The sequence below is a fragment of the Nyctereutes procyonoides genome, unplaced genomic scaffold, assembly GCF_905146905.1.
Source record: "Nyctereutes procyonoides isolate TBG_1078 unplaced genomic scaffold, NYPRO_anot_genome, whole genome shotgun sequence".
Lineage (NCBI taxonomy): Eukaryota > Metazoa > Chordata > Mammalia > Carnivora > Canidae > Nyctereutes > Nyctereutes procyonoides.
In genome coordinates, this window is record NW_026575046.1 from 29322378 (window position 1) to 29444273 (window position 121896).

Here is a 121896-nt window from a genome sequence, read left to right on the forward strand (position 1 = left end):
GGACAGAAGACTGGGGCTAGAAAGACAGGGCTCACAAGATCTCTAGCTCACTTAACGATGCTTTAGAAATTAACACATAAAACAAATGGCAGATGTACCCTGAGGCTGTATTAATGGTAACCTGAAGTTCTGAATGGAGGAGGTGATAGTCCTGCTCAGCAGGGAGCTGGCCTGACCACTCCATTCCCAGCTCGCCCCATTCCCAGCCCCCACTTGTGAAACGAAGCACTCTCAGAAGCCAGCAGAGCACCTGGTGGAAGGTTAGGAGGTCGTGCCCTCAGGTCACAGAAAGAGGGTGGGGCGGATGAGAGGGACGGAGGTTAATGGCCAACTCTCTCCCTGTCTCTGACAGGGACCATGGAGGTGGTTTATGTGGCTTCCCGGGGCAAGGCCAACCAGGCTCCAGACCACTCTGTCCTGCCCCCCATCTCTCCCCACCCCGTCCCTCTGTCTGTCATCCTTCCTCTATCTCCTGTTTCAGCTCCCCTTTCTCCTCTCCTTCTACTCTTTCCCACTTTCCTCCTTCCCTTGAGCATTTTCTTCTCAAGCCTCCCTATCCTTCCTGCTCCTTTTCACCTCCTTTCTTATTTCTACCTCCCTCCCTCCTGCCTCTTCTCTCCTTCCCTGGCCTAGACCCTGTGCACAGGAAGGGGGACGGGGGGGGGGGCTGTGGGACAGGACAGGCAGGACCTAGTGGCAGAGATGACTGGAGAGGAGGAGGGATAAGACCAAAAGGTCTCCTTGGCAACTCTCACTTATACACACACCCCCTTGGAACCTTGGAGAGCTTAACTCAGGGGTGTGGGCACTGCCTTGGACAGGCACCCCCATCCTGAATGTGGCTGCAGCCCTGCACACCAGCTAATTGACTGCCTCCCCTGTGCCCGCAAGGCTGGCAGCTGTGCCTGGTGGTGGCGGGCAGTGAGGAGCCAGGCCTGCCTCTGGGACACGGAGAGAATGAGCTGATGATTGCATGGGGGCTGTTCCTGCCAGACGCCCCACTCCCCAGGGCCATGGCAGGCATGCGAGCCAGCACGTGTGCTCCCATCTGCAACAGGCGTGAGGTACTCAGGAGCTGGCCTGCAAAGCCCCAGGCTAGTGGCCAGGGGTGGGAGCGCTGGAGGTCGCTGAGCACAGTCCTGACATGCTAAGCTAGGGCACGTGAACACAAGCTATACCCACGTATATGGGGTGGGAAGGAAAAGACTGGGACCTGGGCCAAGTTCCTGGGCCATGGCGGCAGTGGGGGTACTGGGGGGAAGCAGAGCCTTGGTAGCATTGGGACAGCCCACTCACATCCCACTTCCAGAGCCCACACACATACCCACACGCGCATGCTCAGGTGCCTCAGGGTCCTGCAGGGCCTGGACAAGTGCCGCAGAAAACGTGCCATCTGAAGGGTCCCCACGAGGCCTGTCCCACTAAGGGCAGTGAGCGTGGGGGACAGAATCGGTGAAAAAGTGGGCCAAGAGAGAAGGGCTCCTGCAGAGGGTCTAGGTGGAGGGTGATTTGGTTAATTAATGGCCGTAAGTAACGCCAGGCTTATACTTGGGAGGGAAGTCAGGGGTCAGGGAGCAGCACCACGTAGGAGGCACTGCTTGCAGAGCAGAGGGAAGCAGGGAGTCAAGGGACCGAGGGCCATGGCTGCTGGACCAATGTCACAGCACAGCAGAGCCTGCATCAGAGGACCCAAGTTCAAATCCAGCTGTTGGCTACGGGTATTCATGGCAGGTCTTTTCCCCCCGGGGCCTCCACTTCCTCCTGAGAAATATGGGGACAAGATGTTCCTTCACTGACTCCAAAAATATGAAAAATAGTTATTTCTGCCTTAGAGCCAGGCCCTGTGCTCAGCATACGGCACAATTTATACCTCACAATATATATCTGTGCAATAGGTTCAGCCGCTGCCTATTTTGCAGAGGTGTGACGGGACTTAGCCATGTACAGTCTGTGTGACTTCTGCACCTCCGACCTATGTTCTTTGGCCTGCATAAGGGCTGGAAGGGCCCTGACAGATGGAGACCAAGGCCCAGAGAGAGGAAGCTGCCCTCCCTTGGTACCAGAAGTCAGGGGCAGAGTCAGGATATAATCCAGAATTCTGGACTCCCAGAACAGTGCTCCTTCCCTTCCCTTGCTCTACCCACCCTCTTTCTGGCACCGCAGGCCTAAGTTCCAAGGTAGCCAGGAGGTACCAAGTGAGAGGAAGAAACACTGTCAGGCCCAGGATGGGGCTCAGAGCCCTGCCCCTCCAGTCAGGTCTGGGGCTCCCTCCTGGTTCCCTGGGGACTCATCATCCCTCCCCAGCTTGGATAGGGACACCTCTGGCTCTAACCTGACTGCCTGACCAATCTGCTGCCGTCTGATCCAGCCAAGTGGGAAACTGAGGGTCAGTCTGGCATCTTTAGGTTCCACTCCATCTGATCTGTGACCCAAGGGGCCAGAGCTGCCTCTAGACTACCTCCCTCCCACCCCACCCCACCGCAAGTGGTACAGGCATCTGCCCAGCAATGCCAGCCAGGGGTCTTATACAGAGTCCAGACCCAGGTACTCTGACTGGGGGGAACTCGGACCACAGGAGGCAGGAGGAGGTGGGCAGGACCCACGCTGTCTGCTGGACAGAACAGAAACCACAGCAAGCAGACTGGGCCTCTCATCATTCAACCCTAGTCCTGGTGGCTCCTTACGCCAATACCTTCCACCAATCTCAGCCCTGGGCCAGCTGCCCGCACCCTGGGTAAGCAGGCTTGGGGATGGCTGGACTATGGACCAGGTTGCAGGCTGAAGCTTCAGTGGGGCTCCTGGGCTGTCTGGCTGTCTGCTGGGTCCTGGGTTAGGTAGGACTCTGAGCCAGGCAAGCTCTAGGCTGGCTTTAAGATTAGACCGCACTTCCTCCCAGGCACAGCCCCTAGCCCTAGAGCTGGACTCTCTATGTTTGAAGCCAGGTTAGCCATAGGGGGTAGGCCTTGGCATCTAGGGAACAGCAGAAAGGGCCTTTTATGGTCCTGCTCGTATGGCCCTCAAGGGCAGGGGCCCAGGAAGAGAAGCAGGGTTAGAGCTTGAAGTCAGGCCACGTAAGGCAGGCTCAACACACCAGTCTCAGGAGAGGCTTCCACTCAACTGTTGCAAGCCCGGAATTGCAGGGGAGCCCTGGCACCATGCCATTCTGGAAGGGCACAGCCCATACAGCCGGGAGAAGCACTCAGTAGAGCTGGAGTATCCTGGGTAATGGGCAGACTATGAACAACCCATCTGTGGAATATGCTGGGCCTGGGACACCATCCCCATGGACGACTTCTTTAGGACTTCCCTCCTAAGCAGGCAGAAATGCCGGGGGGTGGCTGGAATCCAGAGACCTCAGCCAGTCCTGGCCCCTGCCACCCACAGCCCAGGCCTCAACATCCTCCAGGGGTGGTCGGGGTTGGGGGTGGTGCAGAGGATAGGGCCCGGGACACGGACAGTCACCTCCGCCCTGCCACCCCAGGCCAGACTCTCGCTGCTGGGCTCAGCTACCACTGCAGAGGGCATGCAGCTCTGGAACCTGTACCCAAACCCCCTCCACTGCACCGCACCTACCCCACCCCACCCGTCCTGCTCATCCACAAGCTGACGAGTCCTAACAGGCCTCCTTTGCCAGTGACAAAAATAACTATTTTCAAAATTCACAGCAGGGCTTTCGCCTACACACGCTGCACCGACTGGAACCTGAAGGTAGATGTGCAGGGTGCAGCGTGTGCATGGAGGCGCTCTGTGCAGCGAGCAGGCCCTGAACAGCCCCCCCCCAGGTCCCTCCTCCCACCCCTCAGCCCATGCCCCCCAACACACACACGCAGGGGTCCCCAGAATGACCAATAAGGAAGGGCTCTTAAATCATCCATTGTACACAGGGGGACGCTGAGGCCCAGAGAGGGCCTGGGATTTGCCAGAGGTCACACGGTGGGCCTGTGGCAGGACTGGATCGGAACCCATATATTCTGCTTCCTGGACAGACTGCTCACCTCCACTCCCATTCGCTGAGTCAATGGTGAGCTCATCCTTGCCCTCAGGATGCACACATGCACGTGTACACAGACCGCACTCCAGACCAAGCTCACAGACTGCACTCCAGCCCTGGCTTCCGTGTGACTGCATTTTAATCAAGTTAACGGGCTCCTCCACAACCCTTACTTAGCCAGTTCTCTACAGCCCTATGAGGTAGGCAGAGCAGGGGCTAACATTCCCATTTGCAGATGGAGAAATTGAGGCCCAAAGGGGAAGGATTGGGTCCAAGGTCAAAGCAGCACTCAGTGGCCTGTTGGCCAGGGCCTCTTTACACACCTGTTCCCACCACCCTTGATCCTGCAGCAGCTAAAAGCCAGGTCAATTCTCTGGGTGCTGGGGGCCAGAAGGACAGCTTTCCCCAACATCCCCCAGTACGAGTCTGGCCTTGGGACCGGCCCAAGCCATGGGAGGACCAGGAAGGGCAACCTGCCTCCCTGGACCTCCACCCTCAGCACTCAGAGGATCCCTTAAGAGTGGCCAGATTGCCATGTCTCTGCTAGGGGCCAGGCCTAGAGACCTGCCTCCACATAGCCCCTCACCCAAACACCCAAGCAGTACCACAGAGATGCAGGGTTCAAGGGTGAGGCCTTAAATGAGCTGGGAGGTGGCAAGGTCAATGGGAACTCCATCATGGCCTCAGGTACCAGGTTCACACAAACGGAGCCACCAAGTCATTAGAGCTCATTTACAGATGAGGAAACTGAGGACTGGAGAGCTCACACGGGCCACTTGAGGTCACAGAGCAAGTCAGTGGAGAGCCAGGACTGGAATCCAGGTACCCCAATCTAGTTTATTCTTCCCCAAGTCAACTCCCCACCCTTCAACTGAGGGGCACTATATGCCCTCCATTTCCCTGCAGATGGGGACTTGACCTCAGACCCCTCCGTGGGGAGGGGCAGGGCCAGGCTTGAATGGAGAAGTTCATCTAGGGGGAGAGATCCTCGCCTCCCTCCCATCAGATCCTCTGGGACATTAGCCTGGTGTTGAGTTTTCGAAAAAAGGATCGAAGCTTGCAAATCTTGCATTTTTTCTTGCGGCGCCCTCGGGAGAAGCTTCGAGCCCTGCCTGCCTCTTCCTCCTCTTCCTCCTCTTCCTCTTCACTGGCCCAGGGCCCCCACGCACCCCCATTGAAGTCGGGATGGGCCCGAGGATTCTCGGCGGGGTAGCGCACAGGGATGGCTGTGCGGTTATAGTCCACCAGACGGGCCAGCAGGGCCCGGACCACGTCGGGTCGCTGGCCAGCCAGGTCCTCCCGTTCGTAGGGGTCGGCGCTGATATTGAAGAGCCACACCGCCTGGCGGGCGCTGGCCATACGCTCGAGGTTCCACCAGCTGCCCGGAAAGGCGGCCAGCGTCTGCGGAGGGATCCAATCTCCGTAGCCGGGGTCCCCTGTCAGCAGCTTCCACTCGCCCACGCGGATGGCGGCCTGCACGGCAGTGTTCCAGATGCCAAAGCCAGCCTCCAGGGAGCCGTGGCGGGCGTGGTTGTAGAGTGGGTCAATGTTGTGCAGGATCTCTGTGCGCGGCGAGGCCCGGCCCTCACTGATGGCCGGCCACACGTCGTAGCCGTCTAGCCCGTCAGCTGCCGAGGCGGTGCCACCTGCCAGACCCACCAGGGTTGGGTACCAGTCAGTGATGTGCACCAGCGCCCGGCTGGTCCGGCGCTTTCGCTTGAGCAGGGGGCTATGGACGAAGCCAAGGCCACGCACGCCACCTTCCCAGTATGTGCCCTTGCGTCCTCGCAGAGGCCAGTTGCTGCCCCCCGAGAAGGTCTGGCCACCATTGTCACTGGAGAAGATGATGACGCTGTTGTTGTAGAAACCATAGCGCTTGAGGGCCGAGGTGATGTTGCGCACGGCTTCATCCATGCAGGTCACCATGGCTGCATACTTCCGCCGGGCCACGTTGCCCATGGTGCGGTAGCGGTACAGGTACTCACGAGGGGACTGCAGGGGCGTGTGCACCGCCTGGAAGGCCACATAGAGGAAGAGGGGCCGCCGGGGGCTGTGGCTAGCTAGGATGTGGCTGACACGCTGGGCATAGAGCATAGTGGAATACTGGCCGCTGAGCCCCCAGGCCACGTTCTCGCCCTCGTGCAGGTCAAAGCCGCACACCCCGGGGCCGTCACAGTTGTCATAGGTGTAGTAGTCCACATTGCCCGTGAGCGAGCCCAGGAAGGTGTCGAAGCCCCGGCGGGTTGGCAGGCACTCCTTCCGGTAGAAGCCCAGGTGCCACTTGCCCACCATGTGGGTAGAGTAACCTGCCTCCTGCAGCTTCTGCGGCAGCGTCACCTGGTCCAGAGGCAGGCAGTTGGGCTGCCGAGGGCGGATGATGGAGTGCTGAAGTCCTGTGTGGATCTGGTACCTGGGTGGGGAGAGGGCACAGGTGAGCCACAATCCGCTGCTCTGGCCAACCAAGTCCCACTTCTCTCCCTGAGGTGGGCTCTGGCCCCAGCACTTCCAGCAAACCTACAGTAGCCAGCAGATCTCATCACGTGATAAGCACTTCAAATGCATTATCTCATAGAATCCTCAAAATCAATTGAAGCAGGTATTTACCGTCATTTTACAGACAAGGAGATTGAAGCTTGGGATGGTTTAAACCACTCACCCAGGATCACGCAGCTAGGAAGATGGGGAATTAAGAGTCGAACCCAGGTTAATCATGACAACAAAATAGTAATAGCTAATACCAAGCACTCTCTGGGGCTCAGCATCGTGCTACACTCCCTTATATGAATTATCTCACCAAATTCTCACTGACCTAGGAAGTACATGCATATCATTATTAACCCCATTTTCCAAATAAGGAAACTGAGACTCAATAAATTAAGTCACTTGCCCAGTGATTCAAACAATAAGTAACTGGAGCTGGGATCTATATCCCAGGTGGTCTTCAGAGACTTCAGAATCCCTAAGTTCTAAGCTACTAACTTGCTCTGGGGCCTAGAGCAAGTCTTGCTCTCCCAGACAAACTCCTACTCACTCTTCAAAGCCCAGCTCAAATGTTCCCCCCTCTGTAAAGTCTCTCGTAACTATCTCAAAAATGAGTCACTCTTGCTTCTGGGTTAACATTTAGTACACATGATCACTGTCCTACTCGGCCATGGAGTTCTCCTCAGTTGTACGTGCTTTTGGGCCCAGTGATATGTAATGGGGCTGTCCTTTACTCAACTTTGTATTCTTGGCATTCAGTGGCTATCTAAAGGATATTCAATGACTTATGGAATGAGTGAATGAATGGAATGAATGAATGAATGAAACAAATGAAGAATGGCACTCAGAGGATTTTAAAGGCAGAAGGGACCCAAGTCAAATTCTATTTACCTTGTCTTAAAAATACAGGTCCAGGGGTGCCTGGGTGGCTCAGTTAGTCAAGTGTCTGACTTTGGCTCAGGTCATGATCTCGGCAGGATCCTGGGATGGAGCCCGAGCGGGGAGTCAAGCCCCACATCAGGGTTCACACTCAGTAGGGAGTCTGCTTGTCCCTCTCCTTCTTCCCCTGCCCCTCCCCCTACTCATGCTCTCTCTTTCTCTCATTCTCTCTCCAAACAAATAAATAAAATCTTTTTTAAAAAAAGAAAAACACATATCCAGAGGAGGGGAAGGGTCCTGCTCAAAGTCACTCAGTGATCAGGGGCAAAACCAGGACTTGAACACAAGTCCAAGCAGAGTCTGAACAGACTCTTTTCCAGCACATGAGGCTGCCACATATCTCTTGCCCCATAGTGGCCTCGGTTTGCTCATGTAATAGGGCAAATTGGGTAGAACTCTGAAAACCTTCCAGTTCCCAAATTTTATTAGACCAGTTTTCATGTGCCTACCTACAGATTCATGTGGCCCCTGGATCTGGGTCACTCACCCAGGCTAATACTTTGAGGCAGGAGTGAATGGTTAGCAGAATTCTGCATTCCTCATCTATTCATTCAAATCCCTTCTGTGGTCAAGGCCCCCATGTGATCTGCTTATGGTGTCCAGCTTTTACTCAAGTCTTGAAAGCCCAGAGTAAATAAGAAGCCTGGAACTTCACAAGGGTCTTAGAATCCCACACCTTTTTCTCACCCCAGGGGAATCCAAGTTAAGCCAGAACCAGAATACCTGACACCTTTAACCCAAGCATGAGAGTGAGCTCTCCTGTTTTTGGTTTCCTTATCTTAATTAAAGCTGTTACCATTGTTAGGTATCATTACTATTGTCATTTTATATTTGCCACATATATTATTTCATTTAATCCTCATCAAAAATCTTCAGGAAGATTATGATTATCCCCATCCTACAGATGATGAAAGTGAGGCTCTCCAAAATATAGAAATGGGCCCTACTGCAGATGACAAGCAAGCAGCAGCTCCAAGCTTTGAACCCAGGTCTACACAACTCATGCCCAAAACCTCTCGGTGGTGCTGGCTCCACAGACCTCAATCAAGCTAATGAATGATTTAGATTTAATACAGGAAGCACCCTACGGCCGGGTAGCGGCGGAGCCTCTTCTTAGGGCTGGGTACCACGGAGCACTGGTTTGTAAAGTGGGTGGGCCAGCTAAGAGTCACCGAAGCCCGTCTGCAAGTGAGTAACATGAGAAACACGGGTCTCTCCAGCTTCACCAAACACGACTGGATGCATTAACAAACACTAATGAGAGTAGTCAGCATCAGTCAGATGGAGCCAGCTGCAGGGGGCGGAGGGCAGACGCTGCCCAGCCACGCTCGGCTAACTTCACAGATCAGGGGGTTGGAAGGCTGCCCTGCTGGCTGCTCATTCCCCTGCTCGAACTAAAAGTCACCTCTCGGGAGAGAGACGCTAACTTGTGCACAACTCTTGGGAATGCAGATTCACCTTCCCTCCTCTGGGGGTTAGTCAACACTTGGTCTTCACCGCCACCACCAACGCCCCCACCCACAGCACGTACACCAGCCCCTCTTGCACTTCTCCAGTTCTCTCTCTGTCCTGGAGCTGAATGCTCTGTGCCCGAGTGAAGGAAAAAAAGGTACCTATTTGACTCCCAGCTCTGGGACCTCTGCCAACCACCTGGCCTCTCAGCCCCCTCTCCTACAGACCCTAAAGTTGGGGAGAGGCATGAGTAGGGCCCTCCCTGACTCCATGCCTCAGTTTCTCCCACCTAGGAAACAGGGAGAGCCAGGCTCTTGTTCCTGAGATCATACTAATGACTTTTGGGAGGAACTTAGAAGAAGACATGCCTTGGACCCTATCCAAGGAGGATTAGCTTCAGCCTTGCCAAAGGATTTTCTCCTAAGTGGCCAGAGTTTGCCTTCCACACCCCCACCTCCTGTTTCCCTGCTCTTTTAATCCTGTAATCCCGTGGCCTTGCCTGTGGACAACTCCTTACAGAGAAAGCAGCACGTCTCTTTGCGGCTCGCAGCCAACTTGGGAGGATTCCGCAGATGAAAAAACAGAGGCTTGGAGAAATGAAGTATCTAGCCAAGGCTCCATAGGTCACGGCATCCTGTGTGTGTCTTTCTGCACCACCTATACATTCCTTGGTTTCCTCTCCATGCATCCATCAATTTGGGGACCCTAATCCCTCTGGTGACATCCCCATGCTGCCATTTATGGACAGCCAAGCAAGCTACACACAACTCATCCCATCCTCACCACTCTTTTTCAGGATTAAACACTGCTCTCCACCCCATTTATAGAGAAGTTAAATGAGTTGCTCATGGCCTCAGGGTCTGTAAATAGAAGCAGCCTTAAAACTTAAGTGTCAGAGATTGCCATGTTTCTCTATTTCTCTAACAAAGGGATGACCAGATGTCTCCTTCACATGGTGTGTAGTGTGTGTCCTAGAACACGGGAGGGAGGAGACCTCAAAGACGATCCAATCCATTCAGTGTACAGTTGGAGAAACTGAGGCCCAGAGAGGGCAAAGACTTAACTCATGATCACACGGGCCACTGGGGACAGAATTGGCCGGGTCCTGGTTTCCCAGGTCCCAGACTGTGGACTCAGAGGAAATCTACAGACCGGATTTATTTGGGGCTCCCTCCGCCAGCCCCAGCAGCCTGGGTCATGCCTACCTGCCAGTGAGAAGTTGGCTCCGCGAAGGCGTGCAGATGGGCTGGATATAATAATTCTCCAACTTGACACCCTCGGCTGCCAGCCGGTCCAGTGTAGGGGTCTCGATATCTGAGCCGTGGTAGCCCACGTCGTGGTAGCCCTGGTCGTCGGTGAGGATGAAGATGATATGGGGAGGCTGGGGTGGAGGGGCCGAGGGCTGCTCCAAGCCGGTCTCCCCGGGCCCGTCGGCCACCAGGCTCGGCTTGGCCCAGTCCCAGGACAGGTAGCCGAAGCTGAGCAGGCTGACCAGCGAGAGGCCAGTGAGGGCGTGCATCGCCATGCCGGCCCGCGCGTCCGCCTCGCGCGCCCAGGGCGCACGGCCCGCACGGCGCTGGACGGTGCCGCGGCCCGGGGGGCGGCTCCGGGCTGGGTCCGGCACCGGCGGGCGGCCCTGCGCGGCCGCAGCGGGGCGCTCCGGGGGGGTCAGGCCCGCGCCCAGCTGCCTCCCGCCGCCCGCGCTCCCGCTCCCCCAGCTCAGCCGGGCCAGCCTGAGACGCGGCGTGGCTGCTTCCAAAAAGTGCTCTCCACCATCCTCCGGCTCTCCCCTTCCCACGAGCCCTCGAGTGCTCCCGCCTCCTAATTTCTCTCGCCTCTGCTTTCCCTTCCTCCTCCTCCCGACCCTCCGGGCCCCCAGCCCGGCCTCTCGCCCCGCCCGGAGTCCCGAGAACAGTCGGGCTCCCCGCAGGGAGGCGGGCAGGACCCCGACGGGGAAGGGGAGGGAGGCTCGGGTTGGGCGGGCCTGGGGGGGACACCGCGGGAGAGAATGCGAGAAAGTTGTAACATCTGCCGGGGCTGAACCCCAGGTGGAGGGGCGGGACGTGCAGCGGCGGCTCCGCCCCCGGGCGGGAAGCCCAGGCCCGGTCGGGCCTCTGGCTCCGGCCCCCTCCCGCCCGGGCCGGGAAAGGGAAGGAGAGGGGCTGCTTGGAATTCAGTGGGACGACTCGGGCGCGGCCCGGTCAGACGGTCCTCCATCTGAGACTCTCAGCATCTCTGCGTGCCAGCCCTGGAAGGGACGCTCATGGTTTCCTATTCCAATCCTGTCTTTCTACAGTTGGAGAAACTGAGGCTCTGGGATAGGTGGGAACTCGTGTAAGTCACAGGGCATGTTAGTAGCTTCTTCCCTGGGGCTCGGTGGCTGCTAGAGTGACAGTAGAGGCAGCAGTGGAGAACGGGAACGACTTGAGCAAGGACCTGGGGCTGGAGATCTGGAAACTAGATTCTGGCCTTTGCCAGCTTCTCTCTCCCCGTGTCCTCCCCTCCCCCTCTTCATTCTGAAGACCGAGGCTAGAGCGCCAGCGCTCAAATCCAGGGGTCAGGGGCTGTTGAATGCATCTTGTATCCACAGAGTTCAGAAGCTCAATCAGCACATGTTGCACGAATGAATGAATGAATGAATGGGCCTCCAGCATGGGTGCAGGCCAACTCCCGCCGAGGAAATCTCCGGCAGAGAAGGCATGCTGGAGGGACTCCTGGGCCAGGCAGGTATCATAAAAGAGTAAAGCAGGGGGATGGCCCTATTGCCAGAGGATGCAGGGGCTACTGTGAGCCAAAGACCACAGCCTTGGGTCCAGCTGACCACTGTCATGCAAGAATGCAGACCAATGTTTCCAGATCTCCTGATTTTCCAAGAACACCCAAATCCAGATTATTATGAGAAATATTCCAACTGTTAAGTGCTAGCAACTAATTTAAAGCAAATGTAAGCGCTGCACGGGCCAACTCAAACCTGAGTAATATGTTAGGCCGTCGGGCGCCTTTTGCAACTTCCACTCTACTTCATTGTTTTCCCAAATTTTACTAGGCTACATTTTTAAATGGGAAAACTGAATTAAACAAAACCAGTTAGGCACACTTACTACCAGGACTTCAGATGTCGGATATGCTGACCTCCAGGAGGGGCGTTGGCAAAGCTATGTTTTCCAATTTTATTTGACCAGGGCCCTCCTTTTCACAGGGCTTCTAGAAGGGCCGGTGATTGGGGTACTTAGGGAAACAAAGACTGCCCAGGTGGGTCTTCTCTGCTAGCATCTTTCCCCTGCCAGCATTCTGTCATGATCCCTTCCCTCTGCCTTAAAACCACTGTGTGTGGGGAAAGAAACCAGACCTCCAAAATAGCAGCCCGAGTGAATCCACATTTTGAAATGAGGGCTGCGTGGGGCCGGCCGCTCCTGTTTGCTCAAAGCCCCATATTTAGGGTGACCAGATTTATCAGAAGGGAAAACTGAGCCTGTTGTTCTGGCAAAGGAAATGTTGAGGACAGACAGGAAAAATACAGCCTCCTGAGGGAAACGCTGCTAAAATGGTGCTTCCAGAGGCTTCAGCCTGAAGGCTGTCCTGGGGGTCAAAGTGGGACAAGTCACAGGAGGTCAGATGGACTTGGATTTTTGCATTCTTTGCATTGTCCCAGACCTCCATCAGGAGGATGTGGAGAAACAGCACAGGGAGAAATGGTAAAGGAGGTGGGGTGGGGATGTAGCCTGGAACAAAAAATGTCTGGTTGGGGGGGAAGCTCACAGCCTGCAGATCTCCCGGGGGCAGGGGGAGGTGGGGTTGAGGAAGGGGATTAGGGAGCATCCTAGCAGAATTTCTAAGAGTTCGAGACTATGGGCTCTGACATCAAACTGCTAGTGTTCAAATCCTGACACTTATCTGGGGCCAGGCCTTGGGCAGATTATTTGGCCTCCCTCAGCCTCAATTTCTTCTTCTGTAAAATGGGATAACAATATACATGAGACACACTACAGTGTTCAGTAAAGTGCCAGCACAGAGTAAGTACTCAATGAATGTGAATGATTATGATGATTGTTTTCTGTGGTTCAGGGAGAAAAGACCAAGTCCTGTGGGTTGGCCATTACTGGGAGGCAGATTTCAGGCCAATTTAAGGGGTTACTTTTGTAGGAAATCTGTCAGCTTTCTTAATCAGAGGACGGCAGTGATGGGTGAATCACCGTGTGGAGAGAAGTAGGTGGCACTCTGGGGCCCAACTCGTGTTCCCCAGTATTCATGTTTAAGGGCACCCTCAGTATTCCCCCAAACCCATGGTGGCCTCAGGGGACATCAACCCCCTCTAACATTCTAGGGAAATAACTACTAACCCTCAACTCTTAATGCCATCACACAGCAGGGCTAGGCTGGAACATTTAAGCCTGATGTTTCCAAAGGCTCAGGGATGCCAGTGGGGAAATAAACAATGAGAACGTGAATCCAGGTCATATCGCTGTTGAGATGTGACTCACTCATCTTCCCTTTACAGGACGCCTTCCCACCTTCTTCCCTGGGATAACATCTGTCGGCCCTACTGCCACCCAGATGGACTCAAGAACTCCAAAATGCCTCAAGTTCAGTCCCAATAGGTAGGTCTCAGAGAAGCAGAAGTCCTCTCTTGAGCTCAGCTAGCTTTTGCAGTTTCTGTCTCAGGACCCACCTGTTTCCAAGGAATATCTGTCCTCTAGAGACGGGGGAAATCTGTCCCCTCATTCACACAGGTGTGTGCCTCCCCTGTCATTCACAAAGAGCAACTGCATTAAAACAGTGCTAGAAATGTAACATCTGCACATGAAATACAGATCAGATACGGCAGGGGTATAGTGTTGTTAACTTCCCGTCAGATTTCAGAAAGCACTGAGCTCCCCATTACTAGCACAATGCAAGAAGAGCAGAAAGTGCCATTTATCTAGGAGGTTAGAGAGATTCCAAATTAAATTGGGGAGCAATAAAAAATAAATAAATAAAAAATAAATAAATAAATTGGGGAGCAAAATCGAAAGACTTTGAAAGTTCTTTCCAACTTAAAATGTTATGATTTGGATTATTTATCCACAGAAAACTTGTGAGGGTGCAGAGATATAAAAGTGAAAAAGTGGGTGAGTCTGTTTTGTGACTTTGTCTTTCATTGCTATGTGTGGGGTAGGTGTAGGTGTGTGTGTGTATGTTTGGCCATCTTTGAGCTAAAATTAACTTAGTACAGATATTATTTTCTTCTGACTTAATTGACCTTGGCAAAGATCTTTTTTTTTTAAGATTTTATTTATTTATTTGAGAGAGAGAGAGAGAGAAAGAGAAAGGGAGCATAAGCAGGGGGAAGGGCAGAGGGAGAGGGAGAAGCAGACTCCCCACCAAACAGGGAGCCCAAATGTGGGACTCATCCCAGAATCCAGAGATCATGACCTACCTGAGCTGAAGGCAGACACCCAACCAACGGAGCCACCCAGATGCCCTGATCTTAGCAAAGATTTTATGCACAGGTTATGCATGCTGTTGTCCTCTGGAGGTCTGTTTGTGTAGGTGGGGCCAAATCAAGGATCCGAAAGGTAACATAGAAGACCTCTGAACAATCAAACATGTCACAGAGTTCAATCCCTGGACTCAGAGGAGAACTTCTCTGGCCTTCCTTACTCCAGGCCTACTGACTCTTGCTTTGTGTGCAATTCTTATAAGGCTCATGATTTTGTTTCCTAGGAATATTGGAAGCAGTTCAGAAGGAATGGATGAGAAGGTGGCATGAGGCACTTGCCTGTTTTATAGTAATACAGCTTCACAGTGAAAACATCAGGGGCAAACAAAAGAATACACAGAAAAATTGGACCTGTAAATTCCCAAAGCCTGGGATTTTGGGGCCATTTGGTGCAAAAGCCAAGAGCTGTGTCCACCTGAACAGATCTGGGGGCACCACCAAATCACAGCCAAGCCACAGAAGGGCATGAGGCATCATCCTTCAGTGTTTAAATTCTGTTTAAGATCCTCTCTTCAAAAAGGCTAGAGAAGGCATCAGGAATGTTTTAAGGTTTCTATCCAAGAGTTACTTTGACAGGTTCATGGTGTAAGCTCAGCTTCCCCTGTAGAGCATCCTCCCCAAAGATGCAGGCTCCGGCAGCAGTACTGGCTGCAGTGCATTCCGCTCTGCATTCCATAGTGAGAAGGATGCCAGCGCCCTGCAATGGTGCTGGATGGAGGTCAGGCTCCCCAGAGGCAGGCCCAACTCCTCCCCCTCCTGCCTCTCCTCAGAGCCCATGGATAACAGCATTACATTCCCTGCACCTTAAGCTCCTCGAGCCCCTGGAGCTGGAAAGGGCATGTAGCGTGTGGCACCCAGGAAGGAAGCACACCAAGTGGGAGCACGAGATTCTGCTTCTGCACCCTTGCCAAGAGTTAGGCCATATCCTCCTAATGAGCCATTTCCTGATTCGAAAAATGCCTCCACAGGATTTCCTGGTCGTCTAGTCTAGTGGCCACTGGTTCTCACTTTAAGTCACACACTCGACTAGTGCATCATGAATTACAATAAATCAATGATCAAAGGTAAGGTCAGAGGTGTCTAAGAAAGCCATGCTGGCCGCATCACAGAGACTGTATTGCCCACCTGGATGAGCTATGCTCCCCAGTGGGTGCCAAGGGGGCATCTGAGGCCTGGTGGTTCTTGCTAGTCATTATTTGGGCAAAATGGCTCTGGGACGAAGAGCAGTTTCCTCCTTGATGCTGGTGCACCTCCTTTTGCATTTCTGGAGTGGGGTGGGGGAACGCACTCCTGACCCTTGCTTCCAGCCTTCTCGGCCATCTCACCGAGTCCTCACGTTTTAGCGTCGGGATCTCCATATCAGACATCGGAACCGAGAGTGGCAAGAGCCAGGGCACCGGAGTCGCTTGCCTTTAACCCTTCACGGGGCCCCAGTCCTGGGCATTTCAATGGCTCCTTTCTCTGGCGCTCAATGAAACATTCTTCCGAGCAGATTATTGAAAGCAGAGCTCTAGGTCCACAATGGGCGCTCTGTGCTCACAGCCGCTGCCCAATCTGTTTGCCCAGCTCGACTGCGGCCTCGCCTCTCCGCACACTCCCGCCCTCCGCCGCCCGACCCCGGCCCCACCTCGAGGCCAGCTCAAAGGGAGGCGTATGAAAGGACTTGTTCTCCACCTTCTCAGAAGTTCCCGCCTTGGCCTCTGCCAGCCTTGGGAGGAATTAGCCCGATGGGACCCAGGCCTGCCTCCGGCCCATCCATCCGGGGCTCTGCCCACGTTTATGTCTGGAGATATCTTTTCTTTTTTTGAATATATATTTTATTTATTTATTCATGAGAGACACAGAGAGACAGAGAGAGAAGCAGGCTCCATGCAGGGAGCCCGACATGGGACTCAATCCCGGGACTCCAGGATCACACCCTGGGCCGAAGGCAGGCACTAAACCACCGAGCCACCCAGGGATCCCCCTATGTCTGGAGATTTCTGTCCTCACTGGTCAATGGGTTTCTCTCTCTCTCTCTCACACACACACACACACACACACACACACACACACACACACACACCAGGTAGGACTTTCAGAGAAAGAGATAAAGCCCCAGAGAAGCAGACTGAGATCTGGGGTCACTCGGCTGATCCAGAGATCCAGAGAAGTAGAGGGGCTCCAAAAAGTGAGGGTGCCAGGCTGCCCACTAGCATCCCCTCCCGGGTTCAGGGAAGGAAACAGTTCCCCGAGTGAAAGCCCTGGAGCTGATGGCTGTACTCCAGCCTAGCCCTGCCATTTGCTAGCTGTGTGACTTAGCTACCTGAGTCGACCTCTTAGTGCCCTGGTTTTCTTATTTGTAAAGCAGGAATAATTATAGTAGCTACCTCATCAGGTTGTTGTAAGGATTACAACAGACAAGGCACGTGATGCTCTTAGCACGGTGCCTGGTGTCTAATCAGCTCTCGTGAAATAATAGCTGTTGTTATTATTGTTACTATATTTAGATTCTATTGTCATTGTACTTAGTCTATTCCAACAAGTGCAGAGCCCTGGGAACAAAAATCAGCATTCCCTTGATCAAGTCCTTGTTCTCTTCCAAATTTTTTTAAAGATTTTATTTATTTATTCATGAGAGACACACACAGAGGCAGAGACATAGGCAGAGGGAGAAACAGACTCCATACAGGGACCCCGATGTGGGACTTGATCCTGGGACCCCAGGATCACGCCCTGAGCGAAAGGCAGACGCCTAACCACTTAGGCATCCCTCTTCCAAAATTTTCAATGGCTGGCTACTCACTGCCTATAGTAAAGGGCTCGAGCTCCTTGGCTTGGCTCTCAGGGGACAAAAACTTGATTCCCTCCTTCATGGTAACAGTCACTAAAAGTGTGGAGGGTAAATGGGTCCTCTCGCTGCCATCTGTGACTGTCCTCATCTACTATATTTAGAGAACCTGGCTTTTAGCATCAATATAAGGAAACCCTGCCTGGGGGGAGAATGATGCTGAATCAATACCAAATTGAAATTTGGAGGTCGTAATAGTGCTATAATAGCTTGCCTTTAGTGAACACCCACTATGTGCTAGGTGCCGTGTGTGACCATATTATTTCACTTAATTCTCGTGCAGGCCTATGACGCAGGTAAAATTATTACCATTATCTGCATCTTCCAGATAGAGAAACTGAGAAGCAAAGAAAGGGTAAGTAATTTGCCCAAGCTCACACAGTCAGAAAGCTATGTCTGAGCCAGGATTTGAACTGGCTGTTCAAACATCTGTTATATTGAATATGCCACGATTCACTCTCCTGTTAGAGACCCTCGGTCTGTCACAAGGCTTCACTTACGGTTTCCCCTGTGCCCTTCGTGGTTAGATGCCAACTCTCTCAATGCTTTGGCATCCCCTGGCGGTCCCCAGGGGTCCTGGGAGGCACCCTCACATCCTGGGTATAGCTCCACTGCTTGGCCACTACTGGCTTCTGGGCCCGTTCCCTGCCCTCCTCATTCTCTCCCTGAGGTCCCAGTGCCTGCTCCAGTGGCTTTGGGACATCCCGAAGTCCTCTGAGGCAGAGGCTTCCCCTGGCTTCCTGTCTTCTAGGAACCAGATGTCACCTGTCAGCTCTGCCTCCCTGTGGAGCACTAGCCAGTCTCCCAGGGCAGCAGTCTTGCCGGGTTTTTCTTCTAAGGGATAGTGCAGCCCAGCCCCCACTGCCTCCTGGCCCTGGCTAGACAGCTCCAAGCTGGGGATGCTCACTAATGACAGGGATGAGGCTTGCCTCTGTTCCTATGGCAACTGCTGTGCTCCACTTAGTCAATCACTTTTTGAAGCTCCTGCTGGTGTGAGAGTTATTTTGCATAGACATACTTAACTCTTACCCAGGAACTCTGCACTGGGTCTTTAGATCCTTCCAGATCGCTTATAAAGTTGATTTTCTCTTTCCTCCCTTTGTCGAAGTCCCTTTATCTTTAAAGCTCAGCTCAAATCCCACCTCTTCTAAGAGACCTTTCTGGGTCTCTCCCTCCCCTTGCGCCTCCCCAGGTGGAGTCAATCTCTTGCTCCCCACACTCCCCTGGGGCATGTTTACGGCTCTCTTAGATCACAGTCTTCTGTTTCACAGTTATTTATGTGTCTCCCTCTGAGCCCCTGGTGACTGATCAGCCCATAGTAGGTGCTAAACAAACATTTGTTTGAATTTATTTGAATTTCCCTTTCAGGGTTTTAAAAAATTACTATTATTAACAGTACAGACCATTACTAATAATCCCTATGCTTGTAAAATTATTTACAGTTTATATATAGCTTCATGCTTGAGGGCACTGCTTTAAACCCCAGCTCCACCCTTGCTAGCTCTGTGACAGCGTACAAGCCTTGTAACTGCTCTCAGCTTGCTTCTCATCAGTAAAACGGATTGTTGTAAATATTAAAATAAATGTGTAAAGAGTTTACTTAGCACACGGCCAGATGCTTGTGATGCCTCAGTAAAATGTTAGTCATTATTATAACTCATGGTCTCATTTGGACCCCACAAGAGCTCTAGGATGAGAAGTGCAGGGCTTTTGTTAGTGTCACCAAGGGCATGTGAAGAGGATGAGGCTCCAAGAGGGGATGTTCTGCCTAAATGTTCAGACCTTATTCAAGTGCTGCGGTGGGTACCTGTTGTCAGCTGTCTCCCCTTTCCAGGTCATGAAACCTGGATTTCCCTTTGCAGAACTACTCCTTCCTACTGGTGGGTCCACTCTGAGGCAGGCTTGGATAATCAGTGTCAGATGTCCCTAGCCACAGTGATTAGTTCAGGGATGGGCAAGGGGACCCAAGTCTGTCCAAGGAGACTCACTTCTGAGATTTTTGTTTGAATTTCTGAGAACAAGATTGTCTCTTTGCTGCTGGACTGTAAGCCTAACTCTAGGCTAACTCTAGGGGCTAACTCGAACAGAGAGGAAAGCCAAGTGCAGAGGTGAAGACAGGTTCATTATATTGTCAGCTGAGCCGAGGAATCCCAAAGATACAACAACCCCTGGACTTTGGCAGTGGGAACGGATACAGTCCTTCTGTCTCATGCTAGGTTGTGTTGGTATCTGCCATTTGCAGCTGAATGAGTACCAACCATTGCAAATATACTATGTCGTCCCCACAGAGACCAAGGATCCCTCTATTCCATTCAATCACATGACAGACACTTCTGGAGTACTTACTATGTGCCACCTACTTCCCCGGGCTGACACTGTAGGAATGGTTTAAGACAAAGCACCCAACCCTCTTGGAGCAGAGGTCCATTGTCATCCCTCTTGACATAGGAAGAAACCAAGGCTCAGAGAGGAGGACACCCCCAAAGTACGTGTCCTTCAAATGATTCAGGGTGCCATGGTCCCGGATGAGGCTGAGTAGGAGACAGGACAGGCAGCTAGGACTGGCCAGTCACTGGTACGAAGGACTGGTTTAGGAATTCATGAGTTTTTACTCATGCCATGTCAAAGCAGGAAGGTTCTGGACCAAAAGCAAGAGGTTGGATACAGAGGCTGAGACTCTAGTCCCCTGTCCAGGAGTCTGGACAAGGGACATTTTCCTGGGAACAGTGTGGCTCTGAAATCTGATTTGGTTGATTCCCATGCTCCTGGCTGATTGGATAGCCTCTCCTCTTGGGCTAGAACTCTGATTAATAAAGTGTCTCTAGCATCAAGATTATCCTAGGAGGAGGCTGCTTCTTCTGGGATCTTTCACTATACTTCTCAAAGGGAAAGGCCCACTTTCCAGCCCAAGCTGAGGCAAGTTTTTCTCCTCCATCTGATGACTCACCTCTGGGAGAGCCCAGTCTCTCCAGGGCTGGGCCCCTAGGGGAGGTTGTGATGTCTAGAAGTTGGATTTGCTCTCAGCTTGCTTTGTTTGTCTCTGACTCGTCTGGATCCTGCACAGGGTCTGGCATATAATAGAATGAATAAGTTTTTCTTAAATGGATGTTTGTGGAGTTTTGTTTGTTGTTTTTTTTACTCCTAGCAGAGTTTAAGATGCCCATCCTGAGGCAAACTGACTGTGAAACTAATACAGTTTAAGCTTCAAGACCCTTCCCTGGCACAGGCCCCACTCTAAGCCCTGGGAGGGGCCCTAGCAATGTGTTCACATGGTCATGTGCTTCTGTAAAAATTGCACAAGTCATTTTAACTGTAATCAGTTGAGATCACTCACTTTTTCCACTCTGCCCTCCTTACTGTCAGACTTTCCTTATGTCAGATGGCTTTAGAATGGCCGTGGCATTTTTTGGGATCTGGCTAAGGGGAAGTTGCATTTAGTTTGCATTTTGTGGCTGTCTAGGTTTTATGAATAGTTAAGTCAGCTATTTCAGGATAGAAATGTCTTGAAGGACCCCCTTGCTGTCTACTGAGCCCACTTACTTGGCATAAAGACACAGAGGTGAAGGCTCAGAGTTGCATGGTGACAGAAATGTGACCTCCAGGACCTGGTGGCAGAACTGTGTGTGCTGGAAAGGAGGGACAGTTTGAAATCCAGGAAGCTGGAAGTGAGGCTTCCAGCCTAGTAGATAGTTCTTCCAATGATCAGGCCTCTACAATGGTAAGCAGACTTGGTGCTCAGAAATACTTAGACAAAATGGAAGTTATTCCCTGTCGAGAATATTCTCTGTAAGACAATGGATACAATGATAAATGTACCACAACCCTCCCTTTCTTTTTTGTTGTTTATGGCTGAACTGTGTCCCTCTGAAAAGGTATGTTGTTATCCTAACTCCTAATACCTCAGAATGTGATCTTATTTGGAAATAGGGTCTTTATAGAGGTAGTCAAATTAAAACAAAGACCTCAGAATGGGCCTTAATCCAGTATAACTGGTGCCCTTATAAAAAGAAGAAAGTTTGGATGTAGAGACAAGCACACAGGGAAATCCCAGATAGTGATGAAGGCAGAAATCACAGTGATGCTTCTACAAGGCAAAGAATACCAAAGGCTGCCAGCACACCACCAGAAGCTACAAGAGGGGCCTGGACCAGATTCTTTCTCACAGCCCCCAGAAGAAACCAATACTACCAATACCTTGATTTCAGACTTCTAGCCTCTAGAACTGGGAGACAGTACGTTTCTGTAGTTTAAGCCACCCAGCATGGTACTTGGTTATGGTGGTCCCAGTAAACAAATACCCATGGAAATAGAAGTTGCCAGAAGACCTGTGTCTGTAGACCACAAACCTGGGGCAATAGCACACACAGTGAGGACATCCAAGTGTGAAGTCCCATGTTTCATGCATTCCAACAATCACAAATCAAAAGGAAAAATTCAGTTAACCATGCAAGAAGGAAGAGCTAATTATCTTTCCACGAGTATACCTAAAATGACACCTGTAGCTTCCCTCCATCCTCCAAGACCTACGCTGTTCCCACCATCTGGAACTTCTCTCATTGTCCGCAACTAGGACTTCCCTACCTCCACCCCCAGAGCCTCATCCTGTTACCTGTGTGTGCTCCCCACATCATATTTAGAAAGCAACCAGCTGGGCTCTGCTCCTATGGGCCCAGATCCCAGATTTGAGATTCTAGAGAATTAAAGGGTAGAGTGGCCTGAACCCCATCCCCCCAAACCACCCTTCCTCATCACTTTTCACTCCTTCCCTGAGCCCAGAAAACCAAATCAGAGTTCTTTCCTCTCAGACCCTGAAGGAACAGTGCCTTCATGTTTGGCCCCAGGCAAGCGTTCTCAATTACTCTGGAAAGGCCATCTAAACATTGGCGATTCTGCTCGGTTTTTCTTTCCACCTTTTCCTCCTCCTTCCCCTGGCCTGGCCTCCAGCCTCTCTTCCATATTCCCTGCCCCACAGTGTCCTCAGGGGAACCCAGCCCTCTCTTCCCCTGCAACCCACTTCCCACCACGCTTACCACCAGCCTGCTCTCTCTTATCAGACGACCAGCCCCAGTTGTTTTTCTTAGATGTCAATCTGAGGCTCTTGGCTAAGGATGTAGGGAGAAGCAGAGGGAACTCCAGGGTGGTTGGGCTGCAGGGTCCAGGCAGGGATTCAGGGGCTCACAATGTACAGGGTTCTATCTAGAGCACCTTCGGGTACAACTTGACTCATCAAGATCCTGGACTCAGCACTGAGAAGAGGGGATTGACCAGGACCCTTGGAATGACAGAAACCCAACTTGCCAGCTTAAGGCAAGAAGGGGGAATTTTTTGACTGGTGGAGCCAAATGGAAAGAGATGGGGAAGAGTGGGACTGCTGGGATGACTTGTGTTCTTCCATTTTCACCTTTGTCCCTCTGTGGATGTCACTTTTATTCTACTGGGCTCACCAGGAGGAAACTCAGAGATACTTTCTTGGCCCAAGTTAAAAAGTCCCAGAGAGCTCACACATTACTGATGGAGATGTTCAAAATGGTCAAGCCACAGCGAAAAACAAAAGTCAACATAGAATTGCCTTAAGACCCAGCAATTCCACTCCTAACCATATGCCCCCAAAGAATTGAAAATGAGGACTTAAATGTATACTTGCGCACAAACATTCATACAGCACTATTCACAATCGCCAAAAGGTGGAAACAGCCCAAATGCCTTTCAGCGGAAGGATGGGTAACCAAATTGTAGAATATTACTCAGCCATAAAAAGGAATGGAGATCTGATGCATGCTACAGTGTGGACGAGCCTCAAAACCAGTACGCTGAGTGAAATAGGCCAGACACCCAAGTTCCCATAGTATATGAGTCCATCTGTGTGAAACAGCTAGAATAGGAAAACCCATAGGATGCAGACTGGTGGTTGCCAGAGGGATTGGAAAGAGGAAATGTAGAGCAACTATTTAACTGGCATGAGGTTTCCTTAGAGGTGATTGAAAGGTTTCGAACCAGATGTGGTGCTTGTACAACATGGAATTGAATTGTTGACTCACTTTTAGAAAGTTAATTTTAGGTGGTATTAACTTCACTATGATAAAATTTAAAAGCTTCAGGGAACTCTCTCGTTGGCTTATCTTGGGTCAAGTGCCCAACCTAGCCAACCAACAAGGATCAGGGGTGGGATCTACAAAGACAGGGCAGCTCTCCTTAGGACCACATGGTTGCATTGGACAAAGTTACATTTCCTGAAGAGGTGGGAGACAGGGCGCTCTTCTGGGAAAATGAAACTTCAGTTTAATAAATGAAAGAATGCCCAAACATCAGGGCTAAAAGAGAATCTGTAATTACACTGTTTGGTGGCTACTAGTTAAGTATGGCCATTTAGATTTAAATTAATTCAGTTTCTAAGTGGCACAAGCACCTTTCAAGAGCTAGTGGCTACAATATTGGACAACATAGGTATAGAACTTTTCCATCACTGCAGAAAGTTCTATGGGACAGCAATAATCTAAAGGTAATAGAGTCCAACCCCTTTTGCAGGTGAGAGAAATGAGACCTGAGGAGGAGGGGACTTACATAAATACACACAGCAGTTTAGGACCTTGGCCAGAACCAACACTCAGGCTTTTTAACTCCTATCCTGATGATGTGCTTTCCCTAAGGTGGCGCACACTGTAGGGTGCTGTCTCTCCTCAGGGGGTTCTCAGCTTCATGGGAGAGGAGACATGCTCACAAGAATGACAGGGCAGCCCCTTTCATTCCTTTCACTGATAGTATTGAGAGGCTACGGAGGGCCAGGCACCCAGTCACGCCGGGAAAAGCAGTGTATGCCACAGAGAGGATGATTGGCAAAAGGCCACACAAACGTAGGGGAAATGGAGATGAAATTTTTAATTGGAAAGAAGCTCTAATGTCTTTCTGTTTATAAAAGCAACATGCTCGTTGCATGCAATTTAGGAAGGCTTCAAAAATATTAAGGAAAAATAAATATCACCATAATCTTCATGACTCAGAGATTGTCATGGTTAACATTTTTATATATATCCTTCTAGGCCTCTTTTTTCTCTGCGTTGCCAATTATAGACACATATATATGGATCAAAATGCATTTTATATACTTTATTCTGTCTCCTGCTTTTTTCGCTTAATATATTTTGTACATTTTTTATGTAATCAAATGTAGATTCATGTCATCATTTTTAACATCTGTGAGAGATGAATTTTGAATAGAAGGTTCTGCAAGGCTACTTGATGAAGTGGCATTTGACCAGGCCCTTGAAGGATCAGGAAGCAGATGGTAGCCAGGGCAACCTCAGCAGAGGAGGCAACTCAGACGAAAGTCAGGTCAGTCCCCTCTGCCCACAAAGCTGGCCATCGATAGATGAGGGGATCGAGGCCCAGAGGCAGGGCTTAATTCTATCAAGGTCACGTGTGAGTTGGTGTTAAGGGTGGAGATTTGAGTCCAGGACCCTAGCCCTTCATCCACGGCATCAACATCCACAAAGTCCAGCCCAGATTCCCCCCCGCCCCCCATGAGCACTTGAGGCCCTGTACCACCTGGTTCTTGTTCCCTTTCATTGTCTTAATGACAGATGACAGCCCATCATGGATCATGCCGTGCATCTGCTTCATGCACTGACAGGGAAATTGAGGCCCACAGGAGGAAAGGCTGTCTGGATCACCACGCTAGAGGAGAACGATCACTTTCACGGAGACAGCCCACATGCATGTCAGGCCACGAGCTGGGGTCTGGCCTCCAGCCCACCTGGGGACCCTCTCCTCTCCTCCTGAGGGCTGTGCCTGCACCACCCTGAGTCACCGTCAGCCCGCTGTGAGTCAGCAGCATTCCTGGGGGCTGACAGCACTGCAGTGCGGCCGCGGGCCCTGCCTTGTGCCTCGGTGAGCCTGGCACATTCTCCAGCGAGGCCAGAGAGTCAGCCAGATGAGTGGCCTCGGGTCACGGCCGACAGCCTGGGAGCTGACCTGTCGGGGCCTCAGGGATTTGAATGACTCAGAGAAACCTCTGTGCTGCCTGGGAGCCGGGCTCTGACCCCACACGCTCTCTCTGAAGGAGACTGGGGTGGAAGGCCCTGGCCACTGTCCCAGCTGGGAGAGGTGGTAGGGAGGCAATGAGAAGATTCTCTGACACCCTCTCTACCCAGATTTGGGCAAGTCACTCCCCACCTCTGTGTGCAGAGGAGGATGTCAGGAGCACAGGCTTTGCCATGAGACAAGCTTGGGTCAGGGTTGAAGCCCCAACTTAGCCTCCGGCTCACACGTGACTGTGGCCAGTTACTTAACCCCGCAGGCCCACAGCAGGACCAAGTGAGACAGTGCATGGAGGGCACTTAGCACAGGGCAGGACACAGAGACGACGCTCAAGAATTGGTAGCTATTTTTTAAAAGGTTTTATTTACTTATTCATGAGAGACACAGAGAGAGGCAGAGACATAGGCAGAGGAAGAAGAAGGCTCCCTGCGGAGAGCCTGACATGGGACTCTATTCCAGGACCCCAGGATCACGACCTGAGCCAAAGGCAGATACTCAACCACTGAGCCACCCAGGCACCCCAAGAATTGGTAGATATTATTAAGGCAGTCAATATTATCCAGGGTCTTTTCTGGCATTCCCCTTTTATGCATTCGCCGATTCACTCATTCATTCACTTAGCCAGTGTTCACTGAGTGCCTCTGAGTGGGGACAGAGCTTGGAACAGGGCTTTCCGGGGAGGGGAGGTCACCTGCTAGAGGATGTTCATGGTTAAAGCCTTTGCTGAGCCAAGAAAATACAGACATTGACCACCACGGTCTCTGCATCATGGAACTTACAATCTACTGGGGAAAAGAGAGACCATACAGTTATATAGATAATAAGAAAGGAAATTACAGATATATGGTTGAGGGTGTCTAGGGAAGCCCACGCAGATGGCATGGCCAAGAGGTCTCTTGGGGCTGGGGGTTGAGCCCACGCAGATGGCATGGCCAAGAGGTCTCTTGGGGCTGGGGGTTGAGACGTGAGGGCAAAACCGTGAAAAGAAGCCAGCTTTGTAAGGAGGCTGGAGGAGGGCCTCCAAGCCAGGGCAAGAGCAAAGGTGAGGACCAGTGCCAGAAGGTCTGTTGGGGAAGCAGGGCAAGGAGGTGCATGGCGCTGCAGTGAGAAGGGGAGTGGCTGGAGAGGACAGGGAGTGTCAGGGCCTTTCAAGCCGTGTGAAATGTGTCTCTTTTTTCCTAGAGGCGATTCCCTGCCTCTGTAGCTGGGGTTCCAGGCAGGGCAAGACCCCCCAGTGCCTGAATCAGAACTAAGCTGGCAAGAGCTTGGCCACTTTCCCACGGGGGCTGTCTGTGCTATGTCCAGGCCACTGTGATTCTCAGCCTTCCCAGCGCCAGCAGGACCCTTGGAGGTCAGCCCCTCCTCAAGCAGGGAGACCACAGCAAAGCCACCTGGAGGCTATTTCTGGCCGGGGGCCGAGCCCTCCAGCTGCATTCCGGGAGCAAATCGGCCTCAGTAGTTGGTCCTGAGGAATGCAGAGTCCACCTCTATCCTAGACACAAGGAGCCTTTTCTCACCCAGGCCCCCAGGTTGAGGATTCTGGGGCTGGAGGTCGCCTGATTTCTGCTATTCACGATGAAGACCTTTGCAGAGAAAACACAGCCGTCAGTCAGAGGCCCAGCACAACACCTGTAGCCCCCTCCCCTGCCCTGTCCAGGTCAGGGTCCTTCCCTGCCTCCTCAAGTTCAATCACACTGGCACTCAAAGACCTGCATCTTCTTTGACTATTCTAAGCAGGGATGACAGCCATAGACCATAGATCATCTCTTGAGCCCACTTCATAGGCAGGGAAACTGGGCCCAGGGACCAGAAGGGGCCACCCAACTGGATAATATGCTACCATTGAGAACTTGTTATGTATCAGGCAGTGTGGTAAGAGCCTGACCAACATTTCACAACAATCCTGTGATGTGGCCACCCGTGTTACTGCCATGTTCCAGGGGAGAAACTGAGGCTTAGAGAGGTTCACTTACATGCCCAAAGTCGAGGAACTTCTAAGAGGATGAATCCAGATTTGAACCCAGGCCTTCTGACTCTACAGCTCACTCTAATGTTTTTTGTTGTGTTTTATTTGCTTAAATTAAATTTGTCCTCAAAGGAAACTTGTTACTACTACTACTACTGCTAATGAAAAACCCATATCGGGGAAAGGGAAAAATAAATGCAAGAAAAACCAAATAACGTTAGTAAATTCTAACTAAAATCTAAAAATACTGTTGCTGTTCAAAGACCTGGACCTGAGAAGTGCTCTCAATTGATGAGAGAGATCAGAGTGTGTCGAAAGGGGCCAGTGATACGCCAGTACCAAAGGAGGGTTCCTCCTTGAAAGAATTTCAAAGCTAAAATGAGATTGAAAGGAGATTAGCTTTTTGCTGTGTGCTTCCCTGTTACTCAGTGCAGTCTGGTCCTCATCTGTGCTGTCCAGCAAGCGTTTCTGGGTTTCTGCCTCCCGGGCATGGAAGGATGACGCCACCCCACCACAAAGGGATGGGGCCACATGACAAGTGCTGGTTCCAGATTGTACCATATTATGAGGTGGGGCATTTCACTACTGGGGGGAGACCCTCCAATGCTCTCTTTTCCAGAGTGAGGGCTCCAGAGTGAGAAGGAGCCATAGTGGATATGTAACAGGAGTGGGAACTAAGCCGTGTCGTTATAAGCCATCAAGACTTTCAGGTGCTCATTTACTGCAGCGTCATCTAAGTGTTCTGACTAACATGGCATACCATCCAGAATCATGCCGAAGATGCGGCCCCCTTTTTAGAGTCCACAGCCTCATCCATTGTGCTGTGCAGACACTGGCCAAGTCCAAGCCTTCATGTTCCTGTAGAAGCCATGTCTCTTCCCCTGGGTTCACTACCTTGGAAAACCAACTGTTTCCCCAAAGTGCCCTTGACTTGCTTTGCTTATGCATCTCTCTCCGGCAGGAATGATATCTCCATATTAGCCAAAACCAACATCATGGTAGAGATATATTGCCTAGATTTGGATCTGGGCTCTGCTTATTACTAGCTATGTGATCCTAGGTTAGTCACTTTGCTTCTCTAGAATGGACTAATGGGAATATTAAAGTACTCAAGTAGAGATAGCAATACTACTCACAGAACCCTTGGGAGGATTCAATGTGTTTCTATCTATAAAGCAATAGAACAACGTCTGGCACATAGTAAGATGTTTATAAGCATTAAACTATCAGCGTGATCCTTGCTTGCTTGAAATCCTGCTTCGGCCCTGCTCCTGGCCTGTGCATTAAAGATCGGGCCACTTTTCCCCTGATTCTGAGGGACACTTTGCATCCTGGGTGGAAAGGTTGGAAACCAAGTATATTAGATTGCCAGGGCTCCCATAACAAAGCACTGCAAACTGGGTAGATTGAAGCAACATAAATTTATTCTTTCATAGTTCTGGAGGTTAGATTCTAAAATCAGGTGTCAGCAGGGCAATGCTCTTTCTGAGATGCTGGGTAGAATCTTTCCTTGCCTCTTCCTACCTTCTGGTAGCAGCCACCAATCCTTGACATGCCCTGTCTTGTAGACGTGTGACTCCACAATTTCTGCCTCTATCATGTAGCATGGTCCTCTCCTTGAGTGTCCACATCCTCACATGATGCTCTTCTCTTCTAATAAGGACAAAGTTATATTGGATTAGCACCCTACCTCCAATCCAGGATGACTCTATCTCCAATTAAGGTCACATTCACAGGTGCTGGTGTTAGGTGCTGGTTTTAGGACTGCAACATATCTTTTGGGGGGAACACAATTCAACCCACAATGGCAGGAATCAGAAGGCATGGCCCTTTGGCCTCTGGTTTTTCCCTGGTGGGTGAAAGGGGGCATAGAAACTGGAGGGAGAAGGTGAACAGGAGCTCTGATCTGGGTACCAGGACACCTGGTCTCTGCCAGCAGCTTCCAGGGTCACCTCGGATACTCCCCTTTTCTAGGCCTTGCTATTCTTCACAGTAAGGTAAGGAAAAGCATGGCCTATCCTCAACCAGGTTCTTATGAGATCCAAATAAGGCAGGGGCTGAGAAGATGCTTTACATCCTGGAAATCCATACACAGATGAGAAGACTAGCCATCTGCCTTTGACATCCCTCTCATCCTCTCACCTTCTCATCCTCTCACTTGAGCTGGGCAACGTTACTGAAATGGTAGTTTGTCCACCAGCCCTGCTAATTAAACCTGCAGGAGGCTAGGCCCTCAGCACCCCCCCACCCCCATCCCCAGGTTTCACATGAACTCATCCTTTCTCCTGTTCCTTAGCTCAGTTCCTTGGCTCTGAAAATCTGTTTCCTTCCCTCTCAAGTGGGGAGAAGGTTGCTACCACATATGGTTGTTGCAAGGATTAAATTTAGAGGCAAAGCAGTTAAGTCAGCACAGTGCTTGACGCATGGTAAACTTGAATAAACATTCATTAATATTGATTTGATCATCACTGTAAGAAACAGCCCCCACCACATAGATACACAATGTACTGCGACCACCGCATGTCCCCTTAGCTGGGGGGCCTTCATTTGTGCCTTCATCCTGTAGCCTTGGATTCGGCCCCTCCTCAGCGTCGTGCCAGGCCTCAGAAAGGATGGGCCTGGTTCATTGGGAGATCCCACCAGTTATGCTCACAGTGTGGCTTGAGAATGGCCCCTGTGTCTTGGATCCTTAGTCTCCTCCTCTGCGTAATGAGAGTATTAGCCTGGGCGATCTCTGGCAGGAGTCAGCAACTTGCTTGCTGCGTGATTCTAGCCCACAGGGGCCCTTCAAGGCAGTTTGGGCCCCAGACCTGGAGGGGCTGAACAAAGGCACAGTGGGCAGAGCTCAGACGAAGGCCAGGACTCCACTCTTTCGCATTCTGCAAAGCCTTCCCTTTATAGCCTACCTAAAACCACACCTATATACACAGCGCTAATACTGCTTCTCCCTAAAACATTTATTACCTGATATTGTACCTCAGAGTTATTTGGAGCTTACCTTTTCCCAGGCTCCCCCACTAGAATATAAAGCCTCTAATGATAGCACCCCAGTGGTTAACATAGGACTGGGCACATAGTAAAGTGCTTGACATATTGTGAAAAGAAGAGAGGGAAGGAGAGAAGGAAGGAGAGAAGGAAGGAAGGAAGGAAGGAAGGAAGGAAGGAAGGAAGGAAGAAAGGAAGGAAGGGAGGAAAAAATGAAACATTACCTACATCTGTGAATTGAGCCAAGATCACCTAAAATGCCTTTTCTTTCTCACCATTGCTGTTGCTAAGCGATGTCTTTTTGTATTTATCTGTTCAACCAATATTTATTGCCAGCTGGCTCTGCCCCAGGCGTGGAGCTGAACCCAGGGGATATGGGGGCTATCTCCTCTGGGTCTTACATCCTCTGAGGAAGAGACAATTTAACATTTTACCCAAACGGTAAACTAGACTTGTGGTCACTACAGGGAAGGAGAGCAAGGCCCTGTGCGACCCTGGAACTGGTCACAGGCTGGGGGTTGGGGAGGAGTTAGGGAAGGCTTCTCCAAAGAAGTGATGTGGGACCTGAGTGGTCAGTCCTGGGATCAGGAGGAGAGACTGGCTCCCTGGTGTAGCCTGTGGCAACCCGCTCCCCGCACCACCCCACCCCCCCCGCCTCCAGGGTCTGGCCTGCTTTCCTGAGGCCCCTTGCTCCCTAGCTGCCCAGCAGGACACCCTTTTGCAACCCAGCCAGGACCTCTCTCCTCTGTCCGCACCCCAAGACGGCAGATCCTTGCTCTCTGAGCTGTCCCTGCCTTGCCGTGGGCTCAGATGCCTGCCCTCTCCACAGGGCTCTCCCTCTTTGTCTCCCTTTGACACATGCCAAGGTGTTCCCTGATCTCTGCCCTGCTGCAGCTTGCAGATGGCCTCCCTCCTCTCCCATCTTACCTCCCCTGCAGTGGCTCTCTGACTCCCCTTCCCCCATAGCTGGGGTGTAACCCCCCTTTTCTCCCCTGAGTCAAGACCTGACTGACCCCAGGTAGTGTTGAAGAACATCCAAGGAGGCTGCTGTCAGGCAGGCTCCATTTAACAGCAACAACAACAACAATAGTAGCAAGGACAACAATCACAAAGTGCTTCCCTGTGACACTTGTCTTAGTAGGTGGTTGAGCAGGGGCTCTGCGACAGGGCTGTGACACAGAAGCCCTCCATGCCTTGCCAAAGAGCAGGGCCCGACTGTTCCACATCCTCACATCAGGGCTTCCTGGGGCCAGTGAGTGAGCCAAAGGCCTGCTCCTTTTCCAGGGAATGCAGCTGTGCTCCCTTGTGAGGGAGCAGGATACTGTTGGGAGGCAGTCAGAATCATGGATCTTTCCAACGTGGGGCAGAACCTTGGAGAAGGGAATTAGATAGCCATCCTGCCTTCTTGACATTCCATAAATAATTAAAACTGGTACCTTTTATTTTTTTTATTTTTTAATGATTTTACTTATTTATTCATGAGAGACACAGAGAGAAAGAAAGGCAGAGACACAGGCAGAGGGAGAAGCAGGCTCCATGCAGGGAGCCCGACGTGGGACTCGATCCCAGGTCTCCAGGATCACACCCCAGGCCGAAGACAGGTGCTAAACCGCTGAGCCACCCAGGGATCCCAACAACCGGTACCTTTTATCTACTACTTGCCATCCCGTGCCAGGTGCTGTTCTCAGCATTACACATGTGTTAGTGGCCTGATCCTCATAAAAACTGTGATCCTCACTTTACAGACGACCAAACATCCCCACAGCTACTGAGCGACTAGGCTGCGGTGGAAGACAGTCGGCTCCAGAGTCAAGCTCTTAAGCTCCACTGGTATAGCATTTCCGAGTCACCAACATGGCCCTTGCAGCCAGACTCGTCCAGGCTCATCGCTACCCCAGCATGGAACACATGAGGGCAAAAGGACCGGTCATCACAGCCCACGTACGCACCCAGCCCTTGTCTTACAGGCCAGAGGCCTTGTTCACAGTGATGGGTCTGGATGCCTCTTAGAAGAAAAATACAATTTTCTTTTCCACTCAACAAGCCCATGTTTCTCTCCCCTACCTCCAGCCCCAGTGTTTATTTCAGCAAGGAGATGGCCTTTGAAGTCCTCACTTCTTGAAAGCTGAGAGGGAAGGGAGGCACGGCAAACATTTCAAAGCATGTCCACATTTTGGTTGGAACGTGGAATTTTTTTAAGGATTAATAACAGTTTTTGGAATCCACCGACCCTGCTGCTTTTTCAAGGTGAAAAAAAATAACCCCTTGAATATCACAGCTGTCGGGTTCTGGTGGAGGAGAAGCCTGCGAGGGCAGGGAGCAGTGCCAAGGGCCTCCGTAAGCAGAACCAGGCAGAGACTGATGAGGAACAGCCCGAAGTGTGGTCTGAGCGGGGGGATTTCATAGATCGTAGCAAAGCCAGAGGAGGAACAACCAAATTGTTCCTAAAGCTCCATTCACTCTGTCTAAAGGATTGCCTTTCACTCCCGGGTTATGCCTTTCCTGGTTTGTGTGATGTCAGGAAGTACTCTCTTTAGGGAAATCGTGACTATATTCAATGATAGCCTTTTAAAAGTGTCTTTAGCAAAAGAAAATCCTTGCCAATCCTATTTTTGGCCCCCAGCCTTTAGTTTTTAAATTTTTTGGAATGTGTCTGGTCTATGAAATCCCAGGTCTGAGAGTATAGTTGGGGAAGAAGAACTAGCTGGACCCCAAGTTATCATAATCCAAAGTAGAAATGGGGGGCCTCCTAAGACTCCCAAAGTGCCAAAGAGGTTCAGGGAAGATCTCTCCAGACACAGATCCAAGGAGAAAGGCTTCTTGGAGGAGGAGCTCTAGATCAGGCCAGGAAGGGCAGGGACCACTGCTCACCCTGGGGCCAAGACAGAGCTCCAGGGAGAGAGAAGGAAATGAGCAAAGCCACAGAGGAAGAAGCAGAATGGCCCTGGGGGACACCTGCTTGCCCACAGGCTCCCTCAAGCTGATCTCATGTTACTTCTCATGACAACCCTGGAAGAAAGGTACCCCAGTCATCGCCATCTGACACGCTAGGAAACAAAGTCATGGGCAGGGTCACACAGCAAGTAGAGGTAGAGCTGAGTTCTCACCAAGGCCACCCGCATGACCAGCTGTGTAATTTGTAAGCCCCGTGCACAGGGAAAACGTGGGGCCGCGAATTTAAACATTATTGCCATCTTCAAAATGGCAACCGCAGAACATTCATCCAAGCACAGGGCCCTCCTACATGCAGGGCCCAGTGTGACTGTGTGGGTCATACTCCCAGGACCCGAGACCTGCCACCTGGCCCGGAGTCTAGCTCTTTATATTCCGCTGCTTTCCATCAGATGGAAGAGTTAAGTTAAACAGAACCAAGACCGACAGCATAACCACATTGTTCCTCGGTGGCTATGTTTGGGGAGCTAAGATGATAGGTGAATTTTTTCCACATTTCTATGTGACTAATTTTTAATACAAGTATAAATTTCTTTAAAATAGAAAAGAGGGTGATTTGCCTTGTCACTTTCGTGGTTTTACCTATACAACAGGAAGAATTATGGAGTCTCCTGACCATTCTCTGAGCTTTCCTTTCAAGGTCACTTGTGGCTACCTGTGAGGACCAGAGTAGGCTGTGATAAACCAGAGCACGTGGACCAATGGAAAGACCACAGCCTGGGAGAGAAACTAGGTCTACTTCCTGCTCTGTCATGCATGTGCTATGTGGCCCCTCACCTTCTCTGGGCCTGATGGTATATAGTAGGGCCCTTTCATACAGAGTGGCCTAAAGATCAATTATGGCAGTGGTCAAGGAGGCAACCCCACCCACCCACCCACTAAGATCCTTTATGAGTGTCTTCCTTTTCCACAAAGACCACAATGGGGAGTAAAGCAAGACAGCCTAAGGGAGAGGTGGGGCAGTATAGTGTGCAGAATGCTGAGCCTGCCGTCAGGAATTCTCAGTTGGAGATTCACTAGGTGGGTACCATCTGCCCCTCTTAGCACTCAGAATAAACCCTGAGCTCCTTACCACGACCCTATATGACCTGTCTTGCCAGTCTCAGCTGCAGATGTATGTGTCCTCCCTCCCTCCCTGTGATAATCAGCAATCATGCCAGCAGGGACTTTCCATCTGATTCCCTACTGTGGCTTTAATGCTTAGACATTCAATAAATATTTGATGAATAAGTGGATGAATGACCATCATGGACCTCCATTTGCCTATCGATGCAATGGGAGTATAGGTGTTACTCAGCTCTGGTCACAGATGCCTTTTCAAATATAGCACAATTTAGGGATTTCCTCCCAGAGACAGTAGAGACAGAACATTTTTTTAAGATTTATTTATTTATTTTTTATATTTATTGAGGGTAGACACAGGGAAAGAGAGAATTCCCAAGCTGACTCCCCACTGAGCATGGAGCCTGAGGCAAGGCTCAGTCTCAGAACCCTAAGATCATGACCTGAGCCCAAATCTGGAGTTAGCTCCTCAACCACCTGAGGCACCCAGACACCCTAGACACACAACATTCGTTCGGAGAGGGTGTCCCCAACCTCTTTGAAATTTACCTCAGATTCCCTGATCTTGCTCTGAGGTTTTCAGATTTGAGAACAGAAAACAGTGAGATCAAGGGGCTGTTCCTTTGGTTCCAAAAGGTGTTCAGTATTTGACACTCCCCTTTCATGGCCTTTGAGTTTCCTCATTTGGAGGTGAAGGTGCTCCCTCTTGCTCCCGTCCCTAACTCCGCAGCCCCCTTGCAGTCTGGGTTCATTACTCTTGCTCCCTGGTTGGCCACCCTGGCTCCTTCTGGCGCTGTCCCCTCCTCTTCCAGCCACTGGGATCTTAAGATAGCAAACTCGGGCCCCCTGGAGAAATAGTCTCCCTTAATACTAACATAGTCCCCATCTATAAAACCTTTCAACTTCATAAACTCGTAACTGCAGAAATCTGTCCAAACATTCCGGGGCGGTTGTAACTATTGGTGTTGGCTTGCAGACCTGAGCCGAGCTGCCAGGGCTTTAATGAGGAAATACTTAACAGTCCTAGCCCAGGGTGACGGCCAGGGAGGGCGGGGAGCCCGCTGATGGGCGCCAAGGAGCCATGAGTTGGCCCCCAGGGCACAGTGGATAGGACAGGCTATGGAGCGTTTTCTCAGAAAAGTGAGATTGACTTAATCCTGTTACCCTTTGCGGGTGTGGGCGGAAGAGGCGGAGATGGGTCAGGACAGCTGTCAAGAGCAAGAGCTTAGCCAGGGCTGAACTTTGGAGTTGAGAGCCCCGTAGCCAGACAGATGAGAAAGGCGCTTTCTCCCTCCCAGGCTCGGCGCGCTGGCTTTTCCATGATTAATGTGGAGAGAATGGCTTAGACCCTTCGAGGGCCGCCTGTGAGGAGAAGTGGCCCTTTCTTCCCTCCTCCTCGGGCGCCTGTCTGGAGGATGGTGGGCCGGGAAGGGTCAGCCGTGTTGCTGGGGTCTGCGGCAGGCTTGCCTGGAACTGGTGCAGGATCCACATCACTGAACACCCAGTCCCCACCCCGCCCCCCACCCGGCTCCCTGAAGAAGGGGGGGCTGCTGTGGCCCCAGCCAGGCAACTACAGAGAAGCCCGTGGCATTTCCCCTCCCACAAGCCACATGAAACAGCTCTCAGGGGAGAGGGAGAGAACACACTTCAGAAGTGGGTGTGAAAATCTGAGCCTGGTAGATGAGGTGCCATCCACGACAAGGGGGCGACTCTGTGGCCTCGGAGACTAGTCTGAAGGAGTTCCCTTGGGTCTGGTCACTGGGAGAAAGGGCACACAGGCTCTGTGACAAGAGGAAACTGCTACCCCACCGCACTCCTACCAGAGGTCCCCTCCTCCTGCACTTTGCTGTGCGGACAGGGCCACAGTTTGTACCTGCGGCTAGTGGGCAATTCTATAAGTCGGGTACCCAGAAGTACCAAACCACCAAGCCAGAGCAGCATACCTGACTACCCCACTGGCCCAGCCTGTCACCATACCTTGGAGCTTCAATTTTAAAAGGCTAGGGCTTGGGAGAGCCTATAAATTCCAGGTACATGGAGAAATGAAAGTCACTGTCATAGGAGCTGAGGGATAGGGTCTTTCCCAAGAGAGTGATTGATTGCTTTTCCCTTCATTGCATCAACAGCTCTTGAGACCTTGAGACAGGGCCTTAAAAGGTCCTCCAAGACACCCATGGGATAGAGCCCTATTCTCTTCACAGGTTAGACCCTAGGAATTGTACTTGAAGCCCCAGGGGTCAGGAAAAGCATTGTTTAGGTTTCTGACTAGGAAAGGAAGAAGAACCTGAGGCCCCAGGAAAAAAAAAAAAAAACTGAATTAGATCATAAAATGGATTTTTCCCTTGGAGGTCCTCTGGCAACAGGCTGATTTTGCAGGTGGGACCTCTCCAGCTCAGAGAAAGGAGAAGATTAAACATGCCTCTGACTCCCCCTCACCCCAACCCCTGCCACACCACAGCACTGCATGATTCCCTCTGCCCAGGACTCCCTTTCCCTTCCTCTGCTCCCATCTCTGGAAAGGGCCAGGCATGCCATGACCATGTACACGCTCCCCCAGCTCCCAGCAGAGACTGGGCTTGGGCCAGAGGAGTTTCAGGGACCTCATTAGAGCTGGGGGGTGAGGTGCTTGCAGGCAGGAAAGCAACAGATGTAGGAACAGGAGTCAAGAAAGCTGATCTCTCTGCTAGAAAGCTGTGTGACTTTGAGGGGGCGCTTCTTCAAATATCCCTAATATTTGAAGAACCCATTACATTTGACAAGGCTCTTTCACATATGTTACCTCATTCTATTCTGAATCCCCTGGGGGCTCAGTTTCCTTGCATCAAAATGAAGGGATTGGACCTTCAAGGCATTTTGTCTCCCATGCTAATATTTTGCTTTATGGTATCTGATACATTTTATTGTTCGTTTTAGGATTTATGATGCTAAGATTCTGCATTCTGGGATTCTAGAATCTTTGGCTTCTAAAATTCAATGGTCTTTCGTTCTGGGAATATATGACTTTTTTGTTGCATGCTTGTGTATGTCACTGTTTCCCAAGTTTCTATCATATTGGTACCACCTTTGCCGCCTAGGCTATGTCTGCATACCACCTGTATTATTATTCATTTAGTATTTTTCCTTAAATAGACTATTTTTTAACTTAAATAAATGTCTTTAAAATGGAAACTTTATATCACTACTGCAAATGGAAAACCAGTCTCACCTGCCATAAATAGGACCTAAAAGTAAAAATAAATACAATAAAAACAATGTTATTAAATTCTAACTAGATACTGTTGCCTGCCAAAGGCTCAGAGCCCAAGGCCTGCTCTTAAAAAAAAAATCTATTTTTTTTTTAGCACACATGCATGGGCGCACGCACACATACACACACGAGCAAGCTCAGAGAGGTATTAAAAAAGTGTTAGCATCAAATTAAAACAGTATAGTGAGAAGGACTTGAAAATATCACTGAACTTTTCATCTCCTTTTCCTTAAGTGTTTGTGTGTTTGGTGCTGGCCCTGGACACCACCTACGTTCATTGCAAAGTGTGTCCCTTCAGCATGCAAATCACCTCGCTCAACTACACATAGGCAACGGAACCTAGAATTCTTGCCTTCCAGGCCACACAAACATTGTCCAGAAACAACTGTCCACAATTTGTCCAGTTAGTTTCTTCTCTTCTGAGCTTTGAGCCAAGTCCTCTTTGCATCATTACAAAACCAGGCTCTCGACTTCACCTTGGGGCTTCCCTCTGCTCATCTCTGTCGGGGTTCAAAGAAGCTAGAAGAAACTTCGAAGCCTCCCACCTGGAGACAGTGGCTCCAGAGCCAACATCAGGACTCAAAAGCCCATCTGGCAACAGTTGGGCCTACGGTGATGCCTTTGCCTCCAGGACAGAAAGAGGAAGCACAGCCCAGGCTGTGCTGTACCTCCAGGGTTAGGGAGGGTGGAGGCTGTGGGAAGACTCTGGTGTGGCCTACACACCCCTGCAAGTTCAAGGCTGGGCTCACCCTCTTTGGAGCTGGCTACAGAGCTAGGGTGGCATCAGGATGGGCACTGACCCGTGGGCAAGAAGACCCAAGTCATAATCCCCCTGCCACTGCTGGCCCCATGTGGGACCCTGAGCAAATCCTTTATCCCCTGTGTAGTCACTTCCTCACTGTAAAATTGGGATGGACACACTGGCTCTGACTATCACTTCCAATTACTTATTGGGTGACACTCTATCTTAAGCATGTGTTCACGCTTAAGTAAATGGCTGCTGCTATTATCATTAAAAGAGTAATAATTATTACTTGAGCTTCATGATTTGTCAGGAAAGGGTAGGGTGGGCAGTGATTTTCTCATTGACGAGGTCAATACATTGAAATGTTTTGGTACACAGAAGCACATCAAAAATTTGATAACAGGGCATCTACCTGGGTGGTTCAGCAGTTGAGCATCTGCCTTCAGCTCAGGGTGTGATCCCGGGGTCCTGGGATCGAGTCCCACATAGGGCTCCCCGCAGGGAGCCTGCTTCTCCCTCTGCCTGTGTCTCTGCCTCTCTCTGTCTCATGAATAAATAAATAAAATCTTAAAAAAAAAAAAAAGAAAACTCACTTAAAAAAAATTGATAACAAATTCTATTTCCCTCCTGCCAGTCTCCTGGTGCCTAAGAGCAACATCAGTCCCTAGACTGAATTCAGTTTCTGGAGCTGGCCACATGAAAACTTCTCCATGACAGTCACTTTGACCCCACATCCAAGGTAGCCTCTGTTTGACCAACTCCAGAGCAATTTTTGCAAAGCCAGAGCCATCTTCCTCTCTGCTCCCTTCACCCTATGGGCATTCTCACCTTTTGGCGTCTGTCCTAGCTCTTGCCCTCCGCCAGGATGCCCTCCTCTCTCTGCCTTATTTGATCAGCCCCTCAGGGCCAACCTCGGAGACCTCACTGATGGTCCTGGCTGGATCACTGGTTCTCCTTCTGGCTTTGGGTAAGTCCCATGGCTGTGCCAGGTCTTAGTCTCCCTGTACGAAATAAAGCATTAAGCATGAGCCCCAAGTTCCTCCCAAACCTAACATTGAGAATGGTAGATGCTGTAGTGCCCACCACAGGAAGGATGTGATTCTGGCTACTTGAACTCCCTTGGCTTGTTGATGACCTGTCAGGCTTGCAGTCAGGAGAGTGGGGACAACTGGCTGTATGGCCTGTGAAAGTTAATAGCCATCACCGCAGAGAGTGTAGGCAGCCAGAGGACAGGGCTACACCTGCATTTACTGAGCCTTACATCCTCAGCCCAGCACAGTGCTCAACAACAAAGATGCTCAATAAATAATTAGCAAATGGATACACGTATGTTTGAAAAGCAGTATGGTAGGTATTATTAGTAAAAACTGAGGTTGGAGTCAGATGCAATCAAGCTAGAACTCCTTAACCATAAGCTTTGAAGAGAGAAGGCCCCTGACCAACGCTCCCCTTTGTGTTTGCCTCCAGGCTCAAACACCTGCATCAGCCCAGTCTAGAGGTGTGGGGGCGGGGGGGGGTGAGGGGAGAGAACAAGAACCCAATAACTTATTTTAACTAACTAGAGGAAACGTCACAACTACAGGCAACCTTACCCCACCCAATATTCATTCATTTATCTCAAAAACATTTCTTGAGAACATCTGTGCTGCTGAGGCTGCAGAGAGGGTTGGGGAGATAGGCATGGATAGGATCTGGTTCCTAGCCCCAGCTCAGAGAGGCACTTTTTGTATGACCTTAGACAAGTTTCTTCATAGTAGTCTTGTCTCCTCATCTCTAAACTGGGGAAGTTGGACTTGATGATATCATCTAAGGATTCTTTCCTTTCTTATTATCTGTGATCAAGCTGCAGGTCCCTCTGCAGGGAAGGAATGGAGATTTTCTTAAGGATCTGGGAAGTTGTCCATGCATTAAGCATTATCTGCAAACTAAATACACGACATTATAACTCATCTCCTTGCATGTGTGTTGGAGCGGGATGGCTAATGCACTTCACAAAAGGGGCTCCAACTTTGAAAGGTAGAACCTCTACCAGGAATCGCCCTGTCTCCCTCTGGTCCTAACTCGCTCGGAGCTTACAGTTTTGCAAATAAGATAGAATCCAAGTAACTTGACTACAAGGCAAGAAACAGACATGGGTTCTAAAGGTTCAGAGACAGACAAGACCTCAGTGACCTTTAAGGGGTCCCACCCCACTGAGAATCTGAGAAAAGGACTAACTGCCACTGGTCAGGATGTCCTCATGCACCAGATTTTATGTCCAATTACCTGGTGGTCACAGGTCTCCTGATTCATCTCACAGACCTCAGATTAAGAATTCTTTATTTAGAGAAACCCATCAACAGACGTCAGGCAGGTCTAGAGCAAATGCCTAACTTGAATTCTTGAACAAAACCACCACGGAGGTTATTAGGAGAGACTAGGGCCACACAGGGTCCATGCCCCTGGGACTCGGGGGCAGGGGTTGCTGATGAGGTAGCAAAGGGGGGGTGGGGAGGAAGCTTAGATAAAATAAACCATGAGCCATCCTTTCTGTTCCTTCTACTAGACAAAGCAATTCTTTAAGCTGTTCTAAAAGACCGAACTCATAAGCTTCAAAACATAAACAAGCAGAGCCTCTTAAATCATTGGGGAATTGTTTATGAATATAATTATTGGATTACATTGTCTGCTCATAATAAAGAGAGACTGAGCTGAGAATCCACAACCTCTGTGATTGGGTAGAGAAAGGGCAGAGAATCAGGAAGGGTCCCCATTGGGATGAGACCCCCAAAATGATCCTACTCACAAGTAAGACCACCAGCTGGAAAACTCTGCCTCCTTGCCGTGAACATGTTCCTTGGAGTGCTAGAAACCTGATGGACAAGCAAGATTTTTCAAGTGAAATATGCTTTTGATCCTTAAGTGGTAATGATTTTGAAAGTCACAGCCACAGCCGCCAACACTAACAATTACACCCAGCAGTCTCATGGCCTAGGACAAAGGACCCAATGGCCAAGTGCAGTTTGATTGAGGCTGCCTGCAGCTGAGGGCTCAGACCCCCTGAGTGAGGGTGGGGGCGGACTGGCTGGGGAGGAGAGAGGAAGTTCAGGCTGCTGAAAACCGCCTTCTCCCACTTTGCAGTATATCTGAATTGCCTAAGCTTTTTATTACCACGCAGGTTCTGATTCAATAGATCTGGGGTACACCTGGCAATCTGTATTTCCAGCAACCTACCAGGTAATGCTGATGACACCAGTTCTCAGGCCATGCTTTTATAGCAAGCTTCAAGGGAATGGCCATGACAGCAGAGCATGGCTAAGCCCATGAACTTCGGAGTCAGGTAGACCTGGGTTCAAATCCTGACTTCCCCATTCCACTAGCTAACTAACCTCAGTTACTGAGCTTCCTAGAAACTCAGCTCCTTACCTGTCAAATATGAGTTAGAGGCAGGATTATTTGTTCATTCAACAAATAGGCATTTAGCGTCAACTCTGTGTCAGGCTTGGGCAGGCCCTGGGGATGCAGGGGTGAGTCAAAACAGGGCCTGGTTCGACAATCTTAGAGATAATGGATGTGAAGTCATCAGCACAGGGCCTGGTACGTGGTAAGCACTCAACAAATGAGATCTATTTTTATTAGGAGGGGGAGGAGTATCATCCATTTTAAGCATCCAGGGGAAAGAATGCTTCTGTTAAATGCTGACTGCATAGAAAGATTTGGAATTCATTCTGTGAACCAGGGGACCCAGATGCGAAGAGTATACAGTCCCTCTATCCTTGAGGAGCTCCTGGTTTTAGTGGAAAGATGGGTGTGTAGCCTGAGTGGCCCCAGTAAGCCACCCCACTCTCCCCGATGGTACGCGTCAACATGAGTTCATTCATTCTATTCTCACACTTGGTCCTGGCCACCAGCCTCTGCTCACTTCTCCAAGCTGGCACTGCTTCTGTCTTGATTGTCACACCTCAACTTTACTCTTCTTACTCTGCCAGCCAGACAGCCCGTAGACCTCCTACTCAGAGCCGGGCACCACTCTGTGGGCCTCCCTACCTCCCTGGCCAGGGGGCCATACCAGTCAATCAATCCGGACACTGAACAAACAATGATGTTGTGGCATCCTGAGACGGAAAGTCACAGACTTGGCCTGCTCTGCAAATCTTCATACTATCCTCAAGGAAAGGCCTAGCTGGGCTGGGATAGGTTTAATCCAGAGGTTAGAGTTCTCAGAGGAAGGAAAGGCAGCTTGCTTCCAGGTGGGCTCAGCTTGGACACCTGGGTCTGGGCCTCCCTGTGCCTTCTTCCTGGTATAGGCTTTGCTGCCGTGGGGTTCTAAGTCAAGGCCAGAGAAAAGGAACAGGGGGACATTTCAAGGAATAGCCAATGACAGGAGACCCAGAAGCAGCACCAACCTTCAAATGAACTGCAAGTGACAGGGCCTCTTACAAAACCATCAGGGGCAATGCTAGGCCTTGGGGACACAGTGAGGATCAGGGCCGCGCCCCTGCCCTCACAGAGCTTACAGTCTAGCCAAGAAAGCCTACGTGCTGGCACTCCATCACTGCTCGGTGGGCGCTGTCAGAGGGGCAGCCGTCAGCAGTTCTTCCCCTGAGGCAGGACTTCAGTGGAGACCCACAGGAGAAGGGAGGCTAGGAGGGCAAGCATTCCAAGATAGATAAACAGCTCATGTGCAGGCTGGATCAAGAAGACTGGTCTGTAGGTCAAAGCCACAAGTGTGGGAAATTAGCATAGTGAGGAAGGAGGCCAGGGGCAGACCACAGAGGGTTGGCCTCTCTAAGGAGCTGGGGGCTCTTCTGAGGGCAGTTGAGGGTTCTATGGTACAATTCAGCAGTACAATCATTCATCCCCTTTTATGGATGGGGAAACCGAGGCACCGAAGAGCAGTAGGTCACTGGCCTGAGGTTACACAACCAGAAAGTGGCAGGGCCAGGATTCCATTGTGGCAGTCTGAGGCCAGAGCCTATACTCTCAAGCACATGGTTAAGTACATCCACAGACACCAATACACGTATGTTAAAATTTAAAAAGAAGAAAAGAAAGGAAAGAGAAAGAAAGAAAGAGAGAGAGAGAGAGAAGGAAAGAAGAAAGAAAGAAAGAAAGAAAGAAAGAAAGAAAGAAAGAAAGAAAGAAAGAAAGAAAGAAAGAAAGAAAGAAAGAAAACAAACTGTACCCCGGGCACTGGGCTCAGCCAGAGCCCATCCAGGCAAATTCTATTTAAACCCACTTAACAAGGAGCCTCTTAATGATCTCATTAGCCCGGACAGGGCCCTTAGGAGACTTGAGGCCAGGCCCTGCTTTAAATGGGGCTGCTCTGAAGTGGCCACCGCCTGAAGCGGCCACCTGAGAGGGCGGGCACAAAGCCAGCCTGCGAGCCCCGCACCCGCTGGGGCAGGCGCCACGGGGCTGCTGGCCCGGTGAGACTCGGCCTCGGTGGGGCCCAGGGCGCCCGTCGGGTTTCCATTAGCTCCACCCCAGCCACCCTGTCCGCAGGCTTGTAGGGATGGGTGGTCTGGCTGGCCACAGACAGCTCCTGCGCCATGATGGCGGCAGCCGGGAGCCTGTGGCCTTCCTCAGGCTTCACCCTCTCAGGGTCGGACTTCCGGCTCCCTCAGCCCTGGTCTGGCTCATGCCCATGCCGGGGTTCTCCGTGACCCCAGACTCAACCTCCACCCTCTGTATCCCTCATTTCCTTCTGTCGGTCCTCCTGTTTTCCGGACTGACCGATGATTCTGATCTCTCCATGACCCCCTGATCTTCCGGGAGAGTTGCCATGGAGACCCCGACCAGAGAGTCCCCCATCCACATGGATGTCTGCCTCTCTGGGCAGCTCTGGGTCCAGCATGAAGGGCGAGGGTCAGCATCCCGGCAGGGCCATGCCACCTTCCGAGCTGCCCCAGGAAGGCTCAGAGTGAGTGACCTTCTGAGAAATGAGCACCTGGCCAATTGTCCCACCGCAGGGTGCAAAATCCAGACAGGCAGAAGGAACTGATTCACCTTTCCAGAACTACATGCCGAGGCCCTCCCAGCAGGCTGCGGCTGAGGCCCCCGCCTATTAATAGTCAAGCAGCTGTTTGCCTCCCTGAATGAGACTCTTTATTTGCAAGCTGCGTTGACAAAACAGATCCCGCTCCTTCCTGCCGGCAATATTTGGGGATGCAGGGGCCGCAGGGAGATGTTCCTTCCTTCCAGGGAAGTTGAAAAGGTCAGTGCAGGAAGAGACCTTAGTGGTGACCCCCCTCAACATTGAGGAGGCCAAAACTAAGCCCATTATTACCATCCTCTCGGCCCCCTCCCTCAGTCCTCCTCCCATGTTCCCAGCATCAGCTAAGGGCCCCATTCCTCCTCAAATACTGCCTCCTGGATAATCTCCCCCTCCTTTGTCCCAGCCTCAATCTAGAAGCTTCCAAGTCAAGTCCTTGGGTGACTGCGTCCCTGCTGACATCCAGGACTCATCTTCTGTGCCCCCAGCCCTTCGATCCACTGTGTCTGTGACTGTGTGTTCTCGCTGAGCTCCTGGCCTTTGCACATGCTATTTCCTCTGCCTGGGGCTCTTTTTTCCCTGCCGTCTTCCCGTGTTCAATGGTCCCTTACATCTTGGTCTAAAAGAGACCAGGAAGCTTTGTCTCCTGGTACCCACCTCAGAGTGCTTTCATGCTCTGCTGAATTTACCCCCTCAGCTGAAGTTCTAGGAGGGTAAAGTGAGGCCTCTTTTTTTTTTTCATTGCATTTCTCTGACAGCCACGAGGACACTGTATGACATAGAACTAAATCAGAGGGCTTATAAATTTTTTCTCCTTCCCCAGACCTCCACAATCTGATCAATCACTCAACCCTATTCATTCAACCTGGTTAAGAACAGGTGCTATGGAAGTGTCGGTTTGAATCATGGTCCTGCCACTTACCAGTTGAGAGACCTTGGGTAAGTCACTTAGCCTTGCAAAACCTTAGTTTCCCTCACCTGTGAAACAGAGCCAGCCATCGTGCCTGCCTCGTAAGATTGTGGTAAGGAGTCAATGAGATAATGCTTGTAAAATGTCTAGCCCAATGCCTGACATATTCAGCAAATGTGAGCTGCAAAAATAACTTTCAACATTTTGATTTGAAGCAGAATCTCTCACCCGTCCCTGCCTCCCCATTAACTACCACCCATGATAGTTGTTGCTGCACAGCACATGCCTTGAGAAACGCCTGTCTAGGCTAACTCCCCTGCTACTGAACAGGCAAGGCGTGGAAGGAACAGAGAGAAAAGCCATGAATCTAAGGGTTAGGTACTGTCACATGCCTGCATCTCTGCTTACTGGCCAGGGTAGCTGAGCCTGTGGCCAACTGCTGGCCCAAGAGATTGCAATGGCTGGCCTCCCAGGGAAAAACCAGGCACCAAGGAGCTGGCTGTCTTCATATCAGAGCAGCCTAGGCATGTGTTTTGGGTCCCCAAACCCCCCAGAGTGCCCAAGGCATGTTTTTGCCAGGAGTTAATGGACTTTGTTCCTTCTCTGCCTGATGAGGGTAGAGAGGGGCTGATAGAGGGTTAGGGAGGAAGGAGGCATTCATTCAAGCCTTGGAGCTGGCGCTCTTTGCTTCCAAGAGGTTGTTTGCTTGCTCCTCTAAGCTTCAAAGCCTTCTTAAATTGTCTTCAAAGAGTGAGCACTAATCTCTGCCTCCTACAGGACTTTTCAGTGCCCAAAGCACATTTACTTCTATGAGCTCACTGGGTCTCTTAGCTGTCCTCCCTGTGAGCAGAGAGCAAGGCTCTCCCCAGCTTGGCTGATGATACATTTGAGGCTCAGAAAAGGCCAAATGCCTTGCCCAAGGCCACAGAATGAGGATGTAACCACGCTGAGGCTGGAGCCCAGATCTCCTGGCTTCCCATCTAGCACACTTACCTGGCTGTTGTTCAAGATGAGTAGCTCGCGGAATGCTCTCTAAGCTCTTCAAGGCCTGGACCCTTTAAGCAAATAGCTCTAGGCTCCAAAAACATATGAAAAGATGTTCAACCTCATGGGGATTCAGAGAAATACAAATTAAGACCATTGTGAGTTACCATTTTACACCCACGAGATTGGCAAAAAAAATAAGGAGCCTGACAATACCAAGTGTTGGCAAGGATGTGGGTACTGCTGACAGGAGTGTCTGTGGGGATAAGTGATTCAGAAAACCATCTGGTATTATCTTATAAAGTTGATCATTCACTTTCCCTACAGCATAGCAATTCCACTCCCGGGTATGTATATTCCAAGGTATGTATACATGAATGCTTATCATTTGGACCACACTGGTTATTAAAATTTTGAAATAAATTCAGGCCAGTTGGTAAATAGCTGCTACTCCAAGTCTCTGTCCACCCAGCCCCTTTGCCGTGTGACCCTACTGCCCCTCCCCATATTCTGGCTGCCCCAGCTCCTCTCCTGGGGACCCTTCCAACATTCCCATGATCCAGCAACAGTAAGGTTAACACCTAGCCTCTCATAATACCTCCAGGACTAGGTTCCAGCTCCATGGTATTCATTCTGATTACTCGGTGCTCTTACCCTTCCGGTTGTTTGTTATTATTATATACACCCCAGAGAAACTCTTGTTCACATGCACAAAGAGAAATGCACAAGTTTATTCATAGCATCAGTGTTCTTGGTAGACACAAGAGCAACTGCAACAGCCACAATAACAAATCAACTATAAATAACTTGATGTGCGTGGACGGAAGATGCCCATCTGAGCCTCATCCTTCTGTTGGGTCCGAGAAGTGCTCAGAGGCTCTGGGCAGATGAAGGAGACAGGTGGGCCTTTCAGCGGGGCCCAAGCCCCATCTGATGTCATGTTGGATAGCAGGTACTGAGCCCTCATTTCTGTGCCAGGTATTACATTCCTTAGGGTTGTATCTTACTTCCCAGCTGAGGCGGCAGTTACCATGCTTCATTCCATTTCACAGGGAAGGAAGCCGAAACATAAAGAAGAACAGTGGTTTGCCCAAGGTCACACACTGTCAAGCTAGAGTTTGAGGTCACATCTGTTGGATTCCAAAGCCCAAATTCTTCTTCACCACTGTGGGCTCACTGCCACAGAGTAGGGGCTTCTGGGGTGTAGGACCTGCTCTCCTAGGAATCCCCAGCATCTAGCACAGAGCCTGGCATATGGAAGATGCTCAGCAAACAGAGACTTGATACCACAAATTAGTCAATCAGCCTGTTGTGTCAGACCTCAGCCTCTGGCCTGGCCTTGCTCCTGTCTGGTCCCTGAAATCCAGGCCAGAAGGTCATGTATCCCTCCAATTCCGCTTCCAGATCTCTTGACTTTGAACCTGGGCTTGTTAGCCATGTCTCTGGGAGAGGCCCCTCCAAATATTTAAACACAAAGAACTGGACTTGGGGCACCCAGGTGGCTCAGTGGTTGAACGTCCGCCTTTGACTCAGGTGGTGATCCCAAGGTCCTGGGATCAAGTCCCATATCAGGCTCTCTGCAGGGAACCTGCTTCTCCTTCTGCCTATGTCTCTGCCTCTCTCTGTGTGTCTCTCATGAATAAATAAATAAAATCTTCAAAACAAAAAACAAAACAAAACAAAAAAACACAAAGAACTGGACTCTAGTTATGGATTCCTTTATTTTTTAGATGTTGATTGAGCATCTACTACATGAAGTGCAGAGCTCAGCTTGGGAGAAACAGCACTGACCAGAAATCATCCTTGCTTTCTGAAGCTCTCAGCTTGTCCTGGGTGACCCAACCCTGAAACCACATCCTCCCAAAGAGCGGGTGCTGAAATGAAGCCCATGTGCTTGGCTTAGTGGCCCTTCAACCGGTCAAAGTGGTCAATCAAATTGTCTGGCACTGCATCACTTAGTTGGGTGTTCTGTCCCCACATGCCTCCTATCTGACCTTTTGCCTGAGAAAGAATTTGTTTTTGCTCCGGGAAGAGAGGTAGAGCTATGGAAAGTCCAACGTGCTCATTTATTTGTTTGGTTTCCTTAATTTAATCTATTTAACAAATAAAAATAAAGATAATGTGTTTGCCCAAATAGTGACAGGCTCCACCTGATGTGTTATTATGACACTTCTGGAATTAAAATCACACCACTGCGGCTAATGACCTCGGTGCCCAGGGCAGTGGGGAAGTGCCAGGTGGGGTTAGGTTCCTGAGCCCCCGCCACAGCTCTACCAGTAACTGATGTTGGAAAACTCATTTGGCCTCTTCAGGCCTGTTTCCTTCCTTTATGAAACGAGAGTTGAAGCCACTCAGAAAGACAACTTTCACATTCGCTACCTCATTTTGCCGTCATGATATCCTATGAGGAAGTCTCTTTGGTCCTAATTTATCAGTGGAGAAATGAAAGCAGAAGAGTCAGAAGAATCCAGATGACTCAGCCAATAAGCAACAGAGACAGGACCTCAATCCCGGCTCCCAGTCCCTGTCTGCCATCCTCTTGTCTTCACCAGGGTTTCTCAAACTTGGGAAATGGACATATGCCTTAAAAAATTTCTCACTGACCTTAAGAATATTTCCAGGGACCTTAGGGATCTTACAGACACAAAAATATAAGAACCTTCTCAGTTTGATCTTTGTGGAAATCTTGGTTTGTGGAGGGGGCTGTAGCATCACTGATTATCCCAGTGCCAAAGCGATCATAAATGCAAACACCAACACAGGTATAGTCACAAAACCATGCGACATTATCAGGCAGACATCCAGACAATCCAAAAATATTATCCTTAATTGTTTTAGCTTATCACTGGAACAAACACACAAAAAATTAAAGTCTAAAGGAACTTGTGGGGAACCCCACCCCCCAATCTGAGATTCTGTAAGGCTGCCTTCACATTGCCTGAAAACCCCTCCCAGTTCTAACATTCTTTGAGTTTCCCTGGTAACCATCTGCTGGTGGAAATGACAATTAAGCTGTTCAGCTGCCTGGTTCACTTAGTTCCCCCATTATGGCTCCATGCCAGGGTCAAGAAGGCCTGAATTTACCCACCTGCAGTGACATGCCAACGGAAGACGGAACCTCCCAAGCCCAGGGATGAGTCTCAAAACACGGAGTCCGAAAAGCCTAAACCTGGATGAACATCATTCATTTCTCCACCACCCCATCCACTAACCCATCCGTTCTTCAAATATTCACTCCTGCCCGTTATATTCTAGGTCCTAAATTTGGGAGAGAGAAGATAGGGTGGAAAAAAAATAAGCAAAGTTTACCAAAATGTATATAATGTGCTACTCTCAATGTTATATAAATGCATATATGTATATACCCTCCAATAACATTGCTTCCTCCTGGGCGGCTGGGGAGAAGGGTGGGAAGTTGGGAGACTTTTCTCCACATCCTCTTTGTACCTTTCTAGTTTTTACATCATGTGTGTGTATTGGCGATGCCAGAAATAAGTTTCAGTTGTAAACAACGCTCCTGACTGCCATCCCAGTGCTCTGGTCACTTGAGCGGGCCAACCTCTCTGTGATGGTGGTATTGGTGGTGGAGTGATTTAGGGTGAGCAGAGTGAACAGTAAGCATCTTTTGGCCTTACTCTCCACGGGCTCTGTGGTCTTGTCCAAATGGCTGCTCACCCCAGAGGGTGCTGCCCACCTCCCCCCCAGGCTTGACCCTGCCCCAGCAGGGTGCTGGGCCCAGGATGAATTGCTTGGAGGTAATGGGGGTACCCCCCTGCTGTGGCCTCAAGAGACCTGCCTGTGTGGGCTGGCATGTGGTCACGTATGAGTGACAGTGACCGGGCACATGTGCTCTTTTCTTTCCCCAAATATTTTCCTTGGAGCCTTCAGATGCTCTCCCAAGCCTGCTACCATGGATAATCGGCTTTCAGCTGCCCTGGTGTGCATCCTCCCGCCTCTCCCACAAGATCAGGAATGCAACTCCATACCCGCCCTTCCCTCAGGAGTCACCTGACATGGGCTCAGGACCCAGGGCCAGAGTGCAAGGGGAGGAGTGGTGAGCCTGGATTCCACCCGGTTCCTCCTGAGACCTAGCCAAGTTCTGAGATGTAGTTAGATTTGAAGAGAATGGATCAATCCCTTTGGACCAGAAAACATTGGGACATCCATGCTAGATGGGCTTCAGATGTCAGCCTCTCTGGAGACTCTTGTCAATGAGTCCTTCCCCTTTCCCTCCTGCCATGGCCTTCCTCCTTCCAGCTTCACAGCATCCCTGAAGCTCGAGACTGTCCGTATCCCTGTTTTACAAGAGAGGAAACCAGTGGTAAAATAACTTACTCCCAAGTTCACCACACCCGTAAATCTCTCAGGAAGGAATTCCAAGCTGGCCCAGCCCTGGAGCCCATTCTCTTCCCACCCCAGCACAAGGCCTCCTACGGAGGGCGCTATGCCGGCAAAATGGCCTCTGCCTACCACAGACTGCAGAAGCAGAGGGAGAGATTGACACTGTAATTATCTTAAAATGTAAAAATCCTTGTGCATCAAAAGACTCCATAAATAAAGTGCGAAGACAGGCCACCGACTGGCAGAAGGTAGTAGCAACAGGCCCAGAATTCGAGCTCCCACAAATCAGGAAGAACCACACAGACAGCCCAATGGAAACATGGGCCAGAGATACAAAGGCAATTCACAGGAGAGGGAATGCAAGCGACCAGAGAAATGATGAAAACGTTTCAGGCCCACTGATCAGAGACATACAAATTAAAAACACCAATGAGAGGCATTTGGCCCCCATCAGAACGGCATAAATTCCAAAGTCTGACAATTGCTAGCGTGAGTCTGGATGTGGAGCGACAGAAGCTGGCCAGCCCTTCAGATGCAGTGAGGCGGTGGCAGTGGGGGACGGGAAGAAGCTCCTGTGCCCAGGGACCCCTCCCCAGGTGCATGCGGGAGACGTGTGCAAGGACATTCATGGCAGTGAGACTTGGATCATGAAAAACTGCAACCAGCTCAAATGCCCACCGACAGGAGAATAGGTTAATAGATTGTAGTACATATTTACAATGAAGCGGATTAGAAAAGTGGCAACGTATGTACTGAGCTCTGCACACAACTCGGATCACACAACGCAGATAAATTTCAAACAAAATGTTGAAAGAAAACAAGCAAATTGCAGAAGGCTATGTACAATATTATATCACTTACAAAAACTTGAAAAAATCTGCAAAGCAGTACTTTGCATGTTTTATGGATATATACATATATAGCATAAACATAAAAATATGTACAGGAAAGAGTCATGCCAACCTCAGGGAACAGGGTGGTGACTGTCTCTGGGCAGGAGGGAGGGGAATAGGCTGAGACATTCTGACTTATTGGTGATGTCTTTTTTCACAACCTAGGTTCCGGGAACATGGGAGCTGTATGTATACGTACCTATAGTTTTGACATGTCAAATGTTTAATTTTTTCAAAAAGCAGGGAGCCAGACTGTGGCTCCCAGGTCAGTCGCCTCCCAGGTCACAGATCACTGTTAGAAAATCTCATCTGCAATTTACCCCTTATAGCCATTGCTCCTAATTCTGTTCCTTGAGGATCCCGTGTGATTGTGTAGGCTGGCAAGTGCAGAGAGGAGGCTGCATCTCCCAGCCACCCCCTCCAGCGCCACCCCCTCCACCCCTCACCACCCCTTCCAGTCTTTAAAGCAGATGGCTGTTCAAACAGCATGTTCTTTTCTGTGGAAAGTCCTTGAGAAGCCCAGACGCAAAGGAGGCTCAAAGAAATCCCACCACATTTGTCAGTGGAGTTCTCTCTGCTAACCACAGACGAAACTCAACAAGGGATGCTCAGAGGGAAGAACTGAGCTGGGCATCAGGACATCTGCTGTTGATATGCTGGGTGACTCTGGGTAAGCGACAACCCTCTCTGAGCCTTGGTCTCGCCACAGGGATGCCAGTTAAAATGTGTGGTCCATTGTGGTGGTTCCAAACCTAGAAGCATCAGAATCAACTGGCGAGCTTTTGAAAGTGTTGAGGCCAGGGCCCCAATAATTGCAATTGCCTGAGGTGGGGCCCTGGGAGTGCATTTCTCTTGAATTGCCAGGTGATGCCAATGCACTGGCAAGTTTGGGGATCAGACAGTCATTCCAGGTTGGACATTCACATATGTGAGAGAACTCTGTCCACGCCGCCTTATTTTCTCTCCCCACCCCCAGTGCCTTCCTGTATCTTTGTTAATCATCACCCTGAATAGTTGATGCCAAGCAGGGTGCTGGGTGAGAATGAGGGAGCAGATGAGCTTCCAGAATGCGGCCCCTCTCAGCCTCCCACTCCTTAGTAACCACAGGGAAGCTGAGAAAGAAGGCGGGGAGGAGGGGCAGGCACTTGCACCCCCCCACAGGTGGAGGAGGGTCTGGTGGGGGGACATGGCCCATCTGCTGAATTCCCACCCCTCTGTTCCAAGGCCCAGTGGCTGAGCTACTGGAAGTGGTGCCTCCCTCCCTGCCCCCCATCCTCGGCAAGGACAGGGAATCACCACAAATCGCAGAGTTCTAGAACATCCGTCAAAGGCAGACCCATGTTTTCTCGATGGAAGCCATTCGCGGCCGCCTTACCACCTGTACTATTATTTAATTGCTACTTTCTTTTACATTGACTCACTGCTTTTTTTTCTTGAATGTCTACTTTAGCCCCATTCTAAGCAATAATATCTGTGAAATAACAGGTTTGATGTGCTAGTTATTTTTTTGTCGAATACACATTAAAATAAATACATAAAGATTTCCATTTTAAAATGTCCATCTATTTATCTCCTGAAGCCACTCTGTGCGTCACTGCGCTTTCAGAAACACGGAGCTGGTCCAACCCTCTCCACTTACAGAGATGCAGACTGAGGCACGGGGGACGAGGGGGGGCTGCCACAGGCCATACCACGGGGATGGAACCCCTTATCCCCACAGGTGTCCATGCTGGAGATGGGGGGGGCACCAAAGGGCTTGTGATGGGGCCAAGGGTACCCTGGTGACCTTGACCTTTAGGGAGACCTTTCTTTGGTGGTGCACTGCCCCCTCCTGGTGGGCCCTTCCGCAGTGTGGCTCCTGGGAGGAACATCCAGAAGAGAGGGCCTCCTCTGAAGGTGTGAAGCTGAGGCCTTCAGTCAGGGAAGCCATCCCTGAAGAGGTGGTATTCGCACTTGGCTCTGAAGGGTGACCAGACAAGGCCAAGCTTGAGTGCCTATTAGGAAGCTGTGATTCATCCTCAGGGTCAGTGGTTGACCCGGGTAGGGGGGAGATTTGATAGGCCTGAGAGAGAAGTGATGCCAAGTGCAGTCCGGAGAACACAGGGGAGGAGAGAGTGGGGCAGACACAGCTGGAGGGAAGAGAGGCGTGAAGCGAGACAGGGCCTACCTCTGCCTGGAGCCCACGGGGACCTCACCAAGCTGATTCCTGCCCCGGGGGCCTGTTTCCTTATCAGTGAGAAGAGAGAGCCAGGCGTCATGCTCTCTAAGGACACTTCCAGCTCTGAGAAATAAAACCACGTAAATAGAAAATTATGCTGATGAAGTTGTGAATCGCTACACCCCTTTGGCAGTTAATTTTGCTTTAGCTATTAAAATAAACCAGAGCATCCCCTCTGGCCCACTTTCATTCCATTCTACAGAAATTAAAGTTCCGGTCCGTAAGGATGTGTTTAGCAGGGTGTTGAGAGCAGCACTGTTGTATTAGCCAGAAGAGAAGTAAGTAACCTGTCCTGTGCTGTCTCCCACTCTGTCACCAGGAGTCCCCCTCCTCCCCGCCCCCCTGCAGGCAGCTGGCCTCCATCCAAACCTTGCCCCTCACCCATTAGCTCAGAGCTCCTGGCCTGGGCCTTACCTCACCTTCCTTCTCTAGGAACAGGGCAGGGAACCAGTAAGGTGCTCCATAGGGTGCTCTGAGGGCTAAACCCGTAAGTGTGGGTATGCCTCGCAGCGCAGCGCCAGCTCACAGTAGGTGAGCTGCCACTCTTACTCAAAAGGCTGCAGCAGATCCCAGTCTCTGGAGGAATGGCTCTGATATGTCAGTCGGTGAAAAAAAAGCGAGTTGCAGAATTGTGTGTTTAATATGATCCCGTTTTGTAAAGCAGAAAAGAGAGATGAAAACGGGGAAATGGGAAGGGAGGATTCAAGCCTTATGGCAGGGTGTCTGTGTCTGTCTGAGCCCGGAGGGAGAATGTGAAGGGACCTGACATGGGACCCCAGAGGTTGCTGAGGGTGGGGGTGGAGGGATGGGGTGTTAGAGGGTAGGGAAGTGGGCAGGGAGTGAATGACATGAAGGACCAGCTTTGTCTTTATACAGCCCTGAATCGTTTGACTAATGATTTCAGGATTCACTTTTAAACCTTTTGTCAATCTTTAAAATCTCCAGTGAGATTGAAGAAAAAAGAAAGCAAGAAATTGTCATCCCAGGGGAGGGAATGAGGCGGTGGGAAACCTACTGGCCCAAGTGACTTGGCCCAGGGAGAACCCATTGTTACAGTAGATGAAGGGGCCGTCTTTGGGTCCTGGGGGCAAAGGCAGCCTTCCCAGACAGGCCCCTCTCTTGAGAGTTCCAATGCCAGAAGGGCCTTTGTCCAACCTCTCCAACCAGAAGAAATGTTGAGGATCAGAGAGGTCAAGAGACTGGCCCAAGGTCACACAGCAGAGCCTGGCCAAAAAAGGGAGTTTCCTGACTCCTGGCTCAGTAGCTTCTCCCCTGTATCATGCTACCTTCCACTCTGTGCAGCAGCCATCCTACTGGGAAAAGAAGGTTATAACGTCCCACCAGCTTAGCTTCTTTTCCCTCTGTTGATAGTCCCTCCTTCACTCATTTCCTGAGTGCCCTCACTGTGCCCTGCTTGAGAATTCAAGATGACTAAGTCATGCTGCTTACCCGAGAGGCACTCACAGTCGAGTGGTCTGGAAGCTTCTGCCTTCTACCACTAACAAAGACATCTTTTTCTAACTGGTAAAAAAAAATAAAAAATAAAAAAATGCTCGGAGGCTAATTTTTTTTTAAATGCACTGTTTTGTTTGCTGCTGTCTTAATTGTTGCCGTGTTATATTTTATCAGTTTAATGTTTTAATTTTGTGCTTGGGCCCTGAGGCAATTCAGTGAAGGGTATGATTTAGAAAATCAAGGAAATAAAAAAATTGTCCACAGAAGAGGCAGCCTCCCAGGAGCCAAGGACAAAGCATAAGTGCCTAAAATGAATTTTATTAGGAACAAAACAAAAACAAACAACCTGTTGCCAGACAGAAGGTATTAGACCATCCTGGTTTTGTTTTTGTTTTTTAATTTAATAGCGGTTCTTCATTTTTCTCCAAGGTCAGCCAAAGACTCATGACCCAGTACCCTCTCCATTGACCTCTAGAAGCTTCCACATTTCTGCTTCTGGGCTTGTACTCACAACATGTGCCTTATCTGCTCTGCCCTCCTTTCTTCCTCAGGAGACAGACTATAACCACCCTTGCATTTGCCAATATTTGTTGACTGGGGTTAGGGATAACACAGCCAACAAGATAACCTCAAATCTGCCATAGGGGAATTTATTCCCTACTAAAGCATTCATTCTCAATGAGGGTGATAATGCCCCAAAGGGGTGAAAATCAGTTTTTGGAGGGGTGAAAAGAAGCTTTTATTTACCCAAATATTTGTATGCTCATCAGCCTGTTGACTTATCTCAGTCAGTGGCCCATCCGGCCACCCAATCAGGAACCCAGGCATTGCCATCATTTGGAGTTGTCAACTGTCTTCCAGCTCAGGCTGCTGGTTATCAACCTCATGGCCCAATCCATGGTGGCTTCTGCTTTTTCCCTGAAAATTGAGACTCCATCTGTCTCCACTTTCCTCCCTGCCCAGTCTAGATCCCGGAGCCCAGAGACTGAGCATCTCTCTTGCCAACATTTAGACCCCTGTGCCTCTTTTCCTCACCCATCTGACAAAACCCAAGGCCTCTAGATAAACCCTACTAAGTACTTTCCCCCTGCCTGCACCTGAGTAGGTGAGCTGTGAAGGAGGAAACCTCTCAGTGAGATGGGATAGGACACACGTAAATTAACGATCACCAGCTTCAACTGGGTTGTCAACATTGTCAGGCAACTGGGGATTTTGTGGGCAAGTTTGCTTCCCAAGTCGGAATGCTCATTCTCCTCCTTCCTCCAGACTCTTCACCACCTCTTCCTCGCTCTCAGCAGAGGACCTTGCCTCCCACTTTGAAGAAAAAATAGAAGCTCAAGATGAAATCTCCCTTAACATCCCACTACAAACCTACATCTACATCTGCACCCATCCTCTCTTTGTTCCTTCTTTTGGTTCTAGAGAAGTCATCCCTCCTCCTCTCCGAGACCAACCCCTCCACCCACATGCCTGATCCCATTCCCTCTTGCACATGCTCCTGAACATCACTTGCTGATTATCTCCCCTATTCCCTACACCCCTAATTAAACTCTCTCCCCTTGATCTGCCTTTAAACAAACCCAGCTCTCTTGCACCTTATAACACACCTCCTCCGACACACACACTGACCCTGTCACATTGTCTCTCTTCTCCCCTTCATACAGAAACTTCTCAAAAGACTCACTGCCTCCCTTACCCCTCCACTCATTAGACCACCGCCACCTGAGCTTCTCCGTCACTCCAAGAAGTAGCACTCCCTAAAACCATCAACAATTGCCACAGCTGTCATTAAAACAAAGCTCACGGTTCCATCCTCATCCCATCTGACTTCTTAGACCATTCCCCATGGGCTTGACCCACTTTCCTGAAACTTTTCCCTTGCCTTCCTTCCCTACACCCACCCTCCTGGGTTTTTTCCTACCTCTCTGTTTGCTCCTTCTTGGCCTTTGCAGGCACATCCTTGTCTGTGCAGCCCTACCCTGGGGGTACACCTCAGGGCTCCCTCCTGGGCCACCTTCTCTCCTCTGTCCGTGTTCTGCTCCTTGGGCAACCTGGCCCTCAGCCACAGCCTCAGTTATCATCTCTCTTCTGACAACTTCCCACCTTCTTGTGGGTCTAAACCCAGGCTCCCAAGTGCCTACCCGACATCTGTACTCTATGTCTCAAAGGCATTCCAAACTCCACCTGGCTAGAGTGGAACTTGTGCTTTTCATGCCCGCTCCCCCTTGTCACCTTCTCCCTGCTCTGCCCCCACCCCAGTCCTCTCCAGTCTCCCCTTTCTCAGGGAAAGTGGCTGCCTGCCAGGCTGCACAGAAACTTTGCAGTCCATCCGATGACACTCCCTCTGCCTTGCCCTCCATTCCAACACATCTCTATGATGACTTTACTTCCTGATGACTCTGGGATCTTCCACCACTCTCCACCTCTGCTGCCACCAGTATCGCCCTATTAAATTCTGCCTGGATGCCTGCCTGCACTCCTAACCCTAACTTGTCTTCCGGCACATACACATATGTACCCTATTCCACTCTCCACTGGGCATTCACACAGGTCACATTAAAATGAAAAATCTATCCTGTCCTTCGTGGGCCTACACTGTCAGTGGCTTCCTATCATACTTAAGATGAAAAGAAAGATTCTTTTTTTTTTTAAAATTTTTTTTATTTATTTATGATAGTCACAGAGGGAGAGAGAGAGAGGCGCAGAGACATAGGCAGAGGGAGAAGCAGGCTCCATGCACCGGGAGCCCGATGTGGGATTCGATCCCGGGTCTCCAGGATCGCGCCCTGGGCCAAAGGCAGGCGCCAAACCGCTGCGCCACCCAGGGATCCCCGAAAAGAAAGATTCTTAACATGGAATTTGCCTGTGTCCACCTTCCACCTTCCTCAATCCCCCTGCTTTTCCTCTACACCCTGCTACCAAGGCCTTTTCTCACCTCTTTTCTCTTGCATGGGTTCTTCTCTCTACCCCGGGGGTCTTCCCACACCTTCCACCCAGCCATTCCTCATCCACACATAGTTCGGATTTCCTTGCAAATATCACTTCCTCGGAGAATCCTTCCCCAACCCCCAAGAAAGGATAGATACCTCCTTCCTGTTAAGTGCTTTCACAATAATGGCTAGCATATATATAGGCACAGCACTATTGTTAGACGCTCTTCTGCTTAGAACTCAGTTACTCTTCATGACAACCCTGTGAGGTAGATATTACAATGATCTCTATTTTACAGATGAGGAAGCTGAGGCACAGAGAAGTTATGTAACTTACCCAAAGTTCCCTAGTTAACAAGAAGCAAAGTCAGAATTTGAACCCTAGCTGTGTGACTCCGCACAATATTTACTGTTCCACAAGAAAACTCAATGCTTTTCCTCTCTGCGTGTATGCACTATTTGTAACAATTTGTAACTTCCTACACTGTTTAGCAAGTGTCTCTTCCTTCAAACTCTAAACTCTGTTGGGGTGGAGACTACTTCATCCCAATAGTAGGTACTGAATAAATATTTTACTCAATGGCTAAACGCAGGTTAGTCTCCTCCCTCTTTCTTCCTCACTGCCTTTGGTCACCTGGTCCTATCCCTGTTTCTTCCTGGAGAAGGAGTTCTTAACTCTAGGTGATTCAATTATGTGCTTATCCATGTCCTAAGACTGGTTTGAAAATGTTATGTCACATTCAAAATTGTCTACAGCAAAGTCTAGGTGGTTCATGCTGTCTTCAGTTTCTCAATGGGTTCATGAAGTTAAAAAGAGCTGATTCAAATATTTCCCAGCCTACCTCACCCTCTCCCTGCCAACCTCCCCTTGACGAGTACAACAGCCTCACATCTAGTTTTGTTCTCCACAAATCCATCCTCCACATTCTGATGATAGCAATCTCTTAAAAACACAAACCCGGGGCACCCTCCCCCATAAAACCAGTCAGAGATTATCTATCACCCTTGGAACAAAGTGCAAGCTCTGCCTAGCAGGAGAGGGTGCTGTAGGGCCTGTTTACTTCTCCATCCTCCTTGTCCTTACTCATCGCCTCTTACCCACAACTACAGCCCACCAACACAGACTGGGTTCTATGTTTGGGCTTCCCAGCCTATGCCAGGGCGATTTCTCCCGTCTATATACAGGCAGTGCCCTCTGCCTGGAATTCCAGTCCTCTCTTCTGCACCTAGAAATTCCTACTCCATCTTTAAGCCTCAGATGAGATGCCTCTTTGGGGTTAGGTGCCCCTCCTCTGTGCTCCCTAGGCTGTGCCAGTCCTCGACAATGCGCGCAAGGCATTGAACCACAGTTGCTTGGTTACCAGATCTCCCTGTGAGCTTTGAGGGTAGCCACCATTTCTTATCCATCCTTTTATCTCTCCATTCCAGGTGAGCAGTAGCCCAAGGTATGGTGCTCAGAAACGATTCATGCAGTAAATGGATAATGACAAATAGTCAGGGATCGTAAAAACTATGGGAAGTGAATAAATGAGTGGGTGACTGGAAGTTCCGGCCCCGAGAGAAATGCAGATTAAGATGTTCAGAGATGAGGGATCCCTGGGTGGCGCAGCGGTTTGGCGCCTGCCTTTGGCCCAGGGCGCGATCCTGGAGACCCGGGATCGAATCCCACGTCGGGCTCCCGGTGCATGGAGCCTGCTTCTCCCTCTGCCTGTGTCTCTGCCTCTCTCTCTCTCTCTCTCTCTCTCTGTGACTATCATAAATAAATAAAAATCTAAAAAAAATAAAATAAAATCTTTAAAAAAAAAAAAAAAAAGATGTTCAGAGATGAGTAAAACCCTATCGCGGCCGTCACAGCGAACAAGGAGGCCAAATCCCTGCGGTGAGCCAATCTGGAGGGTTTAAGAGGGAGTCCTTCCCCTCTGGGCCGGGAGGCGGGACCGGCGGGACCACGCCCTCCCCCGCCAATGGGAAGCCTTGTTGCTCGCCAAGCCTCCGCCCCTTTCGTCCGCCGGGGCGGGGCCGGCCGCTCCAGGCGCTAAGACTACATTTCCCGGCGCGCCGCGCGGCGCGGGAGAAAGAGGAGCCGGAAGTGGGGCGCGCGAGGTCCAAGGGCACGAGGGAAGTGGCGGGCGGGGACCGAGGGGGGCGTGCAGGTGAGCGGACAGGCCCAGCTTCGCCGGCATGGCCGAGGCCAGGAAGCGCCGGGAGCTCCTTCCCCTGATCTACCAGCACTTACTGCGGGCGGGCTATGTGCGCGCGGCGCGGGAAGTGAAGGAGCAGAGCGGCCAGGTAAGCGTGCGCGGGCCGTGTGCTCGGGCCGCGTGCAGGAAGGGCTGGAGAGCGCCCAGCGCCCGACCCTGCGGCGCCCCGGGGGGCGGCCGGGGGTACTCAAGGAGCCGCAGCCTCTGCCGCCCTGTGGCTCCCGGTCCTGGGCCTCAGTTTCCCCAGCCCTGCAGTGGGCGGGCCGGGGTGTGAGATCCGACGCGCAGGGCTTTGTAACTCCCGCGCCCCTTACCTCCACCCGCTTCCTGGTAGCGGCGGTTTAAAGTTTCCCAAGTCCCGGCCACGTGGCTCAGCTCGGCCCCGGACGGCGGGTGGGCTGGAGGGTCGCCGATTGTCGGAGGGGTGGATTGCGAGATCGCACCCCAGGGAAGGGTGAGGAGGCGAAAGGGAGCGCCAAGAGGAGGGGCCAGTGGCCCCTAATGGAGCTGAAGCTCAGGCCCTCATCCCTCCGGAACCGAGGTAGACAGCTCTGGGATGCGAGCTTGTGGTGGAGTCATTGCCTGCTTCGTTTTTTTTCCGCAGCTGTCTCTGGCGCTCAGGGTGCTGGTGATAGAAGGCGGAGCAGGACCCCAGCCCTCCCGGGGTCTACAGTCTTGAATCTAGTAGGGGAGGTGGGCACAGATCAAAGAATCACAAAAGTAACTGTACACTTAACACGTTAGGTGCCAAAAATGAGAAGCATAGGGTGATAAGACAGGGATGGCGAATTGCCCACGTCAGGGATACCCAGCGTTGCTTTCCTGGGGATGTGGATGCTGATTTGAGACCTAAGAGAAGGCAAGTGGATATTCCGGGCAGAAGTGCAAATGCCCTGAGGTCGGAGGCAACTTGTTGCATTTGTAGTGGCCTCTGGAAAGTCCATTGTGGCTGAAGTGTGGAGTACACGGTGACAGAGCGGGTGGGGACCTGGCTGGAGCCCTACTGTAGTTAGTTGGGTCTTCATCTGAGGAGTAGTGGTAAGCCACTGGAGGGTTTTAAGCTGGCAAAGTGGATATTGACCTGATTAGTCATCCCTTTGGCTGTGGTGTGGGGTCTGGTCCTGATGCGTGGCTCCCAGAATCTCCCTAAAGGGCGATGGGCCCTAAGATGTTATTATCCAAGCTTTTCTCCACCCTCTCAACCTTGATTGCTTTCTTACTCCATTTAGATCACTTAACAGGTAAGTGGGGCAAGAGATAGTACCCATCTTCTTTGGGGCATTTGTCTAGGCAAAAGTATCCTGTATCCTGTCCTCATGGAACTTGTACTGTAGCAGGAGTAAATGAACAAATATTAAAAAAAGAAGAAGAAGAAGAAGAAAGTTAATGATAGAGTGTGTCAGGTGATCTTAGGTGTTAGCTATAAAAATAAGGCAGGCAAGGAGGATAAAGAATATCAGGGTTCAGTTATAAATAGGAGGATGGGGAAGCCCCATTGAAGGCCTGACATTTCACCTGAACTTTCACCTCTGAGAAGGCAGAGACCACCTGAAGGAATTGAGGGAGCGAGCCATGTAGTTACCAGGAGAGCATTCCAGACAGAGAGAGTAGCAAGCCCTGATGGGGTCGGTGGCCTGACACATTTGAAGGACAGTGAGGAGGCAGGTGTGTCTGGGGCAGAGCAGAGTGAAATTGGCGATTGGAATCTGTATTATCAGCTCATGTGCAGCGCGCTGGCTAGAATATCTCGTTCAGGCCTGATAGCTTCCTACTAGGCGGGTGCTCCTCTTATCCCCATATTATAAAGGAGCCTGAAGTTTGAAGAGGTGAAGAGATCAGCCCAGCCAGTTAACAGAGGAACTCTGCCTGACTCCATATGCACCCTCTTGGCCATTCTGCCCAGATCTCAGATTCTCAGATGCTGCCCTCACCTCACACTGCTCGCTCAACCTCCCTGGGGCACTCGACACCCTGGGTTCTTGACATTTACAGAGTGGGTCATCTGGCCTCGGCTCCACCGGGCTGGATTCCACCTGGTTCCCTCTGCTTCTACCAAGAAACTGGCACCATTTGGTTCTAGTCTCTTCCCAGTGGATTAATGGATTGTGGTCGTGCCTCCTGGGTGCCTTGGATGTCTGGGCTGTGGTTTGTACGACCCTGGGAAGATCGCCCCACCTGGCCTGTAAAAGACTTGAGAGGTCAGGGGTGAAAAGAGCCCTGTCTTGTGGCCTCTAAGTGTGGAGAGCACCAGGGAAGTTGGGGGCTGCTGGCCTGGAACATTCGAACTCCAGTCTCCCAGAGGTCCCTCTCCCAAACATGTTATCTTAAAAGGTTTTATCTGGAAGTACTTACCCTCCTTGTCTCTGGAAGGTTTGAGTGGTACTAACATGGCCAAGCAGGCCTATTTCTCAGAGCAAAAAGCCTCCCATGAGGTCATGGAGAATTGGGCCCAAGGAGGACCTGTATTGTCCTAGGGGGTTAATTGCTGCTTTCTTTTTGCTTCTCCGCAGAAAAGTTTCCTGACTCAGCCTGTGACCCTTATGGACATCTATACTCACTGGCAACAGTAAGTCTGGCGGGTCTGAAAGAGTGGAATAGGGATACCCCAAACCATCAGCTTGAAAGAAGCTAGGATGCTAATCTGGTCTACAGTCTGGCTGCATAGCCCACTGTGGACACTAGTATCGCTCCTGAGAAGCCAGGTCACAGGTATGGGTGTCTGATAGTGAGAGAGGTGTGATCACTGCTAGTAAGGACCCCAGCTTTTCAGTGGCTTGTTAATCATTCAGTCACCAAACATCTGTTGAGTACCTACCCAGTAAGTGCCAGGTCCTATTTTAAGTATGGAGATACTGTCCTGAGTGAGACAGACATGGTTCCTTCTCTCCTAGATCTGACATTGGAGTCAGGGAAGTAGGCATGCATCAAAGATTGAAACAAATAAATGTAAAGTTAAAATGGTAGTGAAGATTATGAAAAAGGACCCAGTGACAAATCCCATAAACAGGTTAGCCAAGCCTCATTTCGGCTTTAGGGGGAGGTTTGGGGGTTTAGGGGAGGTTTCCCTGTGGTGACCTTTGATTTAAGGGCTGCAGAGAATGGGGGAGTGAACGAGGCAATAGGTCTGGAGATGAAGGTGGAGCAGACCTGGCAGGGGAAATTGCCGGTGTAGAGACCTGTAGCTGCAGCCACAGGATAGAGGAGGTTGGACGGTTGGCAGGGCCCATCCCAGGCAAGGCCTCATCATCCATGGTGAGAAGTTGTGTCTGCCCCAAAACCAGTGGGAGCCATGAAAGGGTGAAGTAGAGACGGGTGAGATCACTCTGCAGGATGGCGTGGCTGGTTGGGGCTGTGGACACCATCATCCAGGCAAGAGCTGATGGGGCTTGAGACAGGAATAACAGAGGGGTAGAGAGACAGACAGTGGATTCCAGGAATATTAGGGGACGAGACCAGGAGCTGTGGATGGTCTGGAGGGGCAGTCTTGTTGACTCCTGGTGCCTGGCTTGTGCACCTGCATGGAATGTGGGCCTGAGCATGGCGCAGGAAGCCAACCCAATTTAGAGGGAAAGATGGAGGGAAAGGGAGGAATGTTGAGTGTGAAATGTCTGTGAAACATGCAGAAACAAGGAAAGGGGGGATAATCCAAGGACCTGTCAACAGAGGAATGGTTTGAGACGGAGGGAGGGGATAATCATTCTCTCTGTGAATTGGCCTGACCATAGTCAACCAGGGGAGTGGAGTGAAGGACTTGCTGTCATGTCCCATGAGGAATGATTAGAAAATCCTGAATTGTCCAGGATTGACAAGAAGACAGGCAAAGGGACAGGTGATGTGTCTGTGCATTTCTGAGGACAAAGGGAGTGGGGTATTCTCCGGGGCTCTGAGAGACTGAAGTGGGACCCAGAGGTACCGCTTTAGGGAGATGGGTTGCAGCTTCTGAATAGAAGGTATCCAAGAAGGAGGTAGGCTACGGTTCTCTGTCCTCAGAGTTGTGTAAGTAAAGGCAAGAATGGTGTGCAAGAGATCCCAGCTTCCGGTGGGAGCTAAGGTCTGTGAGGGCCCTGTCAGCAATCAGTTCTTGCTGTCCTCTGCGGCTAAGAGCACAGTACATGCCCGCACTCCCTCTCCCTCACCCTCTTCAGCATGCCCAGGTGTCTGGATATTACAGTACTTCCTTCCCTAGAGAACCACTCCAGTGAGTCCTTCCTTGTCACTGGTCCCTTCTGTGGATGAGGGGGACTGAATGGAAGAGGACCTCACACACCCACTAGAGGCAGCCTAGCCTAATGGTTCCCAGCAAAGTTCAAACCCAGGGGCTAGCTGTATGACTTTGGGCAAACTTGGCTTCCTTGAATCTATGTCTTCATCTGTAAGACAAAGATAGGAATAGTAAATAAGGTGCTAAACCTGACCATTGGAGGCATCCTCCCTACCGCCGTGCCGCCCCCCAAAATTTATTGAGCAGCAGCTACTGTGAGCCAGAATTGTTCTTGATATACCTGGAACTAACCAGAGAAAAATCCCTGCCCTTGTGAAACTTACATTCTGTTGGGAGGAGAGGGGCAGGATGAATTGATGTGTAATAAGTGAAACTTCGTTTTCAGAGGAGTCTCAACAAAGTAGCCTTCCTGGGAATGAGGGATCCACATCCCAAACTATAGCAGAGTGTATCTATCCCAGCTGGGGAACATGGGGCAGAGACCGTGACACCACCTCAGGGTGGGAGGGTGAGGTCAAAGGGATGGTACTTGCTCAACCAGCTGAGTGCTTCTCCTGCCCATGCCCCAAACTTACTCTGACCCTGAGCACAAGTCACTTAGTTGATAGTTTCTTGAGATGTCTGCTACAGGCTGAAGATACATAGTAAGCCAGCAGAGGTTCCTGCCAGCACCGCTCCCCTCCTCTGCTAGGTTTGACCACGTGGTGGGGGAGTCAGGCAGGAAGTAAGTAGAATAACAAGAGAGAGAAAAGTGCTCTGCAGAAAATGAAACAGGATGGCAGGGCAGAGAATGTTGGGGGGCAGGGGAAGGGCCTTTGAGGAGGCTGTATTGGTGCTGAGGCCTGAAGCACCAAAGGACCTAAGGAGAGTCTTCCAGAAAGAGGGCACTGCAGGTGCTGCAAGTTCTGGAGAAGGGGGAGCCTGGGTGGCTCTTATGAGCAGCCTACAGGTGCTGGCACATTCCCACTCAGTGATTGTTAGCCACTGTCATTATATAATATTATCAACCCTTTTTGATTATTTTGAAGACTAATAGTTATAAAAATAGTTTATGAAATGGGTGAAGATGCAGAATACAAATATATTACACCGTGTTTTCGAATTCTGTATGCATACTTCCTTTGAGGGAGGAGGTGGGTGTCTTTCTTTTTAAATCTCCTGGAGGTGCCCTTGCCACCTGGTTGGTATAGCCAGTCACCCTCGTCCTGCAGAACCTCAGAGGTTGGCCAGAAGCGGAAGGCAGAGGAGGATGCAGCACTGCTGGCTAAGAAGACCCGAGTGTCAGACCCCATTAGCAGCTCAGAGAGCTCAGAAGAGGAGGAGGAGGAAGAGGAGACAGAAGCTGAAGCCACCAAAACCAGTAAGAGTCCTGCATGCTGGGGGAGGCTTTGTTGGTGTGGGGGGCAGTGCTCAGCCTAGGGCCCTGCAGCTCTGGGGAGCAGGCTTTCAGATATTGGATCTTTCCAGGGGGAGAGTCCACCTCCAGCTTCTCCTCCAGTGAGCCCTGGGAGGACCAGGAGCTTTCAGAGAGGAGATTGGAAGCGTCTCACATACCTTTTGCAGTATTTAGTTGAGCCCTTTCTTGTGCCAAACATTGTGTCCCAGGTACTGGAATTCTGGTGGCGAACAAGAACAGAGCTGGGCCCTTACAGTCTGATTTGGGGTACAATAGCTATGTTGTTATAAGCCCCTGGATGCTTCTGATAAAGATGGAAAGAGGCCCACATTTGTAGAAGATCTGCTGGAAGGATCTCAGAGGACAGCTAGCAGGCACCTCTTCTGTTTGGCCTCTGGGCTGCTGGAAGAGGGGCTGCTCTTCCTGTTGTTTTGGAGTTAGCACAGGCAAGGTGTCCCCAGGGGCTCTGGTTTCAGAGCTTTGGCAGGGGTGACCCCGTGAGGCCTCTGCAGCCCCTTCTCCCCAATTCCTCAAGACAGTTTGTGCTTCAACCAACATAGTTGTAACTCCACAGTGGAATCGTCCTTTTTCTCTGCAAGGTTACTGGGCTTTACTTACATAGAAGGTAATTTCTTGGTTTTTTTTTTTTTTTTTTTAATTTTTATTTATTTATGATAGTCACACAGGGAGAGAGAGAGAGGCAGAGAGAGAAGCAGGCTCCATGCACCGGGAGCCCGACGTGGGACTCGATCCCCGGTCTCCAGGATCGCGCCCTGGGCCAAAGGCAGGCGCTAAACCGCTGCGCCACCCAGGGATCCCAATTTCTTGGTTTTTAAACCTATTTTCTGATTGTGAAAGAAATACAGGATTCATCATAGGCTATTCATTAGAGGGTATATGAAAATTACTGGTTAAAAAGGCAGGAAAAAATTACCCATATTCTTGCCACCTACGATTTGGCAAATTATTCTTCCATTTATTTTTCCTGGGCATTTTTTTTTTCTGGACACGTTTTTTAAAAAATTCAAAATCATATTGAACGTATATCTTCTATCTTAATCTTTATTTATTTTTTAATTTTTTTAATTTTATTTTTTTATTGGAGTTGAATTTGCCAACATATATAACACCCAGTGCTCATCCCGCCAAGTGCCCCCCTCAGTGCCCATCACCCAGTCACCCCAATCCCCCGCCCACCTTCCTTTCCACTACCCCTTGTTTGTTTCCCAGAGTTAGGTGTCTCTCATGTTTTTGTCACCCTCACTGATATTTTCACTCATTTTCTCTCCTTTCCCCTTTATTCCCTTTTACTAATTTTTATATTCCCCAAATGAATGAGACCATATAATGTTTGTCCTTCTCCGACTGACTTATTCACTCAGCATAATACCCTCCAGTTCCATCCACGTCAAAGCAAATGGTGGGTGTTCGTCGTTTCTAATGGCTGAGGAATATTCTATTGTATACATAGACCACATCTTCTTTATCCATTCATCTTTCAAGGACACTGAGGCTCCTTCCACAGTTTGGCTATTGTGGACATGGCTGCTAGAAACATCGGGGTGCAGGTGTCCCCGCGTTTCATTGCATCTGTATCTTTGGGGTAAATCCCTAACAGTGCAATTGCTGGGTCGTAGGGCAGGTCTATTTTTAACTCTTTGAGGAACCTCCACACAGTTTTCCAGAGTGGCTGCACCAGTTCACATTCCCACCAACAGTGCAGGAGGGTTCCCTTTTCTCCGCATCTTCTCCAACATTTGTTGTTTCCTGCCTTGTTAATTTTCCCCATTCTCACTGGTGCGAGGTGGTATCTCATTGTGGTTTTGATTTGTATTTCCCTGATAGCAAGGGATGTGGAGCATTTTCTCATGTGCTTGTTGGCTGTGTCTGTATCTTCCTTTGTGAAATTTCTGTTCATGTCTTTTGCCCATTTCAGGATTGGATCGTTTGTTTCTTTGCTGTTGAGTTTAATAAGGTCTTTATAGATCTTAGATATTAGCTCTTTATCTGATAGGTCATTTGCAAATATCTTCTCCCATTCTGTAGGTTGTCTTTGAGTTTTGTTGACTGTTTCTTTTGCTGTGCAGAAGCTTTTTATCCTGATTAAGTCCCAATAATTTATTTTTGCTTTTGTTTCTCTTGCCTTTATGGATGCATCTTGCAAGAAGTTGCTGTGGCCTAGTTCTAAAAGGGTGTTGCCTGTGTTCTTCTCTAGGATTCTGATGGATTCTTGTCTAACAGATCTTTCATCTATTTTGAGTTTATCTTTGTGTATGGTGCAAGAGAGTGGTCCAGTTTCATTCTTCTGCATGTGGATGTCCAATTTTCCCAGCACCATTTATTGAAGAGACTGTCTTCCAGTGGATCGTCTTTCCTCCTTTATCGTATATTAGTTGACCATAAAGTTCAGGGTCCACTTCTGGGTTCTCTATTCTGTTCCATTGATCTATATGTGTTTTTGTGCCAGTACCACACTGTCTTGATGACCACAGCTTTGTAGAACAACCTGAAATCTGGCATTGTGATGCCCCCAGCTCTGGTTTTCTTTTTTAATATTCCCCTTGCTATTCAGGGTCTTTTCTGATGCTTTCTTTATCTTTTAAAATTATAAATGCAAAACAAGTTCACTTTGAACCAATACGAAAGCATGTGGGAAAAAAATGAGAGGTTTTCTATCCTACTATCCTGGTTCCCTTTCCCCCGCCCCTTTAATATATCCTGGCAGGTAGCTTTGAAACCTCCCTTTGCATCTCTGCTTACAGCCATGCATATGTGCACAAGCCCCTATCTAGGCACTATGTAACATAAAGCTTGGCCAATTTTATACTGACCGACGTTTGATGCTAATGAATTTGTATTTAATGAATTTTCCCTGTGCTAATGGGATCAGAATTATCCTTTTTAAAAGAGTCCCTGTCAAGAGAAGCATGGGGAAATATTTGTGGGCAGCGTGGTACAATGGCTGGCGTTTTCTTCAGAGTCCTCCTTGATGAGGAAGGGTGCCAGAGAGGCTGCTCGACATCACATTGGCCACAAGTTGGTAATGGCTGGGGCTGTATGGTTCACTGTACTTCTACTTACAAATGTGTCTAAAATTAAAGAGAGAAGGAGATGGAATTAAATGCCAGGAAGAGAGTTAGACCATGCAGTTCATCTCCTCAGTGTCCTCTCTGGTTCACAGCATACCCTAGAAATATTGCCTGGTCTGAGGTCTGGGGGGACAGTACCTCCTGATGTAAGAGCACCAGGAATCTAGGTCTCAACATCTAACTAGTTCCCAGTTCCATGGTTCAGCTGCCTTTCCACTAGAAACTGTTGACATCCTGAGCAGCTTTCTCTGTGGTCTCGGGGCTGGCTGGCCTGCCACTGTCCCTGTCCTGCTAGGTGGCCCTTGGGCTGTGGTGTGGTGGCCCGCCCTGAAGTCGTGCCATGCCATCGAGTGGTATGCAGCCCAACTGTGAGCCAGCCCTTTTTTCTCGTGGGGCTTCCGCGTCTCAGGACTCCATGGGGGATATGGACCCATGGCTGTTGTGTTGCCCAGCTCTCTCGCTCCTTCTGGATGTGGCTCCTGCCTCCATCACTCCCACTCCCACCTCCAACCTCCCCAGCTCTTTTCCGTGAGTCTGGGCTCAGCCTCACGTCCTCATGCCAGGACCAGGCAGCCATTCCAATTGCACTGTTAGGTGAGCTGAGACCTGTTGGCTGTTCTTAAATGAGAAAAAGCTCATCTGCCTCATCCCATGGATGTTCCTATCTTGCAGCCCCAAGACTAGCATCTACCAACTCCTCAGTTCCAGGACCGGTTTTGCCATCAAGCACAAAAGAAAAGGGCATGGTGAGTAGGACCAGCTCTGGCCTATGGGAGTGAATTGCCCCATAGGGGGACAGTCCCCTGTGTCAGAGAAGGATAGGGTTGTGGGTAATTGCCCAACATGGATTCAGATGTTAGCCTTTATCACCAGTTGTGTGATCCTAGAGTGTCTCTTTACCTCTCTGGGCCTCAGTTTCCTTTTCCATAAGATGGGGACACTGCCCACTGCTCTGGACCCCTGGACACAATATGCATCTGTAATAGCTCCCTCCCATCCCCCCACTCCCATCATCCCTGCATTGGCCTGTTCAGCCAACTTTTTACTGATCCAGTTATTTTCCAAGCACTGTGGGAGGCAGTGGGGGCACCACAGCACTAAGACACCTGTGGTTCTGAAAGCTCAAAGATCATTTTCTAGACTGAAACCACTTAGAGAGTGGAATACCATTTGCTGGTAGTCCATAAAGCACTGTTACAGACACAAAAAGGACGCGTCCCTGAGCCGTCTGGCACGCTAGCAGCCATGAGAAGTAGTGATAGGAACCACAGCAGACTGCTGGTTACCGCTTAACAAGTGACTGCTGTATCCCAGGAACTGTAATTAGGCTTTCTCCCTGCCTCTGTGAGGGCAGGTACCACTGTCAGTCCCATCTTAAAGATGAAGAAGCAGACCGAGGGAGGTAATTTGCCCCAACTCTGCACGGCTGGGAAGAGGTGTATGCTCATTGCTAAGCCAGCCGTACCCAGTGTGTCTGTCACTCTTCTTTGTAGGCAAAGACCAACAAAGCCAGCAAGATGGTCAACTCCACACCACATCCGGCCTCTGGCAAGGCAGTAGCCCACATTCTGTCTGGGAGATCACCCAGCAAGTCTGCAGGGCCCTCGGCAAATACCATCCTGGTCTCGGAAACTGAGGAAGAGGGCAGTGTCCCGGCACTCGGAACCACAGCCAAGCCTGGTGAGCAGCCCTGACCTCTAGACGCCCAGCCCCCTGAGTTTGGGCTGGGGAGGCAAGCTTCGGGCACTGCTTTATCCAGCTCTGGGACATTCTGGAATTTAGAAGTTTGTCTCCATGGCAGTAAGAGCCCCGTGCCTTATTGAGGGAGGGTCTGCTGCAGGGACATGTCAGGCTTTGCCAGGGAAATTGGAGCAACCTGGATGATGATGGATCATTTTCTAGTTTATTGTGCGCAGGTGGGTACAGGCCCACTGTGGCGGCTAAGATGAAACTGAGAGGCCTGGGTTTGCCTCAGTTTCTCATGTCAAACAGGCGTTTGCCCTGCCTGCCTCAGTGTGATGATGGAGGAAGATCTCTGAGCCATCAGATGCTGGCTTGTGTGTGCTAACACCTATTATAACCCTTCCCAGGGCCACAGAGACTTGTGTGGGAACACAGGGATACGAGTGGCATGCGCCTCAGCTGTGGGGCTTCAGGAAAGGTGGAACTGAAACGCTGCATGGGAGAGGCGAGAACACAACACCTGCCTCTCATTTGCTGGCGTGGCGGAGTGCTGGCGAGGGGAGTCTGAAGGATAGGCGCTCAGTCCTCTCCCTCTTCCTCCCTTAGGAATGGCATCAGCCAACCAGGCCGATAGCTCCAGCGAGACCTCCAGCTCCAGTGATGAGACCGATGTGGAGGTAATTGCCACCATCCTCAGGAGCTGCCCTCTGCAAACCTTTAACCCTCCCAGACGCCTGGCCAGGGCTTTGCACGCCAGCGTGGCCAAATCAATTCAGCAAGTGTTTCAGGGGCACTGGGAGCTGGAAAGGCTGAGGCCTGCAGAGCAGAGCCAGATGCTGCTCGTGGCACCTCGGGCATGAAAAAGGTCTAAGGTTGGCAGAGAGAGACACCATTGTGTCTGTGAGACAAGGGAAGGCTTTTTGGGAGAGGCAGCACTGGGAGGCCTTGGTGCACAGAGGACTCACCAGGAAGGGGTCTGAGGGAAGAGTGTTTAAGTGGGAGGAGCTACACAAGCCAAGGCCCAGATGCAGGAGGGTCGCCATCCTGCCGTGTGGTCAGGGTAAGTTGGGTGAGGGGTTCTGGGCCTGTTGGTCAATGCCAGGCCTAGGCATATGGTCAGAGATGGTCAGGTGTTGGGCTGGGGCCTCCTCTCTTCCCTGAACTGTGGCCAGGGAGTCCTCCCTTAATGTGTGCCCAGGCCTTGGGAGTGTAGTGGCAGGTGGGAGTGCGTGTTTCCCGTGGCCGTGGGGACGTGGAGGGGTCCCACAGGAGTTTGTCTGCAGTGCAGAGGAGATCACAGGCAGGGGCCATGTTCTGCTGTTGGGACCGTAAGGACCACCAGGAGGCACTGGGTTTTATTCTAGCGTCTGCGAGAAGCCATTTCAAGGTTTTAGGGAGGCAAGAGGGCCTGATCTGTGTTTGAGAAAGATGGCTGATCGTGGCCGAGGTTGGACAACAGGGCAGAAAGAAGGTATAGTAAGACTATTGATGCAGCTGGTGGCGGGTGCCAGGCCTCCTAGAAATAGAAAGGTGTGTGGAGGGAGGGCCAGGAGGATTCAGGGGTGGCTTTATATGGTGCCCAGAGTACTTCTCCCTTGCCTCCTGTCTCACCCAGTAACTGTGAAGATGGAGACCTTACTCCTGTCTACCCCAGGCCATTCCCCACGTTTCACCCCACCAGGATATAGCCATGAGGGTGCCCCGGGCGCCCATCCCTCCTAGCCCTGCCGAGGGAAAGGGGGCCACTCCAGAAAGCCAGCAGTCAAACACACAGCCGTGGTGGGTCAGGGGCCAGCACAGAGCCCTAACAGCAGTGAGGAGTTTGTGATTGGGGAGATGGCTGCCCCAGGAACGCAGGGTCAGGTGAAATCTGATGAAGGTAAGGGTAGGGCACTGCCTGTCCTGGAAATGTCAGAATTTTAGAAGTCTAAGAAAGAGCCCATAAAGGAAAGGAATGTGCCAAGAAGGCTCTTGGTTAAGACTGGAATTCAAATCCTGGCCTCTCGGTCCTTGGGATGACCGTCCTAATCAGATACTGTTGTTGAAGGGGCGGAGGGGGTGAGGCTCCCAGTTGAGAAAGACTGGACTCTGTGTACTAGGTGGCTGAGGAGCATAGTTTTTGAGGGTTGTGTCCCCAAGGCTACACAGATGTGGGTTCTAGTCATGACTTTTCCCTTAATGCTGGTCTTGAGTGGCTTAACCTCCCTGAGCCTCTTGTCCTTTTCTAGAAAAGTATAAAGACAGCATCTGCCTCAGGGAGTTGAGAATCTGGATGACACTAGGAAAGGACTTTGTAAACCATGAAGCCTCTCCTGCCCTCATCAAAGATCATTCATTTTTCCCTAATTGCATTTTCTGGTTCCAGGTGAAACCTTCAGTAAAACCACCCCAGGTCAAAGCCTCACCAGCCCCTGCCAAGGACTCTGTAGGGAGAGGGGCAGTCCCAACCCCTGGGAAGGCAGGGGATGCGACACCCCAAGGCAGAGGGGGTGCTCTGACCCCAGCCAGCAAGGCCAAGAAGCCAGAAGAAGACTCAGAGAGCAGTGAGGAGGAGTCTGAGAGTGAGGATGGGGCCCCCGCGGAACCACCCCACCAGGTGAGGCCTGGGGCCGGGCTACCCCTTGGTGTCCCCGGGACTCCCCTGGCCCCTGGGGGCCAGCCAAATGGCTACGTGATGAGCATCTCTTCTGCCAGATACAGACTCACCTTGGGGTTTGGGAAGTGGGAGCTGGGGGCGTGAGTTAAACAGCACTGGCAGCTGGGTTTGCCTCAGCCAGCCGTGGAAATTCTCCTAGACGGGCTGCTTCTCACAGGGTGATCCTGCACCCTACTCTGTCAGTAACTCCCATGGACCTCAGTTTCCCTGTCTTATGAATAGGATGTGACCAGCTGATCTTATAGTGAAGGGACTTCAGTTTTAATTGCCTGGTCCTCTGGCTTCTCAGGCCAACTCATGCCTTGTTAGCTAACAGGAATCCTGTTCATTTCCATCTGCTGGGATGCCCTCCCCTGGGCAGGTGGCCAGGGCTCTAGGCACATGTGAAGGGAAAGCAGGGGGTTAGGAGGCTGTTGGGGTGGGAGAGCCAGGAGGAGGAAGCATCAGACCTCGGTGGGGAAAGGCCCCACAATCCTGAGCTGGCCAGGGGAGACTGCGGGGGGTCAGGGGGGGAGGTACAATAAATATGGTTTGTTTTGCTGGGTGTTAAAGAGGAAGGTTAAGTGGCGTGGGCTCTAGAAATGGCAATTAAAATTAAGTGCTCAGGGAAGGCCTTACAGAGACATCAAGCACCTGAAAGGGGGTGGGGGGGGCATGTGCTACATGGACATTTGGATGAAAGTCATTCCGGTAGGGAGCACAGCAAGTGCCAAAGCCCTGATGTGGCAGGGGGTGGGGTGGGGGGGTTGTCACACAGGATACAGCAGTGGGCCAAGCTGGACCGGGTGCCTGTGCTCACAGAGCTATCCTGCTGACGAGGAAGGCCAGCCCGGGGAGGTTTTGACCCCTGCCTATGGGTGACTTGGGGAGGAGCGCAGGGGCATCAGGGAGCACTGCCAAATGAACTGGTGTCTGTCTCAGACCCAGAGGAGGAGGCAGTGGTAGCCAAGTGAGATGGGCAGGGCTGCAAAGGCCCCTGGAGTGAGAGGGTGAAGCTGATAGGCCAGGCCTGAGCACCAGTCAAGTCAGAGAGTGAGGGGAGAACCAGGGACATCTTATGGGCCCCAACAAGGCCTTGGCTTTGTCCTAAAGGCACCACCAGAGGGTGAGGAGAAGAGGAACAAACCACCCTTTCTCTTTACTAGGTGAAGGCCTCAGAGAAAATTGTCCAGGCCAAAGCTGCCTCGGGTCCTGTCAAGGGGACCCCTGGGAAAGGGGCCACTCCAGCTCCCCCTGGGAAGGCAGGGCCTTCGGCTGCCCAGGCCAAGACAGGGAAGCCAAAGGAGGACTCAGATAGCAGTGAGGAGGACTCCAACAGCGAGGAGGAGCCACCAGCTGCCAAGACCCCACTTCAGGTGAGGCCCGGGGAGGGAGAGTGCATGCAGCCCGGGCCCCTCCCCAGAAGGCCTTCTGAGACCTGTTCTGCCCCCTGCACGAGCCCTGTACATGCTCAAAGCTCTGCCCCTTCTCACCCGTGGTACGTGTGGCATCCTTTGCCCTGTCTGGATTCTTGTGTCTCCTCATGTCCACCCTCTGGGCTCCCTTCCCTGATTCCATTTATCTCCTTCCAGGTGAAGCCTTCAGGGAAGACACCCCAGGTCAAAGCTGCCTCAGCTTCTGCCAAGGAGTCCCCTAGGAAAGGGGTCCCTCCAGTGCCCCCCAGCAAGGTAGGGCCTGCAGCCGGCCAGGCTAAGAAGGGGGCGGGGGAGGAAGACCCAGACAGTAGCACCGAGGAGTCTGACAGCGAGGAAGAGGCACCAACAGCTGTACCCCCAACCAGGAGCCCTGTTCAGGTGAGGCTGCAGGTGCCCCTGCTCAGAGGACCCATCTGTTGGCTTGTCCTCCCCCTCCACACCTGGGCCCCATGCCCTGCATTTGCCTCCCTCACCTCCTGTCTCCCCTCGCAAACAGTCCCCTATGGGCCCCTGCCCTGATCCTGTATTTTGTTATTCCCAGGCAAAGCCCTCAGGGCAAAACTCCCAGGTCAGAACTGCCTCGGGTCCTGTCAAGGGGCCCCCTCAGAAGGCAGGGCCTGCAGCCACCCCAGTAGGAAAACAGGAGGAGGACTCAGAGAGCAGCAGCGAGGAGGAATCAGACAGCGAGGGGGCAGCGCCAGCCCAGGTGAGGCTCCTGTCTAGAAGGCTCTTCTCCTCCTCAGTGTTGGTAGCACTCTCCCACACACGCACCTATACACACCTGCACTGATTCTGCTTGCCCTCTCGGTTTCTTGTGTCTCTGCACACAGCCATGCTCCTTCCCTGATCCCGTGTGTCTCACTGCAGGCAAAGTCTTCTGGGAAAATCCCCCAGGTCAGAGCTGCCTCGGGTCCTGCCAAGGGGCCCCCTCAGAAGGCCGGGCCTGCAGCCACCCAGACCAAGGCCGAGATGTCCAAGGATGACTCGGAGAGTAGTGAGGAGGAGTCAGAGAGTGAAGAGGAGGCGCCTGCAGCCATAGCTCCAGTCCAGGTGGGGCCCAGGAGGGGCCACTGTGCAGCTGTGCAGCCCTACCTGAACCACCCCCACCACTCAGCTCCCCAGAGAGCAAAGGGGAAGGACGGCAGCAGGGTCCCACCTGAAAACAGTTGGGGGGGGGGGTGTTCTGAATTCAGGCTCCTTCTCTAGTTTCTGACTTCTGCTTCCTCTCAGGCAAAATCAACTGTGAAAACACCCCAGACGAAGGCCTCCCCAAAGAAGGGCACCCCCATTACCCCTACACCTGCCAAAGCTCCCCCAGTGCGAGTGGGCACACCAGCCCCTTGGAAGGCGAGAGCAGAAGCTTCTCCAGCCTGTGCCTCGTCTCCAGCTATGGCGAGGGGCGCCCAGAAGCCAGAGGCCTCTTCAAGCAGCAGCGAGGAGTCTGAGAGTGAGGAGGAGACTGCTCCCGCCCCAGCAGCAGGACAGGTGAGGCCGAGTGTATTCAGCTGACTCAGGGCCAGTGCTCATGTGGCCACTTGGGTACCTGTGACACATATCTCTTCCCTGTCATTCCAGGCAAAGCCTGTGGGGAAAGGCGTCACTGTGAAGGCTGCCTCCACACCCACCAAGAGGCCCTCAGGCCAAGGGACTGCCCTAGCACCCCCTGGGAAGGCAGGGCCTGCAACAGCCCCAGTGAAAACTGAGGTGCAAGAAGACTCCTCAGAGAGCAGCGAGGAGGAATCGGGCAGTGAGGAGGCTGAGGAGGCGGCTGCGGCTCCTGCTCAGGTGAGGCTGAGGAGGAGCCAGCCCATCCCACCCACACCAGAGCCCCAGGGCAGGGTGGAGGAGAGGCTTTTGTTGGCGGCTTGCCTTGCCAACTTTTCATTCTGTTTCCTCTTCTTGTCAGAGGGCGGGGTCTCCCCCTGGCCTATTGAGCTTCCATTGAGATCCCTTATGCCTTCCACAAGCTCTGTTGGGCACCCCATCTGTTAGGTGCTGTTGAGTCTCCCTCTGGGAGCCCCAGCCTAGGTGGAGGCGTGGGCGTGTGCACAGGTTCCTCCAGCAGGGTGAGCCAAAGCTGAGAGTAGAGAGCCTGTACCTGGGCCAGCAGCATGGCAGGTGATAGCATCTAAGGATTTCCAGCGAGGAAGACCTCCTGGAGGAGGTGGCATTGGGAACTGTGGGCTGAAAGAGCTAGCCAGGTGAAATGGAGTGTTCCAGTCAAAGAAACTAGCCTATGTGAAGTCTCAGAGGGTGGGAGCATGCTTGGCCTGAGTAAACTGCCCCAAGTGGAGCATTTTGGTAGGATCACTGGGGCAGGTGGTGTGGCAGGGGCAGATAGCCAGGGGTTGGAGCCAGGATGCCTGGGTTCAAATTTCTGCTCCATCCAGTGATGAAATCCATCCAAGACCTTTGTTTACTCTTCTGTAAATTGGGAATCAGCCTTCACAGGATTGAGAATTTAACGAGATCTCACCTACCACACACAGCAAGTTCACTCATCCGCCACCGTGAGGGTGGGCCGGGCTGATAGCGAACAGAATCAGGAGTCCCCTCCCAGCCTGGAAGAGTTAAGTTGGGAAGAGTGAAGATGGCTAACACCCTGCACTCACTCACCATTTTATTATTTGTAATTGTCACACCCCCCAACCCCCGGCCATAACCACTCAAGAGATTAGTCATTTTTCCCCCTGTACCAGAGCATACATTTTCTATGGATTTTTTTTCTTGTCCTCTTCTCACTGTTGCCTTGTGGGACCCAGGTTCCTGTAATTCTTAAGTGCCTCGTGAGGTTTTGACCTGTGTGTGAGCCCTGCTGGTGTCCCAGCCCAACAGCTCCTATCACATCTGCAAGCTACAGACACATTCCAAACCAGTGCCTGAAAAGTTTAATTGTACTCATTGCTTAAGTATTTGTCTTCCCATCTGAGCCTCCCACCAGTACCATTAGAACGGGGTTTCATTTGCTTTGATTTCTGGAGGAGGAAATTAGAGTTTAGAAGAGTTGTTTGCTGACCTGCTTCAGCCCAGCCAGCCAGTGAGGGTCCAAGCTGGGCCTGGGTCCCAGTGTGCCTGCCTCAAAAGCCTTTGACTTTCACATATCCTTCTACTATATCTTGGCCCAGATTTTTCTGACCACAGACACGATTGTGCTCTGGGGCCATTCCCTCCCGCTCCCTCCCTCCTGCTCCCTCCCCCTCCCTGTCTCTCTCTCTCCCTCCCTCTCCCCCCAATAAAGCAGCTAATCCCTCTCTAGGGGCTCAGATTTATAGCCTGATGCCCTGTCAGAAGATGGTGCCTTGCCTAGCTTCAGAAAGCCTGAATTGCCTCCACTGAGCCAGGCAGGTCTGATAGGAGTCTTGTCTGGAGGATAAGAATAATTCTCTGTTGTGGACTTCCCGTGAGGATGAAATGAGAATACTTGTATGGCCTCGCTCTCGAAATGCTGTCTGTTCACACTCACTGGGTCCCACACTGTTCAGTAATGCTGGGGTCAAGTGAGTCAGATGGCCTCTGGTCTGCTCAGATCCCCCAGCCAGCTCAAAGGAAACCTTCCATGAGAGAGCTGAGGTTCAAAACAAATTAACAAAGACTGGAGTGCTTCTGGAAAACCAGATGTGCCAGAGTCTGAGGAAGGAGGTGATTCCTGATTGAAATGCCATAGGAAGAGAGCCCTGGTGTCAGAAGGGTGGGGCAGATGGTCAGTCAGCATGTGGTGAATGGCGGAATAAGTGCTAGGGCGCCTTTGGAGCCTGACCTTGTGTTCTATGTTGATCTTACAACTTGGTTACATTTGCTTATCTGTTTTCCCGACTTTTGTAGATTCCTTAGGACTTTCTATATTCAAACCATGTTTTGTATGGTTATATTTTTCCTCTTCAATCTAGATGGCATTTCTTTTTCTTGCCTTGCTGCACTGGCAATACCCTCTAGTACAATGTAGAATAGCAATGGTGAAAGTAGACACCTTTGCATTGTTTCTAATTTAGGGTATAACATTCATTCTTTCACTATTTAGTATGGTTTTAGCTCTAAGTTTTTCAAAGATGCCCTTTATCAGAATGAGGAAGTTTTTTTTGGTTTTTTTTTTTTAAGATTTTATTTTTAAGTAAGCTCTACACCCAACATGGCAGGGGGAGAGGGGGCGGCGGCGTTTGAACTCACCACCCCAAGATCAAGAGTCACATGCTCCACTGACTGAGAGGGCCAGCCAGGTGCCCCAAGGAAGTTCTTTCCTGTTCTTAGTTTGTTGAGTTTTTATTATGAATTGGAGTTGAATTTTTGTCAAATGCTTTTTTCTATTGAAGTGATCTTACTGTTTTTTTTTTCCTGTTCTACTAATGCAATATATTGCGTTTAGTTGATTTTTTTAAGGTATTAAGTCAACCTTTTGTTCTTACAGTAAATCCCAGTTGGTCATGATGTATACGCCTTTTTCTTTGCTGGATTTGGTTTGCTAATCATTTAAGGATTTTTGTGTCTATATCTCAGGAATATTAGTCTGTAGCTTTTATGTGATGCCTTGATCTGGCTTTGGTATCAGGATGATTCTGGCCTCATGAAATAGGTTGGGTAGTATTCTCTTTTGTTTTCTGAGGGTTTATGTTGGATTGGTGTTATTTCTTCCTTAATAGAATTCACCAATAAAGCCATCTGGGCCTGGAATTTTTTGAATGTGGAAGATTTTTAATGACTAAGTCAATTTTGAAAATTATTATTGGCCTAATCCAGGTTTTTTTGTTTCTTGAGTCAGTTATATGTGTTTTACCTTCTGGTAATTTTGTGCACACTTAATAATTTGTGCCTTTTGGGGTGTCTGGGTAGTGTAGTCGGTTGAGCGTCTGACTCTTGGTTTTGGCTCAGGTCATGATCTCAGGATTGTGGGATCAAGCCCCACATTGGGCTCTGCACTCTACATGGAGTCTGCTTGAGTGAGATCCTCTTTCTCCTCCCTCCTCTCCCTCTCTGCCCTTCCTGCTTGTAATGTTCTTGCTCTAAAATAAGTAAATCTTTAAAAATAATAATTTGTGCCTTTTTTAGACACTTGTGTTTTCATCTCAGTTTAATTTATTGGCATATATTCATAATATTGTAATCTTTTTTAATTTTCATAGGATCTATAGTGATGTCCTGCTTTCTTCCTAACTTTTGGTAATTTGTGTCTTCTGTTTCTTGGTCAGCCTACCTGAAGACAGCAATTCTGTTGTTCTTCTCAAAGAAATAACTTTTAGTTCCATTGATATTTCTCTGTCATTTTCTGGGTTTTATTTCATTAATTTCCACTCTGAATTTTATTATTCTTTGGGTTTGAATTGGTCTTCTCTTTCTAGCTTCTTAAGATGGAATGTTAAATTGTTTATTGTAGCTCTTTTTTTTTTTTTTTAAGAGTTGAAAGCAATGAATTTCCCTATAAGGGCTGCATTAACTTCATCTTGTGAATTTTGAAATGTTGGGGTTTTTATTCTTATTCTTTGAACATGAGTTATTGAGAAGTGGGTTAGTTTCCAAATACCTGGGACAGCAGATTTCTTTTTGTGATTGATTTTTTTTTTTCTTTAAGACTTTATTTGAGAGTGAGAACATGAGCCGGGGGCTGAGGGGGGTGTTGCAGAGGGTGAGCGAGGAGCCCAACTTGGGGCTTGATCCTAGGACCCTGGGATCATGACCTGAGCCTAAGGCAGTTGCTTAGCTAAGCCACCAAGGTGCCCCCTTGTGATTGATTTCCAGTTTAATCCCTCTGCACTAGAGAACATATTTTGTATGATTTCAGTCCTTTTAAATTTACTGAGACTTGTGAGGTCAGCTTAGTGCTGGTATCTTTTGTGTTTTCTTTTTAATCTTTTTAAGATTTTATTATTCATAAGAGAGAGAAAGAGAGAGGGGCAGAGACATAGGCAGAGAGAAGCAGGCTCCACACAGGGAGCCCAATATGGGACTTGATCCTGGGACTCTAGGACCATGCCCTGGGCCAAAGGCAGATGCTTAACTGCTGAGCCATCCAGGGATCCCTTTTGTGTTTTCTTAAGTGAATATAAAAGACATTGCTCCCCACTGGATGACTTTTCTGTGCTGAGCACATTGGCTTAGCCAGACACAGTCTATGCTTTAGAGGACTTGCTTTCTTAAAGTCCCAATTCTTAGTTTCACTTGGTCTTGTGTGGATGAGGAAAGCTGAGCTATGGGACAAATCAGTGATCAGATGACCTCTCTGAACGAGTCAGGGGCCTAGACACACCACCAGATTCCTCATTTTGCTTTTCATTAGCAGAGTTTGATTTCACACACCTGTCAGCGATCTCCCATCAAAGATTTTAATTCTTTGTTGCTCTCCTGTCTCTCGGTCTGTGTTTGCTTAGATGCCCCGAGGGTGGTTTGGGAGGATCCCTTGGCTATCAGTTAAGATTTGGTTAAACTGAAGAAAACCTCAAATAGCCATGATTTTCTCTATTCTGGCATCCTGAGTACCTGGCTCCTGCTTCATAGACTAAAATGGCTGCTAGAGCTCCAGCTGTTACCTCAGCATTTCTTCTATCTAGGAGGAAGAAGACCCATGTTTTCTATACATATAAGAAAGTCAAATGGTGGGGCACCTGGGTGGCTCAGTGGTTGAACATCTGCCTTCAGCTCAGGTTGTGATCCTGGCTCCTAGGATAGAGTCCTGCATTAAGCTCCCTGCATGGAGCCTGCTTCTCCCTCTGCCCCCACCCCCCACCCCTGTCTCTCATGAATAAATAAAATCTTAAAAAAAAAAGTCAAATTGTATACTTCGATTCTGTTAGCCAGAAGTTAAACTAGCCACCTAGCTGAAAGGGAGCCTGGAAAACACTTCTGCTCTGGGTAGACTCATGCTTAGCCAACACAAGAAAAGTGCTCGCAGTAACAAGTTTAGGCGAGTGCTTGTTATGTGCCAGGAACTGTGTTAAACACTGTGACTCTCCCATTTAATCCTTATGATAATCCTGTGGGTGGGCCTTGTGGTTAGCCTCATTTTACAGAGGAGGAAACTGAAGCCCAAGGAGATCAGTGATTTGCCCAGATGCACACAGCTATTAAATGGAGGAGCAAGAATCCAAACTCAGGCATTTGACTCCAGAATCAGTGTCCTTGGCTAACTACTCTGCTGCATCTTATCCTCTCCCTTCTGCAATTCCTATTTCTCCTTCTAGGTGAAAACCCCTCAGAGCAAGGCCAACCAAGCTCCCACCAGAGCAACTTCAGCCAAAGGGGCAGCATCAGCTCCAGGAAAAGTTGTCAGTGCAGCTGTTCAAATCAAGCAGGAGTCCCCGGCCAAGGCAAGTGGAACCAGAAGCCCAGGAGAGGCTGGAGGTGGGGTGGAGAGGAGGACCTAGCAGTTGGCTGAGCCCAGACAGGCCCCCCGCACAGGTGGGAGGGACTTCTGCACATTCACACCATGAGAGGACTTAACCTAAATGGAGCCGTGCTACCTACTTCCTTCCCTAACGCCATTACCTCTTATTCAGGTAAAGCCACCAGCAAGAACCTCCCAGAGCAATGCTGTCTCAGTGAGGGGCCAGGGCGCTGTGCCAGCTGTGGGGAAGGCAGTGGCCACAGCAGCCCAGGCCCAGCCAGGGCCAGTCAAGAACTCAGAGGAGGACTCGGAGAGCAGTGAGGAGGACTCCGACAGTGACGGGGAGGCCCGCACTCCGGTGAGGCCCGGGAAGAGTGGAGAGCAGCTCTTGCTGTCCCTCCCTCCCCTAATTCTATTTCTCTTGCTCTAGGTGAAGCCCTCAGGAAAGACCCCCCAGGTTGGAACTGCCTCAGCCCCCAGCAAGGGGCTGTCCAGGAAAGGGGCCACAGCAGCCCCTCCCAGGAAGACAGGAGCCGTGGCCACCCAGGCTGGGAAGTCGGAGGAGGACTCTGAGAGCAGCAGTGAGGAGGAGTCTGACAGCGAGGAGGAGGCCCCGGCCCAGGTGAGGCCTGATGAGGAAGCTGCTACCATACAAGGCCTCTGAGCTGATACAACCCACTCCTTGCTCAGGACCTGGGTGCAGGGCCAGGTGAGGAAAGAAGACCAGTTTAAAGCTGTGGCTCCCAGGTCCTTAACCAGCTGCTGTCCTCCCTGTCTCCTTAGGTAAAACCTGGTATAAAGCCTCCCCAAACCAAGGCTTCCCTGCTGAAAGGTGTCTCAGGCACTCCTGCATCTGCCAAGGCCTCCACAACACGAGTGGACACCTCAGCCCCACAGAAGGCTAGACCAGCACCTCCTGCCAAGGTAAATGAGGCTAGAAATCCCGGGATGTCACCAGGAATCTCAGGTTCCAGAGGGTCCTGGGGGGCTAGAGGAAGTCCCCTCCCTCACCTGGGCCTGGGACCGCAGGTAGGCATGTGTATCTCCCCAGGTGGAGCTCCGCTGGTGTGAAGCCTCAGGAGTGAGGAGAAGGAGGGAATGAGGAACTGACTTTTATCTGGATGATTTTCCCTCTGTCCGTGTACAGAAAGCAGCAGGAGCAGCTATGTCCTGCAGGAGTTCAAGGAGACCAACTCCAGGATTCAGAGGGCTCATGCGTGTGCTGGAAGTGATTTACACAGGCCTGGTAGTCAGCATTTATTTAGCCTGGGTGTCAGAAGCTGAAGAGGGTGGTGGCTGCTAAGGCAAACTGAAGAGCTCTGGTCCCATCTAGGAAGATGGTCCCTGTCAGCTCCAGTGCCCAGATGTGCCCCCTGTGTGGCCACATCTTCCTTTCCTGTGCCAGGCTGAGCTCCATCCCCTCTTAGATTTGTTTTCTTCACGAGTAAAACAGTGGTCCTAGCTCTGACCTCTGCCTTTAGTGCATCAGACCAGACCAAGTACAAGCGCTGTGTCTCGCTGGTAGAGATAAAGGGATGAAAGATGCTGGCCCTGCCCTTGTGGGCAAGATGAAGTAGCTGGCTTATTGGAGAATATTCTGGCCGTGCTCTTTGCTGGAGCTGAGAGAACAGGTCTCTTAGAGGCCGGAAGAGGCGCTTGAGCAGAGCCTGAAGAGCAGGGGTTCACTAGACAAAAAAGTGGAGCTAGGCACTCCGGGGCAGGGGATGACCAAGGGAAGGGAACGTGAAGTCAGGTGGGTTCCACAAAGGCCAGCCATCCCTTGGGCCTCAGTTACTTCTAGTTGCTTGTTACCGGTCACATTTACAGAGGCCTACACATCAGACTAAGACACAAGGGTCCCAGCCATGTTCAGACAGTATTTTGGGGTTTCTTTTATGTCTTAAGGATGCCCTGATCCAAGAATCCACTTATCTGCAGGAGAAAACCTAATTCCCAAGGCTTAAAGGGCATTGGTTACCTCATAATGCACAAAGCTTTGGGGGTAAAGGTGGTTCCTTGGGTGTGACATCATTGGTGACCCAGATTTCTTCCATCTTTTGCTCATTGTCCTGGCAGGGCTGCAGCACCTCCACAAGAGCTAGGAAGTCCCTCAGCTGACCTCCCTTCCCCCTTCCCCTCCTCATCCAGATCTAAGGCATGTGCTTCCCCCCCCCCCCCAAAAAAAAAAAGCTGCTCACTGATAAGGGGCTTGTGGTTCTGTGATTGGCTGGGAGAAAGGGCCACCTCTCCCAGAGCCTGGTGGGGGGGTGTTGCTTATCAGAGTCAGGATTCTGTTAATGAGGAAGACATGGGGGCACGGGCACGGCTGTTGCAGTGTGCTGCGGTGTACGTTGTAGCTGACCCGTTTAAAAAGTAGGAAATGACATAAGATCTAGCAGCTCTTGAGAAATTAGACTCGGGCAGCCTGCGTGGCTCAGCCGCTGTAGTGTCTGGATTCTGCCCCCGCCCCGGGCTCCCCTGAACTGGTCCCCACCAGTGCCTATCTCTCCATACTCTCCTCTTCTGGCCCCCTCATTCACCTCTTGCCCAGCCAGCCCCCCTCATTTATTCCTGGCCTGGTAGGAGGGGTGGCAGCCTTGGGACGCTTCCAGCTGGGTCTGGCTTTTACCTGGGGGTGCCACAGCCGATGTGAGCATGCTGGCACTACTGCCTGCCCTGCCCTCTGCAACCTAGTCCCAGGCTGCTGTCTCCTCTCATTCAGAGGCCTGACCAACAGCACTCCAGCCCTCAGGTTTGAGTGGTGGCTGGTGGCTGACTCCTACGTCCCTTTCAAGTTCAGAGCCAACTCTGGAAGGAGCATTAGCAGAATGGAAGCCTGTGTTTCCAGTGGCTGTGGCACATGCCTGAGACTGTCCTCCTGTGCATGTAGTAAGGGGCTGGGCTGCTTTCCGTGGACAGCCAGTATACGTGAGGGTCCTTGCTCACTGGCCACAGTTTCTCCGCCCTGGTCCCTCAGGTGTGTTCTCCCTCAGCTGACGGCTCCTCTCCCCTACCCATGTGCTTGTCCCCTCAGAAAGAGGGGAGCTCCAAAACTGCGAAAAGCAAGACCCAGGCCCCAGCACCTCCAGAGAAGAACGCAGAGGGGTCCTCCGAGAGCAGCGACGAGGAGCTGCCGGCCACCCAGGTATGCCCTTCCTTCTCTTTGGGAAACTGCAGCTCAGAGTAGGGCAGCAGGGCCTGGGGAGGGGGCTGGGGAGGTGGAGGGTGAGGGCAGATCTTTGCCATTTAAACAGCACTTTACGGTTTCCTGGTTGGTTCATTCATCCTCGCAGTAACCCCAGGAGGTAGGCAGCAGAGCATCACTGAACATCCAGGCTTCAGAGCCAAACCATGTAGGCTCAGTGCTGGCTCTCCCAGCCACCAGTTCTGTGACCCTGGGCACACCCCAACCATTCTGAGGCCTGGATATTTGCACCGTAAGCAGGCAGGGTAACTGTCCTCCCTCCCGCATCCGGGCACAGTGTGCTGCCTGATGAGGAGCACCTGTCACTGCAAGAGGGCACGTGCTGTGGCCATTTGATGCATCAAAAATCAAAGCCCAGGGAGTTGAAGTCAATTCCCCAAATTGTCATGACTCAGAACAAGCCAGGTAGATGCTGGCCCCTGGCTCCTTGTGCCTCCCCTTCCTGTCTGGGGCTGGGAGGCTTCTTTGCGGAGCTTGGCAGAAGCCAGTGGGCACGACCGGGCCCTCACCCCAGCGCCCGTGGCGCATATTCACATGCTCTGCTGCACCCGCCGTCCTCCCCGGACTGTTCCCCCTGAGGTTGGGACCAAGGCCACCTTGTCTCCCCAGCTTGCTAAGTCAGGCCTCTGGGTGAGCCCCACCTGTCCAGCAGATGGCAGTGCCCTTTGTCCTGTAGCCCCAGGTGCCTGGACGTACTGCCAGTCCCATAAATACCACACCAGTGGGGTCTCCGTAACCATCTCCCTCAGATTCCACACCACGTGCTGACCTGCCCATCAGGGAGGTCAGGTGCTTGCCACCCTGTGACAGGCTGGGGTGCTCACGCCATCCTCCTGTTAGGAGCACAGGTTATAAAAATCCTAATGAACAGCTCCATCTAACGCTGTCAGCCACTTTGTGCCAAGCACTGTGCCAAACCCTGTACCTCCTTATTCTATTAAGTACCCACAGCATCTCTCTGAGGGTAGGTCCTTCTTTTATCCCCATCTTAAGGAGGAGGCTCGGAGAAGTTGAGTGAACTAATTGCCCAGCATCACCTGTCCAGGAGCAAGCGGGCAGATCTGACATTTGAACGCAGGCCGTCCGCGCTGGGCCCTGCCCTCTGGCTGGCCGGGCGCCCTTAGGAGGCCGCTGCCTCCTCTGAGCAGGATCGGGACAGCTGGGAGGGAGGGGGCTGCCTCGCCCTGCTTTGCGGGGGCGGACTAACACAATTAAAATGAACATCATGCTTAAGCTGAACCGTTTAATTGGTACGTTAGTCCTGAAGATTCTGGAGTCCCTATTAAAAAAGAAACAGGAGAAAAGTTGGCGTTCTGTGCCTTCCCCTAGGAGGATTCAGGGAAGACGGCACAGCCTAAGGAAACTGCAGCCCCTCCTCACTGCTGGGGGATGTTTAGCTCCTTAATCCCCAGCTCACTAATTATGATTATTATCACTATTATGCATTTGTCAAGTACTTCTCTATTGACAAGTTTCACTCTGTTACTATTAGCCTATCAGTGGAGAAAACGGATGGATGCCAGGGTGGTAGGCAGAGTCTCGGGCTGGGAGGTGGAGGCGATTGTGGCTCCATTCCCAGGCTCCCTCACTGTGCCTCAGTCTCCCCAGCTACAAAGGATGGGCCCCAGCCTCTTTCTCTGAGCTATACTTCAGGGGGTGGTGTTCTGTGGCTCAGCCCTGTTGCGCTGGCATTATGAACCCCAGAACAGGGTCTGTACCCTGTATCAATTGGTAGGTACCCTATTAGTGTGTTAAGTTGAAGCTCTAGCATGGTTGTTTCTGGTAGGAGCTCCTGTCTGGTGCCTGGAAAGCTGACTTCCAGCCCAGCTATGGCACAGTTTGCTGGTCACCCTGGGTGTGGCCACTTGCCCTCTCTTGAGCCTCAGCCTTCTCAATCCGTGGAGTGACATTCCCTGGGGGCCGGTGAACCACGAGGCTCCAGGCCCACCCCTGGGCAGTGGGGTTTCCTGGCCCCTTAGGGTGGGGCAGGCCCAGGACCAATTAAGCGGCCCTGAGGCAGTTCTGTGAGGGGCTCTTGGATTGCCTCCTTGGCTCTGTCCCTTGCCCCCAGAGTTAGCCACCTGGGCTGATCAGCTCCTCACTCCCAGCCAGCCCCAGACTAGAATGAGGGCACAGTTGGTGAGCCGAGCTGTGACAAGCTCCCCGCTCCCCCCGGGGTTGGTGGTTCAGCAGGAGGGGAGCCCCTGCACCCCCTGTGGGCCCTGGCTGCCTGGTGCCTGCCGGGAGGTCCGGCCAAGCGTTCAGGCTGCAGCAGCTCCCCGTAAGCGTTGGTCACCCCTGCATGTGCTGTGCTTTGCAGTTTTCAAAAAAGCGCAGCAGAGCCCCTCTGGTGAGCGAGCCCGGGTTGAGATTGCTAACGGCCCCTCAACAGGTGGGAAACTAGGGCCGGAAGCCCAGGGGCTGGCCCACAGAGGTGGGATCAGAGGCGGGTTTCCCCATCTCCCTGGGTCGCACGGCCCACTTTTGCACGATGCCCTGCCCCTGTACCCCTGTCGTGTCCCTGCCCCCGGACGCCAGGCCTCCTGTGCCGCCCCCAGCCCGGAGGCCGTGTGGGCAGGTGGAAACGGGGGGAGGAGGCTTTTGCTGCTGAGCTGCTTTTAACATCCCAGACGTTATTGTTTGCTGCGGTGGGTTCGGTGCCTCTCCTCGTCCCCAACAATCTGTTCTTCTGTCTTCTCACATATATATAGATCTCCCCCTCCCTCAACTGTAAGCCTTCTCCCACTTTCCATCCTTCTCTCTTTCATCATGTGGGAAGGCAGGCTCTGGAAGCGGCAGATCAGAGCAGCCGCGGGGGAGGCCGTTTGGCAAGGGTGGGAAGGGCCGCAGCCCAGCAGAGCTTCCCCCCTCAGGCGGGCGCCTCTCTGCTTTACTTTTCATGCTAGCTCTCCCACCGCCCTCTGGGCCCAGGAGGTGGGCAGGCTGGTGTGATGGGCGAGACCGGGTCCCAGACGTTGGCCTAGGGCAGCTTCCTGCCACTGCCCTGTGTATCCCTCGCCCCCCCCACCCCAGGCCGGAGAAGGGGGGATCTCCAACAAAGTCTGACCTTTGAGGACAGGAGATGCAGCCTCATCCAGCTCCCTGGCTCCGTGTGTGCGAGGCGCCCTTGCGTGCAGTAGGCATCTATCCACCTGAGCTGTGACCCCAGCCTGGTCTGCAGGATCCCAGGGAGCGGCCGCTTTCTCTCTCTTTTCGTGCCTCACTGGAAGATGTAAAGCCTGCCCAAAGATAGAACAGCATGAAGAACCCCCACGTGCTTCCCCAGCCTCAGCGGGTCTGCACTCGTGACCAGGCTTACTTTGTGCAAGCCCTCCCCTCCTTCCCCAGCAACCCTGGGGTACTTTTCTTTTAAAGGACAGCCACCGCACAGCATCACCCCCTAAGAAACTGGCCTGCACAGTCAGTGTCCCCATTTCCCAGATTGTCTCGTGAATGATGGTCTTCTGGTGTGTTTAGATAAGAGTTCACACGGGGCCGCACTCTCATTGGGTTCCTTAAGTCTTCACCTTGGTTTTTCTCCTTTGCACTTTGTTTTGCTGAAGACACTGGGTCAGTATAGGTGAGTGGTTGCACCTTAGGCCACAGCTCAGGAGGCCACATCAGCATCTCTTGGACAGGAGCAGCTCAGTTACACACAGTCCCCAGCTGAATCGTGTGTAATGGTTGGGCAGCTGAGGGCTGTGCTGCTTAGAGCACCCTGCTCAGCCAGCGCCTGTCCCTGAAGTCAGCCAGAGGCAAGAAGGCTGCACTGGTTCTTCTGGCCCTGGCTTCACTTCAGTGAAACTGTGCTACCCTGGGCAGCTCTTCTGGATGTCTAATTTCCTCCCCCAACCCATCCAGGGGAGCTAGTACTGCTGACCTCAGGGGCCACTGTGAGCTATTGTGTGGGTCTTAGCAGGTGCCTGGACTAGGGGTGCACAGGGTGCCATGGGCAGCCCGAGTGACCTCTGCCTGCCCTGGGTCCCCTGGACCCCCTTGCCTTATAAAGCCCCTCCCCAGCTTCCCCTTTGCCTGGCCAAGCCTTTAATCACTGGGGGGGTATGTTTTGTTTTTGTTTTTCAAGGTGATTAAACCCCCTCTGATTTTTGTCGACCCTAATCGTAGTCCAGCTGGCCCAGCTGCTACCGCCACACAAGCTCCAGCTGCAGACACCCCGAGGAAGGCCCAGGCCTCGGAGAGCACAGCCAGGAGCTCCTCCTCCGAGAGTGAGGATGAGGATGTGATCCCCGCTACGCAGTGCTCTGTTCCTGGTGAGCACAGGCCCACTAGGCTGGGCTGACTCTTGTGCCGCAACTGCCAGGCTCCCCTGGGAGGGCTCGCCAGCACACACACATGTGCACACTCAAGCCCCATTGAGGCTGCTGGCTGAGTTACCCGGCACGTTGTTGGCCAGGAGGGGCTTGGGGCCAGGTCTCTGCAGCCTACATTGGTTCATGCCGATGAGGAACTACCTCTGACCTCTGTTTCCGGAGGAGTATTTGCCAGGACTTTCTCTGCCAGCTCCAAGGGGTGGGACCACACCAGTGGCTAGGAGCTGCAGATAGTAGGTTTCTACGTAATCTAAGGAAGAGCTTTGTAACAACTAACCGCCTGCCTGAACGAGGAAGGGTGCTCTGAGGTGGTGGTGAGCCTTCCAGTCCTGGTGGCATGTAAAGTGAGTCAGGGTAGTCTAACCAGACGTTGTAGGCAAGGATTCCATCTGTCAGTGGGAGACAGCTACATCTGGGATTTCTTTGACCTCTGAGCATCTGTGATACTCCTAGTGCCATCAGGAAAATGGCTAATGTTGTCCTGATGCTGTGAGGATAATAATGCCTGATTTTGGTAGGCTCATTTAATACAGAATAACACAAGAGAAAAATGTCAGTATAATCCACTGTCTGGAATAATGACTGACATTTTAGATCTGTCAACTTTACAAAAGCTGGAGCTATATCTGTGTTTTTGTCGAGGTCCTACTGGGCACATATGCCCCTGATTTTTCCTTGATGTACTGTGACGCTACATATTTACTGCGTGACTCTTGCTGGCTACAGAGCAGTCCTCAGGGTGGGCTTAGTGTGGTTTATCCCGGCAGTGCTTTGCTGGAGGGAGTTAAGGGCTTCATGGTTTGGGGGGTTATCACCAACAGCACTACATTGAACACCCATCACTGAGTCTTTGCAAATGATCGTGATATTCTTAGGAAGACTTCTGAGAGTACAGAAGGTCCCGTTTGGTAGCAGTGCTCCCCATCATTGCTCAAAGCGCTGGCCTGGCCAGCTGAGAGGCAACATTGTCTAGGCCTGAAGTGTGGGGAGGGGCCAGGAGAAATTCTGAGGTCACTGCCATAGCAGTCCTGTGATCTCCCCTGAGCTGGTGACACAGAGATAGTGACAGCTCCTGCCTGCGAGGCTCAGGGAGGTGGGGGAAGGCAGACTTTTGCTGCAAATACCGTGAGCATTGGGCCACGTCCCCATAAGGGCTGGAAAGTGGGGATTGCTACTTGGGTGCCCTGACTTGTACCCCATCCCACTCCATTTCAGCCGGTAGAACCAACGTGACCCCACTCACGGCCCACCCAAGGCCGGCTGTCAGAGCCAGCACTGTTGGGGCCAGCGGCGGTGAGGCGTCCGGTCGGGTGTCAGAAGGCAAGAAGCAGGAGGCACCCATCACTCAGGTACCTGGCAGGCAGGGGAGGGCTGTGCAGGCCACCTGGGGGCAGGGTACCTCCCTGCCCCCTCCGCGCCACCCCCCAAAAGTAGCCTCCCCTTGTGGCCAGCCCTTCCCTGGCTTGGTTGCAGGCCTGAAGCAGCTCCCGGGTACCTCTGAGGTGTGAGGAAGAGCAGTCTGGGAGCATGGCCCCCAGGCAGAACCAGGGCAGCTCCGTGTGTCCCTTGGCAGCCATTCCAGTGTGGTTGTGCTTTTGGTCTTTTTCTCTCCTGGTTCGGAAATGCCGCAAACAAACCTTGCCCTTTCTCAGTGTGGATAACATGACTCCCTGGCTTTCACTGTTTTCAATGCTTTTCTGCTAGGCCTTTGCCTAAGTCTGCAGCCTGAGCAGGATAGGGTTAGAGGCTCACCGTGTGAATGGCGGAGCTGAGTGCTGCTCCTCAACAAGACTGTTGAGGCCCGTCTAGGGTCAAGCAGGGCCAGAACCCAGGTCTCCTCACTCCTGGTACACAGCTCCTGGGCCACGTGGGTTAGTTTTCCTGTCCCATCGTGTCCCGTTCCCCACCACCACCAAAAAGGGCAGGATGGAATGGGGCACCTCTGTCCCAGAGGGGCTCATCATGAGGTGCAGCCCAGGAGAAGCTGCCTGGGAGCATGGGTAGCTGTGCTGTGGTCACTGCACCCAGCAGCCTACATCCATTCGGCCATTCAGCCAGCAGATGGTGCTGAGCATCTGCCCGCGCCAGGCACTGGCAATGCAGAAAGAAGACAGGGAGTCCCTTCCCTTGTGGGCCATGAAACAAGGAAGCCAAAAAATACCTGAGTATTTTGGGTGGGTGCTTTGAAGGAAACTGAGTATAAACTAGAGAATGATGGGGTGAGCTGTTTTAGGAAGGATGGGCAGGAATGGCCTCCCCAAGGAGGTGACATCAAGGCTAGAGAAGTCCTCCAAGCCAGGGAGTCTTCCAGGCAGGAGAGCACAGGTGTTGGGACCCTCTGGGGAAGTGCTGGGAGGGCCTGGGGGGTTTGCAGGGAGCCCCGCCCCGCTCTTCCCATTCTCGCTCCCTGACTGGTGGCAGATGTGGGAAGCCAGGTGGCATCAGGGGGACCTTTGAGGAAGTTGCAGCCACCAGGCCAGAGACTTTTCCCCAGGGCAAGCTCAGATTGAGTTGAGGGGCCTCGGGTGGGATCCGAGCTGCTTCCCACCGCTAGGCTAGAAGCTGTCTTTGGATCCTCTGAGAACATCATTATCACTTAGAACCTGAAGCCTGGCCCCATTTTCTGCCCACATGTGGCAGTATCCCTGTGACTGTCCCTCCGTCCCCCACTCTCAGCCCCGTGGCTCCTCGTGCAGATGCATACAGGCCCCTCCTACCCCAGCCAGGATCTGACCAGGGCATGGCACAGATGGCATCCTGAGAACCTGAGAGTCTCAGGGCTGCCTGTGGCTGTCCACAGGTGACAAAGAGGAACCCTGCTCACCTCCCGCTGACCCAGGCTGCCCTGAAGGTCCTTGCTCAGAAAGCCAGTGAGGCCCAGCCTCCTGCTGCCAGGACCCCGTCTTCAAGTGGGGTGAGCTGGGGAGCTGGGTGGTGGTGAGGCCAGGCCCCACCCTGGAGGGGGACAGCGATCAAAGATGACAGAACATAGAAGGGAGGGCCCAGGCAGGGCTCAAGTCCCAGCACCAGCACTGACCTGCCCTGTGAGTGTAGCATGCACACGTGTCTCTTCCCCATCCCCACCCCTGCTGCCCATCTGAGCATTTGTGGGAAGGCTACGAAGTGAGGCCTGGGTGTGAAGCAGCTAAGCGGCATTTGGTCCTGAGGTGACTGGGGTGCTCAGCTGCACCAAGTCTTAGTTCCCTTCATTTATTTTTCTACCCTTTTTTTTTTTTTTAAACCAAACTAGGTTGACCGTGCTCTGGGCACACTCCCCATAATGAGTCCTCAGATCACCCCTGTGCAGGCCAAGGTGACCAACAAGCTCAAAAAGGCTGAGGTCCCTGCAGTCGAGCAAGCCACAGCCACTCCTGCGGGACACCCCAAAGCCAAGGCCTCTGAGACCTCCAACGACAGCGAGGACAGCAGCAGCAGCTCTTCAGGGAGTGAGGAGGATGGTGACGGGCCCCAGAAGGCCCACAGGCGGGGTGAGGGTCCCAGCAGGAGAAGGCTGGGTGGGCCCGGAGCAGGGGAGTGGCGGCCGGGCGGAGCTCTAAGCTTGGGCCTCCACTGTGTATCTCCTTGTTCTGCAGCGTCTGCCTCATCATCCCGTGCTGGGCCTCAGTTTCCCTCTCCCTCCATGAGGAGGTTGGTCTACATGATACCAAATACCTTCCAGCTCTGCAGTGTGGCCACTGCTGACTTTTTGGTATCAGGCTCCCATTCCCAGGGTCATCCCCCCACCCCACAGAAAAGCAGGGCCACCTAAGTAGGGCCTCAGGAATTAGGAGGAAAGGTTTTAGCATTCAGGTGTCTTGCTTAGAGGGCTGCGAACAGCCATTGACCTTGGAGGGAGTCATGAGAGCCGGTATAGCCTTGGGCAGGAGGGTGAGGGATAAGCAGAAGGCTCAGGCCATCGTCCCAGGGCCTCCCAACAGCTGACCTGTGCTCCCCCAGTAGGTCCGGCCCCCTCTGCGACGGAGACCTTGGTAGAGGAGACCACAGCAGAGTCTAGCGAGGACGAGGTTGTGGCACCCTCTCAGGTAACTGCGAGGGAGGGGACTGGCACCTACCTCGGGGCCTTGGGGTGGGGGTTCAAGGCCACCCCCAGGGCCGCGTGTCAGCATAAAGCCACTCCTGGAGTCTGTAGCAAAGACTTGCCTTGACTTCAGAGGAGTCCCAGAAAAAAGGATATTTTGTAACAGATGGGATTTCTTTAAGGTTATCCTCTGTACAAGGCAAGCGCTGGTGATTTTCCGTTCGTGTTAGTAGTGAGAAGCTGTCTTCTTAACTGTGCCCAACGAAAACTGTATTAATTAAAATGGGGCAGGAGGTACCTACAGAGGGCTCAAGTGCTCACCGCCTGGCCCGATCTCTGGGGCTCTGGGATGGTTTCCTCACGGCAGGCCCTGCACTGGAGGGGAAGGGGGGCTGGGCAGGATTCCAACCTCGTTCACACTGGGTTTCTTCAGTCTCTCCTCTCAGGTTATGTGACCCCTGGGCCAACTCTGGCCAACTCCCAGGCTTCAAAGGCCACTCCTAGGCCAGACCTCAACCCGTCGGCTTCCTCTACTTCCACTAGCAAAGATGCCCCAGATGGCAAGCAGGAAGTGGAGCCCCAACACGTAGCAGGTACTGTATCCCCTAAAACAAGTGAGTCAAGGGCCATAGGAAAGACACAGTGGGACACGAAGGACAAGGCACTGGGCCCCTTCTTTCCCTCCCACCAGTATGGTCCTGTCTGTTGCAAGGGCCTTTCCAAGCATGGCCCGGGGCCCCTTGCCCAGGTATCTGGCTCTTACAACCTCGGATGGCCTGGAGGTCGGGTTATCCAGCTCTGTGGGACACTGGTGCACCTGATAGGCTGATCCCTGCCTTAAAGCGGCCTTAGCTCTCTCTAGATGACTTTCCTTCCTAACAGACAGACTGCTGGTATGGGCTGTAGGAACTCGGACAAAAGGCAGGAGCCATTTGTGGAGAAGTCTCTAGCACATGGCAAAGACCCCAGGTGATGGCCTGGCTTGTCATAAAACCTTAGGACCCTGGCCACTCTGGGCCTCTGTGCCCTAACCACACAGTTCAGGGGAGATCCATCCAGTCTGTGTCCAGGCGTGGCACACACAGAAAGCAGTCACCTGGTGTCTGGGGAGCAGACCAGAGTACTGAGGTCACCCAGCCTAGGGCATCTGCTGGCCCTGACTTTGCCAGTGCTGAGGGGCAGAAATCTCCGACCAGCATGCCTGGGACAGCTCTGGACAGTCCCCAGCTTTGGTGTTCTAGGGTGTTTGTCGACAGGAAACAGAGAAGTGGGCTGCAGGGAAGGAGGTTGTAGCACACAGGCTGTGCCCTCCTCAGCTTCCCTCTCCAATCAACACCCCCAGCCCTTGGCCAAGAAGCACCAAAGGACTGAACTGGGCCTCTGTCTGTCCTGGGACCCTCCTCTACTCAACCTGCCATGTGTGCCTCCCCGAGCTCCCCACAGTCCTGGAGCCAGAGCTGCTGGAGGTCCCACCTGGGCCCCACCCTCTGCAGGCACAGTCCCCGACCCCGGGACATGGAGCAGGGCAGCAGCTGGGCGTCCTTCAGAGCCCAGCATGGAGGCACTCTTGTGTCTGTGGAGACCTACTGAGTCACCTGGGAAGTTAGGGGCGGCATTGGGGCACTGCCGATGTCACTCCACCACCACCGTCGTTGACTTTAGCTGCAGCTCCCGGTGCTGGGTCAGCAGAGCTCATTTTCCTCCCCAGCATTCTTTGTGAGAGGCGGGTGCGACAGGGAGACATTTTCGAGGGGGCTGTGGAAGGTTTTTTTCACACGTGTAGTCAGCACACAATTATCAAAGGAGAGCAGAGGCGTGGAAAATTCTAAACAAAGGCTGCACCAGAAGTCACTCTGGCAGGCAGCAATCCTGCTGAGTCAGCCACCACGTGTGTCTGCGCCATGCACGTCGCCCCTTGGCTGCCTTGTCCCCTGACCAGCTTCTGTCATGAGTCTCTGACTTAGAGGCCTCACCGTTCATCTAAGTCCTTATTTTACAAACAAGGAGACTGAGGCTGTGGGAGGAGCGCGATCCCACAGCAAGTGGTGGTCGGCAAACCTAGAAGTCTCTTGCTTCCCAGCTCTGGACTTCTGGCTGGACAATACCATCTCCTGTCCGACCTTTCATTTTGTTGATAGATTTTATGCCCCTTCTTTAACATTCTAGAGTCCTTTTCCTTGTCCAACCTGACTTAAATTTTTAGTGCAAGGAGACAAAAGAGCTAAGTTAAAGAAAAAAGCTCAGTTAGAAACTGCTGGAAAGGTGTGGGCCAGGAGACCCAGATAGGGCAGAGTGACCACTGGCCCACCCTTTCCCCGTCTGTACCATGGTCAGAGGAGGTTGACTGGGTCCCTAGACCCCCTTGGTTCTTAGTCAGTGAGCCTGTTTCCCGACTCCCTGGTCTGTGACCCCACGTCCTCTCTCCACAGACAGGACAGAGGCTGATGCCACGCCTCAGAAGCCCCGGAAGCCCAAAAAGGAGGCCGGGAACCCCCAAGCCTCCACGCTGGCCCTGCAGAACGACATCAGCCGACGCCTCCTGAGTGAGCCCTGGCCCCTGAATGAGGCCCAGGTCCAGGCCTCGGTGGTGAAGGTCTTGACAGAGCTGCTGGAGCAGGAAAGGAAGAAGGCCGCTGATGCCGCCAAGGAGAGCAACAGGAAGGGCCGGGTGGGCCGTAAGCGGAAGCTGTCGGGGGACCAGACAGCAGCCAGAGTCCCCAAGAGCAAGAAGAAGAAGCAGCTCGTGGCCGGGGGAGGCGGGGAGGGTGCTGCTGGCTCACCAGAAAAGGCCCTCAGGACTCCCAAGGGGAAAGCCAAGAGAGATGGAGCAAGCAGTGACATCAAGGAGAAAGAGTCTCCTGGCTCTCTAGGGGCCAAGGAGAAGCCGGAAGGGGAGCCGGGGACACTGAAGGTTGAAGGTGGAGACCAAGGCAACCCAAAGATCAAGAAGGAGAAAAAGAAATCGGATAAGAGTAAGTGGCGGGCTGCAGGCTGGAGCAGACTTCCAGGCCCTTGCTGAGGTCAGCATGTGATGGGGGGGCGGGGGGGCCGGTTCAGCAGGCACGGAAGGGACAGGCTGAGAACTGCTGGGGGTGGGATGATAGTGGCAGAGCCAGAGCTGGATCCCAGAGTCCCCAGCAGGTGGGCTGAGCTGCCAGGGAGATGCGGGCTGCCATAGGGTGCGGGGCGTGGCCTGCTCCCAGGTCCTCACTCACAGTGGGTGGCCAGTCAGCACGTGCACTTCAGCTTCCTGCTTCTGTGACCCAAACACCTAGAGGGCAGGTTCCCCTTGGGGCTCTCAGGCCAGGGCAGGTAGTCACGGAGGTCTGTGGGCTTGTATTTTGATGGGTCCCCAGAGTGTGGGGAGAGCAGGGGACCTGGCATTGGGAGGAGTGGTTTGAGGATCCCTTGAGACCAGCCTTGTGTCCCTTGACATTGACCCCACACACACACACAAGCATCTGTTTACTTAGGGGGGGTATTTTCTTTTCCTTTAGAAAAAAAAGACAAGGAAAAAAAGGAAAAGAAGAAGAAGGCAAAAAAGGCCTCAACCAAAGACCCTGACTCACTGTTCCAGAAGAAAAAGAAGAAAAAGGTAGCGTGAGTTCCTGAGGGGTCTTCAGCCAGAAGAAACACCCACACCCGGTCCCCAGGGTGGATGTGATCAGCTCCATCCTGTGCGTGTCAGGGTACCCATGGGGCGGGCCAGACCCAGTCCCTGCCCCTTTCCATTCTCAGGTGCCAGGGGTTGGGGGGCCCATGAATTGTGACACAATGGAGAAGCTGGGTGGAAGGCAGGTGCCACTCTGAGGAGGGACATGGTCTGTGTGTAGAAGCCATGCAAGTGACCCCGTCTGTCTGTGAGGTAGAAGGATGTTCTTGGGCTGGGTGAAGACAGGAGGGGCAGGGGCAGGGAGGCCAGCCGGGTCGGCAGAGGTGAGAGGAAACAGTCCTTGGGTTGTATGTATCCCAGCTGGCCAGGTATCCTCCCTGCAGAGACGTAATCCTCTGCTTTTTTTTTTTTTTTTTTTTTTTAAGATTTTATTTCTTTCCTTGAGAGGGAGAGAGAGCATGCAAGAGAGAGCACAAGCCAGGGGTAGGGCAGAGGAAGAGCTAGAAGTAGACTCCCTGCTGAGTGGGGAACCCAACGTGGGGCTCGAATCCAGGACCCCAGGATCATGACCTGAGCCCAAGGCAGAGGCTTATACCTATTGAGCCACCCAGGCACCCCCACTCCCCTCTGCTTTATGGGTTCTAAAGGCTGATCGCCAGAATAGGGGAGGCTCCACACCTTACATGGGTGCAGTTCTCACTGTGCCAGCAGGGCCTCAGCTGTGTTCAGAGCTGGGCATCTGTTGGCTTCAGAGTCCTGGGCTCCTTCCTGGGCAAGTGGGGCCCCATCCCTGCCCTTGGAGGACCCTGTGTACCCACTATCTGTTGGGGGGGGGGAGCCATACGTTCTCAGGAGAGAACCATCGCAACTGCTCCTGGGAGGAAGGGGTGGGCAGCAAGGCGGGGGAGGCGGAGATGCTTCAGGTTCAAGAGCCTCTCGTACTTCTCTCCTCACAGAAGAAGAGAGCAGAGCAAACTGTCTGAGGGGCACAAGGCGACAGGTATGCTTCCTGGCCTGGAGATCCGTAGTGAAGGTGGGAGGGTAGCTAGCATCCGGCGGGGTCCCCGGGGCCAGGCAGGGAAGGTGCAGGGGCTCAGGAAAGTAGTTCCATCCCTCAAGGTCAGTGGGGCTGGTGAGCTGATGCCAGAAATCAGAGCTGCAGAGTCCGAAGGCTCCAGAATGGCGATGGCAGTGACCTACACAGTGCTCGCTGGGTGCAGGCACTTGGCTGGTTCCTCTTTGTAGAGGAGGAGAGTCTCGAGGTCAAGTACTGCTCAGTGGCTCCCCACCATTGTCCACTTTGTCTTCCTTGTGACTCTCTAACTGGAGGGCATTCCTCATGGGGAGGAAGGTGGTTTCCTTGGGGTAAGCCATTCTGATGGAGCTGGGCTTTCTGGGTGGTGGTGAAGGGGCTGACTGGACCCCAGCAGCCTCCTGGGAATGGGGGAGACCCAGAACCCACCTGGCTGGAGCATGAAGCGCTCGGCCCGGTTCCTGGGACATGGTCCAAGCTAATGTGCCCACCGCTGTTGATGGTCCTCCCTGCACCAGAGACACCAGATTTTGATTTGATTTTCTTCTCCTGGGAGAAAAGGGTCAGGAAATCTTACATCTGGATGTGTTTCCTTCACCCAGGGATTTCTTAGCCAAGTGGTGACCAGCCCCATGCCTCTGCCCTGTGCCCACCGTGGGCTGGAACTGAATCTTTAGCTTCCCCCCTCCCCAGAAGAGGCCAGCCAGCCACAGTGTCCACGCTGGCCGAGCTAGTGAGCCCTGCAGAGGCTGGTCCGAGGAGGAAGAGAAGCTTCCAGCTCCAATGACTGGCACTCACTGACTCCGCGTCTGACTTCTGTCCTGACACAGAATGCTTCATAGAGATGTGTACAGTATATATATATTTTTTTAAGAGACCTGCCCCTCCCCCTTCAAACTGACACTCCCAGAGGCCTCAGGACCTTCCATCCTTTGACCTGCCGACCCAGCAAGGCCCAGCCTGCAGCTCCTCCCATGTCCCTGGTCTCTGGTCTCTGGCTGATGCTGAGGCTTTGTCCTCTCTGTTTTTCACGTTTTGTTTGTGGTTTTTTGTAACAACTGGGAAAATAAAAGGCTTGAAGGAAAGGTGTGAGTTCCCAGCGCATCCGGGACAAGTGTGTTACACTTATTCTTGGAAGGGAGAGTCTGGCTGGCCCTTGGAGGTGAACAAACCGTCGCTCAGGGTTTGTTCTCAACTACACATCAGGGCTCTGGGACGCTGTGGTGAGTGGAACAGACAGGTTGCCAGAGAGCGAGACTCTGCAAAGTGCTCCAGGTGCCGAATCTGTGTGGAGAAGGCTTCCTGGAGGAAATGGCATCTCAGCTCTGGAGGACCTCATGTATCGTCATGGTCGGTTTGTTAGAGAGGGCCAGGCGGAAATCCAGAGGCAAGAAATGGAAAGGGGGGTGGGTTTCTTTTTTCTTTTTTCCTTTTTTTTTAAGATTTTATTTATTCATGAGAATACACAGAGAGGCAGAGACACAGGCAGAGGAAGAAGCAGGCTCCATGCAGAGAGCCTGACATGGGACTCGATCGTGGGTCTCTAGGGTCACACCCTGGGCTAAAGGTGGCGCTAAACCCCTGAGCCACCATGCCTGCCCCATGGGCATCTTGGGTTGGGCTCCCTGCACTGTGATCTCCCACCCAGACCACTGGTTTCAAGGTCTCTGTTATGTCCTTGGGATAAATGAGCCAGATTCCAGTAACAGTCGGAGCCAGAAGTGTTCTACTCACTACTTTTATTCTCAGCCCTGAGGGCCAATGACAAGCTTGGCTGCGGAGAGGGAACTGGGGGTTGGCAGAAAGTGAGGCATCGCTGTGGAGAGGCTGGTTCTTCCTGGGTGAGTGTTGCTGGAGAGAGGGAAGGGGTGGCTCCTCCCCAGCTGAAGAGGCTAGAAAGGCAAGGCCGAAGGGGCAGGAACAGCTAACGTGTTGGGTGTCGGGGAACACTGTCCCCTCTCCCTGCACCTTCCATCTTGTCCATGGGCCTGGGTCTTGGGGCTCCAGGTTGGAGGATGAAATGGGAGTCCGCCTAGCTCTTGGGCCACCTCCTTGGGCCACACACTCCTGACAGATGGGGGCTTGGGCAACAGAACGTTCCTGCATCGTTAAATCTGTGCTGTTCTGACATGACCTGTGTCCCAGATGATGGAGAGCCAGGTGCCAGGGTGTTGTGGAAGGAGCTGCGGGGTGGGAGACAGTGAGTTGGGGGAGCAGTGTGTAAGGGAAGGAGAAGAAGGGCTAGGGTCGGGGATAGAAGGGAGCAAGGAAGCAGTGGCCATGCAGTGTGGGCTATGTGCTGGCATCCGCATCTGCTGTTCTCAAATGATAGCTAAGGAGAAGAGAAGCAGCAGGTTAGGGTTGGGGTCGCCTGTTGTCCCTGCCCCTTCCCGGTATCCTGGGACCTCATAGCAGTTGAGGACTCTCCACCCCTCCCGTCCCTAGTAGTGGTCCTCAGGTGTGAAATGGATGTCTGGGGGAGGTTGGAGAACAGCCCGGGGTCAGGCTGTGCCAGCCCTCCATCCATGAGGGATTTGGTCCCTGGGGGGCTAAGCTGCTGGGGACCAGATGACCCCTGCAGGGGCCCTTACCTTGGCCCAGGTCCTACTTGGCCATGCCCAGCCCAGATGACAGGTCTTCCATGTCCAGTGGCTCTGCAAGGGAGCAGCAAGTGCATTTGTCACTTGGCGGTCCAGCGTCCCACACCCATTGACAAGGGGCCTGGGTCATCCTTCCCAGCCTGGCCACCAGCCTCATGCTGGGAGCAGGCGCCAAAGGGCAGGACTCTTGTTGGATGGCAGCAACCAGGTGTGGTCGGGGAAGGCCAAGGGAGGGAGTGATGACGTGAGATAGGTGGGCCTGCGGACTCCTGGGTGCACCGTGGGTGGTGCACAGCTGTGTGAGCATCCGCAATGAAGGATGGGACGGAAGGACAGATGATAGGTAGATGAGTGGATGTAAGGAGAGGAAGGATGGATGAGCAGATGAGGAGCGCACAGGCAGGTGATGAAGTGGATGGACAAAGCAGCAGCTGAGTGGCTGCCCCCCCGACTGGAGCTCGAGTGTCCGGCCCCACGTGTGCCTTCTTGGTCCTTCTGCTCCTCTGACACTCCCTGGCCGAGTAGGCACTGCTTACCACTGCAGTTATGGTGCCCGTGGCTCCTGGTGTGGGGGACCTCGGTGCCGTTGGGGAAGACGCACCAGCAGTAGCCGGTGCTCCCATAGCACTGGAGCGGCTTATAGTTGCCGTTCTCGTCGCACTGGGGCCTGAACGTGCCAGGGTGGACATCGGGGATGCGGCTGACCTCCTCCTGGCACTTGGTCAGTGCTGAAGCGACAGGCATGGTGAAGACACAGTGAGTGAGCAGGCCCCGGGCCAGAATCTCAGCAGAACCAGAGAGCCACATACCACTGCTGTGGGCCTACGGCCTTCTGCCCAAGTGGCTGGACTCAGTCTACCCATTGCATAGATGGGGAAACTAAGGCAGGGACCAACAAAGTCTGAGATCAGAGAGGAAGTGATTGGCCATGTGGCTATCTTATCCCAGAACTCGCTGATTTGTGGCCCTCAATGCCTATTGAAGTTTGGATTTACACCTGTGACTCTTATTTTCAGGGAAAAACAATGGGCATCTTGCTCAATGGGCATCTGAGCTTTTGTTACTAGAGTTATCCAAGTACAAATGGAGCTTTGAGGATGTTGTAGAGGATTCATACATCAGCTGGGAGTTGGTCAAGATGGCCTCAAAGGTGCCTTCTATGAATCTATGATTAGAAAATTGGAGGCCTGTGCTAGGGTGGGCCATTGATCTTCCACTTCCAAAACTGAAGCCCAGAGGGAAGACACCTGCCTAAAGTTGCACGGCATATTAGTGCCAGGATGAAGACATGGCACTCTTGAGACTTTAGGGCTGAAAAATCTTAACATACATTGTCCACAAGATGGAAAAACCCCACGTCCTCTTGTCTGGCACTTGCTGGCTGTGTGAGCTCGGGGAGGTCCCTCTGAGGGTGGTGGGGTCATGAGCCCCGCTCAGCCCCCTCACTAGAACCCACGCAGTGCTGAGTGGAGAAGGTCGTTGTGACGACACCTGGGATATCTCAGGTCATTTTGCTCCAGTCCCACTTATGCAGTGCCATCCTCAACAAGGGAGGTCTTCCTCCAAAGGGAGAACTGAGGAGGAGCAGCCAAGCCCAGAAGGAACAGGCAGGAGAGACAGGAATAAGAGTTGAGAGACACGAGGAGTTCCGGTGCTTGGATCTGGGAAAGCTCTAGGTCCTAACCTCTGCAGCTCCAAGGGAGCCCTGAGGGAGCTTCCAGAAACCCCGGCATCCCAGGGCTCCTGCTCCCCATACCTTTTAGTGGAACCTCAGTGCTCTTCTTCTCCAGGGAGTTCTTGCTCATTTCAAACAGGAGCCACTGATACATCCAGTTCTCAAAAACCTAATGGGAAAGAGGCAAGGGGTCAGACTCCAGAGCCCCCTCCAACCCTGCCTGGCTTTGCCCCTGGGGACAGAGATGGAGGATCCAAGAGGGGACCCAACACCCCAGAGTCCAGCTACAGCCTGGTTCCCTCCTAGAGACTCATGGGCTTGCGTCAAGGCAGTTCCTCAACCCCAGGCCCTCTTCATGTCTGTGGCTTTGTTGGTGCTGGTGCACCTCCTCTGGCTTCCCGAACCACCTCCTACAGCGCCTTCCCCAGCCCTATCCTCGGTGTCAGGAATGAGAGGGAGCCAGCGCAGGGAAAGCTGCTGACCTTCCAATCCAGGGTCTCCATGGTGTTCTTAAGGTGTTTCAGGTTCTCTGGGAAGCTCCCCTTCAGCTTTGGGTACACCTTCAGGGGGTCCGCCTCCTGTGGGGTAGCAAGGCAGGAAGGAAGGTCCAAACAGAGCTCCCTGGCAAGGTGAAATGTGCAGCCCATGTTCCCCTGGACCTCTGCATAATGGAGCCAAAGAGTGGGGAGGTAGCAAGGGCTCTCCAGCTGCTCTGCTACCTGATCCCAGGGCTGGGAGTTTGGAGACCCAGGTTCCAGACCCGGATCTACCCATAAAGCCCCAGTCTTCTACTCCTTGCAGACTCCCACTCACCTTTCAGGTCTCCCCTCCTCAACACTCCCTCCCCTCCCCCCACTCAGTTGGGTCCTGGCCTCTTTCCTCACAAAGCTCTCCGCATGTCTGTGTTAGCCTGGGACTCCCATGGGGTTGGAAGCAGAGTCTGATTGCTTCCCAATGTGAGCCCACAGCCTGGCACAGGGCCTGGTGTAGAATAGATGCGCAGCAGAAATTTGGGCAGGAAAGATGGGCATCTTGAGCAAGTCACTTTCGGGCTGTGGGCCTCAGATTCTCCAAACACTCAACAAAGCAGATGGCAGGGCTAGACTCCATATGACATTTTAAGGGCCCCACTGGCATTCTTTCACTAATCTGGTGAGCCCAGAATGGTGCAGACCGTGAAGCGCACTGTCATGGGCACCCCGGGTTGGGCAGGCAGGACCACCAGCCAGATCCCACTCACCAGAAGCAGGTGCATCACGTGGTCCTGTGTCATGTTGCCGTACTCGGTGGCATTCTGTGTGGGCTGTGGAAGGAAAGAAGAGGGGGTTACCAGTACTGACCCTCAGAGGAGGGGTGCTGGAGCAGAGCAGGCAGCTGGGGTCCCAGGTGCTCAACAGGATCAGGCCCATCTCCACCACCTCCAAGTGTGAGGACAAGGACGAGAGCTCCAGCAAGTCACTTTACCTTACTGCGGGCAAGGTCCTTACTGGGCAAATCTGCATAAGCTTTACTGCCCAGGGCTTTGTGCCTGCCCAGCAGATTGTTTATGACAAACATGACCCTATAGGACATCAAGGACTTTGGGAAGGGAGGGGGCTGTGAGATGCTCTGCAGAAGCATTTTGTAAACATCCCAGGGATGGGATGTTCTCTCCAGCCCGGGAGCCCTCCTCTTCCTAAGGCAGGCTCTGTCCTCCTCCAGCCATCCGTGCCCCCACCCCTCAGCTGGGCCTTTCCTGGCGCAGCTGTTCTCCCCTGTCCCTCGGCACCTGCCCTGCACCCAGACTAGATAACACCTCCCCCGTTCCACCACCCTGGGGTTGTCCTTACCCCCTGGGGCAGGCTTTGAATGGGCAGCGCCTGCATCAACATGGGAGTGGCCACCCTCATCTTGCTCAAAGGCTTGGGAGCTGTGGGAACAGGAGGTACAGTATGAGTGTGGCCCAGTGCTGGCGGGGAGTACTCAGATCAGGGACCAGATGAGGGTGTGGAATTCTAGGTGAGAGGGAGGAGACAGTGGGTCCGGCTGGGGGCAGGATGGGGTCTCAGAAGTGAAGGATGATGAGTGGGGGAGGGGAGGATGGAGGGGAGGCACGCACGCTTGGGAAGCTTCATGCGCAGGCTCTCCAGCTGCAGGTTCTGGGAGGTGACCGTCAGCTTGTCCAGCCGGCCCTGCTGCTGGTACAGGAAGTAGGCCGTGGTGGCCTGGCCAGCCAGGAGCAGAGCCACCAGGACAGAAAAGCCTGTGTACAGAGCTCCTCGGCTGCACTTGCTGTTGGGGAAAAAGAGGTCAGAGGAGAGTGCAGAGGCAGCTGCCCCGAGGACTGACCGAGAGTGGGGCAATGCCCCCCCATTTCTGTCCGCTCCCCCTAACACACACATAAGCACAAACAACAAGTGCAGTGGCCATGCAGCCTGAAGACACTCCCCCAGCCCCATAAATCCAGCCACTGCTGCTCCTGCAGGCCTCCTAAGCACAGCTGTGCCCGGACCTAGGAGGAGTGGGGAAGAGCCAGGGACAGAGAGCCCTTGTCCATTCTGTGTCTCTGTCCCACCTGTGTACCACGGGGTCTGCCAGGGGGTCTCCTGAGGACAACCACTGCCCTCAAGGGAAGGAGGTGCCCCCTACCTACCCTACAACTACAGGGAAATTAGAGAAAAGGGAACTAAGTGGGACTGGACAGCAGAGTGGGTGGCCCACCTGAAAACGAGAAGTGTGGCCTTGACATTTTAGGGGCAGGCAGGGGGCAGTGGATGATGTCAGCTGGAGCAGAGTCAGGTACCACACCCTCTGGGGACACATCCTCCACTCCGCACTCTCCGTGTCTTTGAGCAAGTCTCTGCCATTATCTGGGCTTGTCATGTGGGGGCCTCTCACCTCAGCAATTCTAGGATTTGGTGGTTTTCTTCTTTGAAGCAAGATCTGACTGTGACCACAGAAGTATTTCAAATGGTACTGTCCACCCAGGGGGGGTTCAGCAGGGGTACAGTGCCTGAGCCTGTGTGACCGGAGAGTGTCTCATATTCCCTAAACGAGTTGGCTGCACAGGGAGGGGTGGCCAGACCTCAGACACTCAGTCTTTGGAGCACTTGGCCGAGGATACAGTTTTGGGGGCACGTGAGTCCCAGCTCCGGGAATGTAAGGATCCTGCCCCAGGACCCTGAGAGTTCCTGGCCTCTTCTCTGGCACCTCACCCTAGGGCTGGGGCTACTAGAACTCCGCTAGACACGTCAGGATGACACTGCACCCCCTTACTCCAGGAACCAACAAGGACAGTTCAGGAAACTTTAGGAGATCCATCTGCCTAGTAACTCGTGACATCACACACATAGCTCATTCTCATTGGCTCTCTGCTTGCCAGTCCCCTGCGTGTGCTGGGTCAAGGTCCAGCCCAAAAGATTGTTGTTCTGTGAGAAGAAAGCAAAAACGCCACGTGGAGAAGAGGAGGAGACCAGGCAGGAGGGGAACCCGAGTACCACTTCTTGGCCTTCCGCAGGAACAGGGGTGGCCTGGCCTCTGTGAAAGTCCACCCAAGCCTGGGTCTTGCTTGGGTTCAAGCTCTCCAGCTCATTACCTACATGCTCACCCCTTCTGCAACCCTACACTCAATCTGGGTATACTTTCCACTATTCCTTCTCTGAACCTCAGTTTCTCATGAGGTCTAAGAATCTGGAGAGTCACACTGGAGATGGGACCTAGAGTGGAATCCTGCCTCTGTTACCCCCTTAGTCCAGGGACCAGGAGCAAGTCACTTAACCCCTCTGAGTGAGTAACTTGAGGTAGGAACAGCTACCCAGTGGGTTGTTGTATAAAATAAGATCATGAGAGTAAAGCTCTTCACTCCATACCTAGGTACACAGTCAGCACTGAGTACTATTCTCAGGGGAGTTATTTGTTAACTTTAGCGTCTGGTATCCTTCCTCTTTTTGCCTCTTGAATGCGGGCCTTCCTTCTGGTTCTGGATGGCTGCCAACTCTTGCCACCTGTCTCTTCATTTCCTCCTTTCCATTGCCTCCTTCTTGAATAAATAATAATAATAATTGGCTGAAGTCAGAAGCCAACCAGAACTAGCAGGAATCATGATGCAAGTGTCGTGAGGCAGAAGTGTCTGAGAAACAGGCTCAAGGCTGGCATGGACTGAGCACACAGGGCCAGGGCCAGTTTTAGAAGCAGTAACCGAACTCAGGAAAACCAGGCAAGGATTTGAGGAGGGGGCACCCTCTCTGTACCCTGAGATCACACTAGGTCTGCAACTCACCGGGTGGCTCTCCCTGTCCTCTCTGAAAATCCTGCCTCCAGAAGGGGGCCAGATGGTAGGGTAAACTCACGCTTTGAAATCAGGCCAGTCCTGGGTTCAAATTCTGACTCCAACATTCGCTGTGATAACTTAGGTAAGATGCTAACTAACAAAGCTTCAATTTTCTCTTGTGTAAAAATGGGGATAATACAAGTACCCAACTCAAAGAGTTACTATGAAAATTAGGGTTGGGTTTTTAGCACATAACTAACCATAGGAATTACTAAGTGTGGCTGAGGACCAGTGACAGGTAGTCCGTGAAAGGGAACTATTATCAGGACTAGTGTCATCATTGTTTTTATTATTCCTGAGACCCAAAGAGAAGCAGTGATTTGTTCAAGTCACATGTGGCAGTAGCAGAACCTGGACCAGAAGCTAGCCCTCACAGGAGAGTCAGCCCTCCTAGCCCTGGGATTCCTTGGGATTTTCACAGATATACTCTAATGGTCTATATCTGGTCACCTGTTCCCCAGAATGCAGTTCTTCATGATATCTCTGAGTGTTTCTCCCAAACCCCCTTTCTGCCTGGCAACAGTTGACGTCACGGCTGTAAGTCCCTCTAATTTGCAAATGACTAAAAAAAAAAAAATTTGCAAATGACTTTTTTTAAATCTAAGATTTTCAGGTCATCTCCACACCCAACATGGGACTCAAACCCCCAATCCTGAGATTAAGAGTCGCATGCTCCACTGATGGAGCCAGCCAACCCCCTCAATGTGCAAATTACTTTTTTGAAGATTGGGGAGAGTGGGGCCATGGGGTAGCTGCATTCTAACCCTGCTTTTTTTTTTTTTTTTTTTTTTTTTTTTTTTCAGGGAAACACCTGGATAAGACAATCCTGGGGCTGGGAGAGGGGTCCCAGGGTCCTCTGGATGGCCGCGCTGGCCCCTTGCTGCAAGGGAGAGGGACACAAGGGACCGGGCATGACCCACATCAACCTTCAGTCCCTTCTAAAAACTTAGCCAGAGCCCCGCTTCCCTTTCCTGTCCCCTCCCGGCATCTCTCAATCCCTCCTGTAATGGCGGACGTGTCCATCTACTCGACAGACACCTGCAACTACCTTCCCTGACACAAACTCAGATGCTCAGCCATGGTGGTTAGGGAGAAACTCCACTGTGATGAGCTGCTTCCACCATCCTCTTGGAGGAACTCTGTCTCTCCATCTAGGATCCATAACACTTTTCCAAAGGTTTCTAACCTAGTCCAAGGTTTCTAACCTAGGATTTGTGGTTCAGCATCAGGGGGTCTGTGAGGTCCCCAAAATTGTGTGAGACCCTAGGGAGCGAATCCAGGGTTCTCTTGTGATTTTGAGAAGAGAAGTGTATCACGCAAAGAAATGTAAAACCCCGGCCTCAAAGAAGCCCCCTCATTTTACAGGAAGGAGGACGGAAGCCAAAGCAGGCCAAAGACTTGCTCACAGTCACCCGGAGTCAGGGCCGGAATCCGTCCCTCCTGTGGCTCCCCGTCTAGTCCTCCTGCGGCACCTGGGCACATCTGTGTGGCCCAGGATTTTCAGTGCTCTCTCCTGCGGCTCCCACATACCTCTCTGGGGCACCAGGGCGCTGGCCCAGCATGGGTAGCTGCTCATGGTTGGAGATGAGGTCGCGCTGGTCTTCCATAGTTCTGGCCTCTGGTCTTCCCCACGCTTCCTGCTGCTGCTGCTGCTGCTGCTGCTGCTGCTGCTGCTGCTGCTGCCGCCACCACCTGTGTGTCTGGGACCCTGAACCCCTGGCTCACCTCTTGAAGTTGGAGCTGAGGAGGGATCTGATTTGTCCACAGGAGGCTACTCCGCCCACCTCGTAAAAGTGGAAGTGAAAACCCCAAAGCTGGAAATACCCCCCTTGGGCAAAGCTGCTTCTAACAGGACAGGATGGGAAGGCGGGGGCTCCCCAGGCAGGTAGAAAGGCCCGCATACTTCCATTGGCTGCTCAGGACCGGCATCACTTGTTTCTGGGCAGACCTTTGGATTCATAAGGCACTTTGGATATTTTGAGAAACAGGCAAATATTCACCCCTTAGAAGGAAAATCACTTTGAAACAGAAAATGCTTTTGTCTCCCCTTCTTCCCCACTGATGAGTAGATGCAGAAGGAGGGGGGGAATGATGGGCCCAGTGTCCCCCATGCTCCCTTCTAACTTGAGCATTTTATGAAACTGAGTCATGGTTTTAAGGTTCTCGTACTAATATTTGCTGCCACTTACTAAGCCTTCCTTTATGCCAGGCACGGTGCTAATCATTTTACATACTTTGTTCATATTTTTTTTTAAGATTTTATTTATTTATTCATAGACACAGAGAGAAAGAGGCAGAGACACAGGCAGAGGGAGAAGCAGGCTCCATGCAGGGAGCCCGATGTGGGACTCGATCCCGGGTCCCCAGGATCACACCCCAGGCTGCAGGCGGCGCCAAACCGCTGTGCCACCGGGGCTGCCCTACTTTGTTCATTTAATTTTTACAACAACACTTTGTTGTTGTTGTTTTAAAGATTGTATTTGTTCATGAGACACAGAGAGAGAGAGGCAGAGACCCAGGCAGAGGGAGAGAAGCAGGCTCCATGCAGGGAGCCTGATGAGAGACTCGATCCCAGGACCCCAGGATCACAGCCAAAGCCAAAGGCAGACGCTCAACCACTGAGCCACCCAGGCGTCCCTACAGCCACACTTTGAGGCCTGTTTTATTTTCTCCATTTATTAGGGAGATACACTGAGGCTTTGAGAGGCTCCGTGCTGGCCCAGGATCATGCATACCAGAAGTAGGGAGTCTGTGTTTACACTCTGCTCTTCTGTTATGCTGATGTCCAAACCATGTGGTTCAAATTCAGGACAGTGGAGGCCTCTGCGGAGGACCTGGAAAGGGGGGCTGGTGGAGATTTAACTGTGTTGGCAAGGTTTTATTTCTTACTATCTGTGGCTTACCTACCATATTTGTTTTATTAATCTTTATGTCTTTTGTGTGTTTCAAAATTTACATCAATAAGTTTTTTTAACAATTTTTAATTTAAAAACTTTGTGGTTTAGGGGCACCTGGGTGGCTCAGTCAGTTAAGAGTCTGCCTTCTACTCAGGTTATGATCTCAGGGTCCTGGGATCGAGCCCTGCATCAGGCTTCCTGCTCAGAGGGGAGTCTGCTTCTTTCTCTCCTCCTCCTCAGCTTGTGCTCTCCCTCTCTCTCTCTTTCTCTCAAAAAAAAAAAAAAAAAAAGAAGAAGAAGAAAAGAAAAGAAAAAAGGCAGGGGCATCTGGGTGGCTCAGTGTTTAAAAGTCTGCCTTTGGCTCAGGTCGTGATCCCAGAGTCCTAGGATTGAGTCTTGCATCGGCTCCTTGCATGGAGCCTGCTTCTCCCTCTGCCTGGGTCTCTGCCTCTCTCTCTCTGTGTCTCATAAACAAATAAAATCTTTAAAAACAACAACAACAACAAAGTGTTGCTGTAAAGATTAAATGATTAAATTCTATCCTGGGATAGAATCCCAACATCAGATTCTCTGTGAGGATCCTCCTTCTCCCTCTGCCTGTGTCTCTCATGAATAAATAAAATCTTTAAAAGGCAAAAAACTTTGTGGTTTGTAGATTCAGTCATCTTAGATTTCAAGAATCAAGGGAGATAGTATATGTATTTTGAGGGGAGGGAAAAAGAGCAGACGTGGTCTTCAATGCACCAGACCTGAGTTCAAATCCCAAGTCAGAAAGACCCTAACCGCATGACCCGAGCCAGTCCCTTGACCCTTCTGAATCAGTTTTCTCCTTTGGAAAAGAGGGACAATAATACTAAACTTGCAGAGCTGTAAGATTAAATAAGCATTTATGAGCACAAAGCCTGGTACCATAGGAGATGCTCAAGAAATGAAACTGTTATTCAAATATATACTAGGTAAGATATCTTCTACATCATCAAGACAAATAAAATCATGTATCCATGCAAACTTGAGCACAGGGACACCTGGGTGGCTGAGCAGTTGGGCAGCTGCCTTCAGCTCAGATAGTGACCCTGGGATCTGGGATTGAGTTCCACATCCCGCTCCTGCGAGGAGCCTGCTTCTCCCTCTGCCTGTGTCTCTGCCTCTCTCTGTGTGTGTCTCTCATGAATAAGTAAATAAATCTTAAAAAAAAAAAAAAAAACTTGAGGGCAGCCTGGTGGCACAGCGGCTTAGCGCCGCCTGCAGCCTGAGGTGCGATCCTGGAGACCCGGGATGGAGTCCCATGTGGAGCTCCCTGCATGGAGCCTGCTTCTCCCTCTGCCTGTGTCTCTGCCTCTCTTTCTCTCTGTGTCTTTCATGAATAAATAAATAAAATTTAAAAAAAAAAACCTTAAAAAAAAAAACTTGAGCACAAATGTTCATAATAGTCCCAAACTGGAAACAACCCAAATGTCCTTCAACAGGTGACTAGATAAACAAATTGTGGCTCATCCATACAATGGAATACTACTCAGCAATAAAAAGGAATGAACTATTGATACACAACCTGGATGAATCTCAAAATAATTATGCTATATGAAAGAAGCCAGAAAAAAAGAGAATATGCTGTAAGATTCCATATAGATAAAATTCTAGGAAATACAAACTAATTTACAGTGATGGAAGAGATGAGTAGTTACCTAAGGACTCGGGGGGGTGGGTAGTGCAGGAAGGGATAAAGAGGAGGGATGACAAAGGGGCACAAAGAAACTGTGGGGGCATTCTCTTGATTGTAGAGCTATTTTCATAATGTATGTATAAGTCAGAGCTTGCCAAATTATGCACTTTAAATACATAAAATGTATTATGTGTCAATTATATCTCAATAAAACTATTTTTAAAATAAGACTTTTAAAAAATATTTCTTAAAAGACAAGTGACAAAGAAAAATACTGTATTTTAAAGGTCTCTATAAAGAACATAAAAATTCAGCCTATGAGACAGGTGAAAATCTTTTTTTTAAGAAATTTATTTTTATTGGTGTTCAATTTGTCAACATACAGGATAACATCCAGTGCTCATCCCATCAAGTGCCCACCTCAGTGCCCGCCACCCAGTCACCCCCACCCCCCGCCCACCTCCCCTTCCACCACCCCTAGTTCGTTTCTCAGAGTTAGGAGTCTTCATGTTCTGTCAACAGGAGAAAATCTTTACCAATTATATATCTGATAAGGGTCTAATGTCCAGAATATATAAAGAGGTATTAGAACTCAGTAGTTACAAGATAACCTAATTTCAAAGGGGCAAAGGAATTCAGTAGATTTTTCTCCAAAGATGTACAAATGGTCAATAAGCACATGAAAAGATGCTCCAACATCATTAGTCATTAGGGAAATGCAAATCAAAACCACAATGAGGTGCCACTTCACACCCACTATGATGGCTATAATCAAAAAGTCAGACAATGGCTCAGCAGTTTAGCGCCATCTTCAGCCCGGGGTGTGATCCTGGAGACCCGAGATCGAGTCCCGCGTCGGTTTCCCTGCATGGAGCCTCCTCCTCCCTCTGCCTGTGTCTCTGCCTCTCTCTGTGTGTGTCTCTCATGAATAAATAAATAAAATCTTTTAAAAAAAGACAATAAAAAGTGTTGACAAGGATGTGGAAAAAAAACTGTCAGCTCTTGCTGGTGGGAATGTAAAATGGTGCAGCTGGGATGCCTGGCTGGCTAGGTCAGTAGAGCATGTGACTCTTTTTTTTTTTTAAGATTTTATTTATTTATTCATGAGAGACGCAGAGAGGGAGAGAGGCAGAGACACAGGCCAAGGGCGAAGCAGGCTCCGTGCAGGAAGCCCAATGTGGGACTCTATCCAGGGACTCCAGGATCACTCCCTGCGCTAAAGGCAGGAGCTAAACCACTGAGCCACCCAGGGATCCCCAGAGCATGTGACTTGATCTCAGGGTCATGAGTTCGAGGACCACAATGCAGGAAGATTTTACTTTAAGAAATAAAATAAAATGGCACAGCTACTTTGAAAAACAATTTGATAGTGTCTCAAAAAATTAAACAGAGTTACCATATGACCCAGTAATTCTGCTCCTAGATATCTACACAAGAGAAATGAAAACATAGCCCTACACAAAAATCTGTACACAAATATTCATAGTACCATTATTCTCAATAGCCCAAAAGTGAAAACAACCCAAATAGCTACCAACTGATGAGTGAATAAAAGTGGCATACCCATATAATAGAATATTATTTAGCCATAAAGAGGAGTTAAAATCTCAACAGAACTGTTGTTTTTAAAAAATAATGAAATACTGATTCATGCCACAGAATGTTTGAATTCGGAAAACATTATGCTAAATGAAATAAGCCAGCCATAAAAGGCTATATATTGTATGATTCTATTTCTGTGAAATGTCTAGAATAGGCAAATCCACAGAGAAAGAAAGTAGATTAGTAGCTGCCAGGGGCTGGGGGAGGGGCAGGGGGTAGGGGAGGGAGGATACAGAATGATTGCTAATGGGTACAGGGTTTCCTTTTGGGGTGATGAAAATATTCTGGAATTAGATAGTGGTAATGGTTATACAACTTTGTGGATATGTGGAAAACCACTGAGTTGTACAATTTTAAAAGCTTGAATACAGTGCTATGAGAATTATAGCTGAATTTAAAAAAAGATTTCTTGGTAAGGATGGCTAGAACATGCATATAGCTTTGCTTCCTCTCTCAAATGACTTTTTTTTTTTTTTGGTAAACTATAAGAACAAAGAGGACAGAAGAGAAAACAGCAGAAGTTTGGAAGCTGGAGAGCATGTATGGACTAGTGGTAACTACCATAGCAGACCCCAAAAAACTAAATTTTAAACCTGCAGCTAGAAAAGCTGAGAAGCCACCTATTTACATGGAAGAACAGGCTCAGGAATTGGGAATTTAGGTAACTGGGTGGGAGTAAAGGTGGGACCAAGAAGAGGAGGATTGGTTGGAAGTCTGTTCATGGAACAGTTGAATATCCCCTTCTTCTCAGAGAAGACTGGAAGTTTATCCCCAGGCATAGTAAAGGGCATAGGCTGGTATTAAGCTAAGAGTCCCAGCCTTCTCCCCCACCCCCCTCAGTTCTCAGAATGCTAAAAGGCAGGCTTCTCCTTCCAGGTAATACATGGAAAGATCCTTCTTTGGAGAACATGACCGTACCAGTAAGAATGACCTAAATATTCTGACATTGGGGGTTCCCCCATAAACAGATAATGCTATAGGGAAGCCCTCAGTGGATAAGCCCTATTCATAGATTACAGCATCCATTTGGTCTTTTAGATAATCAAGGATCATAGAACCTCTGAAGAAAGCCTCCAACATAAAAGAGAATGAACTAAACAAATAACCCAAACCCCCAAAAAGCTCCATGGAGGAAACAAATGGCTATGACTAGCCCTAGGGACATAAAATATGATACTGTACCCATGAAACAAGAATAGGATGCTATAAATATATAAATACTCTTAGAAGAAAAACACAGCTATTGAGTATTAAAAGTACAAGGGCAGATATTAAACAACTGGTAGATGGAAGATAAAGTTTTTTTAAATCTCTTAGATTTATCTCTTAGATAAATTTCCTACAAGGATAAAAAGAAAAATCAGAAAGAAGAGATAAGAGAATTAAAGACTAGTCTGGGAAACCCAACAGTCAAATATCAGAGTTCGAGAAATAAAGAATGGAGAAAGTCAAGGGGAAGAAATCATCAGTGAAATAATTCAGTATCATTTTCAGAACTCAGTTTCCAAAGTGAAAGGGCCCAGTGAGTACCAGGAAAAGGCATAAAATAGTTTCAAATGAAAGGACATTATGATTGAGGTTTCAGAAAAATAGTGACAAAGAAAAGATTCCACAAATTCCAAATTTCCAAAAAGGAAAAAAAAAAACAAATTTTATACAAAAAGAAACAAAAAAACAAAACAGGAATCACAATGACTTTGGACTTCTTAATAGCAACCCTGGAAACCAGGAGATAATGGAGCAATGCCCTCAAAAGTCTATGGGAAAATGATTCCCAACCTAGAATCTTTACTGAATCAAATTATCAAACACATTGAGGATGTCATTAAAATATTCTCAGACATTCAATGTCTCAAAAATTTTCCTTTCTCAGAAAACTTCAGGAGGTTATACTCTACCAAAATGAAGGAGTTCACTAAAAATAAGAGAAGATCTGGGACATGGGAAATGAAACTCAACTTGTGAGAGGGAATGGGGATTCCCAGAAGGGTGGCACACAGAAATGCTAGGAATAAAACAAAACACCTACATCAGATCAGGCCCAAAGGCTCTGAAAGATAGAGCTCTTCAACATGACAAACTTGATAGATATCTGATATGCCTGGATGTAGAGAGAAAATTTAGATATTTTTTTGAAGAGTATGAGATTAAATTGTGATAATTTCATAGAAAATTAAGTAAATGAAGGAACACTTATGCACTCTTGGTGGGAACATGAACTGGTGCAGCCACTCTGGAAAACTGTATGGAGGTTCCTCAAAATTTAAAAATAGAACTACTCTATGATCCAGCAATCACACTACTAGGAATTTACTCCAAAAATACAAAAACAGTAATTCAAAGAGATAACATGCATCCCTATGTTTATTGCAGCATTATTTATAATAACTGAACTATGGAAGCAGACCAGCTGTCCATCAACAGAGAAGTGGATAAGAAGATAGAAGAGAAAACAATGGAATATTATTCAGCCACAAAAAAATTTAAATCTTGCCATTTGCAACAACATGGATGGATCTAGAAAGTATAATCCTAAGCAAATACGTCAGTCAGAGAAAGACAAATATGATTTCACTCATATGTGGAATTTAAGAAACAAAAGAAAATGAGCAAAGGAAAAGAAAAAAGAGACAAATCAAGAAACAGATTCTTAACTATAGAGAACAAACTGATGGTAACCAGAGGGGAGGTTGGGGATGGGGATAGATGAAAGAGGTAATGGGGATTAAAGAGTACACTTAGCATGATGAGCCCTGAGTAATGTACAGAATTGTTGAATTACTATATTATACCACTGATAATAATATAACATTGTATGTTAATTGTACTGGAATTACAAAAAAAAGAAAAAAAACTTTAAAAAAAAAGAAAAGAAAGGGCACCTAGGTGGCTCAGTTGTTTAAGTGTCTGTTTTTGTCTCAGGTCATGATCCCAGGGTCCCAGGATTGAGCCCTGCATCAGGCTCCCTACTCAGTGGGGAGCCTGCTTCTCCCTCTCACTCTGCTGCCTCCCACTGCTTGTGGTCTCTCACTCTCTCTCAAATAAATAAATAAAATCTTTTTTTTAAAGAAAGAAAGAAAATTAAGTAAATGAAAAACCAAGATAATTATTAAGTGTTGGGAAAATGAAAGTTATATAGGAAATGAATAGTAATCCTAGTACACTGTAGCTCAAATTGAATGCTGTATACATTGTCATAATACGGTAAACTTTGAATGCTAATTATACATAACCAAATATAGAATAGAGGCATAAGGGATGATGAGAGGACAGAAAGAGTGACATAGAGGGACAGAGGATGAAAAAGGGCTAAATCTTCATCTTCCACTGTGAAAAACCAACCAGATAATGTATAAATTGAAAAATCAGGAAGTAATACCGGAAGTCATTCAGAGATACAGAGATAAATATCAAAAAAATTAGCTAAAAAATATTTGAGGGACGCCTGGGTGGCTCAGCAGTTGAGCATCTGCCTTCTGCTAAGGGCGTGATCTCAGAGTCCTGGGACCGAGTCCCACACTGGGCTCCCTGCATGGAGCCTGCTTCTCCCTCTGCCTCTGTCTCTGCTTCTCTCTCTCCTGTATTTCCAATGAATAAATAAATGAAATCTTTAATTTTAATTTTTTTTAATTTATTTATGATAGTTACACACACAGAGAGAGAGGCAGAGACACAGGCAGAGGGAGAAGCAGGCTCCATGCACCAGGAGCCTGATGTGGGATTCGATCCCGGATCTCCAGGATCGGGCCCTGGGCCAAAGGCAGGCACCAAACCGCTGCGCCACCCAGGGATCCCAAATGAAATCTTTAAAAAAAAAAATAAAAGTAACTTTTAAAAAGTTTGAAATAGGAAGGTGAGGAAATGCTATTTTTCACGCAAGCCTTATAGATGTATTTGATTCTTTAAATATGTAAATTTGTACCTTTGATACAAAGTAAAACTAAATTTAAAAATAAAGAAAAAAATGTATCAAAGTCAATTGATTCTAAACTGATTGTGAAAACAGAATGGCAGTCCAAATCCTCTCCCTTATGAAGCAACTTTAGGCTAAGGCTGAGGATGACCCCAAAGACCAACCTGGCCTTGCCCAGAGGGGGCTGGAGGCTAATTCTAGCCAGGAGGGTGGACTCCAAACCTGAGTTTCCCCAGGGTAGGCAGGAGAGGGCTCCCTCCATTTTTCTAACAGGGTAAGAGGTCCCAGTTGTCACAGGCCCCACTGCCCAGGGAAGGAGTCCTGTGCCACCTGTCTCCTTGCATGGGGGAAGTGAGATAAAGTGATGGAAAGCAGGAAAGCTTGGTATCTGATACACCCTTTGAGGGATACAGGCTAAAGCAGGATTCAGCTCCCCCATTGTTCAGGTGGAGAAAGCTTGGCTCAGAAAGGGGAAAAGAACTGGCCCAAGGTTGCACAGTGCTGAAACTAGTTGTGCAATTAAACAAAAGAGCTCTGGGCAGACTTCCTGTATTCACATCCAAGTTCCAATAGCTGGATCACACGGCAGAGGAAAAGAAAATACAAGTAGGCGTGTTGGAGACATTTTTTTTTTCCAGAAAACAAGGAAATACTTAAAGACTACTGGGATATGTCAGGATCCAGGATGTGGGGCGACTGGGTGGCTCAGCTGGCTGAGGGTCCGACTTTTGATTTTGGCTCAGGTCATGATCTCAGGGTCATGAGATAGAGCCCCACATCAGCTCTGTGCTCAGTGCAGAGTCTGCTTGATTCTCTCCCTTCCTTCTCCCTCTGCCCCTCCCCAGTGCTCATGCTCCCTATAAATACATACATACATACATACATACATACATACATATATAAAATCTTTATAAGGAGACTCCTTAAAAGAAAAAAAAAAAAGATAGATCCAGGATCCAACTTGAATGGGCACCTGTTAGCCAAATAGGGGACAATTTCAGAATCAATTAGAATAATTTAACTTGCCTCTTTAGAAGAAACTATAGTTCAATCCCAGTTGATAAAGAAAATCCTTCTTTACAGAAGAATGCAAGAAAACTAACATAAAATAAAAGATAGAATTAGAAAATCACCTTTTTATAACCCCAGTGTAATAGCTGGTTCAGGCAAGAGCCACCCATGGATGCCAAAACCATGAGTTCAAAGGTTGGAGGGGGACAGGATACCCACACACTGTAGTATCATCCCGAAGGTCCTTGCTGGTTGCAAAGAGGGAAAGGCACGTTACAATGATGCAGTCTTGCTGTCACCACCAAGTGATCAAACTTAGCATTAACAACAGTGGGACAACCCTACATTATGTTTCCTAATGGGGTGTAATATTCTGCATCAGGTGAGAAATATCTTTGCTAACAAAATCAGTAACCTGAATTTACCCTTAAACCTAAGTTCCAGTTTATAGTAATTAGAGGGATAGAAGAACAAGTCAAATGACACTATGAGGAAACAAACAAATTCAAAGACAGTCTGCAAGACAGTGACTGTTATCATTAAAGACTCAACGCCATGAAAAAAGTGTGTGTGTGTGTGTGTGTGTGTGTGTGTAGAAGGTTTTATATTTTAAAAGATTAAAGAAATGTAGGAGTACCTGGCCAGCTCAGTCAGTGGAACATACCACTCAATCGCAGGGTTGTGAGTTCAAGCCCCATGTTGAGTGTAGAGATTACATAAAAACTAAAAAAAAAAAAAAAAAAAAAAGATGAAGGAAATGTAATAACCAGATGCAATTTGTGAATCTTGACAAGATTCTGGTTTGAAAAAAAAAGCTATAAAAAGACATTTTTGAGAAATTGAGGAAATTCGAATCTGGATAGAATATTAAGAGGATATTTGGGATTTATTGCTTTTCTTAGGTGTGATAATGAAATTCTTTACTATAAGTGAATATCTTTTTGGGAGCTGAAGGCTGGATGAAATACTTGGAGGTGATATGACATGATGTTTGCAACTTACTTTCAAATAGTTCACAAAAAAGATACAGATAGATAATAGATAATATTAACAATAATTGACTATAGATGGTGGGGTATAGGAATGATCACTTTTCTATATGCTTGAAATTTTTCATAATAAATGGTTGGGAAAAAAGGCAATTGTATACAAATCCTATATAGGAACTGTGTTGGGTGCCAAGAAGACACCACATTCTCATCACTGTTATATTGACACTTGTGGGGATAGTGGGCTCTTTCGCAGCATAGGCACATAATATGTGCTGTAATCTTTGTTGGACTTTCTCAGTAACTATCAAAAAGCTTTTTGGTCTTTTTTCACAGGAAAAAATTCCAGCTCCACTACTTACTAGATGTGTGATTTTAAGCAGATCGCTTCCTTTTGCCTCCATTTCCTCATCTGTAAAATAGGCATACAATAGAATCTATCTTATTGGATTTCTGGGAGAATTAAATGAGTTAATACACATGTGCCTGACACAGAGACTAAATGTGCAGTAAAATTTCGGTAGCTCTATGATTTTTCCTGAAAACTTGCTAAATCTGAATCAGGGACCCTGTCTGTGGACAGAAACTTGGAGCTGCTCAGCAAAAGAAAGTAGCAAGCATGTTTGTTTGAGCATGTTTATCCTCCCACCTGGGACCTTCCTAGGAGTCTCATAGTGTACACGTCAAGCTGGTTAGTTGAAATGCCTCCCCTCCCCTGGTCTCAGTACTCCAGGCTCCAGAGGTATGAGCTCCTGCCAGTTCACTTGGGTAAGCCTGGGGGTGGAGTCTCCCGGGACATCAGGTCCATGCTGTTTTCTCTTCCTTCTTCCCTAAATCCCTGACAAAGAAGAGCTGCCCCAGGTGGCAGGCAGGCAGTGCATGTCCAGCGCTGTCCATACCACACACGGCCCAGCCATATTTTGGTGTGGGGCTTCAGAGGATCCTAGTACCCTTGGGCCATGAACACAGAGCCAGGAAAGGGGCTCTTTGTGGGGATGGAGCAGATCTGGGCTCCAGTCTATCTGCTACAGACGCTCCAGGCAAGTTACTTACTTTACTTCTTTCATTCACTCGTTCAATAATTATTTATTGTACATCTACTTTGTGCTAGACACTATCCTGGGTATTTGGGCTTTATTAATGAACAAAGCAGAGAACTATCTCTGCCCTTACAGAATTTACATTCTACAGGAAGATAAACAAGTAAACTATATTGTTTGTTAGAGAGAGATGAGCAAACTGGAAAAAGGTATTGCTGGGGCAGGTGGATGAGGGCAGGTTTCAGCACTTTATAAGGTGCTGGGATGGGCTTTACTGGCAAGGCCAGATTTGAGCATAAGCTTGAAGGAGGTGAGGTAGTTTACCAAGCCCATGTCTGGGGAAGAGGGTCCTCAACAGAAGGAAAAGCCAGGGCAAAGACCTCATGGTGGGGATGTGCTTGGTATGGCTGAGGAAGAGCAATGAGGCTAGTGTGGCTGGAGTGGAGCCACAGAGCTGGATAGTGAATGGACGTGAGGTCAGTGATGTATGCAGCCAGACACTGCGGCTATTTTCATGACTTTGGCTTTTACTCCGAGTGGAAATATCGAGAGCCATGGGAAGTCTTTGAGCACCGGAGTGCTGTTATCTAATTGTGTTTTAAAAGTGCTACTTGGAAAAAATAAAAATAAAAAATAACATAAAAAATAAATAAAAATAAAAAATAAAAGGGCTGCTTGGGCTGCTATGCTGAGAATCTGCGCAATAGGGACAGATAATCTCCACTGACTCGTGGGACTGCTCTGAAGGTCTAAGGAGAGCCTGGATGGAAAGCACTTTGTAACAAAAGGCCCTGAATATAGTCCAATGCTTCTGGGAAAAATAGACTAGCTATTCTGTTTCTTCCCACCTTACCAAAGGCACAATTGAGCAAGGAAAGGATTTGACTCACCCAAGGTCAGATGTTCTACAACCAATTTAGGATCTGGAACTCCCAGACTCTTCTCCCAGGTGCCATCTGGCAGGTAGGTAAATAGCCTTTGGACTTGTGATCTCAGCTAGTGCCTCTGAACAGGACTGACTGAGTAGTCCTCCCCTATGATTCATTCACCCAACAAGTATGTGCTAAGCACCGGTTCTATGCCAGGCACTAGGATACAACAGCATTTGAAAATACCTGGTGAAGGGATCCCTGGGTGGCGCAGCGGTTTAGCGCCTGCCTTTGGCCCAGGGCGTGATCCTGGAGACCCGGGATCGAATCCCACGTTGGGCTCCTGGTGCAGGGAGCCTGCTTCTCCCTCTGCCTATGTCTCTGCCTCTTTCTCTCTGTGTGTGTGACTATCATAATAAATAAAAATTAAAACAAAAAAAAGAAAAAAAGAAAATACCTGGTGAAGGCTGAGCCGCAGTCTCTGGTGGAACAGAAGTCAGATACCAATCAGAGACTAGGCGACCAGTGGCTGGAGTTAAGCTTAGGGATCAGGAGTCAGTCTGTGGCTGGGGTCAGGTCACAGCATGAAGCTAGAGGCAGGGAGACCAGTTAGAAGGCCGTAGCGAAGTCAGACTAGAGAGGCAAGGCCTGGTGGAGCCTACGGCTGGGAGCATGGAATAAAGGGGACGAAGAGTAAGAACATCAGGAGGAAAGTCCACGGGACTTGGGCCAGTCTGGATATGGAGAAAGGGGTGGGACCAAGATGCTGCTGAGCATTCCTACGTGGGTGACAGGGAAGATGATGTCATTCACGGAAATAGGAAGTCCTTAGCACATTTGAGGAATAGAAAGAAACGGCATACGTCTGAGCATTTTGAGCAGGGGGGAGAGTGGTTTCAAATGTTCATGGGATAGGCAGGGACCAGATCATGCAGGCTTGGGTGTTAGTGGGTATTATTTCAAAACAGTGGGAAGCTAGCAGAGGGTGAGAGGCAGGAAAGGGCTGCTTTTGGTTTATGTTTTAAAATGATGTGTGGCATATAGATTTAAGGGGAGCAGGAGTGGAAGCTTGGAGACCAGTTAGGAATGAAGTAGCTTAGGTGAAAGATGGTGATTTCCGGTGGTGGTGGAGATGGGGAGAAGTGGATGGATTCCATAAATGTTTTGAAGGAAGAGATGTCAGCACCAGCTCTGGGAATGAGATCACTGATGGTGCCTGCGTTTGGGGCACAATAGATGGTGGCATTCATCAAGATCGGGAAGATGGGAGA

General features: G+C 50.8%; 3 protein-coding genes across 12 annotated transcripts; 1 reads left to right on the forward strand and 2 right to left on the reverse strand.

Annotated features, from left to right (window-relative positions):
* Positions 1 to 4808: 4808 nt before the first annotated feature.
* On the reverse strand, positions 4809 to 10435 carry ARSI (arylsulfatase family member I). Its single transcript, XM_055325448.1, has 2 exons — positions 10069 to 10435; positions 4809 to 6401 (listed from the first exon to the last, which is right to left on the reverse strand). Exons 1-2 carry the CDS (start codon positions 10386 to 10388, stop codon positions 4994 to 4996), a joined length of 1728 nt encoding a protein of 575 aa, XP_055181423.1. The 5' UTR covers positions 10389 to 10435; the 3' UTR covers positions 4809 to 4993.
* Positions 10436 to 59676: 49241 nt separating this feature from the next.
* Positions 59677 to 99145, forward strand: TCOF1 (treacle ribosome biogenesis factor 1). Of its 7 annotated transcripts, none has more exons than XM_055325102.1 (28): positions 59677 to 60157; positions 62580 to 62635; positions 65503 to 65651; positions 69449 to 69522; positions 70270 to 70456; positions 71066 to 71136; positions 72825 to 73055; positions 74261 to 74470; positions 74687 to 74908; positions 75072 to 75236; positions 75398 to 75580; positions 75761 to 76015; positions 76106 to 76315; positions 81697 to 81822; positions 82012 to 82197; positions 82270 to 82461; positions 82623 to 82763; positions 84874 to 84984; positions 89129 to 89315; positions 90591 to 90724; positions 92176 to 92289; positions 92626 to 92863; positions 93333 to 93418; positions 93848 to 94007; positions 95844 to 96386; positions 96912 to 97009; positions 97984 to 98027; positions 98663 to 99145. In XM_055325102.1, the coding sequence occupies exons 1-27, from the start codon at positions 60050 to 60052 to the stop codon at positions 98008 to 98010; spliced, it is 4464 nt and encodes a 1487-aa protein (XP_055181077.1). In that variant the 5' UTR covers positions 59677 to 60049; the 3' UTR covers positions 98011 to 98027; positions 98663 to 99145. The 7 variants fall into 7 exon arrangements, with proteins under 7 accessions (XP_055181077.1, XP_055181078.1, XP_055181080.1 ...); XM_055325103.1 differs by having other exon boundaries at positions 93336 to 93418; XM_055325105.1 differs by having other exon boundaries at positions 74687 to 74782.
* Positions 99146 to 99541: 396 nt separating this feature from the next.
* CD74 (CD74 molecule) lies at positions 99542 to 108488 on the reverse strand. 4 transcript variants are annotated; one of them, XM_055325111.1, is made up of 9 exons: positions 108175 to 108488; positions 104434 to 104606; positions 104165 to 104244; positions 103576 to 103638; positions 102818 to 102913; positions 102417 to 102504; positions 101197 to 101388; positions 100652 to 100714; positions 99542 to 100243 (listed from the first exon to the last, which is right to left on the reverse strand). In XM_055325111.1, the coding sequence occupies exons 1-8, from the start codon at positions 108249 to 108251 to the stop codon at positions 100665 to 100667; spliced, it is 819 nt and encodes a 272-aa protein (XP_055181086.1). In that variant the 5' UTR covers positions 108252 to 108488; the 3' UTR covers positions 99542 to 100243; positions 100652 to 100664. The 4 variants fall into 4 exon arrangements, with proteins under 4 accessions (XP_055181086.1, XP_055181088.1, XP_055181085.1 ...); XM_055325110.1 differs by having other exon boundaries at positions 99553 to 100392; XM_055325113.1 differs by lacking the exon at positions 101197 to 101388 and having other exon boundaries at positions 99545 to 100243.
* Positions 108489 to 121896: the final 13408 nt, after the last annotated feature.

Bases quoted from the DNA above. Each gene is read 5' to 3' on its own strand.
- ARSI (XM_055325448.1), bottom strand. From the start codon at position 10,388: ATGGCGATGCACGCCCTCACTGGCCTCTCGCTGGTCAGCCTGCTCAGC. The intron at 6,402-10,068 runs GTAGGCATGACC...CTCCCCACCCAG, and splicing joins AGCCAACTTCTCACTGGCAG to GTACCAGATCCACACAGGAC.
- TCOF1 (XM_055325102.1), top strand. From the start codon at position 60,050: ATGGCCGAGGCCAGGAAGCGCCGGGAGCTCCTTCCCCTGATCTACCAG. The intron at 69,523-70,269 runs GTGAGTAGGACC...TCTTCTTTGTAG, and splicing joins GCACAAAAGAAAAGGGCATG to GCAAAGACCAACAAAGCCAG. The intron at 92,864-93,332 runs GTGAGGGTCCCA...GTGCTCCCCCAG, and splicing joins CCAGAAGGCCCACAGGCGGG to TAGGTCCGGCCCCCTCTGCG.
- CD74 (XM_055325111.1), bottom strand. From the start codon at position 108,251: ATGGAAGACCAGCGCGACCTCATCTCCAACCATGAGCAGCTACCCATG. The intron at 102,914-103,575 runs GTGAGTGGGATC...GCTACCCCACAG, and splicing joins ACGTGATGCACCTGCTTCTG to GAGGCGGACCCCCTGAAGGT. The intron at 102,505-102,817 runs GTCAGCAGCTTT...CTTTCCCATTAG, and splicing joins TGGAGACCCTGGATTGGAAG to GTTTTTGAGAACTGGATGTA.